Source organism: Megalobrama amblycephala, linkage group LG23 (genome assembly GCF_018812025.1).
Source record: "Megalobrama amblycephala isolate DHTTF-2021 linkage group LG23, ASM1881202v1, whole genome shotgun sequence".
NCBI lineage: Eukaryota > Metazoa > Chordata > Actinopteri > Cypriniformes > Xenocyprididae > Megalobrama > Megalobrama amblycephala.
In genome coordinates this window covers 11,681,003-11,825,181 of record NC_063066.1, presented here as the reverse complement: position 1 = coordinate 11,825,181, position 144,179 = coordinate 11,681,003, and the positions used below count along the sequence as shown (strand labels likewise).

General features: G+C 36.2%; 3 protein-coding genes across 14 annotated transcripts in view; 1 reads left to right on the top strand and 2 right to left on the bottom strand.

Annotated features, from left to right (window-relative positions):
- The window catches only part of gria2b (glutamate receptor, ionotropic, AMPA 2b), a 39,798-nt gene extending 16,842 nt beyond the window's left edge, over positions 1–22,956 (bottom strand). For 6 of the 9 annotated variants that reach the window (XR_007182733.1, XM_048176549.1, XM_048176550.1 and 3 more), the window contains exons 1-3: positions 22,652–22,955; positions 22,415–22,555; positions 4,775–5,014 (exon numbers count right to left, since the gene is read on the bottom strand). Coding sequence is in view for 7 of the 9 variants with exons in the window: in XM_048176549.1 (XP_048032506.1) it covers positions 4,775–5,014; positions 22,415–22,555; positions 22,652–22,736 (466 nt within the window). In the remaining 2 variants the exon portion in view is untranslated. Of the gene's footprint in view, positions 1–4,774; positions 5,015–22,414; positions 22,556–22,651 lie in introns of all 9 variants that reach the window. The other 3 variants (XR_007182732.1, XM_048176556.1, XM_048176554.1) reach the window with 1 other exon arrangement.
- An 11,033-nt stretch (positions 22,957–33,989) lies between these two features.
- On the bottom strand, positions 33,990–61,332 carry glrbb (glycine receptor, beta b). Of its 3 annotated transcripts, none has more exons than XM_048176704.1 (10): positions 60,924–61,320; positions 58,582–58,724; positions 58,146–58,252; positions 55,706–55,773; positions 52,224–52,450; positions 45,516–45,598; positions 44,674–44,814; positions 44,371–44,523; positions 41,343–41,629; positions 33,990–34,786 (listed from the first exon to the last, which is right to left on the bottom strand). In XM_048176704.1, the coding sequence occupies exons 1-10, from the start codon at positions 60,924–60,926 to the stop codon at positions 34,490–34,492; spliced, it is 1,509 nt and encodes a 502-aa protein (XP_048032661.1). In that variant the 5' UTR covers positions 60,927–61,320; the 3' UTR covers positions 33,990–34,489. The 3 variants fall into 3 exon arrangements, 1 of the variants encoding a protein (XP_048032661.1); XR_007182757.1 differs by lacking the exon at positions 33,990–34,786 and adding an exon at positions 43,702–43,962 and having other exon boundaries at positions 41,497–41,629; positions 44,050–44,523; positions 60,924–61,332; XR_007182756.1 differs by lacking the exon at positions 33,990–34,786 and having other exon boundaries at positions 41,497–41,629; positions 43,702–44,523; positions 60,924–61,332.
- A 7,703-nt stretch (positions 61,333–69,035) lies between these two features.
- pdgfc (platelet derived growth factor c) lies at positions 69,036–135,982 on the top strand. 2 transcript variants are annotated; one of them, XM_048176222.1, is made up of 7 exons: positions 69,036–69,584; positions 69,688–69,754; positions 110,322–110,517; positions 121,595–121,775; positions 133,033–133,240; positions 133,330–133,550; positions 134,762–135,982. In XM_048176222.1, exons 1-7 carry the CDS (start codon positions 69,582–69,584, stop codon positions 134,873–134,875), a joined length of 990 nt encoding a protein of 329 aa, XP_048032179.1. In that variant the 5' UTR covers positions 69,036–69,581; the 3' UTR covers positions 134,876–135,982. The 2 variants fall into 2 exon arrangements, with proteins under 2 accessions (XP_048032179.1, XP_048032178.1); XM_048176221.1 differs by having other exon boundaries at positions 69,037–69,754.
- Positions 135,983–144,179: the final 8,197 nt, after the last annotated feature.

The window sequence follows — 144,179 nt, the reverse complement described above, 5'->3', positions numbered from 1 at the left end:
AGTGGCTGTCTTTAATATCCTTCAAGATCAAAAAAAAAAAAAAAAAGAAAGAAAAAAGCACAATTCAGACAAACGTCTCTGTTGTTGTTTTTTGTGAAGTATCAGTCCCTGATGACAACACACCACCTTACGAGAGTGTTTGTGAGGCTGTATGTGTGTGTTTGTCAGTGTCGCTTTGGGTCCCTTGTCTCATGCTTTCCAGGACCACGGACAGCACCACAGCAGATCCACATGGGCTGCAAGCAGGGTGATGAAATGACCCTCAGCTGCAGTCACTTCAGTGCTCATCAACACTGAGCACAAAAGGGACGCTGGCATCTCTGTCAGGTGGGTGATGAAAAAGTATCTAAAGAGATCAACTGTCCTGCAGAAAGCAACCAGCATCCTGTAAGAATCCACCATGTCTTCACATCCACGTGACTGAACGAAACACTAAGCTGGAATCTTCACACAGTTTACGTAAGCACAACAACTACCACCCTGGCCACCAGTCACTTTCATTTCCACACTTTGTGGATTAAAAATAAAAGCCTTTCTGGGCTTATAAATTATGAATTTGTTTCCTGCTAAAGTGCTCAGTATCAGGCTTGAATAAACTCTTTATTAACTCATCAGCAATTTCTTTACTAAAACATTCATAATATATTCAATGCAACAACAAGTGTGTATGCCTCTATACTGTATGTGAAGGTTATCTGGGCCATTGGAAAATGCAGTGGTCTATAGACTTATAAAATGAGCTGACTTTTTTTAGAATTCATATTCCGGTTCAGTTTGATTGTTACACTTTTTCTAAGGATTTTGAAAACTCTTTTACCAAACACTTTGGACTATTGACAAGAAGAATTTTTTTTTTTTTTACATTTTTACAATACTGTTCAAAAGTTTGAGGTCAGTAAGTTTTTTTTTTTTTTTTTTTTTTTTTTTTGATTAAAAGTGACAGTATTTATATGCTGTTCTTTTGAACTTTCTATTCATCAAAAAATCCTGAAAAAAAAATATATATACTGTATGTATATATATATATATATATATATATATATATATATATATATATGTATATAAAGCAGTGCAACTGTTTTAAACTGATAACAATAAGAAATGTTTCTTGAGCAGCAAATCAGCATATTATAATGATTTCTGAATGATCATGTGAAAATATATTAAAATATAAAAATAGGGGTGTGTGATATTGACAAAAATTTATATTTTGAAATTTTGGGGGATTTTTTCAATAACGATAATTAAACAATATTTTGCTGATTGTGTTTTTGTGCAGGTACCTTAGCTGGTTTAGGCCTGTCATGGATAAATAAATAAAAAAAAAACTAAAACCGCCAGTAGGTGGCAGCAAGTCCCTGTCTTAATGAGTGATTCATTGAATCATTCATGCAAACAGATCATTCAAAAAGGCTGCTTTATTTAGAAACGAAGCAAGTGTCTTTATGAATCTTTATGAATGGTATCAATCTTCATCATAGACTCAAATAATTCATTCAAAAACACAGATTCATTCAGGAATGAAACACACCAGTGTTGCTCTGAGATGCACAACAATTCAGCTCTGGCTTTGTTTGGAACTATTTGGCGAAACAGAAAAAAAACAGACAATATTGTGTCTAAAATCGAACTCGCTCATGTTAAGTTCTTGCTTGTTGAACTGCTGTATATAAAACTATATCACATTTGCGATCACGCTCATGCGTTGATATTTAGGAAAACGGTGCTCTTGCTTGCGTGATATTACTTAACTATATCATACAGTATGTTAAAAATATAAAAATCGAAAAACTCATACAATACAAGGATATTTTTTGCTTTCATAACTTGAATTATAGGGGCAACTGCTTTCAAATAGGCCTTATCAAGCAGTGAATGCTTTTGGACTCTCAAGATGTGTTTGCGAAGTGAGTGTTATACTCGATAATGTCAGCTCGCATGTTTTTAAAAAAACAATTTTGATATTATCGTAGACGATTGCACACCCCTGATATAAAATAGTTATTTTAAAGGTGCCATCAAATGAAAAATTGAATTTACCTTGGCATAGATGAATAACAAGAGTTCAGTACATGGAAATGACATACAGTGAGTCTCAAACACCATTGTTTCCTCCTTCTTATGTAAATCTCATTTGTTTAAAAGACCTCAGAAAAACAGGCGAATCTCAAAATAACACAGACTGTTACGTAACATTCGGGATCATTAATATGTATGACCCCAATATTTGCATATGCCAGCCCATGTTCAAGGCATTACACCAGGGCAAAACGTCTGGATGTGCACAGCTGAATCATCAGACTAGGTAAGCAAGCAAGAACAATAGCGAAAAATGGCAGATGGAGCAATAATAACTGACATGATCCATGATATCATGATAGTTTTAGTGATATTTTTAAATTGTCTTTCTAAATGTTTTGTTAGCATGTTGCTAATGTACTGTTAAATGTGGTTAAAGTTACCATCGTTTCTTACTGTATTCTTACTGTACTCCGCGCTGCATCTGCTCCGCATCCGCGATTAAAACCTTACCTAAGCGGCAAATTGACACAACCGTTACAGTAAAGGCGCATGCGTGTCCACGGATCCGACATGGGTCCGCTCAGGATCCGCTGATTGACAGTAGAATTTACGGCGCCGCCCGGAGGCAGAGATGATCCTCTGGGCGGTGCCAAAATGAATGTGACAGTCACGCGGGTTTGGCGACTTGAACGCGGATCCGCCTAGGAGTCTCCTGCTGTGTGGGATGAATGACGAACACTTTGTAAAGATCCATTTTGAGGGTTATATTAGCTGTGTGAACTTTGTTTATGCTGGTTAAGGCAGTCGAGAGCTCGGGGGCGGGGGAGCGCCAGATTTAAAGGGGCCGCACACTGAATCGGTGCATATATAATTATGGCAGTTAAAAAAATTTATTAAAAAAAATCTATGGGGTATTTTGAGCTGAAACTTCACAGACACATTCAGGGGACACCTTAGACTTATATTACATCTTGTTAAAAACTGGTTCTAGGGCACCTTTAAATTGTAATAATACTTCACAATATTAAATTTTTTTAAATGCATCCTTGGTGAGCATAAGAGACTTTTATTAACAAAATTTTTTACTAATCTTACTAATTTTAAACTTCTGAAGACTAGTGTATATTAGCAGATTAGTATTTAAAACCAGATTCAAGTTTTTGTATTTAAACCTTTTTTCTTTAAAAATACAAACAACTACTATAATACAGAAACAAACACACGTATAGCTTTTATTTGTTATTATTGCTCTTTCTTAGCCCCTATTATTCATAGTCACCTTCTTTCAAATTATCAGTCAACAAATCCTCTATGAACACCACAAGTGCAACGATGGTCGCAGACACAGATGTACCGCTATAAACCCGCTCACTCGCAAATCATCGTTTCAGTCAAGTAATTTCGAGTACATTCAGTTTAGACACGACCAAAAGCGATTTCTGAGGAAGTGTGTCGTTTATGTTGCACTGATTTAAAACTAATAAACTCTGAAAATGATGTTCTATGTTCTCTAATTCTCCCTGTGTTTCACATACCACAGCATGTACATCATCTGAAAATATAAGTAAGTATCCTATTCCTATAAGATGAAATGCGTATTCTATTATGTACCCTCAATCTTCCATATTATTTGCACAAATGGAGAAGTGAAATACTGGATGTGGAGTTAAGTTTGCATTTATGTCAAAACGATCTCACCAGTGGAATGCATCATGACCACAGGCGCTGTGCTGCTGCTCTCACACTGTAACGTTAATAACACACACAGCACAATGGTTGCCATGGGAATGCAGCGCCGATTGACCTAATTAGTATGACAGGTGATGAAATATGCACCTTGACGCACGTTTACATACCACAGACACAGCCACACAAATCTGAAAGAAATCATGTAGATTCAGCCCGCAACAAAAGCAAACAGTCACGAACGCATGCATGCAAAAGCACACACAAAGAGGATTTTTTTTTTGGTGGGAACATTGGGTTATGTATACATAATTAATTTTAATAAATTATAAATGACACATTGTGTGCATACCGATCTTCATCACAGGAAAGTTAAAAGTAGCAACCTCGCAGTTAATAAAACGTCCCCATTAGAGACATTTATGACACCACGGTCCTTAGAGAGACACATCAACCATTCTCATTTGTGCCACAAAGCTCTCAACCTCCGCAACCATCAAAGAAATGGGAGGGTGACACAGGAAAATGAGTAAGACAGAAAGGGAGACTGAAAAAATTGAGAGTGAGAGAGACAGACACACTTGAGGCAAATGAAAAGCTGAGAAAAAAAGGCCAGTGGGTCCAACAAACACAAAATGAACCTTTAATAATTCTGTAGCCCACAGGATCTTGCCACTCTTGCTCAAGGTGCAAACTGAGTTTTATTGTAGATATGCCTTTTGACAGGCTATACTCCCTTAATATCCTTAAAATATGTGTGACTATTCAGAATAAAACAGCCATAATCTTATTTGTACCATTAAATATTGTGAGTGATTATTGTCCAGGGCCCCATGCATTTTAACTGACAACCCTAAAAAACACATACGCAGCAAGACACTTCACTGATATTTATTTTAAAAATCTAGAGAAATGGATTCATCCATATGTGATGATTTTGATAAAAAAACAAAGCTGTCCCACAGGCAAGACACAAATTGAGTCCTATTAAAAAGTAAATCTATTATTTCTCTTCAACCCACGCATCTCATTGTTCATATGGTGTTGAATATGTGCAGTGCTTTACCTCGGTCACTGTCGTACAGGTAGGCAAACTTGTCCCATTTGTAGTACTCAATGAGACTCAGGAGAGGACCTTTGATGTCTGGTCGCATCTGAATGATAAACTGCTGATTTCCATCCAGGGGAAAGCTTGGTGTGATGAAGGAGACGTGAAGTGTCCCGCAGAACGACGTTATTGTGTTCACTGACTTCTTGTCATAAAATCCAAAAATAGCATAAACTCCCCTTGAGAACTGAGAACAGACTGGAAAAAAAGAGAATAGATTAGAATCTGATAGAAAAGTTATGAGAGTCACAAACTCTAGAATATTATTTGTAAAAATCAGTCCCCCTTTCCTCAAGATTTCTAGAAAAAATTGAAATTATATATAACTACTAGTATAACAGTCATTGTGAGTGTATAAATTGAAGTGTTTTCAAGAATTATGTAAAATATGACTTGAAAAAAGAATTTGTAAATTTGTATTAATTTTTCATCTTCAACAATGTGACTCATTATTGTTTGATCTCAAAATATAATGCCATAAACAACAATGCAATATTAAGTGGTAAAATAAAATAAACATCACAATGTAATCTTTTGGTATATGACTCTATACATCAATAATTAAAAATTATTATGTTACTACATTATTTTTATTACATCTTTTCGTCTCTATATATACCAAAGTGGTGCATGACCTAAAAAAAAAAAGATGAAAAACCCTGATCTACAATTTTATTGCAAACAAAACCTGAAAGCCTCCAGCACAAATAAAAATCTCATTCGGATCCACTAATTTTTAAAGTTCTCTAATGGGCTGATGAAATGAATTTGAGATCTGAGCATCGTAAACTTCGTTGTTCCTATATGATGTTAAGTCAGCAGAAGCAATAGATGAAGACTATTACTGAGGGATTGCATAATCAAATTTATTGATGAAATATGCATTGCAATCAGTGTAATTAACTCAGGGCCTTTGAGTTATGAAGACTTGCCGACCAAATTATGCCTTTATGATTGATCAAAATGTTAAATTAGTAAATTAAAAAGCCATTTACTAACAATTTTTTTTTAACCACTTCCATATTGGTCTTACTGCCTGGTCAGGCTCAGGAGTATATAAGCAAGAGCAACAATATTACTAATGGTTGCTGGCACCCATGCCATGCATGAGTATAATTCACCTCATATATCAAGATAACAAAGTAGCTACTAAAGTACAGTGTGTCCTCATGTTCGCAAGATGGTGCAACGTACTATAACTGGGCCACCTCTATATATCAATGACCATCTGGATCTGAGCCTCTGGAATTTTTCCTGCTTGATCCCTTCCCCCACTCCACCCACAACAACAGCTCTATTTTCGTTACCACCCCCAACCCGGACTGTCGCTATTTCCCAAGACGCCTTTCTGCCTGTCACCTCCATGTATACATTTTATACAATGAAAGCTGCCTGGCGTGTGACAGATCATAAACCAAAAGTGAGCAGCTGCTCTTTAGACTGGTCCTTAATGAGTATGTTGCTCAGCACTATTAGTTAAACCATTTATGGACATTAAAAGTTTCTTATCTCTAAGCAGTTTCAACATTTACATTGATCTAGCAAAGGGTCAAGAAGAGGCCAGGCTATCTGATGGGTCAGGTCAGGTCATCTTGTAAATGGTTGATGAATCAACAAAATGTGGCAGTGTGCTGATGCTGATGCAAGCATACACAGCAAAATTGTATAAATATTCAATACAAATGTCATCCATAAGACCTGCTTTTAATATTTTTATCTACCACATCAACCCCATGAATACATTTTTCCAGCCATATTACAACAAAATAGGTGAGAAAGAATGTCAAGTGCAGATAAAGATGCACTTTTGAATTGCCTTTCCTCAGGCTATTGCTGAATAAAATAATAGGACTGGTTCTTTACAATGCTGCCAATTATTGCTTGCAGTCAACCTCAATACATGCTGAGTGATTCTTTCTTTAGGGGAACTGTTCCGGTCTCTAGTATGAATTTAAAGGGAAAAAATGCAATTATTCTAGTTGTAAAGGGCAGATTGTAATAGCCTTAAACTTTTTTATTATGGCTCTGTAATTACTGTTTCCTAATTAGAGTGCTGAAATGTTACATTTACCAGAATTTCTCAATATCGGTCCACTATTCAGACTTCCCTTGTTGTAAAGAATTGTTTGAGTTAATACAATAAAATTTGAGTTAATACAATGATGGCAATTGGTTTAATCAACAGAAATGTAAAATATTATGTTATCTGAACCACATTAATTATCTAAGTTGATTTGACAAAAGAAAAAAATGTTCTAAAAACAAATCACGAAAATACGAAAAGACGTCCTACCTTATACTTTTTCCTAAGAACTTACGAAATTATATTTTAAATGCATTTGCTATGTACAGTATGTTTACATTTTTTTCTAACAAAGAATTTCTGTCCTACTTATTATTAATATTTTAATTATTATTATTATTATTATTAGGATTTCAAGTTTTCAAAGTTTCTCAAATTGAAGAATCTTCTATATAACCCATATCTCAATATGTGCTATGTAATGAATAGAAACTTGAGACTTGAGTTCATTTAAATGTTTGTATGGCCCAGTCAGTCAAGTGTGGAAGAACAGTCGATGTACGTCTTATTAAAGTCTTTTAATCAAGAGCAAGATTGCCACCATATATAGAGCGAATGAGAGACCCAAGAAGCCATTAATGACACTGTCACATATGACTGCTTTTCAATGGCACAGTCATTAGCATACAGAAACAACACCAACGAGTAAAGTGTGTGGATAAATTACTCCAGGCTGTTAATAGCTCTGCTTATTCATTTCATTTCTCAACATTATTATTTTTACATTTAATCGAAGAAACACAATAAAGTCAGATCTGTCTTAAATGATGTATAATCTGTATGCGTTCTGTCTTTAGTCACACTTTAGAGTCCAATTCTCATTATTAACTAACTATTAACTATGACTTTTGCCCCAATAAACTCCTAATTACTGCTTATTAATAGTTAGTAAGGTAGTTGTTAGGATTAAGGGGTGAAGAATATGGTCATGCAGAATAAGGCACTGATATGTGCTTTATAAGTACTAACAAACAGCCAATATCCTAGTAATATGCAAGCTAATAAACAACTATTTAATAGTGAGAATTGTGTTACCCAATCTTCTCTTAAAGGCACCATGAAATCAAAATTGACCTTTTTTTTTATGGAATATATCATTATATTTCATAATCTTTAATCAAAATAACTTATCTTCTCTAATGATTTTCGGCATGAGGGCGGAACAACCTGTCACTCACATGAGATCACAGCAATAGCAAACCACAACCATCCAATCAATTCCTGATGGACAAAATCAAGTACCGCCCTACATTTTTTCTTGCTCGAGACGTGGTTTCACTTGGATTTATGTCACAAAAAGAATTGTGTCTACTGAATTCCCTTTCATCTTTGAATCTCTAGACTACAAGGCAATGAGCTAACAAAATACCATGTGAAAGAACACAGATTGCCAGGTTTGGATGGAAATTATTTTTCATGTAATTCTGCCAAAGAACAAGTATTGTTACTTTTTTGTGAACTTTAGGTCTTAAAGAAATGGTTAACATTCCAAGATCTTCACAGGGTCTATGCAGTTCCAAAAAAGATAAACAACACTGCTAAAATAGCATTATAAAAGCTACTAATGCTGTTAATTTTTCTTTTTTTTTTTGGAGCTTGACAAACCTGGTCACTTTAAACCATTGCTGTATGACGAGTTGCATTCTTCAAAAAACAAATCTTACTTTCATTCTCCAAAGAAAAAATAACAGCGAATGGGGTCAAAACAACACGAGGGTCAACAAATAATGACAGATTTTTCGAATGTTTGTTCTAGCCTTGGGCACAGAAATAAGTATGTCTTCTATGAAAATGATGATGGTCCAAACCCCAGATAAAGCTCTATATGGGCTCACTGGGCCTGATCATAGTACTGATATTAAATGTGTCCTCGTGTAATGAAAGCAAGGTAACCTTCAGAGAGAGAGAGAGAGAGAGAGAGCAGAACGCCTGTAGTGGTATATTTAGCTGTCCTCATTAGTTGGCCTTATTTTCTTCTGTCTGACACATTCTGTTCTATAGGGCTTCCATTTCCTGTACCTGCGATCAAGTTCCTGCAAAACGTGTTCCTTGATGGACTTGTGAGCTGACTAAGAACAACTACACTATTGACACATCATTTTCCAGCCTCCATGTTATGTGTCAGTCACCTTTGATGAAATAATTATATTAACTAGAATGAAAATGGGCACAATACTGTGCAATACATTACACGCATGGCACAAATAACTTATTTACGCATGGATAAATTGCATAGGTGCCACACAAGAGCATTAAACTCCCCCTTAAGTCCTCATTATTGTTTCTAATTTGTTGTTTACTCATTTTCTTATTTGTTTGTTTATATTGACTGAGAGCGTGCACAGTACGTCTAATTAAATGTTGATTTGTTAGCATGATAATTTCTACTGTTCCTCCTCCTCTTATGTGTTTGACATTACAACGTATTGCACATGACACCTTATCGCTGCTTGCCAAATCGTTTCAAAGGGTTTGTGCTGTTAGCAAACAAAATTGTGGTTCTCTTTTTATGGTTGGCAGTACATTACTCTGTCACTTTTCACAGCATGATGTGCTAAGGATGTGAATGCTGAAATGGCTGGTTTTGGTCAGGTTTAATAGGCTCTGACTGTTACGGTCTGGTCCTGTGTGTGTTTAAGTCCGTATGTGTCTCTGTGTATAAAAGCAAGTTTATCTGAGCAGACATGTCTGAGCGGACACATTCCTGCTATCGGTTTAAGAGGAGCATTGTGGGATGGATGTGGTTCTCACAGTCTCTTCCTGCAGCTGCTCCATGGAAACACAGAGAGCCTCAGTCCCCAGCAACCCTCATGTTTACAGAGACCGGATAGAAGCATGCTAAAAAGATAGGGGGAGGTAAACCAGACAAAAGCCTGACCTAAAAGATCTGATTTTAAACACATGGGGCAAAAGTTCAAACACATTTTAACATGGCATCTGGAAATGGAGTGAATTTCTGGTTAAAAATATAATGCTCTCTATGAAATGAACAAATTATATTTAAGTTATGCGTGTATTTTTTGATGCTCAATTATTTTTATCTCAATAAAAAAAATTAAGGGGAGAAATACACCAGTAACACTAGCTCAACCATTGGTGTGAGTTTGGGGCGGGGCTTCCTCAGTATTCAGCCAATGGTAGTCGGGGAGTTTTCAGGAAACCTAATAGGTTGTTTGCACATGACGTCACAGCAGCAGCGCGAATGAGTCTGGAGGGCAGGGAGTGATTTTTCTATATAGGAATCCTAACAAAAACTCAAAATTCGTATGTTTTGTGTCATTTATGGTTGCTCAAATCGATAAAATCGAGAACCCAGAACGTGTTTATAACGTTTACATAACTTATACCGTTTTTATAACTTATATCGTTTAAAAGTTGTCGCCTTTAATAGCGTTTTGCGTCTGCTGATACTGAAATGAATATGGATACCTGCTTACCTTATTTGTTTTTGACTTGGTTAAATGTCCACATTCTTCATGGTATCGTTTGCAGGGAAGAGAAGCTATTTTATCCCATTGAATGATAATTTGATGTTTTCACTTAAGTTTTGTAGTATTCCATTCACAATGTTGATCTGGTTACCATGAGAACAGTGTCACGCGCTGCTGCTTCAGCCATCTTATGGTAGAAATGTCCAAATAAATAAATGTTTAACAAGCTGACAGAAGTCGATTCAACAACAAAGACAACACTTTCAAAAACACTCAGCTATGTGATTATTTTATTGAGTGATAGGGAGTGGGTTAAATCAGTGACATTATTAGATTTGATATATACGGCGTCTCCCTGTCACCTCCTCAATCTGCTTCCCTTAGTGTGTTTTTACACGTATAAAAGGCAACAATTGTATTACACCATCCAGTTTTTTCTTTGAAAGATGAAGTGAGCACCTGTTGCAATTCTCGATTCAGCATAAATGACCTACAATGGCGACATTTTTCACAATCACGACTAGAACTGAACACAGCCTGACGGCAGCTTCACATTCTCTATATCTACCTCCTCGATGGCAATCAAGTCTTTCAATTCAGTGGAAAAGTAGCTCATCTTCATAACATAAAGATCACGTCCAACATATGTTGTGATTTTCTGTTTATACCTTTCTAAACCAGCACAGAAAGGACTTTTCTCCATCTCTTCCATTCTAATTTTCACGGCTTGCCCTCCACCGGTATTTCGCGCGTCACCAGAACCACGTGATTGCAAACAACCTATTAAAAAGTCTTCTCTCTCCTTTTTTCCCTTCTTCCATTTGGTGACACTAGTGGTAAAAAAATTACACGCATCACATTTAATAGACTCCTTGGGACAAAGGAACGTTTTTTGGGTGGAAATCATTATGTTTTTATTAAACTTTAAAAGTTTATAAAATATTAATGTAGTACCTCATTTAACATGGCCAGGAAGACAGTTTTCTGTATTCCTAAATTAGATTCTCTTCTTTATGAGAAAAATAACTCCTCTGGATCAATGATCCAGTAATATACTAGCAAAAAGTCAATTTAAATGTTCTACTGCTTTATAATGGTTCAGTTTCTGTTCATTTATTCATTTTAAATTTGTAAACCAGCATTATGTTAGTATTATTTACGTATATACTATATAGTGTTTATTAACATTTTTAATTAGCTTTTATTTTTTTATATTTTCAGTTTTCATTTCTCTATTTTGAGTAATTTTGTTTTGTGGTTTTGCCATTTTTTTTATCAATTTATATTTATTTAGTCTTAGTAATTTTAGTACTTCAACTTAAACATATTTTATTTTAGTTTTTTTCTTCATTTAAATTTATATTTAAATCGAATACTTATATTTTGTTTCAGCTTTATTTCAATTAACAAAAAACACTGGTGTCAGCTGTCTAAATAATGTTTTTTGTTGTTTGTTTGTTTTTTAGCTGATTTGAGGACAAGATCAGTGAATTCCGGTACAAATAAAAGCCTGAATGCAGAGCAGGTGCGTATGACAAAAAAAAAAAGGAAATGTGAAAATTCTGCAAATGGCTGGATGAAGAGAGTTCAGTGCACTGGTGTGTCACAGCATCTAATAAGGTTCATAAGTAGCTCGGAGTCAGAGTCCAGTATAATAAACACATGAGACTTGATGTTTGCTCATTATTGACGTGCCGTTGCCATAGAAACAGCAACAGCCAGACATTCAGTGGAGTGAGAGGGAAAGCTGAATGTTTCAAAGGCTGTGAAACAAACTTGAAAAATGATTAAATATGAATCGCGTAAGATCATCATTTTGTTTTAGAACACACCTAGCAGTGGGAAAATCATTTTAACACAAGGACTATATAAATGATGTGTAGACACAAAAAGCACTGTTCAATAAGCAGTTAAATTTATTAATAATAATTAGTGGAATAAACATTTCAACATGGCACATCCAATCAGAATTAAGAATCAAAATCCTTATTTTTTTAATAATAGTGCTTTTATAATATTTGTATTAATTATGTCATACTGCTATCAATTATACCGTGAGCTTTTATAAATAACGCAATTGTCTTTGTAGATTGAAAAAGCAAAAGCACTTCGGCGGAAGTTCATATAATGCATTCTGCATGAATACCGGCACAGCTTGCAGACTTTCAGATACTGTTCTGAATCCACTTCTGAGATTTCCTGATCAAACATGCACACTGTAACCACTAACTGAGAGAAACCATGATTAGTCATGCTTAATTTCAGTCTTGAACACTTTATATGGATTACAGCAGGGCGACAGCGATAGATGCAATTTCCATTATGTAAATGCAACCCTTTAAAGGAACCCAGCATCTCCATGGTGACCGTCGAATAGAGCGTGTATCTTTCCTGTGTGTATGTATGTGTGTGTGTGTGTGTGTGTTGAAGTTGATTTCACACTCTGGCAGGACAAATCATATTCCACCCACACATACAAAAACACACACACACACACACACACACACACGTTCATTCTGAGGGAGTTCTCGGCGGCAAGTGTACAAGCTTAGGAGCAGATAGATAAACCACAGGGTGTTAGAAAAGTCTTCCTATAAGGGGGAAGCTCATCACTATGGAAACAATGGCACAGTCTGGAGCACAGGCTGTGAGGGATACTAGTTGGAAGTCCCTTCGTTTCCTGTGAAAAAGATCCAGCAATGTCCATAAAATGTGCACATTTCAAGTTTTAGGATTATTATCTCAGAAATTATAGTGTTTGTTTTGAAAGTATGTTTTATTTACTTATTTATTTTAATTTTATTATTATTATTTTTTTGTATGATTACTAGGTTATTGAATGTACCTTATGTAACCTAAGCTCAGGTGTATTCAATACATTATTTTTAATTTGGAACTGTCTCCAAATTGTGCTATTGCTTTTTCATGCTTTTCTATGGCATTGCACATATATCTCAGTTCACAATTAATCGTAAAAAAAAAAAAAAAAAAAAATGTGTTCTTGATTCAAACATCCACAGAGTTTTTAATGACAATGATTTAGGTAAGCTCCTAATTTGGGGTCGGTAATATTAATATATATATATATATATATATATATATATATATATATATATATATATATATATACAGTACAGTCCAAAAGTTTGGAACCACTAAGATTTTTAATGTTTTTAAAAGAAGTTTCGTCTGCTCACCAAGGCTACATTTATTTAATTAAAAATACAGTAAAAAAACAGTAATATTGTGAAATATTATTACAATTTAAAATAACTGTGTACTATTTAAATATATTTGACAAAGTAATTTATTCCTGTGATGCAAAGCTGAATTTTCAGCATCATTACTCCAGTCTTCAGTGTCACATGATCCTTCAGAAATCATTCTAATATGCTGATCTGCTGCTCAAGAAACATTTAATGTGTACAATTGTACAAAATATTTGTGTACAATATTTTTTTTCAGGATTATTTGATGAATAGAAAGTTCAAAAGAACAGTGTTTATCTGAAATCTAATCTTTTGTAACATTATAAATGTCTTTACTGCCACTTTTGATTGATTTAATGCATCCTTGCTGAATAAAAGTATTCATTTCTTTAATTTCTTTTTAAAAAAATAAAAATAAAAATTCTTACTGACCCCAAACTTTTGAACGGTAGTGTATAATGCTACAGAAGCTTTGTATTTCAGATAAATGCTGTTCTTTTGAACTTTCTATTCATCAAGGAATCCTGAAAAAAAAAAGTACACAACTGTTTTCAACATTGAAAATAATCATAAATGTTTATTGAGCAGCAAATCAGCATATTAGAATGATTTCTGAAGGATCATGTGACACTGAAGACTGGAGTAACGATGCTGAAAATTCAGCTTTGCATCACAGGAATAAATTACTTTGTCAAATATATTTAAATAGTACACAGTTATTTTAAATTGTAATAATATTTCACAATATTACTGTTTTTTACTGTATTTTTAATTAAATAAATGTAGCCTTGGTGAGCAGACGAAACTTCTTTTAAAAACATTAAAAATCTTAGTGGTTCCACACTTTTGGACTGTACTGTATAGAGTAGGCTATATGTTCATCAATGCTGCATTTATTTGATTAAAAATACAATAAAACAGTAAAATGGTGGAATATTATTACATTTTAAAATAACTTTTCTATTTTAATATATTTTAAAATATTTCTTTGATGGGGAAAATTTTCAGCATCATTACTCCAGTCTTTAGAATCACATGATCCTTCAGAAATCAAGAAACATTTCTTATTATTAATAATGTTGAAAACTGTGATACTGTCTTTACTGTCACTTTTAATCAGTTTGATGCATCTTTGATGAATAAAATTATTAATTTCTTTAAAAAAAAAAAAAAAAAATCTGTGACCCCAAACATTTAAACATACCATATGTCTACTAACCCCATTGATTCGTACTGTACGATCACACTGGTGTGCTTTGAAAATTAATTTCAGTCAGTGCATTAGTAGTAGTAATTTTTCAGTTTTTTTTTTTTCTACGTGTTACATAGTTATGCCAGTAGATGGCGACAAGTGACTTTATGAGTTAAGTCTATGAGTGTTATACACAACAAACTTCCGTATTCTGTAAAACAGTTTGCATCGATTCAGGTTCAGGTGTTTTGTACATGCTTCCTTAAAAGGAACGAAGATGAGCATAACTGATGTCCATCGCATATGCAGATTGATATTGAAAATTGTTTTATTTTTCTTCTTCTCACTAACATTTAGATATTTAAATCGAATAAAAATTCAATGCTGATTACCTTAAAAGTCCATAGATATTGGCATCAGTTCATACTGCCATTAACACTTTCTCTGACAAGCTTATGCAATGAGACCTGTTTTCCTGTTGTATATTTGACGTTCGGCATAAAGCCTATTGAATCATTCATTCAGTCGAGTCATTCAAAAACACAGCTTTATTTAGGAACAAACAAGTGGCTGCCTATAGTGAGTCACTGAATCATTTATTCAACTGATTTTTTTATTTTTAATAAACTGAAGTGAAAAACATTTTGTTCAGAACCTCTGGTAAACTGCATGCTATTTTGTTAACTAGCCTAATGTTCAGGTTTTGTAAATCACTGAAAAAACATTTTTCTCCAGAATTATGAGAAACACAATTTCTATTGCAAGCAAAAAATAGTGATTCGCAATTGATCCAGAAGCGTGCAGCTCTAGTTCAAAGCTATAAACAATTGTATCCATTTTTATACATGGATCACAGGTGTGAACCATTTCTGGCTATAGTTGAATGGAGCACAGACTAAAAAATAGGCCAAATTGAGATGTTAAACAGTACCGACTCTCACTCATTTGTCATGATGAGATGATGGACTGGACTTAAGCAGAAATATGACAAAGCTACGCTGTCTCATGCGGCTCACTCTTAAATGCTCTTATTAGATGCCACACAATTACTGCTTCCCTCTGTATGAGAAGGCCGGAGAAAGTGGAAATCGAACTGTCAGATAATTTATGCAGCCCATTTCTGTTATGTAGCTGCAGCCAGGGGAAAAAAAAGGGCTTTTAATAGATGGGGGTCATCCCTGTGTGGGGTGGGGGATAAAAGTGTGAGCTGCTGTACTGCACTTCACTGAAGACACCTTCCCAACACAGCCTCTTTCAATTGCAACAAGGAATTTTCATCTTTTTTCTTTCTTTCTTTCCTTATTTCAAATTCAGTTTTCAGTAATTTCATGCAGGATCCAATTTGCTGAAGTCCATTTTTACTACCATTTAGCAAGTTTTTGGACAGTAAATAAAAGTTACTTGTCAATTGCTTAGTGAAGTATAACAATGATCATTTGACCCTTGTTGATGTAGATGAGCAATTCAAATCAAACCATCTACTAAAGAAAAAAAATCTGTCGCTTTTACCTCGGTGGAAAATATGTCGTTTAGCTGAGCCTAAAGTGTATTTTTTTCTCCAGAACTGTGGATAATTCCACGCATTAAGCCACCAAAACGGAAATATGAGGAACAAAATTGCGATGAGTCATATTGTGACAGGTGCAGTTTTACCTAGAGACAGAGTCATAGTATGATTTTTTAGTGAAAAAAAGTAAAACTTTATATATATATATATATATATATATAAAGTTTGATGGTCAGTAAGAAATATTTCTGACTAGTAAATGTCCTCAATTCACTCTGCATTGGCAGGTGTGGCATAAAGTTTATTTTGGACCCTGACTTCAAATCATTCAGTTTCTAATGCTCTTTTACTGTTCCGTGCTTTTTTCTCAGCAGTGCAGCACTAAAGCCTTTCCCAGGCTGCTGTGTGACAGCCGGATCAGAGCGAGCAGTCCTGAGAACCCTGCTGTGTCAGGTAGGAAAAAACAGCAGGTCTTTTTAATTGAAAAGGGATTGAATCACCCAGTTAGCAGAAGATAGTCGAACGACTTATGTATGTACTGACAAGAGACAAGGATTGAAACACACGCAGCTATTGATCATGATCACGTAATTTATTTCCCACGGTTAATAGACTTCACACTCCCAAACCAGATTGAAGGATGTGGGAGAGGATATCAGCATAGGGCTCTCGCTGTTTTTATGACTACTGGTATATCTGGGGGTTTCATTGTTGCAGCATTTAGTGAAGCACAAATCCACTGAAGCAAGATCCAACACTGGAACTGCTTCCAAAACCAGGGATAAAACCACACTGGATATCAATCAGTGCTCCCAAATGGAATTTTGTCCGCTTACATGCAAATGAATGTCCTGAGAAAGCACTCAGAAAACATGAGTCCTAGCACACACAGAATTGATTTCACATTGAAATATTTTATAAATATATTTCACATTGTAAATATTTTTATTTTTTTATTTTGATGCATTGATTTTTATTAGGATTAATTTGTGTGTCTAAAACTAAGACATACCACTCATTTACTAATTTGTACAATCAGTGCTAGGTAGATTACTTACAAATTGTAGTACGTTACCGATTCCAAATTACATGACAAATACTGTAGTTATTAACATAATCCATTACATTACATATAAGGTAATATAATCAGACTACTTTTGATTACTTTTTAGATTACTTTTGACATAACTTTATTACATTGATTTGAATAGGATAATTCTGTACCATATTGATATAAAAAATTTGTCTGGCTATCACCAGATCAAGCTCAATTTAAAATTGAACATTGGTCTGGGGAGTCTGTATGTATTTTCTACTGCAAAAGAGGCGTGATCAATGAGCATTATTCACGCAATTGGATAGTCCTTCAACCAATCAGATCAACGATCCGGGTGACGTACTTTGCAGAGCGACATGAAAACTCCAGACAGGTTTAGTTTGTATTGGTTTGTAGCATTGATCAGTGGTTTGCAGAAGCAGAAATGGCATCGAGCGATTTTTGCAGGTTGTGCAAAAAAAAAAAAAAATATATGAAAGTGAGTGGTATTTACACCCACTCGAGCGATTTGTTTGCTAAACTAAAGTCATTCAGCATCGTCGAGAGGTTAAAAGGAATTGGATTGACGGTCGTGCTTGCCGTCGCTTCTCTATCGTCATCGTGTTATACCCGCCAATAGCAAGCAAGTTGGATAAGCCAGTCTGTGATTGGTTCCCACAAAAGTGTAACAGAAGCAGTAGAAATGAATGTACAGGTTTCCAGACTGAGTTGCCGGGCGAAATCAAATCGCCGGCAGATCAGGCTGGGTTTACCCAGTCTAATAAAAAATACAAAAAAATAGAAAATATATTCCATTCTTTATCAACAACATGAATCACCGCAGTTCTGATTTGAAATTTTGTCCGGTGAGTGGCACTAAAAGTGTAGTGCTCCATTATTTTTTTAAATAACGTACATTCAACACTACTTCTAAACCCATCCAATAGTGTTAACAAAAGCAAAAAGTGCTTGCTGTTTTACTGCCTCTAGTGTTGATTTCTGTTGGAAACTGCAGTGATATGTACGTATTGGTACGTATTTTTGCAACTCATGAAAATGTTCCCACAGGTATGTCTTTCCATGAGACCAGGTTGGATTAAAGGTGCAGTAAGCAATTTCTGAGAAACTCTGTTGATATTTGAATTCACCAAAACAAACACACCCCTACCCAAAAGGATCACACCCCTATATTGAGAGCTCCATCCCCAAATTCACAAACACATTTTAATGTGTTTGAAAGACAAAAGCTTTCCAAAGACAGTAATACGTGGTTAAATGACTCACTGAGTGATAATTAAAATAATACTTAAAGGGTTACTTCACTGAAATATGAAAATAATGTCATTTATTACTCACACTTATGTTGTTCTACACCTTCGTTCATCTTCAGAACACAAATTAAGATATTTTTGATGAAATCCGATGGCTCAGTGAGGCCACTATTGAGAGCAAAGCCACCAAACCTCTCAAGATCCATAAAGGTACTAAAAACATGTTTAAAACAGTTCATGTGACTACAGTGGTTCTACCTAAATATTGTAAAGCGACGAGAATACTTTTTGTGTGCCAAAAAAACCCCCAAATAACGACTTTTCAACAATATCTCGTGACGGCCGATTTCAAAACACTGCTTCTGAGCTTTACGAATCTTTTGTTTCGAATTAGTGATTCGGATCTCCTATCAAACGGCTAAACTGCTGAAATCACGTGACTTTGGCGCTCCGAACCACTGATTCGATTCATAAAGCTCCGAAGCAGTGTTTTAAAATCGGCCATCACTAGATATTGTTGTCGTTATTTTGGTTTTTTTTGGCGCACAAAAAGTATTCTCGTCGCTAATATTAAGGTAGAACCACTGTAGTCACATGAACTGTTTTAAACATGTCTTTAGTAGCTTTATGGACCTTGAGAGCTTCAATGGCATTGCTCTCAATAGAGGCCTCACTGAGCCATCGGATTTCATCAAAAATATCTTAATTTGTGTTCCAAAGATGAACGAAGGTCATGAGGGTGAGCAATTAATGATAGAATTTTCATTTTTGGGTGTTCATCAGGAGATGATTAAATATGCAGTGTTGCATTGTTGAGAAAACACTTCTTAAAAATGAAATGATTCCTGTAAATCCAGTTATCAAATGCTGTGTGCATCTCATTTTTCAGTGATAGATAGGCTCATGACTAGTGGCTGTCTGTGAAACTCCACAAACCTGGAAGACATTCTAAACATATACGTATAAGCAGTAGGCTTATATACAATTTAAAAAAAAAGAAGCTTGGGAAAATCAGTAAATTATATAAATAATATACTACCACTGTGAGAATAACATGTAATTAATTAAAAAGTAACTGTAGTCTGATTACGAGTATTTTAAAACTTAATATAATCTAATTACAAGTACTTAACTTTTGAATCTGATTACATAATCTAGATTGCATGTAATCATTTGCTTCCCAGCACAAATGAGATGAAGATATAGTTTTCTTCCCATTAATTTGATAATTAATCTTCAAGAAATATCAAGGGGCAGCAGACTCTTTATCTACAACTGATTTGTGTCATATTTTGTGTAATGTCAGCAAACATGCTCCAGATATATCTTCCAGATAGATAGATGGAAGGCCTAAGGAAAGCTGACAAGCACAGATCTGCTTACTTGACTCAAATATATGCATACAAATATGAATCATAAATCCAGTAAATTAGATTTTGAGGCCCTGTGCAACGTAAAGCTTTTATGTTTAAAAGCTAGGGTGTTTTATTATTCAGTCTAGTTCATTCCCATTTTGAATTTTTTAGTTCTGTGAAGTGAACAAGCAATCATGGTCAAATCAGAACCTGCCATACATAACATTATCGTTGCAGCTAACACTTAACCTACCTTTAATTGTTACACCTTTTACTGTAAAACAACAGAAAATATGTAACTCTAACACTTCCTGAGAACATATTTCTCAGTGGACAGTTTAAATCAATTTGAAGTTGGGATGTGACAAACAACAGTATTTACATGATAGTACAAGTGCCATCAATGCCTTTCAGGTTATTTTGCGACTGGGTTGATTCACATCTGAGGATAAAAGCTAATAATACACAGCATCTTGCCAAAAGCTATATAGCTTCAAAGAAGAAGAGTCTCATTAACTGCATCTCATACTAAGGTAGCATATATTGCAGTTTGTCTCATTAGAACAGCCATTTAACACTAAGCCATTCGCAGTATCTGTTCTAGAGTTGTCATACTTCAGTAACAAGAACATTCTGACTCATGCCTAACCAACAACACAGAACAAATGTCAGGTTTAGAGAGTAAATGTTTTCCGAACCAACAAGACCCATGAAGTCTTCCATATACCAGAGACCAAAAACCTGTGCTGCATTATGGATCATAGCACCGGCTGTGTTCTTCACATGCTTCATTTTAAGTAAAGCACACCATGACTGCTCTACATAGAAAGAAAGTCTAAATGATATATATAGTGTGGTCCAGATTAAATGCGACCGATGAACACATTCTCCCCAGCTGCTTTTAAAAGGACACACTAAACTCTATGGGAAAGATGGAAAACGATAAAGCAGTGCCTGTAAATGCATAGTGCCATCTAGAGGGTTTTTATGTTTGAGAAATAAAAGGAACGACGCCTGAAAGACCTATTGTTAACAGACAACACTCATCTTGGGAAAGAAATTGAGTGCTAAAGTACGTTTTTCAGTAAATTTTGCACTGCATATGTGACCATCATAGAATAGAATGTTCTCATAAGGTTGTTATGAGAAAGTTCAGCAAATGATTTAGATTTAGTTTTTAGATTTAGTCTTTTTGGGGAAATGTTCTAACTAAACCTCTTGAAGAGACTTTCTTCAACAAGAATCATTTTTGAAATATTGCTTAGCAACAGCCCACTGAATACTTAATGAAATCCTTGAATATAAGTGATCCACTTAATAAAGGCTTCATTTATTCATCATCTAATAAAGTTCTGTCCTGATTAAATCTAATGCAGGGATGCTCAGTAAATGTAAGAGAGGTTTCTCATGCACTGGAAATGTCTTCTTTTTACTCTTTTGATCATTTCTAGATCAACAGGCTACTCACATTAAAACAGCAAATATGTGAACGCAGATCTACCATATGATATTTTATAGCCTATATACTGACAGAAAAAAAAAAATACAAAATCAAATATTGTGCCATAGTTTCAAATGTCTGGATATTTAACGATATTTATTTTGCCTGCATTATGAACCTCTTGTGTTAAGTGGGTAGTTTATTCAGATAAATGGACATATTTTCCTAAGGCACATATATATATATTGAATTGAATATTCAATGAATAACGCAATCTGATTAACAATAAATGTTAAAGAGCTTTGGAACATATCTTGGGCAAAATGCATAAAAAAATTTAATAAATTAATCACTCTTGCATTTCATAATAACTCATGCAGTTTATAACAAATATGTGACTGGAGCAGTCAATATTGACCAAATTTGCACATCTGTCGTAACAAATCCATTCATCCATACTTTTGCAAAACAGCTATAGGTTATTAGAAAAATTCCCTTGGTGTTTGAAAGCATCCCTTAAAAGCCTATTATCCCATTGTAGCCAAACATAGAGAAAGGTGTGTATGAGTGGTTAAATATATATTTTGGTCAAATTTTATATCCCCCCCACCCCCCAACAAAAAAGAGGCCATAGGCGAAAAGTCATAATCCAGTTCAAAATTGTGAAATTGTTCAAATCCGGGTCAAATTCGACAACAAAAAATAGTATCTTATATATTTATATATATATATATATATATATATATATATATATATATATATATATATATATATATATATATATATATATTCTTAATGTCAAAAGCTTGATTCTAATAACAAAAACGGTAGTACTGGATAAGACAATGGAATGGTTAAGATGCTTCTGATTAAGAGAGCTCGTGTTCATCTCCGTTACTGTGGAAACCAACTTCACATCCTGCTATAGGCTACACAAATTCCTACCAGTAGCTACAATGAAACTTCAGCATTGCAAACTATTCATTCGAATTGACAAAATGTCTAAAAACGAACAGTTGTGAGAACTATGAAATCACATTTATCATGATAAAAAAGAAGACATCATAACTTACAGCAGTTAGTTACCGCGAAACTGTTAGCTACTTCCAGATTGTCGATGTGAGGCGTCAGTCTAAATTCAGCCGTTCCGAACTGAACCATTCCGATCCGAAACGCGCTGTATTCCTGATCAGCTCCCCTCGGAAACAAGCCCCCTGCACGACACACACCAAAATGTTTTTAAAAAATCATACAGTTCACATGAATTAAAAACGTTTATTTACCAAAAATGACGCCCATATTAAACGTACCAATTTGAACACTTGGAGACCCTCCAGCTGACAACCCACATAAAAGGGAAATGAGGCAAATCGATAAATTCTTAAACTGTTGCATCTCCACGACAGTGTGTGTTTACCCACTGTATGAAGGAAGTATTTGTCGTTTACACACTGTTTAATCAAATCCGTAACATATTGAGGCGTTGCTGGAGAATGAGAGCGGCTGCTGTCTGCAGGTGGTTCCTCTATCGCGGACTCCTGCCTCAGTCCCGCTTCTGGAGGAATAATGCAGATTTATCTCTCTCACACACACTCTCTCTCTCCCTCTCTCTCTCTCTCTCTCTCTCTCTCTCTCTCTCCCCCCTCTCCCTCCTCCCTCTATTCGCGCGCCTTCCTATGAGTTGATACCTTCACTAACATACAGGAACACTGCATATACACGGTAGGCTAACTGGCGACGAATGATAACGAAGACACGTATTAAGGGACAATGATAAATGGATCTAAAACACATTTGCCAAATTCTTAATTTTTGTGTTTATGTTGCTTTCATACATTTTTGAAAAACCTTTAAATCAATTATAAACACAGTTTGAATTAGAATAAATAGCCGATAAAAATACTAAAAGACCGTCCTTGCACCTTGAATACAGGTTTGAATAGGCTACTTGAACACATTTTCAAAAAAAGTTTTCAAACATATTTTTCAAGGTTATTATTGAGTCATAAAGTATGTAGTCTTGTGACAACAAAATGGCTTCCCGTGTTTGTTACACGACACTGATTTTGATTTGGCTGACAAAAGTTTTTCAAATTTTAATAAACAAAATTGCTTAACTGCTACTCAAAGAAATAATAATAAAAGAGCGGGCCAAACTACATATGACATCTTTGTTGTCAAGAATTTCCGCATTTTTTTATTTTACAAACTCTAGAAATTTAAACCACCTATAGTCTTTTTTTTTAAAGCCCAACAATATATATATAAAGAAAGAAAAAAACGAAAGAAAGTTTAATTTCAGTTTAAAATGGACTTTCATGTATCCAAGATTAAAATTATAAAGGGGCTTGATTGGCTGATAGATATTCTGGTCCATTTCCCCTTTTAAAGTGTGATGACTCACTCAATGAGAACAGGGGATCGTAAATGAATGAATATTTTATAGTCAAACGAAAAGCACTAAATGAAACAAGTTTTACCATTCATATAGGCTAAATATAAAGAATGTATTACTGCAGTGTATGTAAAGAGGACTGTAGCTAGAGTCTTGAGTCATTCCCACCACTCACCCCACTCTCAACCCTGTACTAGAATACTGGACTTCATGTTGGCCAAATCTCTAATGTATCTAGAAGTTGCATTGCATTCAGGACCATGGACAGGTCCCTCTCACCTCCACAAAACAAATGACATGAAAAGTGACCTGATTTGATGAGCCGAATATATAGCATATATACACACTATTTGTGCACTCACATGTATGTATGTGGTTCAGTTTGCATGACATTTAATACATCTGTCCCAACCAATAACCCTATAGTTTGTACCTCTGTTCCACAACACTGTATTAGTGTTGTGGGCTAAACCCATAGGCTAAACCCCAGTCTCTGATGAAAGACCTGACTGCTTTCATTGCTGAATATATAATGGCAATGAATCTCCTAATACTTCTCACAGATATCTGATTGAATTTTGGAAACTGTTCGGTTTCCTTCCCCTCCTTTTAGTACAGACCACAAGCAACACCTTAATCATCATCTCTTACAGCTCCCCAACCACCATGTCCCAGTTTCATTCCCCTCGGCCCATGCTCCATACTGCATGAGTTGCTATAACAAGATCCCAGTCTGCAAGGTCTTTCAGAGTTAAATTGCAAATATAAAAACTGTGCTCACTGAAGTGATAAATGGAAAATTAAATATTTTATGATGAAAAAATGACAATGTGTTTATCTAAAGAAAGGTGAGGATAACCATAACCCAAGAGGGGGCTTTTAACCACGTTTAATCTATTTAGACTCAGGTACAGTAACTTCTAATCACTTCACAAGCACTTCAATCTTCAATCAGTATAACTAAAATTCCCTAGGAAATCTGTCTGCATGGAAAGACAGTATAATATAATATGCTGAATCTGTGGGGTTTATTAAAATTAAATTAATTAGTGAAATACCTGGTTTGGTATAGTGATCAGCCCCTTGGAGTATACCATTATTAACTTGCTCAACTAATCAACTTCCAGATCAAACACCAGGCTAATTGCCCCAACTGACATCAATTGTAGCCAGCCATAAAACTAGCTGTTTCTTGAAGACTATTAATAGTGCATGGTACTGCAAAGAATACACCATAGTTGGGAAAGTGCTTTCAAAAGGCCTTTGGGATAAAGTTGTAGAAAGGCACAAGTTAGGAGAAGGCAACAAAAACATTTTGAAGGCTTTTGCTATCCCTCTGAGTTCTGTTCAGAGCATCATTAAGAAGTGAAAGCATATGGCACCACCAACACATCGCCTAGATCAGGCCGTCTGTCTAAACTGGATGACCAAGCCAGGAGGACATTGATCAGAGAAGCTACCAAGAGGCCAAAGGCAACTTTGAAGGACTTAAAATGCTTTATGGCTAGAACTGGGCTGCATTTCCCAAAAGCATTGTAAGCCTAAGTTGATCGTAGAGACCATCTGTGGCAATTGTTCTACAATCAACTTAGGCTTACGATGCTTTTGGGAAAACCAGTCCTGGTCAGTCTGTGAATGTGAAAATTATCTCATCCAAATTACTGAGAAAAACCTGCATCCTCAATATAAATTGAGAGGTTTAGTCCAAATTTTCTAAAAAGACTAGAACACTTTATATGATGAACAAACTTAATTTAGGCTTTTATTCACATATAAATCATCAAACATAAACAAAAGCTTAACCGAACCTGCTTCACACGCAAGAACAAACCTCTTCTGGAAGCTCAAACGTGCTGTGTGACACACAAGAATGAACCTCATTGGTTCTCGCACATCAAACAGACATGCTTGAGCTTCCGATTACCACAACTGATGTGAGAGTTGATTCATGTTAACATGTGAATAAAAGCCTAAATTCAGTCTGTTCATCATATAAAGTGACTGAGTTTCTTCAGAAAATTTGGACTAAACCACTCAATACATATGGATTATTTTTTATAAAAATGACCGTGATTTTAACAGTAAAAGACTGTAAAAATGCTGCGGTGAAAAACTGTCAATTGGTTTACAGAAAGTTTCTGTACTATATACGGTGAATAACTGTAATAGATCTAATGGTACATTTAATGTAATTTTATGGTAAAATAACGTTAAATTCACAGTTTTTGGAAGTGAAAAATAACAATTCATTGTAAAATTTACAGTGAAAAACCGTAAATTGACATTCCCACAATTCCCTGCGTAACACTTCACATTTGATATATTTTCGTTGAAATAACTCTGTTTCTTCTTAGTTTTTCTCATTTTTTTCTAATCAGTTATGTACATTAGGGTTTTATGTTACATCTAATGTTGTTAAATTACTGTTTATTGCATTTTTAAAATTTCATGCATGTTACCATGATGGTGTTTAGTGTGTGTGTGAATGACACTGTGTGCACCTTCTATATGTTAGTGTTGTCCTTCTCAGTTTGTGGAAAAGCTGCTTGTGATGAACTTTGATTCATCATGTGACTCTTATCACCACTGTGTTTGGTGAATGTCAGTGTATTATAAAGGTACAAAACAGATATTAGTACTTCATTAGGTTGGTAAATTAACATTATATCAGTTAATGAAATACGTTATTTTACCGTAAATTTAACAGATTTTTTTTTACGTTGCTACTGTATTTTTACGGTAAAGTTCTGGCAACCACAGCTGCCGTTTTTTTACAGGAAATTTTACTGGGATTTTTTTTACAGTGTACGATCTCTTTATGAACTTTTTGAAGTGTCAAAGTTTCAGTTGCATAGGGTGTCTATGGAGGGATAGACATCTCTCAGATTTCATCAAAAAGATCTTCATTTGTGTTCCAAAGATGAACAAAAGTCTTACGGGTTTGGAACAACATGAGTAATTAGATTTTTATTTTTGGGTGAACCTAACCATAAATTATAAATAAAATATAGATTAATCCTTATTACTGTGAAGTGTTTGATCATTTTATTCAAATATTTAAATAAATATACTGTCTTTATTTTGTTTCCACATTAATTTGGAGATTAAATGTGAAATAATTACAAAATAAAAATATATTATAAACTTTAATGTTAGGTGTGATTAATTGCAATTACAGAAAAAATGTGATTAACACTTTTTTAATTGTTAAGTACAGTACTAATATATATGTGTGTGTGTGTGTGTGTGTGTGTGTGTGTAGAGTTAGGAAGATGATAATGTCATGTAGATGAATTAATGAGAAGCAAAAATGTATTTGTTCCATTTAAGCTTTAGTATATCTTGTGGATGACATATTCATGCTCTCGCTTTCTCTCTGTGTGTCTACTGGTACTCTTCAATGTCCTTTTTCATGCTCATGGCTGTTTATCAAGTGGGTCGTCCTCACATTAACACGTTACTGCTCTATCCCCTCTTCTCCTCTTGGATAAGCCCCTGTGAATCTACACATATATGAGTACAAAGGTCATGCAGTGGGCAAGGAGATTTGCTGCAGGACTAACGGCCATTTCGCACGACATGGACCTAAGTGTGACACACTGAGAGAAGTTCACATGATATAGCATGATTTAGCCTATCACAGGCTAGTGTGTTTGTCTTTCTGGCTTCCCTTTAGTAGAAAATACTGGCATAATATACACATTACAAAACATGATATTGTTCAAAAGAAGAGCATTTATTTGAAATATAAATATTTTGTAACATTATAAATGTCTTTATTGTCACTTTTGTCTAAATTAATTTGTTTTTGCTGAATAAAAATATTCATGTTTTTATTTTGTTTTTTAAATATCACTTACAACAAAATTTTTGAATGGTAGTGCATCACAGTTTCCACAAAAATATTAATCAGAAAAAAATGTAACTGAAAATAATAATTAAAAAAAAAAAAACATTCAAATCAACATATATCATTCAAGCAATTTAAGCTTATGGACCTCCCCATATATGTGTGCAGCTGCTCTAATCCATGGTGACAAGACATTGAGGCCATAATCAGCAGTGTCACCCATGCAACATGCAGCTATATTGGTCAGAAAGAGAGAGAGAGAGGCTGAGTTGGGGGTTGGAAGAAGAGATGGGGAATGAAAAAGACAAAAAGAGGGAGAAAAAATGATTTTCATCATCCATTTCCTCCACACATTATTCTGTCTCGTTCCCGTTCTGTCGTCCCTCCATTTGAAAGATGGCAGCCCTTTCAAACACCAAAACCAAATTTATGCACACACTCCATATCAAACCTTATCATGATAAATTTTGACTTCACTCATGCGTTACTTCCAATTAAATTTTTTATTGACACCCCTTCTGATTTACAGCAACACCTTTGACTGAAATATTGCCAGTTTGTCTGAAATGCTTATAATGACATCAGCCATATTAACATCAGCAAAAGATATGTCACTATACACTCTTAGAGGAAAAGTTCTATATGGAACCTTGTCAAGTCAAGTCACCATTATTTTTATAGTGCTTTATTGTTTCAAAGCAGCTTTACAGTGATAAACAGGAAAACGATTCAATGATGCAAACAATTCACTTCGGCTACATGTACAGCAGCTCTAAAGAAAATAGTGTCATTGTTCAGCTGAAGTCAGTTCAGTGTTGATTCAGTTCTGTTTTTAAGATCATCAATAACGAAATTTGTTAATTTCATCTATAAAGCAGTTCTGGAGAAAAACAGTGACGTCGTCTTCCAGCTCGGTTAAATTCTCATCCAATATTGACAGTGCAGTCAAATCAATAATATTGTTGAATATTAAGTATCCCCAGCCAAGCAAGCAAGGAACCCAAACTCCATCAGGTAACAGAATGGAGAAAAAACCTTCAGATGATTTTGAGCTTCAAATGGAGAAACCAAGCTCAGTCAAGGGGCCAGTTCTCTTCTGGCCAATAAACAACATGGTGTAATTCTGATTCATCATAAGTCAGAAATCAGATTGTTGATTGGTAGCATACAAATATTTCATATTGAAATTTAAAATATTTAATTCTCAGAACCTTAACAGGTTTTGTCATATATAACATTTTAGGAGTACCATTTAAGACATCTCTTTACATATAACTGAATAAAAGGCTTAAAAGGCTGAAATATGAGGTTTATCATTTTATAAAACTTTTTTGTCAAAACTCTGTTTGAACATGTACTATATGTTAGTAGATTACATTATGTTAAAGGTGCCCTAGAACTTCTTTTTAAAAATAATATAATAATATAATGTAATATAAGTCTAAGGTGTCCCCTGAATGTGTCTGTGAAGTTTCAGCTCAAAATACCCCATAGATTTTTTTAAATAAATTTTTTTAACTGCCTATTTTGGGGCATCATTAACTATGCACTGATATATAGGTTGCGGCCCCTTTAAATCTCGTGCTCCCCCGCCCCGGAGCTCGCGCTTGCCTTAAACAGCAAACACAAAGTTCACACAGCTAATATAACCCTCAAAATGGATCTTTACAAGATGTTCGTCATGCATGCTGCGTGCATGGATCGGATCATGTGAATATAGTATTTATTTGGATGTATTACATTTGATTCTGAATGAGTTTGAGGCTGTGCTTCGTGGCTAAAGCTAACATTACACACTATTGGAGAGATTTATAAAGAATGAAGTTGTGTTTGTACATTATACAGACTGCAAGTGTTTAAAAATGAAAATAGCGACGGCTCTCTTGTCTCCGTAAATACAGTAATAAAGGATGGTAACTTTAACCACATTTAACAGTACATTAGCATCATGCTAACGAAACATTTAGAAAGACAATTCACAAATATCAATAAAAATATCATGTGATCATGGATCATGTCAGTTATTATTGGTCCATCTGCCATTTTTCGCTATTGTTCTTGCTTGCTTACCTAGTCTGATGATTCAGCTGTGCACATCCAGACGTTCTGCCCTTGTGTAATGCCTCGATCATGGGCTGGCATATGCAAATATTTGGGGCGTACACCCCGACTGTTACGTAACAGTCGGTGTTATGTTGAGATTCCCCTATTCTTCGGAGGTCTTTTAAACAAATGAGATTTATATAAGAAGGAGGAAACAATGGAGTTTGAAACTCAGTGTATGTCTTTTCCATGTACTGAACTCTTGTTATTTAACTATGCCAATATAAATTCAATATTTAATTCTAGGGCACCTTTAAATTGTCCATTGAAAACCCGATTGTCATTGTTAATGTTATTATTTTAATATTTATGCAAACAAAAAGTGCATAGTATTGCTGATTTTATTTGTTGGATTTCAATGTAAAACTAAATTGTAATTATTTCAGTGTGTAGCCCACCAATAGGGCTATTTTTTTAACATAGCCTACGGCACATTTTAACAATATAATATTTAACAATATATATATTAACCGTGATAATATTGATAACCGCGTTAAGTTTGGTCACTCTAATCGTGATATGAAATTTTCATACCGTTTCATTTTACTAAAGGGTGATGAGTGTGGAAACTGCAAGGAAGAAGCGGCCGTCATTCCAACCCCACCTCACCCAGTGTGTGTTCAGGTTGTATTAAGCAGTAGTCTATGTGATATAGGTTACAGAGTGAACTGACCTGTGGGGTGGGAGGACAGATAACCAGCAGGAATCAAGACAAGCTGCTTGAAACAATGTGCGAGACAGCAATCACAGAGAAAACGCAGAGGCGAACGCGTGTGGGTGGGCTTGGAAACACACGCTGAGTGGTGTCACGCTCAAGCACACAACTGCAAGCTGCTGAAAATAACTTTGAAACCTCTGAGACACATTTTTGAAGATTTTACCTATTTTAAATGCTATTTTTCGAGTTAATCTTCTATGTTTGACTGTCAATGTCTACCTTATCTTGCGCAATGTAATACTGAAATTACTGACATGCATTTTAGAGTGAAACATTTCACGAGAGCTGGCTTTTTGCGCTTATCAAACTGATATTCACACACACTGTATTCAAAGGCTTACACCTCCAGGTTATCCTGTATTGTTACACAAAGGAAGCGGCGCTACCACAGTAATTAGTCAAATGACTGTGGAGGAGGATTTCACTTTATAATGCTCAGAGGGAGGAAATAGGCTACATATGAGAACTTCATAAGTATGGTTCGGGAACAGTTTTTCAACAATTCACACATTTCTGTAATTTTGCATACAGGCTACTGTACAGTTATGAGCTTTACTTGACGATTTAAGTCTCTTTAGTGAGTTAGTTCATAAGTTGTACCCCTAGAGGGCTCTATAGTGCATCTTAACATTTGGAAGTCTGAGGTTAAACTAAAGTAGGCTACTTAAAATACATAATGTCTAATCAAAAACATGTCCAGATGCGGGTATTTATAAGTGAAAAAACTGACTGAGATGACTTCCTCCAGCAGTCTGAATGTAATGTGAGTGCTTTAAAGGTTTCAAAAGCAGACCTGGCTCCAGACACAGTCAAACCTGAGACAGGGAAATATATCAGCAAAATCACGCAGTAGCTGTCTCGGTGTCTGTTGCCATAGCAACTAACTAACCATTCGACACATGCTCTGCAACTCTTTGTATACCACAAAGATAAAATGGAGGGAAATAATGTGGTCAGGTTTAAGACAATTTCTTCCTGCCCTTCCCTTTTTATATAAACAACTCCAGGTTTCTCGAAGATTTATTGACATGGCCTATTTGTTGTGTGAATGTGGCAGGCAGGGGTGGGGCATTCTCCATTTACCACGCTTCATTACATTCCAGACAGATTTCATATTCCAACTAGTGCAAAGACACCCGTAGGTCAATCTGCCAGCATATTTCACAACATAATGGATACTCGTTCTTGGGTTGGGTGCAGGAACAGGTCAAACCATAACTCCCAGAAAACTGTGTAGGCTATTGTGTGTCTTTGGTCTGAAGAATATGCTAGGTCAGTCACACACATTACAAGAGATCTGCAGTAACTTCCAAACAGCCCTTACATAGAAAAATACTGATAATTTTCGGCTAAATTATCTGTGATATTATAATTTATGGCTTCAGCACTGTAAAAAAATCCAACTTCTTTTTTGTTAGACACACATAATTGAACTAATGTAGAAATGTATCATGTAATCAATTATTTTGAGTCACCATTAGCATTATTAGTATTTGTTCAATTGAACATATTCAAGCTGCCAATAAGTTTTTAGTTTAGTGGACTTCAGAACCACCAGTTTTGAAAACTTGTTTCTTATAGTTAGCACAGTAGTTTTTCAAATACTTAAAGGTGCAGTACGTTATCTGGGAAATGCTAAAGTTAGCTTGCTAGCATTGAAAGCATACGATCCCACCCACCCTGTAAATCGCTGTCCAAAGCCACGCCTCCTTTAAACCTCATGAACGCACGTACACACGCACACAGCTGCTTAAACTACCTCAAAGCACAAAACATTACAATAATAATGAACATAAACAACTTAAAGAGCTTGTACTTGACTGCTGCAGATTCATTTCAGTGTTAATACTGTTGACATGGAAACGCATAATTCTGAGCTCCGGTTAAGTCAGGCACACATTTAACGACTAGCTAAAACATTCTAAGACTGAGCTCAACATACAGCGATTGTTTCCTGCGACCGAAGCAGATTTATATATTTACACATGGAATTTGAACACCGACTGTAATCACAGACTGAATGCAACTGGCTCTGACTGGACGCGTTTGAGCGCGATCAGTCATACATATCAATTTACATTTATAATCGGCCTTACAATCGTTATATGTGTGCGCGGCTTTAGTGCGTCACGGGTTAACATCTCTTCATTTACAGTAGCTATGGCGTGAATGCAGAATAAACTCATTGTTTTGGAGGAAATGTAAAAGGTGGCTGCTGTTTGTCTGTCTGTACTCTGTCTGCATAGCATGAAACACGCTGAGGATATATGATGTCTGCGAGAACAGGGTGCATGAGGGTTTGTAAAAAAACATATACTGACAGGCAGGTAGGACATCGTATTATTTCATTCGGACCAAATATAAAGATTGGATGAACATTTTATGGTCCTACACCTGCCACAGACGATATATAGATATATTTATAAAAATACATTTAGCCCGTTCAACATAGTGATTGCTATCAGCTATCAGATTGCATAGTGATTTTCAACCAGTATAACAAAAAATGTTTCTGTAGAGAATCACCTATTGCACCTTTAATGTACTTGCTGAAGATGGTTGATTTACTTTAAAATGTTATTTTGGGTGAACAACCAGTTTAACTTTAAAAAATTAGTTGGCACAACTACAACTACTGAACAAACTCAAAAAACTGCTTTGCAGCTGGTTCCTTCCCAGGTGAAAAGAAAGTATTTCAATAATGTACTTAAAGTGCTCTATTTTTGTGCACTAATTTTGAACTTAATATACTAAAAATTCTTCTTTAGTACTTCTTAAGATAATCTTAAGAACATCTAAGTGTACTTAACTGTGTTATTTTGAGACACCATGAATCAGTGTATCGAACCATGATTCAGATCGTGTGTCAAACTGCAAACGGCTGAAATCACGTGACTTTGGCGCTCCGAACAGCAGATTCGATACACTGATTCATTTGTGCTCCGATGCTTCCTGAAGCAGTGTTTTGAAATCGTCCATCACTAAATAAGTCGTTATTTTGTTTTTTTGGCGCTCCAAAAATATTCTCGTCGCTTTATAATATTAATATTGAACCACTGTACTCACATGAACCGATTTAAATATGTTTTTAGTATGGATCTTGAGAGAGGAAGTGTCATTGCTTCCTATGGAGGCCTCACGGAGCCATCGGATTTCAACTAAAATATCTTAATTTGTGTTCCGAAGATTAACAAAGGTCTTACAAGTGTGGAAAGGCATGAGGGTAAGTAATAAATGACAGAATTTTCATTTTTGGGTGAACTAACCCTTTAAGAAGTAGTAAAGAAGAACTTTTCGTATATTAAGTACAAAATTAGTGCATGAAAATAGAGCCCTTTAAGTACATTATTGAAATTTACAATTTTTTTTCACCTGGATTTTTAAGGATAACAAATTTCTGTTTTTTTAAGCATCTACAGACATGATCTAACAAAACTATACAGGGAAATTGAGGATTTTTGAGGGTTTCATTTAGGTACATTCTTTAAAATCATAGTTTTTTTCCCTAAATTTCTACAAGTTGACTTAAAGATATTAGTTTGAGAGATGATTTAGCAGGAAAATGAGTCATAGGTCATGAGGTCAGCTGAGCCATTGGGCCATTTATTGATGGATGATTCACAAGCACAGAAGATGTTTGTTTTTTTTATATACAGTTGCTTGTAATTTGGAATGCTTGTAATAGGAACATCATCAAAAGACAGTTCTTATGGCAGTGTTTTTCAGTACAAATGTCTCAGCATAATCTTAACAGCTGATCTGTAGGTCAAAAATTATATTATATATTTTAAATACAATATATTAATATCCATATATTCCATTTCCACATGCAAGATAATAATTTCTCTCTTGTTTGTGCATAAATTAAATATAGTCTGAAAATCAAACATGTTTCAAGCAATGCCTTAGCTCTTTCTAATAGAAAATTTTACTTTTGTTTAGCAATACTGTTTCTTCCCATAGTTTCGCTCTGCGCACCTGTTCCAATTGATGTCTAAGGTAAAAAACAAAAATTATATGGGCCGAGACGATACGAAGGAGGGAAAAGTTAGCTGAATGAAAGCAGGTTGAACTTTACACAATCACAAATACACAGACCAGTAAATGACATTAAAGAAAAGGAAGGAGAAAGGGAAGAGTGCACGGGCATATAGATCTATGCGCTTAGCTGCCGAGGGGATGACAGGTTTAGGAGGTGGCGGCTTCTTGTTGTTTTTGGCTTGCGATTTACCGAAAGCAGTGCCGACTTCAATGGGTTTGCCGTAGCAGTCAAAGTTTGAGAGTTCAAAGTCCCGTGGCAGAGAGCCGACGATGCTGAAGTCATTGGAGCGCAAATCTGACTTGGAGGTGCATACCTTTTTGCACCTTGTCTCTGTCACCTAAGAGAGATAAAGAGGGAGAGAGTGAGAAAAAGATGAATAAAGAGAAAACATGTCAGATCTCAGCAACATCTGGTATGATTTTTCTGTCCTCATTTCCATTCATTTCCTCAACCTCATGTTGTTCCAAACCTGCATGACTTACTTTCTTCAATGAAAAACAAAAGGTGTTATCTAGAAATATGTCCAAGCTGCTCTCTTCTATACAATGAAAGTGAATGGTGACCAACAAAGCTGTCGGGGCTAGAAACAAAATTCTTTCATTCGATTGTACCCTATGACGTCATTTTCCGTCGTTAAATTTTTTCCGCCATTTTGAATTTTCCAAAAAATCTACTTTTTCGAACTCCTCCTAGTCCGTTGCTCCGATTTTCACGACAATTGAACCAGATCATCTTCAGGCCATGCTGACAAAAAGTTATAGAATTCAAGTCAAACTTGGTCCATGTCAAGCATAGCCTGAGGTTTCATGCTGTGTTTCGTCGCGGCGCCACCTACTGGTCCAGAGATTGCTATTTTTGCTTATAACTTCTGAAAGGTTTGTCCAAAAATCATAAACGTGGTCTCGTTAGATTAAGGGTGTCATGCCAAGTCGAATGATATCCGATATCAAATATCAGCCTTTTTGGACGTCGGCCATTTTTAATTTTGTCGTAAAATGCTATATTTTACAAACGCATTGCCATATCGTTTACAAAACTCGATATGGGTCTTCGGCTCCATGCACTGAAGGCACTCAACAAGTTTCCTTGTCGTCAAAAGTTACAATGAAATTTACAAAAATGCTAATAACTTTTGACTATATTAACCTATTGTAATGAAACTTTGGGTCATGCTGAGAACATAGATACCAATTTTGCCATAGTTGGGCGAACTTCCTGTCCGCTATTTAGTTTTTCTATAAAAATCTACTTTTTCTAACTCCTCCTAGACTGTTATTCACCAAAATTGAATCGTATCATCTTCAGACCATGCCAACAAAAAGTCATGGAATTCAAGTCGATTCATCAAACCATTTTCGTATACCGCAGCAATGAAGTTGAGCCATGATGCAAAAACAACTCTTGAAGCTTTATCTCCGCAATGCTTTTTCACACTGACACCAAACTTTGTCACCTCACTCTGACCATACCACATCAATTTGGTCATAGCACCACCTATTGGTCAAAAGTGATAAATCATTATTATTGACTATTTTTATGATTTTTTGGTCATTTTGCTTAAATATGTCTGCAATTGGTCATTGTTGCAGTCAGTCTGATGCTCCCAGCTGTGCTTGCATGACTTGTTGTGCCTTCTTTGTGCTTGGCCCCTTAATTGCTGCATGCAGCTATACTTTTTACTATTATTATTCCAAGAATACCATACTATATTTCCAAGAAACATGTATTTATTTGTTTGTTTATGATCAGCAATCCTGAAATGTGTATACAGCTAAAAATGTCTAAAAATGAGTAAAATAAACAATTTGCAGTACATTAGAGTGCTCTTATTATGCTATTTTAATTCTAATTTTGTTTTGGAGGTCTCCTACAATAGATTTACATGGATATGAACAGTAACTATGGCGTTGATTTTTCCGCATCCGTATTAATTCTGTATCAATTCCAGCATGAGTCATCTTTTTGAATTGCATGCAAAGTGAAAAACAGTGCCTTTTTGACATGTCGACAACACAAACCAAGCTCTTCCAGGTCTCAGCTATAACTACACTGTAAAAAATGACCGTGATTTTAATAGTAAAAGACTGTAAAAATGCTGCGGTGAAAAACTGTCAAAATGGTTTACAGAAAGTTTCCGTACTATATACTGTGAATAACTGTAATAGATCTAACGGTACATTTGATGTAATTTTACGGTAAAATACCGGTAAATTCACAGTTTTTGGAAGTGAAAAATAACAATTCATTGTAAAATTTACAGTGAAAAACCGTAAATTGACATTCCCACAATTCCCTGCGTGACACTTCACATTTGATATATTTTTGTTGAAATAACTCTGTTTCTTCTTAGTTTTTCTCATTTTTTTTTTTCTAATCAGTTATGTACATTAGGGTTTTATGTTACATCTAATGTTGTTAAATTAATGTTTATTGCATTTTTTAAATTTCATGCATGTTACCACGATGGTGTTTAGTGTGTGTGTGTGAATGACACTGTGTGCACCTTCTATATGTTAGTGTTGTCCTTCTCAGCTTGTGGAAAATCTGCTTGTGATGAACTTTGATTCATCATGTGACTCTTATCACCACTGTGTTTGGTGACTGTCAGTGTATTATAAAGGTACAAAACGGATATTAGTACTTCATTAGGTTGGTAAATTAACATTATATCAGTTAATGAAATACGTTATTTTACCGTAAATTTTAACAGATTTTTTTTTTACGTTGCTACTGTATTTTTTACGGTAAAGTTCTGGCAACCACAGCTGCCGGTTTTTTACCGTAAATTTTACTGGGATTTTTTTTACAGTGTACAATGTTTGAGGGCGGGTCAAAGTTGACGTTGTCCACAGGCAGCCAATGGACCATAGGCTGGCATTATGCAAATTTGTTACATTGTTATGTAGGTATGTAACAGGATGTGAGATTGGAATTGCTGACAACTCATTTTGACAGTTCAGAATTGATCCTTTCTTTTAGGAGACAATAACTTTATTTGCCATGCACTTTGATCTTTAAAACTTTGCAGACCTTTTAAATTCACAAATAGCTATATTATACACTGCATGAAAGGTAATATTCGAAAAAGCTTAACGGGGCACTTTAAACACATTATAAAATGATTACAAAATTTAATATACAAATCATACTGGTGAGTTAATTGAAAGAGTAACTGATTTCGTTATTAGATTAGCGTTTTCCGAAGTGTGAATTAGGGTTATGTATGCAGTTTCGTGCTTGACTGAAGAAAGAAAATCACACTGGTTCGGAAAGACATGAGTGTTATTAATAACAGGACATTTTTGACAGAACTATCCCTTTAATTTCACACTTAGGTATTTTAATTTGTATGATTAGGAAATTAACAAATGATAGCTGGCAGGTGGATCATTTATGCATTATGATACTCATTCAGGCATCAGACATGGACAACTCAAACCAAATGATTAAATGTTTCCTTCAGAATTATGTCCCTCAAGTAGAGGCACATACACTCTCTATCTCTTTCTTTTAGCATTTTCCTTTCTCCTGACACTCTGAGCTGCTGGGAGAGGGGGATTTTGAGGACAGGCAATTATTTTGGGCTCTTCCTAAAGCCCTAACAGGGCCGAGGCAGTGTAGCATGGCCCTCCCACGCAGGAACAACAGGAAAGGAAAAGAAGCGGTGTGAAGAAACACCTACCTTGCATCAAAATAGAAGAGGACAAGACAAGCATTAAGAACTGATGTGACATTGCACTGTCTGTTTCTCTCTCTCTCTCTCTCTCTCTCTGACTAACAGAGCAGAGGGATGTCTGGATAAGTGATGTCTGATGGTCTAATGCCAACTTGTCTGTTGTATTTGTTCTGGATGTGTGGAAAGGGGCAGAAGCCATGCAGTGCTGGACCGCACTACTTCCCACTGGGCACACAACACTTAAATCCTCAAACAGCTTGATATATTTTCTAGTGCACAGATTTAGGGAACTGTCTGTCAAATACAGTATTGGAGCTTTCATATCCTTCTAATAAATATTGTCTGCTCAAAAGCTTTCAGCATGTCTGAACAGCCATTAAATGGCTGGAGAATCGGTGGCAGAAAACAAGCCTTGGGACGCTTCCAAACTGCTCTAATTCAAAGCAATGAATGAGGTTTTCTTGGAGGTCAGTAACTGTGCAAAGAGCATGTGGGTTAATTTCGGGTCAGATATTCTTCTGGTAGCTGTCGAAGGTCCAGTCTGGGAGTAAATGTGTGACAGTGGTTGCAAACACACTGCATCCTTAAGCCTCCCTCTGGGGCCAATTTAAAGCTTATAATAGACTTCAGTAAACCACATTATTCAGCCTATTTCTCCTGTCTGTCAGGCAACCCTTGCCTTCAAGCTCCTCTTCCAACTGTTGCTGTAAAGCTGTCTGTTGTCTGAAGAACATGAAGTACTGTGATTATCCCACCTACACTTTACACCTGACATTAGCAGTGCATGATTTTAGATTATATAACTACAGGGACAGCAATGCATCTGAACATAATAAAAACAGAATTTAAACAATGATCTCTTTAACAAGGTAAAATGACCCTTTTAAACATAACGTGTGTCCCCATGTGCTGCTTATTTTGTGTCTCTATATTGTATACTGTCATGGAATAAAACATACTTAGAATGAATACAGATGTGTCTGAAATATATCAAATAAAATAAAATAAATAATTAACAATAATAAATTGTTATAAGTAATATATTTAATTGAATATTAATATGTTTATATATTAATGTTAATATATAAATTACTGTTCAAAAGTTCTGGGTTTTTGAAAGCAGTCTCTCACCAAAACTGCATTTATTTGATCAAAAATACCGTAAAAAGTCATATTCTTGCAATTTCAAATAACTGTTTTGTATTTTAATATTTTTTAAAATGTCATTTATTCCTGAGATGGCAAAACTGAATTTTCAGCATCATTATGCCAGTCATCAGTGTCACATGATCCTTCAGAAATCATTCTAATATACTGATTTGGTGCTCAAGAAACATTTCTTAATATTATCAAAGTTGGAAATGTTCTGCTTAATATTTTTGTGGAAACTCTAATGCTGGATTATTTGATGAAAAGAAAGTTAAAAGCATTTATTTGAAACGTTAATCTTCTGTAACATTACATACTGTCACTTTTGTCCGATTTAAGGCGAAATATAGAAGTATGAATTCATTTAAACTTTTGAATAGTAGTGTATATTAAATATATAATTACATACATAATTATATACATGCTTTGTTAAAAATTGTTAAATATATACTGTATATACTGCGGCACCACATGATACAATTTTGGTATCAGATGGTAAAAATGCTACGGAAAAAAATTGTAAATAGGTTAACAGTAAGTTCCCGTACAGTAAAATGCTGTAAATTTCACAATTTTTATAAGTAAAAAATACAAAATCAATGTATAATTTACAGTCAAAATCTGTAAACTGATATTCCCACAATTCCCTGTTTGACACTCCCACATTTGAAAGTATTTTGTTTAAATAATCATGTTTCTTAATAGTTTTTGTTATCAGTTATGTACATTAGGGTTTTATGTTACATCTTCTGTTGTTTAATGAATGTTTATTGCATTATTGAAGTGTTGTGGGTTACCATGATGGTGTTTTGCGTTTGCGTGAATGACTCTGTGCACCTTCTATATATTAGTATATACTTCAGCTCATGGAAAAGCTACTTGTGATGAGCTCTGATTTTTCATGTGGCTTTTCTCTTTTACCATCTGCATTGAGTGGTTGTCATATGTTAAAGTTACAAAACAGATTTTAGTAGTAGTGTGCATTGTTGAATTTATTAGTTTACATTCAAATTTTCTTAAATTACAGTTTTATACTGTAAAATGTACAGTTTGTTCTGTAAATGTGTTTACAGTTTTTCTGTATTTTTTACAAAATTATTCTGGCAACCACAGCTGGCAAAATTATTTTGTAAAAACTACAGAATTTTTTTTACAGTGTACACTGTAAAAAATGACCGTGATTTTAACAGTAAAAGACTGTAAAAATGCTGCGGTGAAAAACTGTCAATTGGTTTACAGAAAGTTTCCGTACTATATACGGTGAATAACTGTAATAGATCTAACGGTACATTTAATGTAATTTTACGATAAAATACCGTTAAATTCACAGTTTTTGGAAGTGAAAAAAAAAACAATTAATTGTAAAATTTACAGTGAAAAACCATAAATTGACATTTCCACAATTCCCTTCGTGACACTTCACATTTGATATATTTTCGTTGAAATAACTCTGTTTCTTCTTAGTTTTTCTCATTTTTTTCTAATCAGTTATGTACATTAGGGTTTTATGTTACATCTAATGTTGTTAAATTAATGTTTATTGCATTTTTAAAATTTCATGCATCTTACCATGATGGTGTTTAGTGTGTGTGTGAATGACACTGTGTGAACCTTCTATATGTTAGTGTTGTCCTTCTCAGCTTGTGGAAAAGCTGCTTGTGATGAACTTTGATTCATCATGTGACTCTTATCACCACTGTGTTTGGTGACTGTCAGTGTATTACAAAGGCACAAAACAGATATTAGTACTTCATTAGGTTGGTAAATTAACATTATATCAGTTAATGAAATACGTCATTTTACCTTAAATTTAACAGTTTTTTTTTTACGTTGCTACTGTATTTTTTACGGTAAAGTTCTGGCAACCACAGCTGCTGTTTTTTTACCGTAAATTTTACTGGGAATTTTTTTTACAGTGTACTTTAAGAGTATGGTAGATTGCCATGTCCAAAAACTATGGTATTATCATAGTATTATCACAACCAGTAGTGCTTTTTATTATTATTATGAAATATAATTAGCAATTCAGCACATTTTGTTTAAATAGAGTTAGCAGGTTGTCTCTGACCTGTAGCGTACTGACGTGTATAGGGGTGCTTCCCATGCCATTGATAGTGTTCTTGGCAGGGGTCTTTCCCTCTGCCTTCTCTTTGCTTGCAATCTTTGCTCTCTCCGCCTCCAGCAGCTTAGGGCTGTTAAGCATCACCTGAACCACAGCATATTCGACCAGAGAGGCGAAGCCAAAGAGCAGGCAGGCAATCAGCCAGATGTCAATTGCCTTTACATAGGAGACTTTGGGCAGTTCAGAGGCCAGAGAAGTGCACTCAGAAGAGAGCGAGAGCACTGACAGTATCCCTGCAGACAAAGAGAGTGGTCATTAGATCAAATGATCTGAGGAGAGATGAGCTTACACAATGATCTGAAGTTGTTTCCCAAGACAACAGACTAGAACAGACAGCACGTCCTGATATTGCTGAGTTAGATGCGTTCCTGGGTCAACATATTTTGTTGATCCTGGAACAACATTCTAGTCTGAAAATTTAGTCTTAACCCTATTCCTACCCCTAAACCTAACCCTACCCATAAGTTATCCCAAAAATCAGAGGAAAATGATAGATGAATAACACTGATGTAGAAGCACCAATTCATGATTTTAAGACTAAACTTGACATAATCTGTAATCTTGTCCCTCAAATCTGATTGGTTGATTTGAACGTTGTTCCAGGATCAACAAAAATGTTGACCCAGGAACATGTTGAACTCAGCAAAGTTCAAAGCTTATGCAGAACAGACATGTATGACATAATACAACATAATATGAAACAACAAAGTGGTCATTAAAAGCTATCCTGACGTTCATTTCCTTCTCTGTTTATACATTACAGTTTAAAAGTCTGGTGTCGGTAAGATGTTTTAATGTTTTTTGAAAGAAGTCTCTTATGTTCACCAAGGCTGCATTATTTGATCAAAAATACAGTAATATTGTAAAAACAGTTGTGCTGCTTAATATTTTGTGGAAACCATGGTGCATATTCTTTAATAAATAGAAAGTTTAAAAGTACAGCATTTATTTGAAACATATATAATCAGTAACATTATATATGACTTTATTGTCATATTCAATCAACTTAATGCATCTTTGCTGAACAGAGAAAATCTGATCTTGAATGGTATACCTATAATAATACAATGCTTTTGTTTGCTTAGAGAATTTCATCTATTTTATTAAAGATGCATATATTTATTTTAAAATATTTTATGAGCAGGCTTATAAATGGAATCACACAGAAGCACATGCCTGTCCCCTATGTGTTTATTAAACATTTCAATTTTATATTATTTATTAATAATTTATAAATATTTTAATCTCACATCTTTTTCTCATATTTTATTCAAATTAAAATATGGTCCCTAAGTGGCCTTAACTACTATGTACCTTGTGTTTTGCAATTCAGTATGAACATGAATGTACATTGTACTTATTTTTTGATGTAAGTACATAGTAGATAAGGCCACTTAATATAAAGTGGGACCTAAAATATTAACTCTTTCCCTGCCAACTTATAAAAAAGTTGTCAGCCAGTACCATCATTTTGATAATTTTACCCAAAAAATTCAGAAGAGCAATAATAGCATATCCCCTAACATATGTCCGTGAAAACATGGATTGCCGGAAAATTCCGTCAATGGCGGGGAAAGAGTTAAAGGATTAGTCCACTTTTAAATACACTTTTCCTGATAAATTTACTCACCCCCATGTCATCCAAGATGTTCATGTCTTTCTTTCGTCAGTCGAAAAGAAATGAAGGTTTTTGAGGAAAACATTCCAGGATTTTTCTCCTTACAGTGGATTTTAATGGCTACCAACAGATTGAAGGTCAAAATTACAGTTTCAGTGCAGCTTCAAGGGCTTTAAACGATACCAGATGAGTAATAAGGGTCTTATCTAGCGAATTGATCGGTCATTTTCGAAAAAAATAACGCTTATGCTGAATGTTCTACGCCTTCCCTATTCTACTTACGGAACGAACGCGGCGCCAGTTTCGTTTTTTTCCGTAACTTGAATAGGGAAGGCGTAGGACATTCAGCATAAGCGTTATTTTTTTTCGAAAATGACCGATCAATTCGCTAGATAAGACCCTGTAAGGAGAAAAATCCTGGAATGTTTTCCTCAAAAACCTTCATTTCTTTTCGACTGACGAAAGAAAGACATGAACATCTTGGATGACATGGGGGTGAGTAAATTTATCAGGAAAAGTGTATCTAAATGTGGACTAATCCTTTAAATATTTAAATTCATTCTACAGATTTCCCCATAAAGTATCTCTAGAATCCATCTAGGCCTGTGTATAGTCAAAATGAATGCAAACACACACACACACATAGCCTACAAAACAAACACTCACAAACTGCATAAGATGACTGACCTGAAATGGTATGGGTTTGAGACCACGGACAGTGGCATTTTGAGATGAAACTTGATGTAATCACGTTATACTGTGACAAGGACAACAATGTGGACAGATGATGGTACTGGCATCACCAATGAAATCAGAGAAAAATCCAATTTTAACCAAATCGAGGCAGATGATTTGCAGACATTTTGTAATGTCCACCCATGAAACAGCCAGTGCACAAGGAATACGCGTTCCATAAAATCAGTGCATGCATTTATCGGCATTATCAGGCTATAATTGGAAAACACAAGAAATTGTCACATTTCACGGAATCTCGTGTAATCTTCGTCGCATCTCAGATAATCTTCTCTCACTGACCTCTGCGGTTCCAATTGTGAAACAAAGCCTGTGGGCTGCAGCTGAGGTGGAAGGAAATATCCTGGACATGCATTACACTTCCACGGAGATGCCTTTAGGTAAGCAATTGATGAAAAGAAGCTACAGTACTGTAGGGGATAAAAACAATCACCCTAAACCTCCTGTACTGAAATCAGTAAGATTCATTGGTGGATGTTATATTGGTGAAAATGGGGAATAAAAAATGTAAAAGATGGGGTTGGTTATGGGGGTACAGGACTCCACAGAGACATGAGATGAGGTGCTGATGCTTGTGGCAGGACTGATGATTGGAAAAAGTACCCAGAGGCACACGGGCAGCGCTGGCGTCAGGGTTGATCCAAAAGGAGAGCCAGGAGAGGACAACGATGAGCAGGGTAGGCGCATACACACCCATCATGTAGAAGCCCACCTGCCTCCTCAGAGTAAAAATCACCTCCACACACGTGTAGTAGCCTATCATACAACAGTTCAAAAGGTTGCTTTAAATGGACAAACGCGTACATTTATTGAGGAATCACATCGAATGTCCATCTCTTCAACTAGACCAGAGAGAGAGCTTATGCACACATTTAGTACCATTAATGGAAAGTGAAAAGCTTTTACCTGTCCCTGCGTAGTACTTGGTGCAGTTGCCATATTCAATGTCCTCTTGTTTAATATCGAATTGAGGCAGAGCAATCTCTTCCATCTGTACGGGGTCACCAGACTGCCACATGAACTGCAGGTCATCTGTGGTATAGCCGACTACACACACATACAAACATTCAAATAAAAAATAACTCTATAGCAATAATACCTGTTATACTAGCTTCATTCTTGAGTCCTTAAGTTATAGATTATTATTTAAACACAATTTCTAGCCAATTAAATATTAAATATATAATGACATTTTTAATTAAATATAGGCTGCACTGTACAAAATTATTTTGATTTGTTTATTTTTTTTAATAATTATTTTATGATTTGTTATCACAACATTGTTTCTTTTGTCAAATCAAATTAACGTGGTTCAGATAACATAATATTTTGAGTTTCTGTTGATTAAATCAATCACCTTCATTGTATTAACTATTTTTTTTAAATTTCAATGAACTTAACATTTTAAGGCAACCAGGTAACTTACTTTTTTAAGTTTAACCAACAATTCTTTTTTACAGTATAGACAGTTGTTCCTTATGCTTGAATTGTACTGTTTAACAGCACCTGAGTAAATCATTTTCATGGTTTTTTTGTTTTGTTGTTGTTTTGGTTTGTTTTTTTTTTTTTTTGTCAGTACAACATCAAATGCAATATATACTATAAATGCTTTACATTTTCCATGTCTTATATTCCTTCATATTTCCAAGTTTTTACATGACTGTGGGAACTCTGATAGTTTGTTATTATTATTTACTTTTATTATTTCTTCTAAATACTTCTAAATGAAGTTATTCATATTCACATACAGCTCTCAAGCTGCATTTTGCATCGTTGGGTGTCCATGGGGAAGAGAGTCAAGTCCAGAGGACAAGAGAGGGTAACAGACAACCTGAAAAGAGAGACAATAAATTTGAGACAATGAATCATGCAGCAGCTTGGTCAGTTTGAATCAGGGTTGCAATTTGGAATTACTTTTGTTTTGACTAACTGTATGTGGACACCTAAACATCATTCCCATTTGAACTTGTTAAAAGTTTAATTTCACAACCATGTACATTAATTAAGTATTAAAACAGGAAAAAAAGAACAGGCTAAAACGTTCACTTATATGAATATATTTTTTAAGATTTTTAAGATTTTTTGCTAAGATTATTTTATCACTAGATTACGGAAGAGGATTAGGGCCAAGCAATAATAAAAAATAAAAAAACATTATAAAACCAAATTTAACCTCGTTAAATTTCGAGAAAAAAATGGAGATAAAATGTTGAGAAAAAACTCATTAAATTTCGAGAAAAAAGTCGAAATAAAATGTTGAGAATAAAGTCAAATTTCGTTAAATTACGAATTTGTTCTCATAATTTAATGACTTTTTTCTCGTAATTTATCGACTTTTTTCTCATAATTTAACGAATTTGTTCTCATAATTTAACGACTTTTTTCTCATAATTTAATGACTTTATTCTCAACATTTTATCTCGACTTTTTTCTCGAAATTTAACGAGTTTTTTTCTCGTAATTTAATGAGTTTATTCTCAACATTTTATCTAGACTTTTTTTCTTGAAATTTAACGGGTTTTTTCTCGTAATATAACGACTTTATTCTCAACATTTTATCTCAACCTTTTTCTTGAAATTTAACAAGTTGTTTTTCTCGAAATTTAACAACTTTAATCTCGAGATGGTTTTATTTTTTTCTTATTGCTTGGCCCTAATCCTCTTCCGTACTAGACTGCATCACTTGAAAGTCAATCAAAATTGAACTGATTTCATAGATGCCACAGACATAAAATGTCTTTCCCAACAGTGGAATAAATTCTTCATGCAGTTCCCTTTTTTGTGCACAGCATGCACACCAAGGCATATTTATTTAAAATACCATTAACACATGAAAGCTTTTTGGTTTTCTCTCTTAATCTGACAAGCACAGTCTCAGATGCAGCAAAGAGCTGCTTTTTACACCGGCAAGGCCACACAGCACTTGACTGCAGCTGAAGCACTGTGCCAAGATATTTTTGTGAAGGCCTGGGAAAGGTTAGAGAGAATGAACATTTCCCTTCTATTATCATCTGTTTTTGTTTAAGATGTATCTTTATGGTGCGTTATACAAATTATCTGAGAGGAAGAGAGAAAGAGAGACAAGGGTTAAGATGTAAGATGGGGTCAGGTGGAAAAAGATAGGGGGACAAACAAAGATACAAAATAAAGATTCCCCTTGAAAATAAACTTACTCCTGGTTTCACAGACAAGGCTTAAAGGATTAGTCCACTTTTAAATACACTTTTCCTGATAAATTTACTCACTCCCATGTCATCCAAGATGTTCATGTCTTTCTTTCGTCAGTCGAAAAGAAATGAAGGTTTTTGAGGAAAACATTCCAGGATTATTCTCCTTACAGTGGATTTCAATGGATACCAACAGGTTGAAGGTCAAAATTACAGTTTCAGTACAGCTTCAAGGGCTTTAAACGATACCAGATGAGAAATAAGGGTCTTATCTAGCGAATCGATCGGTCATTTTCGAAAAAAATACTACCGTTTACGCTTTATAAACAAAATATCGCCTTGAACGTACTTTCCGCTTCTGCATTCTTCATGACGCTTACGCTGAATGTCCTACGCCTTCCCTATTCAAGTTACGGAAAAAAACGAAACTGGCGCCGCGTTCGTTCCGTAAGTAGAATAGGGAAGACCCTTATTACTCATCTGGTATCATTTAAAGCCCTTGAAGCTGCACTGAAACTGTAATTTTGACCTTCAATCTGTAGGTAGCCATTGAAATCCACTGTAAGGAGAAAAATCCTGGAATGTTTTCCTCAAAAACCTTCATTTCTTTTCGACTGACGAAAGAAAGACATGAACATCTTGGATGACATGGGGGTGAGTAAATTTATCAGGAAAAGTGTATTTAAAAGTGGACTAATCCTTTAAGCCTAGTCCCAGACTAAAATTCATGTTTGAGCTGTTTTAACTGAAAGAAACTTGCTCTGACATATCTTAAAATATGTACGTGCCATTTTTTTGTCTCAAGATGCACACCAGTAATGTTTTTTTCGAAGGCACATTTATAAAAGCTGCTTAAATATCCTAATTGAATGAAGGCCTAATCCTGACTTAATCTAAGCCCTGTTTCTGGAACCAGGCCATTGTGTCCAAAATATTATCCTGCTCCAAACAATATTTAGTTGCGAAAAATAAAATTGCTATGTATTAAGTAGCAAAAAGCTTTCTTTTTTTTTTGTCGGAAAGGTGACTGAAGCATATAAAAACATATTATTCTGGCATAAAGAAATATATATATATGAAATGGCATGTGTTTGGAATTTCATTATTTTATAAGTACTTGCTTTATATTCTGACATTGAAATTTCTGAAATAATTTTTAAGCTGACTTAAAATAAATAAATAAATAAATAAATCTTTGCACAAATGACCAATCAGTATGTTCCAAAATAAAAATATCACATATTTTTTCTCCAGTATACTGGACGCTTGGAATGAAGAGGTTGTGGGAGCAGAGGGATGAGGGCTATAAGGTGTGTCAGTTTCATTGAGAAAAAAAGATAAAAAAGACATAAGTATCTAATGTATATGTATGGAGGAAGTTGAAGGTCGATGGACGAGTTAAGGCAGAATTAGTTTCAGGGAGGTATAATATGAAATAAACACTCTTGTTTCTTTTTGAAAGACTCTCATTAAGACAGTAATCCCTTGCCACACACATACCCAGATACAGAGCAAGGCATCCTGGGCCAATGCCAAAAGTGAGAAAGGGCTCACGGAAGACCACCCAGCTCATGCTGTGATCCGGGTGGCATGGAAAAACACTATGGAAATACATTCGCCTCAGACATAACAGAACAAAACGTGATGCTCTTAAACACTCTTCCCATCCAGACTGAAATGGCTCTGTGCCAGTGTTTAGATTTTATCTTTACCCTAAACTGGACCATGTCCAATGCGCGGCTGGCACGGCGACCACAGTAACAACTCACATTTGTTTAAAGCATAAAGGCCTGTGGAATTGTTTTCCTTTATAAATAACTGATTGTTTAATTCTATCCGTTTATAAACCTTTACTAAATTAAAAAAAAAAAAAGAGAATAATAATTTCACAGCGCAAGGTTTGTATATCAAAGCACTCCATGGACAGATCTACAGCAAGTGTGTTCACTGACTGCTAGAAGACACTGAGAGCTTCATTCACTCAGCAGCACCTGTAGATAAAGCCCTGGAAAGATAATGACAAGAGGTGTCCACCACTGCTAAAGGACTGAACTTTCACATGGGATCAAATAGCAGGAGCTGTAATTTAGGTGTCAGTGGTGAGGTGAAATTCTAGGGTCAACAGATCTATCGAATCTCCAATTCTCAGATCACTTTAAGTCCCCTGAGGTTTATTAAAAGCATTAAGAAGGACTCAGAGGAGGGTTCAGTCACTATGTCATTCAAACATGTATTTTAGGTTACTTTGATTTTATATACTTTTTAAGACACTTATTTTACTTGTATCAGTACTTAAATTTGTATGGAAGCCTGTTTTAGTCTAAGAGGTAACAAGGTAATTTGGACTTGATTGTTAATTCATGTATCACAATTTATATCCCATAATGTGACTTTATATACATTTGAAAGTTTGGGGTTACTAAGTTTTAATATATTTTAATACATGTTTGTAATTTATTCCAGTGATGGAAAAGCTGAATTTTCAGCATCATTACTCCAGTCTTCAGTGTCACTTGATCCTTTACAAATCATTATGATATGCTGATTTGCTGCTCAAGAAACATTTAGATTTTTATCATCACAGTTGAAAACAATTATGTTGCTTAAAGGGTTAGTTCACTCAAAAATGAAATTTCTTTCATTAAGTACTCGCCCTCATGTCGTCCCAAATCCTTAAAGGGTTAGTTCACCCATAAATGAAAATTCTGTCATTTATTACTTACCCTTATGCTGTTCCACACATCTGTAAAACCTTCCTTAATCTTCGGAACACAAATTAAGATATTTTAGTTGAAATCCGATGGCTCCGTGAGGCCTCCATAGGGAGCAATGACACTTCCTCTCTCAAGATCCATAAAGGTACTAAAAACATATGTAAATCAGTTCATGTGAGTACAGTGGTTCAATATTAATATTATAAAGCGACGAGAATATTTTTGGTGCGCCCAAAAAATAAATAAATAACGACTTATTTAGTGATGGCCGATTTCAAAACACTGATTCAGGAAGATTCAGAGCACAAATGAATCAGTTTATCGAATCATGATTCAGATCGCATGTCAAACTGCCAACGGCTGAAATCACGTGACTTTGGTGCTCCGAACTGGAGATTCGACACACTGATTCTTAACGCTCCGAATCTTCCTGAAGCAGTTTTGAAATCGGCCATCACTAAATAAGTCGTTATTTTGGGTTTTTTTGGCGCTCCAAAAATATTCTCGTCGCTTTATAATATTAATATTGAACCACTGAACTCACATGAACTGATTTACATATGTTTTTAGTACCTTTATGGATCTTGAGAGACGAAGTGTCATTGCTCCCTATGGAGGCCTCACGGAGCCATCGGATTTCAACTAAAATATCTTAATTTGTGTTCCGAAGATTAACGAATGTCTTACGGGTGTGGAACGGCATGAGGGTAAGTAATAAATGACAGAATTTTCATTTTTGGGTGAACTAACCCTTTAAGACCTTCGTCCCAAATCCTTAAGACCTTCTTTGTCTTTTTATTAAAAGAAATATTTTGAATCAGCAAGAATGCATTAAATTGATCAAAAGTGATAGTAAAGACTTTCATACAAATTTAAATAAATGCTGTTCTTTTGAACTATACAATAGGACAGCGAGTTAGCTTTCAAATCATATATCTCCAAAGCCACACCTCCTCCAAAACACATGAACGCGCGCACACACACAGCTGCTCTCGGCAAAGCATCACAAGAGACGGCGTTAAATTACCTCATGTCTCAAAGCACATAACAATACAATAATAATGAACGTAAACAGCTCAGAGAGCTTGTACCTGACTGCTGCAGATTAATTTCAGTGTTGATACTGTTGACATGGGAACGCATAATTCCTGTTTGTTTGTGGTGCTCCGTGACTGACGTCTGTCTACATAAACCCTGCATAGCATGAAACGCTCTAATGATTTATGATGTCTGCGTGAACATACGTTGACAGGCAGGTAGGACATCGAATTATTTCATTCGGACCGAATATAATGATTGGATGAACATTTTATGGTCTTATGCCTTCCACAGATGATAGATATGATAAGATATGAGGAGACTTTCAACCAGTATAACAAAAAATGTTTCTGTAGAGAATCCCCTATTGCACCTTTAATCAAAGAATCTTCAAAGAAAAATGTATCACAGTTTCCACATAAATATTAAAGGGTTAGTTCCAAAAATGAAATTTCTGTCATTAATTACTCACCCTCATGTCGTCCCAAACCCATAAGATCGGCGGATCAGTATTGGCCGGTTCTTGTCACGTAAGCAGAACGATGCAGGAGCCGGCTAATACTGAGCCCACGTTTAGACATAAAAAGCACACACTGAAGCTCAGCAATGAAAATAGCGTAGCAGTATGACACGCGGCAGACAAATTTGTTGAATAAAATCATTTTTGTTTTGTTTTTGCACATAAAAATTATTCTCGTTGCTTCATACTATTAAGGTTGAACCACTGTAGTCACATTGCCGGTTTTAACAATGTCTTTAGTACCTTTCTGGACCTCAAAAGGTGCAATGTGTGGATCAGATACCCTCAGATTTCATCAAAAATATCTCCATTTGCGTTCCGAAGACAAACAAAGGTCTTCAGGATTTGGGACGACATGAGGGCAAGTACTTAATGAAAGAAATTTCATTTTTGAGTGAACTAACCCTTTAAGCAACATAATTGTTTTCAACTGATGATAAAAATCTAAATGTTTCTTGAGCAGCAAATTAGCATATCATAATGATTTGTAAAGGATCAAGTGACACTGAAGACTGGAGTAATGATGCTGAAAATTCAGCTTTTCCATCACTGGAATAAATTACAAACATGTATTAAAATATATTCAAATAGAAAGTGTAATAATATTTCATAAATATTACTATTTTTACTGTATTTTAATCAAATAAATGCAGCCTTCTTTCAAAAACATTACAAAATCTTACCAACCTCAAACTTTTGTGACTTCTTTTTTCACAGTGTGACATTGTATCTTATTTTTAAGTTTATCTCACATTTTTATATATTATTTCTTGGAAAAAGGCTTCCAAGAATTTATAAACCTGGCTGACGCATTAATTTCCAGCAAGGTAAAAAAAAAATTCCGAATGGTAAATTGTTCCAATTTAAAAGGCCCTGACATCTGATAAACTCTTTTGTTTGCTTTGTTTTGATTGCTTTGGTAAATAATGTAGGTGTTACCAGCATGTAGACCTCATTTGTCACCATCCACAAAGACAGAGGTTGGGTGTTTTGCAGGAAGAGAGCATTAAACTTCACCTCATGCTGATGAGTACATCTCCGTTTCTGAAGATAAAGAGCAGGATGTTCTCCTGAGTAACGTCATGAAAGTTAGCACTCTTTTCATTGGCAAAGAAAAGATCCGGTTTCCAGAGGCATTTGAACATCTTCGGGTCAACGGTGAGCGAGTCTGACTTGAAGTCCTGAGGAAGCCGGAGTCTGGGGTCGTTCCAGCGCTGTCTCAAGAAGATGTTGACACGATAGTCCTATAAAATACAGGCCAAAATATCTATTACAGTTTTCTGAAAACTGAATCAAACCTGAAAAATCAGCTATTTTGTGACACAGAAAACTAGATTCGGGTGGGTGGGTGGTAGGCTGACACCTGTCTTTGTGTTAGGTGACAGGAACTGTGAGAAGCCTTGAATTGGACTCAAAAACAGCACATTAGTCCTTAGGGTGACAGAGAAGCCCAGGTGTCTTAGGCATTGGCATGGCAACCAGCATTTCTCACGACCTCTGAGTGATGTTTTAAAAAAGCTTGTCTCTCAAGTATCTAGGCTCCAATAATGGCTGGTATTGAAGTCGTGCAGCTGCGGTGCTCAGAGCTGCTCCTATTTACATTTCCAAATATCACAAACATCAGAGGCGTGCCACGGGTGCAGCAATGAGGGCTCACGCTGTATGCGAGCACCTACACTGGGGAAAACACAGGGTTCGTTAAGTCAGATTGGCCCCAGCTTCCCTGTCGGCTTGCGTGAGCCCAAGGCTTTGAAGTGGCATTTTCTAGTGGAGCTTGTTTTGCTAGCGCTGATACTGTGAAGACAGATGACATGCCAAATAAAATGGCCACACTCCAGCTGCACTACTGAGTCAAGTGAATTTGGTTCCTAAGTGTGGGTGTGTTGTCCCTGTGTGTATGATTCACATCTTGGTATGTCCTGTTTTTCGTTCAGTGTTCTGACCAGAAACATTCAGGATGTATTACACACAACTTTGAATGGCATTGTGTCATATTTACAAATGTTGTTTTGTTGGACTTAATAAAGTGCTAAATAAGCTGTGGTAGGCAAAGTGGCCTGCTTCTTACTAGTCAGGTCTCTGGAGAGGTTATGAATAGCCTTTTTGTATTTCTGTCTTATGCCACCTGTGCATATTAAGGTTAACCATGGCAGAATGATGCAACAACAAAGTGGGACCTCATTTCCAATGCCCTGTGTCACGCAATGCTCCTGTAGAACTGACTGCAAGCTATATTCAACCTATGACACCATGCAGTGTTGGGCAGAAAAAACAACCCTCTGATGTCTTTCCAGGGGAAATATTTTCACTAGAGGTGATCTGAGACACTCTGGCATGATGGGTTGTTTATGGGTGTCACTGCTCATAAGGAGCCAGACGTAAGATTGTGGGGTCTGGAGCTGATTTTTTTTTCCCCTGGTAGAGTAAGTAAACACGGTAAGCCCAAAATAAAGCACACAGTCATGAATCCAGTCATTTGTCTGGTAGGAGTTGCCTCTGACAATCTGACATTTTTAAAACTGGACTTTTTTTATTTATATTGTTTTTGTTGTACAAAGTGTTTGAGTCATATCTGTGTTCGTTTGATGTTTTCATTGATTTCAACGTAAATTACATTTAAAAAAATCTAAAAAACTAAAAAAAATTGAAATTAAGAAAAGAAAACAGCAGAATAAAATATATGACTCAATATGGTCAAAAGTTTTGGTGAACTGGAATACTTCAAAAGGTTGGCTGCGTCTGAAATCACATACGTCCCTACTATATAATAGGCAGAAAACAGTTTGTGACAAAAGAAGTATGTCGGAATTCACAGTACTCATAAAAGGCAAAAAGCATCCAGATGACCTTCTGGCAATATTCTTAAGTGTGCATTCAATGGACACTTTACTATGATGGGATAGTAAAGTGCCCATCGATGCACACTTCAGAATCTCGCCAGAAGGTCATCTGGCCACAGGAGAGGATTTGTGAGTGGCAGTGATGCAACCAAAGTCCCTTTCAAGGACGTGACGCAACTGACGCTGGTATATCACGCGTTAAAGGCAACATGGAAAATGTAGTATGTCCAGATTACATTCATACTATATAGAACACACTCTTTTAGCGCCCATTAAGTAATTACTTTTTCTAAATAAGTACCTGCTCTAGAGAGTATGCGATTTCGGACGCAGCCGTTGTGTCACCAAAAATTGTGAATAATTTATATGACAAATTTATGGAAGCTTGTTTCCGCCACTGAATAAAAAATAAAAAAGGTATAATTGCGTCTTTTTATCTCGCAATTCTGAATATAAAAATTGCGTGATGTAAAAAATCGTAATTGCGAGTTTATATCACACAATTCTGACTTTTTTTCTCACAATTGTGAGTAAAAAATAAAAAAGGTAATTGCAACTATTTATTCTGCACATTCCCAAATTTCTATATATCGTAATTATTGTTAATATGTAATTAATTATTTCCAGGAGCTCATTGCTTCTACCTTCAATTAAACTGCTAACAGTGATTGCAAATTAAATTGCCTAAATTATTACTTTGTTAGCTAACTGCATGATTATATGTACATTTCTGAAACTACATATTGAATTGAACAATTCAGACTTTTTTTCAGAAGTCAGAATTCCGAGATAAAATATTGCAATTACCTTTTTTATTTTTTATTTAGTGGCGGAAACAAGCTTCCATTCACTCTAAAAAATGCTGGGTTGTTTCAACCCAAATTTGGGTCAGATATGGACAAACCCAACCGTTGGGTTAAAAATTTTATTTAAAAATTTAACCTAGTGGCTGGGATTGTCCATATTTGACCCAAATTTGTGTTGAAACAACCCAGCATTTTTTAGAGTGTTCAAATGCCACTTTTTAACTGATTTTTGTCAAACTTCTTTAGATGAACATATCAATATTCAGGCCATATTTTTGTTGTACAGTAAGTTCACAAAGAAATTGACTGATAGGAAAGGACTGACCATGATTTTGCTATTGCATTACAGTGTAAATATTTCTGTTTTAAAAAGGCAAATGTTGAGAAAATATAAATAATTTTATAGAATACTGTTAAAAAGATCAATAAGATTTTTTACATAATTTTATTTACCAAGGATGCGTTACCCTGTTGAAGAAAACCCAGCATATGCTGGTTAGGTATGTTTTGAAGCATGGCAGCTGGTTTGAGCTGGTTCATGTTGGTTCTTAGTTGGTCATACGTTTAAGCTGGTCCTTAGTTGGTCCTAAGCTAGTCATGAGCTGGTTTAAGTGCCAGTCCTAAGCTAGCAACTAGCTGCAGCTCAGGACCAGCTTATAACCAGCTCAGGACCAACTAAGGACCAGCATAAACCAGCTCAAACCAGCTGCCATGCTTCAAAACATACCTAACCAGCATATGCTGTTTTTTTCAACAAGGTAAATAGATTTTTTTTAAAAAGTGATAGTAAAGACTTTCATTTCTATTTTAAAAATAGAAAAATAGAATGTGTGGATGTGTGTGAAAGTCATACCATAGTGGTCTCTTGGATGGACCCAAAGCTGTTGATGAAAATGTTCACACGATCTTCAACAGGAATACCTAAAAACAAAACAAAGTGCACATCTCAGCATATCAATTACATCTATCAAACAAGACGCTCCAAAAGTCATTGTAACATTTTTAGCAGTGCACTTTCTCACAGACTATTATGGGTAACATTAACTATTTGGTTTATACCATGAAACATATGTTTGCACTTTATATATACTACATGGAAAGCATGGCATTATAGGAAAATGCTCCAACTACTCCACTGCTATTCCTATTCCCAAGATTATTATGTTGACTTTAATGACTGCCAGGAGCTTTCATCTTGCTCAGATATGAAGAGCAGCTGGCTGGCCATAGAGACTAATAACACTGAATCATACAGTGAGCTCTTAACACTCAGACCACATCAAGGCCCACGTTTACACTGAATGCCAGAGAGCAGGAGGTTCTCACTCTTTACAACTTGCTTCATTATATCTGGAACTGCTGCCAACAGTAGCATAACCTAGAATTACGTATCTGCCACAATGTATATACATGCAGTAAAACATGATTTGTAATTTAATAATTGTACATAAATATAAATTTATTTACAGGAGGGCATGCAAAAGTGCAAAACTATCAAGTGAACAAGAAAAGGAAAAATATCAGTAAACAGTACCAACAGAAGAATATATTTATACTACCAAAGGAAAAACTCTAGCCTTGTCTAAAAACTGGAAGATATTTGAAGTTAGAGGGTTGTGATTCTTGTGTTGTTTAAATACAGTTTAAAGAGAGATTTTTAAGTCTGAAAGTCATTTGGATGCTAGAGTGTTCTGTGTGGTTGCTAGGGGATTCTGGGTTGTTTCTAGACTGTTGCTGAGGTGATCAGTACATTGGTTGGCGGTCTTTAGGACGTTTTGAGTGGTTGCTAGGCAGTTGTTATGGGGTTCTCGATGGTCGATAGGTAGTTGCTAGGGCATACTGAATGGTTGCTAGGCAGTTGGGTGGCTTCTAGGGTGTTGCTATTTAGACGTGACAATATCTTGTTAATAATTATTGTTAGGCTGTTGTTAGGCTTTTTTGATGGCTAGGTGGTTGCCAGGGGATTCTGGGCTATTGCTAGACTGATCCTGAGATGTTTTGGGTTATTGGTAAAGAGTTCCTAGGAGGGTGCTCTGAGTGAGTTACTAGGGGGATCTAGGTAATTGTTTGATTGCTCTAGGTGGTTGCTAGACAGTTGCAGAGGTGTTCTGATTGTTTCATGGTGGCTGCTTTCTAGGGTGTTCAGAGTGGTTGCTAGGTAACTGGTAAGTGGTTTCTAGTTGGCTGAAGCAATCTAGGTGATTGCTATAGGGTTTCTAGGTGGCTGCTAGGGGGTTATGAGTGGTTGCTAGTGTGTTTTGGGAGGTTTCTGGGGAGTTGCTACATAGACAGATAGTTGCGATAGACAAGATAACGTCTTGTTAATAATTATGTATATTTATTAGGTACACCTTGCTAGTACCAGGTTGGACCACCTTTTGCCTTCAGAACTGCCTTAACTCTTCGTGGCATAGACTCAACGAGGTGCTGGAAACATTCCTCAGAGATTTTGGTCCGTATTGGCATGTTAGCCTCACAGAGTTGCTGCAGATTTGTTGGCTACACATCCATAATGTGAATCTCCCATTCCACCACATCCCAAAGGTGCTCTATTGGATTGAGTTTTGGTGACTGTGGAGGCCATTTGAGTATAGTGAACTCATTGTCATTTTCAAGAAACCAGCTTGAAATGATTTGAGCTTTGTGACACGGTGCGTTATCCTGCTGGAAGTAGCCATCAGAAGAAGGGTACATGTGGTCATGAAGGGATGGACATGGTCAGCAACAATACTGAAGTAGGCTGTGGCATTTAAACAATGCTCAACTGGTACTAAGGTACCTAAGTGTGCCAAGAAAAAAATCCCCCACACCATTACACCACCAGCAGCCTGAAACTTTGATGCAAGGCAGGATGGATCCATGCTTTCAAGTTGTTTACGCCAAATTCTGACCCTACCATCTGAATAATGCAGCAGAAATTGAGACTCAGCAGACCAGGAAACTTTTTTCCAATCTTCTGTTGTGCAGTTTTGGTGAGCTGGTTTGTATTGTGCAAATTATAGCCTCAGTTTGCTATAATCCCAGTAGATCAGCAAATATTCAGACTAGCCCGTCTGCCACCAACAACCATGCCACGTTCAAAGTCACCTTTCTTCCCCGTTCTGATGCTCAGTTTGAACTTCAGCAGATCAATTTGATTATGTCTACCTGCCTAAATGCATTGAGTTGCCACCATGTGATTGGCTGATTAGATATTTGCGTTAACAAACATACAAACAGGTTTAACTAATAAAGTTACCGATGAGAGCATAGTATATCATGGCACTGCAAGGGTAGGTGAAGACCTTTCTGACCTTTGAAGTTGGGTCGGATTCTTGGGTCATAGGTGACCAAAAGTCTATTAAGGATGTTGCTGGTGGTGTTTGCTGGAACCCGTGCCAGGTCCTCTGGTGACAGCTGCCTGAAGGGACCAAAGACAAGAAGTGTTAGGGTGCAGTCATTAACAGCAACAACAAACGTATATTAAGTCATGCTCATGTTAAAAAATTCAGTCATCTGTTTTTGTGAAGGACAGCATTTCCAAATCAAAGTCATTATGCATGGTTACATACAACTATTATGACTCTGATGTGAGTTATTTCATTTGCCACAGTATGAAGTACACATACAACATTAGAGCAAATAGTTCCCTGTTGAATAGTCAGAAAGATAACATAATGAATAGCACAATACAGAAGCGAAGTTTAATGAAAAAAAGGGCCACCAAATGCTGAATACAAATACACTTACGAAGGACAGTAAACCTGTTTTCCTTTCTTCTTTCCTTTTTTAGTAGATTTTTCTTTGGTGAATCCTCCTTCCATCCAGAGACAGATGATAAGCAACAAGAAAATCACCTTTAGAGCCTTCATGTTACAGCAACTCAACTTAGCCTGGAAGAGAAACAACAGATATACATTAAGTGCAAATAATGTAGTAACCAAATCACAAGTACATACAGTATACTGATATTATTTTTAAACTGCATACTGTATCATGGTCAGTAGGCATTGTCGAGAACAACGCATTTGCACATTATATCACTATTTTACAGTTTAAAAATATTCTGATATTGTTGTCTTCATTCAAAGCCATTTTATAAGCAGAGCACTAATATTCCAAGACTATCAATGGATAACAGTGTCCTCTCTCAGAGGACACACAGGCTGTCTTAGAGACTGATGGCCTGTTGGCTCAGGAAATGTGGTTCTGTTGTATCCGTGACCGCTTTAAAAATGGTTATGGGTGTCTGTCACTGTGGGTGGTCTGACAATGTGTTTCTACGGTGTTTCCACAAATTATATAGGACAATTAATGAATTTATTATCAAAACTAATAATTTTGCGCAATGTAAACAGTGCTTTACTGATACATAACCGTTCTTGGTACTCGCATGCACATCATAAGAAAATTACCAGGATTAGTAAATTTAAAATGTACTTTCGGAAATAACTTTGCGAAGACGCAGTTATCATGTCTAGCAGTAAGGCCTACATGTCAGTAGTTTGAAATATGCCAAACACTGATCTAATCGACAATGTACACATGTACAGTCCTGCTGTACAACACAACCATCAATGATGTCCAAAATGTAGAGGAGAGGAAGCAACTGGAAAAATCAGCATGAGGAATTCCCCTCTGAGGAACGCTGCCAGAAAACTCCCCTGTCTAGACTCTTCCACCCTCCACCTCTAGAGGCCTGATTCTACGCCAATGCATTGATCATCATCTTAAATGAAACAGGCCAGTGTTCATGCACACTCCTCCAATCTCTCACTCATTCCATCACTATTATTATCACCAGATGCTTGTGTTTCTCTTTCACATTTCTCCAGATCTCTCAATCTCTTTCTCGCTCTCATTCCCTTTCTTTTCCCTGATTCAGCGGTCATGGTAATTTGAGTTTAATGTTCCTCCTTGGAAAGACACACACAAACACTGACCGCAGGTCTACATATAGAAATTCAAGTAGTGGATTGTAATGTTTTATATGGAAGACAATTTAAGGGAAAGAGAGGCATGGTTTTGCTTTATTTCCACAACAGACTAAATCTAAGTAAACTTGACCCTTATTCAATTGAAACACCTTTCATTTTTTTGGCCGTGTACCCTTATTAAGTCTTACTGCTTCATTCACAGCTAAAAGATTTCACTCTGTTCCACTTATGTAATGCTCATTTTTCATATCATAATCTGTATAGTAACCTAAGGAAAAGCAGATAACATCTAGAAATTATGTATTAGAGGTAACTGATGTGAAAAATATATAATTATGTTTAATACATTAATTTATGCCTGCTGTACCTCACACATAATATGATGACAGAATCAGAACAAGTAACCAACTGCTGATCATTGTTATGAAGGTTCCATATTACTATATAAATATAAATATTTATGTAAATACAAATGTTTTTGTGGTATAGAGTCAATAATTTATTTTTTATAAAACTGAATAAAATATAAATGTATTTTATAATAACATTTATTTAATAATACAATAGTAATATAATAGTAAATAATAAAAATATAGTAAAAAAAAACAATTATATGCATATTAAATACAATTACAAAAAAACAGATATAGAAATACAATTGCCCTCTTAAATAAACACACAAACACACACACACTCATTCATTATACATGTTAAGCTTAACCTAACAAGGTTATAATTTTTCTGTAATAAAATAAAATCATAAAGGCCCACATTACATAATTTTAGGCTGACAGATGACATCCATATTGGCAAACCCCACCACTTTAATCTCACACTGTGCTTATATTTTATGTTAATGCAAATATGTAAAGGTATAACAACGACCTGTGGATGCTTTGAGCATCAAGTTGAAGAAGTTACATTCAGGCGTGATAGAAAATAAAGCAGGTTACGGCAGCATATGGAGAGGGAAAACATAGCAACAGCATCCACCATGACGACGAGGGGGTTGGGATGATGATGATGATGATGATGAGGGGAAATACAACACAGAATGACAGCAAATACGCGCGTCGCACCTCCTCCCCATTCATCATACACATTTAAAACGCCCGAACGCGCTTTCTTTAAAATATTACGTGTGGTTTCACTCACCATTTCAATGTAGCAACGGTTGTTGTTCCACAGATTCGGTCCAGTAGCGCTGACAGTGCAATATGTCGTTAAAGAGCCTTCATGACCAGTCGCCGTCTATATCGCATTCTGCCAGTTCCCTCGGTCAGCGCGAATCGTCGTTCCTTGCGACGGCGTTGCCCGCCTGTTTTTCTTATTTTTTTCAATTTTAATAACCTTAACAGAATCTTTATTCTCGCTGTACTATTGCATTGGTATGGGGTTGCCAAGATGGAGCCTTGTGTGTGCACCTGTCATGCAACATGCGCAGTAGCACGCTGTACAAGGACAGAATGAATCACACATGCAGCTTCCACAGCATCACTGGAGTATAATGCAAGGCCATCACACTTGCTCTGCCATTTCAGTACAAGTCTACCCTTGAAAATTGATTACCACACACAGTATTCTGTAATGTGCATGTGCTTGAAATTGTGCTTCTGTAAAAGAAAAAAGAGAAGGACAGAAAGAATGCATGCAAAGGATGAAAAAAGTAAAGAAGGAATGCAAGACAGAAAAGACGAATGCAATAAATGCAAAAAAACGAATTCATGTATATTTGTGTATGTGTAAATAATTTAAAGCTTAATACTGTATGCTATACATGTTCCTAGCTGAATGAATGGTGCCTTTTTAAGCTTGAACCTGAGTACTAAAGTAAAACACAATCGTGCCAGCCAACAGGTACAAGGTGTGGATGTCTGTATTTTTAAGCTCATCGAGACATATGTTAGAGGTTGTAGGAACCGGCTGCCCTGGGTGGAATGTAGCCATCAGGCCCAATATGAGGCCAAACACACTCTCATTCTCTCTGAATGAAGTCAAACACTCTATTACTTCCACAAAAGAAAACACAAACATTAAGATGTGAACCAAAAGCAAAGCTAAGACACATTTCTCTCCCATGCAGATACTCTCCAAGGGTCTTGGGTGAATTGTGTTTGGATTAAGTGAGAATGAAAACAGACATTCACAAATTTCCACAGGGCACTCTGGCGTTTAGCAGAGGTCCAAAGACCTCAGGCATTGTTCATATGAATTATACGCAATACTATACCTCCTTCATCAGCTTTGTCAGGACAATGAACTCCTTAGTCTCTGCTTTTTATTGTAGCGGAGTAGAACGTATTAATAATGTGTGCACATAAACTAAATTACTGATTAATACCGGTTGAATTAAAACCCTGACAATAAATGACCAAGAACAAAGGGAGGCTTGTTCGTAGAAAACGTTCAATTTTTGGCCAAGAGCCACCTAGCTGATGGACAATGCAGCACCGGTCCAAAAATATGTCAGTACATTCTAGCAAATCGAATGTGGTATTATATCTGGCATGCAGACTCCACTTCGCTATCAGTCTCCACACACTCCTGTGCTGACACATTCCTCGTTCAAAATGAAAATAAAAGCAGTCATAGGGCGAAGGTACCACTTTTCTCTCTCAAAGACACTTCTTTTTGCCGTATGATGGTGTGTAGCTCTCAAGAGGTGATTGACAAGCATTCCAGGGGTCTGAAGGAATATCAGGAAGACCCTGATGGAGAATAACTGCGAGTCGAGATTAGTCATCACATATAGCCATGACTCGACAGAGAGAGAAATGACATCTAAGAAAGGGACTGTCATGTTTCCAGGCAGACAGGAAGGTGTATGGAGAGGTGAAATGGTTGTTAGTGTTGACAGAGAAGTGCAAGAAATGTTTATTAATAAATCTGTATATCACAGATCTATGTCTCACTTTTCCCTGACAATGTCTATTTCAAGGATTTACGCTTATTCTCTTGCCAAAAAGCTGTGCTAGGAGCATGACTCATCCTATAGACTCATTCGCTTTACAACATTTTTATCTGATAAAATCTATCACGTTTATCTGTCTAGTGAAGTATGGAGTGTGATAATTCCTTGGGTCATAATCGCAGCTTAACAAGAGATTGTTTTAACTTTTATTTTCTCTTTTTATGTCTCTTGGAACAGACCCAAATGAATCACAGTGAACAGGTCAATGCCCTTTTTCTCACATTGGAACAGGACCAAATCACAGACTAGAATCAATTTACAAGGAGAGAATTTACTCACCTGACAAATTACATGGAACTTTAACAGCTGCAAATGTTCAGTACAGTACAGATAGAGATCAGATGTTAAATACAACAGGATTTTTAAAATAAATCTTTATGGCTTTACCATTATGACCATGTCTGCAAGCCAAAATACCTTAAACGTACACTCTAAAAAATGCTGGGTTAAAAACAACCAAGTTGGGTTGAAAATGGACAAACCCAGCGGTTGGGTTAAATGTTTGCCCAACATGCTGGGCAGTATTATATTTAACCCAACTATTGTTTAAAAATTACTATATGGCTGGCTTAAAATGAACCCAGAAGCAACAATAATAAGCAAAAGATGAACATTTATTAATAAGCAATTTAATAAATGTTTATTGTTTAATTATTATACATTAAAAATATTAATACATGTTAATTTCCAACATACTTTGGAATCATTTTAAGCAAGCAATACGGTAAATTAACAATAGTTGAGTTAAATAAAACTGCCTAGCAGTTTGGGCAAACATTTAAAGGTGCCCTAGAATCAAAAATTGAATTTACCTTGGCATAGTTGAATAACAAGAGTTCAGTACATGGAAAAGACATACATTGAGTTTCAAACTCCATCGCTTCCTCCTTCTTATGTAAATCTCATTTGTTTAAAAGACCTCAGAAAAACAGGCGAATCTCAACATAACACCGACTGTTACGTAACAGTCGGGATCATTAATATGTATGACCTCAATATTTGCATATGCCAGCCCATGTTCAAGGGCAGCCAGTATTAACGTCTGGATCTGTGCACAGCAGAATCATCAGACTAAGTAAGCAAGCAAGAACAATAGCGAAAGATGGCAGATGGAGCGATAATAACTGACATGATCCATGATTACATGATATTTTTAGTGATATTTGTGAATTGTCTTTCTAAATGTTTCGTTAGCATGTTGCTAATTTACTGTTAAATGTGGTTAAAGTTACCATCGTTTCTTACTGTATTCACAGAGACAAGAGAGCTGTCGCTATTTTCATTTTTAAACACTTGCAGTCTGTATAATTCATAAACACATCTTCATTCTTTATAAATCTCTCCAACAGTGTGTAATGTTAGCTTTAGCTATGAAGCATAGCCTCAAACTCATTCAGAATCAAATGTAGTACATCCAAATAAATACTATACTCACATGATCCGACGCATGTATGCAGTATGCATGACGAACATCTTGTAAAGATCCATTTGAGGGTTATATTAGCTGTGTGAACTTTGTAAATGCACTGTATTATAGTCGAGAGCTCGGGGGGCAGGGAGTGCGCGATTTAAAGGGGCCGCAGCCTGAATCGGTGTATAGTTAATGATACCCCAAAATAGGCAGTTAAAAAAAATTATTTAAAACAATCTATGGGGTATTTTGAGCTGAAACTTCACAGACACATTCAGGGGACACCTTAGACTTATATTACATCTTGTAAAAACTGGTTCTAGGGCACCTTTAACCCAACCACTGGGTTAAAACAACCCAATCACTGGGTTTGTCCATTTACAACCCACCTTGGGTTGTTTTGTAACAAAGATCATAGTGATTTGACCATGTGTCATTGTTAATTAAAACATTTAATAAATAAATTAAAATATAACTATTAAAAGATAAACTTAAATGAAAATTGGAAATGTTGCCTACCTGAAATAAAAGTCAAAGTCCCTTAAGACAAGTCATTTCACTTGGCGGCCATCTTTGAAATGCCTCTCGGGCATAAGTGCAGCTCCTCTCATCTCTTTGAATGGGGAAACATCAAATTCTCCAAAGCTGTTTGCCAAGCTTTCGATTAAATTTCATATATCACCAATGAATTCTGACAACAACTGTCTCATAATGTTTTTTTCTAAACACTCGAATCATGACAAAAAACTGTATTTTTCAGGCTGGATCAAGCTAATGAGCATGCGCAGTCCTGGAAGTGCGTGTCTGACAGTTTCTATGGTAACCGGAGCTTCTAACGGCCGCTGCAGTGACACGATGGCTGCGTCCGAAAATCTAGGTAGCTGACTTGCGTAATGGTTTAATGATCTACAGCAATATAGCGCAAGCTTTAGTGAGAACTAAACAAATATTTAATTACTACAGTAGTAATTTCTCGCTAGAAAGGACATCAAAAGTGGAAAATGTTGGTCAAAAATGTACATTTACTCACAAACTGGCCAGCAAACGCAACTTTCGGACGCCATCTTTATTTTTCTAGCTCAACTGTCACAGAATGGAAAGCACAGGATTGTGGGATATCAAAGGCAGCTAAGGATACATTTATGCTGCCTTGAAAAATCGATCAGATGAAGGTATCTCAGGAAACAGGAAGTGAAACTAACATTGGATTCGGACGTGCCTTAATTCCTTCCTACCTTGAAATGTGTCCTCCGAAAGCAGCATTTTCCAGGTTTCAGACGCAGCCGACGACTTTACCAATGGGCGATTGGCTCTTACTTAGAAGGCAGGACTTTCTCCCATTCAAAACAATACATGTGTTATTCTATAGTCTTTGTAAAAGTAAGCTGCAGTACTAAAATTACTAAAACTGAAATAAAAATTAATTAGAAATATTTTTAAAAAACAAAAACTAAAATTACATAAAATTTAAACTTAAACTAAAATTAAAACCAAAATATTAAAATATTAAAAATACTATAATAGTATATAAATAATACTAAAATAACACTGAATTTGACAGAAAATGATCAGCATGTCATTGTCATGTCCTTTACTGGTGATGTATTTCCTGTCCAGGCCAATCTGATGTGTCACATCCTGCATGATGGATACCGCACTGGATTGAACATTTAGTTTAGTTTCCTCTGTGACCTCACTGCAAACAAAGAAAGATTATGTTTTTGCTAATGCTACTGCCAGATGCTAACTCAGTGTTTGCTGGCCAGACAGTCATTGACCATAGTGACCTCTTCATCCAATCCACAAATATCTGTCTTGTTAGTAATTTATCTGTTTATATAGATTCAATATCAAAGTGACTCACAGGACCACCATGAAAGCATAAAACACTGTAGTGTCTCGAACAAGGCAAAATAGCAATCTACTGAAACCCCTCCCCCATATACAGACAGAAGGAGAGATTCTTTCAGGCAGAGGTGCTGACATCTGCTGTAGGTTTTGGGATGGAATATGATACTCTCCCATAGTCTGCACATGACCTCCAGTCTGGCAGCACCAAATACTGCACCTTTCCATTTTCTGTTACTGAGAGATCCATAAGTAATTTCCTGCATACCTTGAGGTAAATAAAGCGTTATTTTTACTGTGCCATGTGCTTTTTGCTGCCCTGACTCTGTCAAAATGAATTTTTGCCTGTCTCTTTATCCAAGAGACCGTAATGTATACCTCCATCGCCATCTGACAATAAATGAACAATCTTAGAAATCTGATCATGTCAGCTAGATTGAGATCTTCAGCTTCCACATGCTTCTGGTCTCAGATTTTTTCCCCCTTCTGTAGTGGTCTGGGGCTGAAAGTGAATTGCTTTGCCATTGCATCATTTGTCTGGGAGAATCATTTCAATGTGTGCCCCTCTTTGATTGTTTAGTCTGCCATAGAAATCTACACCTAACAGGCACGTTAAGGAACACGTTGACAACAGGGATATGAGATTAACCACATAAAAAGAACTTCTTAGGTTGATGCTTTTAGTAGGGAGAAGGAAATAACTTACACAAGGGGAGTAGGTGCACTGTCTGCAGCTTTGATTTGACAAATTAAGAGGTCTTTAGCATTTCCCTTAAGATGCTTTAGGCATTGTTCTGACTTCACAATGATGAAATGCCAAACAAAATGATGAAAAGATTTAGACATAAGGACCGACACAGGCCACAACTTGTGATAATAATAGTGTTAGGCCTTGTTCCAAATGGTCACACCCATTCAGGAAGCTTTTCCATAAACATGTGAAGCAGTCATGAACTAATGGTTAATGCATCTTCAAGACCATTTGCAGGGCAACCTTAAATCGGCCAACCGATAGTACAAAATGAGAAAAGATTACAAGTCATTTTAATTGAGAAAAAATCATGCATGCATGTTCTATCTGCATCCAAATTCCTGTTCTTCCAGATTATGTACTGAATTTGATGACAAACTGACTTTTCGGCTGTTTGATGAAGTTTGTATAGGCATGCAGGTGTGTAGTATGAACGATGTTGGCATTGTCCTTTGACCCCTAGTTCTTTGACCTATGATGTACTAACAACCATGAAAATAATTTACTTTGTTTTTAAACAAGTATAATTTAACCAGAATTAGGAGCAACAACACAGATCTCCCGAGTTCTGCATCAACCTTTTTTTTTTTTTTTTTAATCTGATAGCTCTCTCAGGTAGGCCCTATTCTCAGGAAACACATATTCGTACATGGGGTCTGTTGCTGTTTTTCACAATATTGATTATTCAACACCAACTCAGCAGTGAACACTGTAACTAAGGTCTTTAACACTGTATATTCTGTTTCATCCTAACACATAAATCCTAACATTTGTAAATCAGTAATCTACACATATTTGGTCTTTTCTTATATTTAAAGCAGCAGTCCGTAACTTTTTTTGGTTAAAAATTATTCAAAATAATTTTTTTGAGCAAGTACATAATCAGCCAGTGTTTACAACTATCTCCGTACCTTAGCGCAAATCGCAACGGTACGCTTGTAATTATGTTTTATAATAAAATCGGTACTGGAGGGTTTCCGCCGTTCATCTTTGCGTCATTACGTCCTGTCTGTTTACACAAAGAAGGAGTCAGCTAGTAGGCTATATGGCATGTGAGGATGCTGCTGGAAACGGATCATTTATAGCCTTTTCTCACAGCAGCTGGAATAATTAAACTTGTAATCCAGAAAGATCCAAATGACGATCATCAGTGACAACTGGAGATTCACCCGTGGTCAAAAGCAAAAGACTTCGGGCTGCGGAGTGGCTACAGAAATTGAAATCTACAGATAACGCTAATACACACTAAATACACAGTCATGCAATGCTGATGTTGTTAACATTGACAATTTGAGAACAAAGTATAACAATAATAATAATTTGCACGGTTTGAGCTAGTGTTGTCACGGTACCAAAATTCCAGTAGTCGGTACCGATACCATGAAAATTTTACGGTTCTCTGTACCAATTTCGGTACCACAGCAAAATCTGTTGGAACTATTTTACTATTTTATATAGCCTATTTTAAAAATATTAAATATATAAAAATGACAACACTAGTTTGAGCTAAGCGATCATTAGATTTAATCGCCATTGGAAGCATGATTTATTGTAATGCTTTTTTTCTACTTACTTGTTCAGATGACATTTTCCGGTGAAAATTCTTATTGTGGTCATACTTCCAAGACATAAAATCTGTGATTTCGAAGTACACACCGGTGTGGTGACTGACAGCAAACATTAGATTCATCCACGCTGAGGAGCCGTGTCGATGCACAACCCACGTAAAGATGATAATTCTGCAAATAACTGCAATTGCAGGTTTCAAACAGAGATGGCGACAAAGAGGCGAAACTTACAGACTGCAGCTTTAATTTAGTCATAGACAAATCATTCACTTCTATTGTGGCACTGTTTGTGACAAAACGTTGTCTTTTTTAAATTAAATTAATAAATTAATTAATAAAAAAATAAACTACTGTATATCAATACTTCTTAGTCAAGCCTTCCTTTAAATGTATTTATTTCTTTATTTTTCTTTCTCTGGACAGTTACACCACATAAATCATTTTGACTAAGCACCACTAAATTTATTTATTTTTTTAAAAATCTAAAGTGTTCATCATAAAAAACATTTTTTTAAATTAATTGTATTTTTAATGTATTTTTGAACAATTAAACAATCAACAGACATGACGATCGTGGCCTCATCGACCCATGAACATATGATCGCTCTCTCTCTCTCTCTCAAACACACACACACATATATATATATATATATATATATATATATATATATATATATATACTTGTGTGGCGGTGGAAATGTGAGAAATATAGTCTTTCACTCCAAGCGACTGCAGCGGCAGCACCAGCAGCAGCTTGTGAATGGTCCCCGCCTCTCCGGGGAGTTTCCTCCGCGGGGAACTTTTACTTTATGTGCAGCACCTGTTGTGTCGCCAGTCGGCCGTCTGCGCTCGCCAAACACTCGGAGCCACTTCAAGACATTCATTTCCTTCAGAAAGTTGAACGCGCAAAGCTACAAGTGGCATTTTACCCAGAGTCGGTCGCGTTACTCGGATGGACTATCTGTGTTTGCAAGGGAAAGTCGAACACTTTGCAAACAGACAAAAGTATGTTTCGCGTCTAAGCAGATCTTAATTTACAGCCGTGCACGTTTCCAACTGTCCTCTTGAACACTCGTGTATAGGCGAACAGGTGTGCGCTCACTAAGTTCATGCTCTTTGCTCAGATGCTTCTCGGGAAACTTTGCACAAAGAAGTTTTCGCTGTAGAAACTCTGCCCGATCAGGATTATGTGGACTTTACTTTACGCGTGCCTCTTACAGATGTGTCCAAAGTTGGATACGCGTCTCACGAACAATATTTCTGCATGGTGATTGAAACAACACATACTAAGTGCCTATAAGCACCGACAGCCACCATTAATCCAAATGATTCCATTGCTTCTCTTGATTCTCATATCGTCTCTTCATCAGCATGAGTCGGTGGCGGAATCGAGTCACATCAGTAAGAGTCACCACGCCAGCACTAAAGAGCAAAATGGTAAGTTCAGAGAGTCATCGCATGATCTTTTTCTCTTGTTGGAGTGTGTGAGATTTCTGATAATGCTTTACAACTAAACGCATTGAGTTTACCTTTGCGATGAATGGCCATGGCAAGCCTTTTTAACATTTATTCCTTAACTAACTAGTCATTCATATATATATATATATATATATATATATATATATATATATATATATATATATATATATATATATATATATATATATATATATACATGGAATACATAATTATTAGGGTAGTACTATAGAGTTGTCAAAAGTACCGAAATTTTAAAAATGTAAATTACCTCTGATTGGCCTATTGGTACCGCAGTCAGTACTTTTGACAACTCTACTAGTTGTAATCTCGTTGTGTTTTACAATGAATTTTTTTTTTTATTATTATTATTAGTAAAACTAATCCAGTGATGATTAGAGTACATACCTGTGATAGTTGATATCTAACCCAGTTATTCTCATAGAAAAAAAAATTGTCACAATAGAGACTATTACCAATTTAGCAAAGTAACAAATGCTAATATCCGATGAATAATAACTACCCGTCAAGCGAGTATTTAAAGGAGACTTGGGTAAAGTTGGTTTTATATTCGCACATTCTGACATCCGTATTCAATAGCCTTGTTAATCACACTACATTGGACATTCAGTGGACATTCACAAGTAAATATGCCATTAAAACAATACTTGCCTATTTTGATCGACTGTGAAAAATGTTGTAAGTTGACAATCGTTGGTTGTCAATATCATGTTGCTGCTTAAAATTCGCAAACATTAATTTATTGCATATTTATTGGAAAGTCTGAATTCATCAGAAGTCTGAATGTGCGAATATAAAACCAACTTTTAGTTTAGAGGAGTACTTGTCACTAATGGAATAACAGTAGCCTACTAAGTAACCGTATACTAGTATCCAATAAATAGTTGGTGAAATTGAAAAATATACTATTGGATTACATATTTAATTTAACAGATTAGTAGCAAAAATAAGACTAAAGTTAGTTAAATTGATTACATGTTAAAACAGCTTGCCATAGATGCCCACAATTTATGGGGTTCACACAGCATATGCTTAGTAGGAAGTTGAAGTTACCTTTGGCTTTCATGTGCATAAAACGCACATCTGTATGTGTATTTAAGAGGAAAAAAAATCTCGGGGTAACCGGGTCCCCTGGGAGGGATTTCTCTCTGATCGCAGAAAGACTCCATTCATGAAGCGTGGGGTGCCCCGGGGCCATGCAATTTGCTTTCCTCTTAATCCTACCAAAACTCACAGGTGAACTAAAAAAAAAATCATAATGATAAAAATAAAATAAAGCAAAAGTTTCCATTTAACTTTGCTCTGAAACTATAAGCTCAGTGTTATAAAGCAGGCGTTGGTGGGGACAGGCAAACTGTCGCCCATTGCGCACCATTAACAAAATGTAAACTACTACTTGTGTTGACTTAGGCGAGGGAGCGCCCCTTACTGTGTCAGGGGTGAAGCAGAGTGGAAACATCTTGCATTCAAACGGCTTCTCTGGGCCCAGTATCAGAGCTTCCATTGTGTTATCATTCTTTCTCGAAACTGTGAAACATGCAGAACATGTCTTCTGGGAAGTCATGTTCACATGGAAAATGTACTTCGTTTTTTTGTTTGGAAGTTTATGAAAGTATGAAAACGTTCTCAGAAGACTGTAAAATCTTAACATCTTTGCCTATTTAAAAGGAAGGCTTAATTGATTTGGCACATCTGATGCAGCACATATCTAGTCCTCTCAGGTCAGAGTTGTGTCCCAGGGAAGACCCTTGTGATTGCCATTTGATAGGGGTCTTTAGCTGTAACGCCACCTTTATTCCCCAGTGACTTAAGAATGGAGGTGAATTGGTAGTGTGCTCTGCCAAGGGTTTCTGAACGGAGAGTCTTGTTCTCTTGCTCTCTTTAATTGCCAAAACAGTAGATGCTCTGTTGCAGCCATCTCTGGTTGGTGTTGATTGAGGCAGTTCTTCACCACTGATCTGAGGCTGGTTTTATTTCACAGCTGCAGTGTGAGGTTAAGGTCAGGTTAAAAAGCTACTTGACCAACTTTTTCAGGTTAACCTCAATAGAGTTTGCCAGCCCACAGTTCACTGATCTGTTCACCCATATCATAAAGGCTTTTTTGAACACTTAGTTCTTTTGGTTCAATGGTTTTCATATGAATTGTTGCGAGTAGGAGGATAAAGTTGAGGAAGGAGGGTGAAAGATGTTTCCAGTGCTCCATCCACACCAGTGACTCAAATGGCAATATGTGCACTGACCTTCAAAAGCTGATTCATGGAATCATTATAACTGACCGTTCTGAAGGTTAGTCCAGTTACAGTGGAGCCATGCTCGGGGTGTTACAACAAGGCCGTCAATTTGCAAATTGCAAATTAATCTTGTATATCAATGTTTTCCATAAGCCATATTCAAAGTCATTATTGTAGTAAATGTGTAAATCAAATTAGAAAAAGTTGCTGTAGAAATCAATATAGACATTGTTGTTCAATTAGGGGGAAATAATCCACAACAATCAATTTTATCGTCAAATTTGGTATGGACTTAAAGGGGTGTGATTGCGATTTCACTTTTTTAGCTTTAGTTAGTGTGTAATGTTGCTGTTTGAGCATAAACAACATCAGTGCAAAGGGAGATTATTTTCTTTTAAGGACTGCAACAAGCTTCTTTCCGGGTTAGTGACATCACTAAGCCTAAAATTTACATAAAACTGGCCCCCGGGACCATGCAACAGAGGGGGCGAGGCCATGTTGGGCTGCTTTAGAGAAGAGGAAGAGCTGTTGTAGTAGAGTGTTGTTGCCATGCCGTCATTTTACACCGGACTGCTTTACAAATGTGGGTCAATTCAATGCTGGATTTGCACAAAAGATTAACATGACGGCACATGCTAGTCGATGAGTTGAATCAACTCCACAGCAACTACATAAATGTATCCACTAACCATTCAGAAATGTCCAGTTTCATTCTATAAGTTATAACTTCTTCCTGAGTCTCTCCATCAGTGTCCAATTTCAGTTTGAACAATGTAAGGCTGAACACCGTTACTGACAATCGTCATTTTGGCTGCGTGAGATTCTCCAGCTTTGTTGTTGTTGAGCAACTGAAGCACAAGTTGTTAAAGCTCCACCCTCTTCTGGAAAGCAGTCGGTTTCTGAAGGCGGAGCATACGTGAATATTTATGAGTTTCCCAGACATCCGCGATTGCATGTGCAACTGAGAATTTTAGTTCACACTCCTTGTATAGCTGAAGGTTCTGCTATTATATGAAGTACCTGTCATTCAGTTACAGACGACTACACAAAACGTGCATACTGAAAACATTATAAACTGTTACCTACGTAAACAACTGTAGTTTTGGCATAAGTCAGCTGCGACGCTGAGAATATAGTTACCTTTATGGAATAATCCACTAATGTGCTGAGATACTAAAATTCTCAGTTGCACATCCAATCGCGCATGTTCGGGAAACTTATGAATATTCATGTATGCTCCGCCTTTGGACACCAAAAATCTCAGAAACCGATAATCTTTTAACACCGGGAGCGGCAGCTCATTTGCATACTTCTATTACATCTTGTAAAAGGGGCATTACAGGTCCTCTTTAAGGGTCTCTCACATGTTCTTTCAGTATCTGCACTTTTTTTTTATTTGATCTTTTTAAAGGTGCCCTAGAATTAAATATTGAATTTATATTGGCATAGTTAAATAACAAGAGTTCAGTACATGGAAAAGACATACATTGAGTTTCAAACCCCATTGCTTCCTCCTTCTTATATAAATCTCATTTGTTTAAAAGACTTCCGGAAAACACGCGGATCTCAACATAACACCAACTGTTACGTAACAGTCGGGATCATTAATATGTATGACCCCAATATTTGCATATATGCCAGCCCATGTTCAAGGCATTAGACAAGGAAAGGCAGTATTAACGTCTGGATCTGTGCACAGACAAGGTAAGCCAGCAAGAACAACAGCGAAAAATGGCAGATGGAGCAATAATAACTGACATGATCCATGATAGCATGATATTTTTAGTGATATTTGTAAATTGTCTTTCTAAATGTTTCATTAGCATGTTGCTAATGTATTGTTAAATGTGGTTAAAGTTACCATCGTTTCTTACTCTATTCACGGAGACAAGAGCCGTCGCTATTTTCATTTTTAAACATGTGCAGTCTGTATAATGCATAAACACAACTTCATTCTTTATAAATCTCTCCAACAGTGTAGCATTAGCCGTTAGCCACGGAGCATATAGCCTCAAACTCATACAGAATCAAATGTAAACATCAAAATAAATACTTTACTCACATAATTCGAAGCATGCATACAGCATGCATGACGAACATCTTGTAAAGATCCATTTGAGGGTTATATTAGCTGTGTGAACTTTGTAAATGCACTGTAATATAATCGAGAGCTTGTGTGGCAGGGAGCACGCGATTTAAAGGGGCGGCGCTGCCAAAATCAGTGCATAGTTAATGATGCCCCAAAATAGGCAGTTAAAAAAATTAATTAAAAAAAATCTATGGGGTATTTTGAGCTGAAACTTCACAGACACATTCAGGAGACACCTTAGACTTATATTACATCTTGTGAAAAAGCATTCTTGGGCACCTTTAATGTTTTACTTTTGCTTTTTGCATTGACTTGCTTTTAATTTATTGCTCGATCCTCTTTAAACAAAGTGTTACATTTTATTTTTATTTTATTTGCATTGACTTGCTGTTTAAGCATCATTATTTAAGTTAACAGTTCTAAAAACGTTTTTAAAAAGAAATCGCTCCTTCAATATGAACGGATCATTAGTCATTCTATGCTGCCTGCTCTCAATAAATGTGGTTTGTCAGGTCAGAGGACATAATTAAATGTACATTTTTAGAGCATTACATTTTAATAATTAGCTGTACTAATTTAACATTTTAGACTTTAGTGTGAGATTATTAACATCTAACAGAGGTCTTAAATGTTATTGCTATATATACTTTATTATATGAGTGATATCAGCATTAACTAGATGTCATTCAAGCAAAGAATTAAACAGAATCCTGAACTGGTGAGTAGTTGCTCATTAACCATTGTTGCAACAGCATCCTACCCTAATAATGACAGAACTACAAATACTTGCACCAGTTAGCTGTTCACATCTTTAGCCGTGTCCATAAGTCAGATCTATAGCAATGGAGTGGGTTCAGAAAGCAGCTGCAATGTTCTAATGGTGCCAGATTATCCACCATTAATCTGCTGTAACCCCAATGACATCCCAGGCAGAGACGTGTGAGAGTCAGCCTCAGTAACAACTGAATGCCTTGCAAGGCTCTGCATTACTGGATTACTTAGTTAGGAATGGGGTTAATGTGGTCCACCAGCTAACTGGGAAATGCAGCCTGCCTCACATATCCGACAGTTCAGCAGTTGGTGTGTAATGATTAAAGCATAGAATTGCTTGAATGCTCACAAGCAACACATCACAGTACAGTTAAGAGTTTAAATCTAGTTCTTAGCAATATTTTTCTCTCTAAGTATATTATGGCATTTCGTACTCGTGCAGCTTGAAGATACACTGGACAAACCCAGCAATTTGGTTGTTTTAACCCAGCGGTTGGGTTAAATGTTTGCCCAACGTGCTGGGAAGTTTTATTTAAACCAGCTATTGTTTAAAAATTACTATATGGCTGGCTTAAAATGAATCCAAAATAGGTTGGAAATTAAAAATCAGACACACAACAATAAAAATCAAAAGGTGAACATTTATTAAGCAATTTAATTCATTAAACTTATTAATAAATGTTCATTTATTAAACATATTAATAAATGTTAATTTCCAACATACTTTGGGTTCATTTTAAGCAAGCAAAACTGTAATTTTTAAATAATATTTGTTAAATAAAACTACCCAGCAAACATTTAACCCCAACTGCTGGGTTTGTCCATTTTCAACCAAAATTGAAAATTGTCGTGATTTACTCACCCTCATAGTGTTATTTTAGTATTGAGATACTATTACTTTTTATTAATATTTTGATTTTTATTTTAATTGTTTTCATTTTAGTTAGTTTCAGTAATTTTTTGTTCTTCGTTTTTGTCATTTTTATTTATTTTTTTTTTTATGTCCATATAGTTATTGTTATTTTTCGTTTGTTATTTTAGTGCATAAAGTTAAAATGAAAATGAGAAATTTTGGCAATGGCAACTAGCTGAAATAATAGAATTGTTAAAAATTATAATAACCGTTATGTCATTCCAAACCAAAAGAAATATTTTGAAAAATGTCTGTTTTGAACACCATTTATTTGCTTTGTATTGGGCAAAAATAGTTAAATTTATACTGTAGGTAGGACTTGTGGAGACATAAATGAAATTTGAAATTTAAAGCTACATACTTAATCCATTCCTCAAAGGAGAACAACATATTGTAGGTATTACCTTTTTGTTGTAAAGGCTTCAGAAGGAAGTGGTTCCCAGAACTCAGAGACTGTGTGGCAGCTGGCAGTGTTCTTGCTTGGCAAACCTCTACATTACTAGCTTGTTGTGTTAAGTAGTTTCCATGGCATTTCGAGTTTATACTGCGATTGTAAATTGTGCATACACTGTGAGTAGTAACTGGCAAACTTAAACCAAAAGGATTTTCAATACTCAGTAGTCCAATGAAAAAGAAAACTACATAGCTACATACACGCATGCACACCTGAGACAAATGACTCCCTGTTAAAGTAAAAGTTTACCCCAGTCCTTTTTCACCAAGCCCTTCTGGCTGTAATACTGTAGGCATTGAAGTTTGCTGTCAATCGACACGCTGTACCCTGCCAATGCCAGAGTTTCAAAAGCTCAATGGGGACCGTGCTTTTTCATTGAAACCTTTCAGACTTAAGGGAGAAAAAAAAGAGCTCTGGGAAGTAGAAGACATTATTTATGCAATGCTGCGCAGTTTGTTTAAAGGTAAGTCTCTTCTGTAACACGTCTAGAATAGAAGATTGCATTGATGGGATGTCCATGTTTTTGCTTTAAGCACACTTGAAAAGCAATGCGACAGATTTGGTAAGTAAGCAAGTCAATGCCTGTCTGATGTTTGTCATGACGGACAGTGAGTGTACATTCCTAACCCAAACAGAGCTCCAATTTAAAGGGATCAGCAGCCGGGCAATGGAGTTCCTCTGTGGAACTGGGTCATAGCCATTTTTTTCCCCCTCCTGTAATTTCATGGCCTTTCTGTCCTCTGTGCTGGCACCTGTGCAATCATCAACCTAATACCCATAATCCTGTGAATGATATGTCCTCTTGTTTCAGTTAAATATGAGGTCAAGAAATCCATGGCTTGTGCACTGAAATGGTCATTGCAAGACCTCAGTAGTGGTGTCCATCTACCCTGAGGAGAAATGGGTCTGCTAACCCTGCTTTGCCCTTAGAATTCAGTCTAATTTGGCAGATGATTTTATTCAAAACAGTTTACAGTGCTTAAGTTTGTGTGTTCCCTGAGAAATGAACCCATGACCTCTGTGTTGCTAGCGCTGATAGCGGGATTAGAGCAGATAGTGGAATTAGTTTGTTTAAAGGGTATCAATATTTTTACATCAAAAATCATCCAAATTTAGAAGTAATAAGCTATTTTCTATCCTGTTTTTGACCCTGTCTTTGAAACACTCAGTTTTGATGGGTGTGATGTAAACGACCACTGCTGCTATAATTAGGTAACAGTTTTGCATATTAAAATAATTTTCTATACTTCCCCACCATTACGTGTGGAATTGTTTTGAAAATTTTCAATGTTGAAAAATATCTTGTTACATAGTTGAAACATTTGCCAACAATATGAAACATTTACGTGAATTACATTGAAAGAAAATAAAGTTCAAGTACTTTGAGTAACCATGGTTATAATTGACAAAGGATGACTTCTGGTATCTCATGTAAACTGAATTATGAATAAATGTACCATTGTTTGTCACACTGTCTATTCTTAGTTCGTCCTTTTCGATAAACTCAGAAAACGTATACATTGTCATTTGCAGTGTCACGTTTTAAATAAAATGAAACATGTTGTAATGTAATAACTGATGACAAAACAGAGGATGTCTCACACTGGAACTTTTATTCACAATTACAGTGAATGGTTTAGATTGAAACAATTACAAAGCAGCATTCTCTATGTGCTTTCTTCCGTATCCGATAATCCGATAACCAAGGATTAGTTCACTTTAAAATAAAAACTACCCTATGATTTACTTACCCTCAAGTCATCCTGTGTATATGACTTTCTTCTTTCAGACGAATACAGTTATATTAATAATCACCTTGATTCTCCCAAGCTTTATAATGGCAGTGCACAGAAACCATCTGTTTGAAGATAAAAAAAAAAGTGCATCTGTCCATCATAAACTTACTCCACACGGCTCCAGGGGGTTAATAAAGGCCTTTGGAAGCGAAGCGATGCATTTGTGTAAGAAAAATATCCATATTTAACACGTTATAAATTAAAATAACTAGCTTCCGCCAGACCGCCTTGCATATTCAACTTACTAAAAAACCAACTTGTTTTGTAAGTTGAATACGGAAGGTCTGTGGCAGAAGCTTGTTATTTTACATGTTAAATATGGATATTTTTCTTACACAAACACATCGCTTTGCTTCAGAAGGCCTTTATTAACCCCCCGGAGCCGTGTGGAGTAGGTTTCTGATGGATGGATGCATTTTTTTTTTTTTTTTTTTTTTTTTTTTTTTTTTAAAGCTTCAAACCAGTGGTTTCCATGCACTGCCATTATAAAGCTTTGGAGCTTCAGAGTGATTATTAATATAACTCCGATTGTATTCGTCTGAAAGAAGAAAGTCATATACACCTAGGATGGCTTGAGGGTGAGTAAATCATGAGAAAAATTTTCATTTTAAAGTGAACTAATCCTTTAACCCCATAAATGCCAAAGCAAAGGAAAGAACAGCAAATCACAACCATTCATAGTTTGACTGTGGCACTAGAAATACTTGGTACATATCAGACAGAGCAATAGTGACAAAAACATTTTTAGTCGCACTTGTGTGTTGCGACATTTTCTGAAATTTACAGGATATTTTTATAGTACAATGACCTTGTATGTCAAAAAAAATCAAGGAAAATGTAATTTCTCAATTCATGGCCCCTTTTAAAATATTTATCTATTCACAGGAACCGTAGAAGGCATTTAGTCCACTGTTTCTACTGTAAGACCTAAAAAATGGGTATCAGATATAAAAGACTAATTATGCTACATAGCTGCTTCCTCCTGTCTGCTTACCTCTCATTTTTGATGATTTATGCTGTGATAAGAAATAATGTCTAGAAGTGCGTCTTAATGCTTTCATGGCCCCAGGGAAGTCTAGCTGTAATGCTGAACAGAGTTGACGTTTAAAAGCAGTAAATCTCAAATTGCAATGACAACAAATATGATACCATAGAGTTTTGGCTACAGTCAAATGTGCATAACCACAAATAGGTGTCACAAAACTGGTTGGGTTTTTTTTTTTCTCTCCTCCAGACAGAAAGTTTTCTTTTTAAATCACTGTTTTCTTGCAAATGTATAAGTATACTGTTCAAAAGTTTGGGTCAGTAAGGTTTTTTTTTTTTTTTTTTTTTTTACAAATTTGACTGAATCAAATATTCTGTTTCAGATCAATGCTTTTCAACTTTCTATTCATCAAAGAATCCTAAAAAATAGGTTTCAGCACTGACACTGACCATGACGTTATTGACTATCTGCACTTGTCTAGACTGGAGGAGCTGAACATTGCAGCCTCAGGTTCAGCTTAACTTGTGCCATTAATGCATGTCAATCACTCCCTGACAACAACACTTCCTCAAGCTTTTACTCATCCCTCACTTTGACTCTTTGCTCCCTTTTTTTTTTTTTTTTTTTTTTTTTTTTATTCATCCTACCTGTCACCCCCAGACAGTTTGAAGACAGATGCATCAGCACATTTTAATAAACAGAGTCATGCACTCAAGCAACCCTTAACAGCTGCTAGTGACTTAATGCAGAGACTATAGTGTAACGAAAACCTTCTAATATTGTACAGTATAGTGAAAGTTAAGGGATTTGTGTGGAATGCTGGTTAAGTTAAATTGGGTTTAGTCACCCCCACCAAAAACGTGCCCCCCAGAGTTTAATCCTGTGTGCTGAAACAAGCGGATAACCTGTAACTGTTTCTGAGGGCTAAAGCTCTGCTCGGAACAGATAATTCTATGCTCTTAGGCGTAAACTGTCTGGATATTGCCTGTTTTCAGAGCAAACCGAATTCCAAAGGCCTTAGACTTTTGGCAGCAGGTAAATGTGATGACTTGACCTTGGTTCCTATCTCTTCAAGGCATGTCTACATACCTTGGCAGATGTCAGCACTTGCTGTCAGAGAGGTATTTTGGAGGTGCCCCCTCCCTTTTTAGTCCTTACTTGCTTTGTCTCTACTACCTGTGTGACAATATATGTGTATATATAGAAATATTTTTTGTAGCCTTCTACTTCACACATTCTTTCTCAGATACTGTGCATTGTGCTTTAAAGGTAGAGTTGGATACCATGGGTGTCTGTTGGGCCCTATTAATAAGTATCCATGCTTTCAGTTTTCTAACCCCATTTTTCTTTTTGCTAATTTGCTTGACATCTGGAAATATACAAACCCGATTCCAAAAAAGTTGGGACACTGTACAAATTGTGAATAAAAAAGGAATGCAATAATTTACAAATCTCATAAACTTATATTTTATTCACAATAGAATATAGATAACACATCAAATGTTGAAGGTGAGACATTTTGAACTGTCATGCCAAATATTGGCTCATTTTGGATTTCATGAGAGCTACACATTCCTTTTCAAAAAAGTTGGAACAGGTAGCAATAAAAGGCCGGAAAAGTTAAATGTACATATAAGGAACAGCTGGAGGACCAATTTGCAACTTATTAGGTCAATTGGCAACATGATTGGGTATAAAAAGAGCCTCTCAGAGTGGCAGTGTCTCTCAGAAGTCAAGATGGGCAGAGGATCACCAATCCCCCAATGCTGCAGCGACAAAAATAGTGGAGCAATATCAGAAAGGAGTTTCTCCGAGAAAAATTGCAAAGAGTTTGAAGTTATCATCATCTACAGTGCATAATATCATCCAAAGATTCAGAGAGTCTGGAACAATCTCTGTGCGTAAGGGTCAAGGCCGGAAAACCATACTGGATGCCCGTGATCTTCGGGCCCTTAGACGGCACTGCATCACATACAGGAATGCTACTGTAATGGAAATTACAACATGGGCTCAGGAATACTTCCAGAAAACATTGTCGGTGAACACAATCCACCGTGCCATTCGCCGTTGCTGGCTAAAACTCTATAGGTCAAAAAAGAAGCCATATCTAAACATGATCCAGAAGCGCAGGCGTTTTCTCTGGGCCAAGGCTCATTTAAAATGGACTGTGGCAAAGTGGAAAACTGTTCTGTGGTCAGACGAATCAAAATTTGAAGTTCTTTGTGGAAAACTGGGACGCCATGTCATCCGGACTAAAGAGGACAAGGACAACCCAAGTTATTAGCGCTCAGTTCAGAAGCCTGCATCTCTGATGGTATGGGGTTGCATGAGTGCGTGTGGCATGGGCAGCTTACACATCTGGAAAGGCACCATCAATGCTGAAAGGTATATCCAAGTTCTAGAACAACATATGCTCCCATACAGACGTCGTCTCTTTCAGGGAAGACCTTGCATTTTCCAACATGACAATGCCAGACCACATACTGCATCGATTACAACCAGAGGTGGGTAGAGTATCCAAAAACTGTACTCAAGTAAAAGTACAAGTACTTATAGAAATATTTACTCAAAGTAAAAGTGAAAGTAATAATCCTAATAGTTACTTGAGTAAGAGTAAAAAAGTATCCAATAAAAATCTTACTCAAGTAGCTCGTTACTAGTTACTTTTATTATTTATATATATATATATATATATATATATATATATATATATATATATATATATATATATATATATATATATATATATATAGGCTACACACACACACACACACACACAATAGCATGGTATTATTTAATGTTTATTATTTAAATAGATATTTAATTTATTTTCATAATTAGATATCTTTGCAACAAACAAACATAGAAGAGACAAGCATTATTTCTAGCATCTGTAACCCGAATGTATCGTTACTATATTAATAACGTATACAGCTAACGTTACATTTTAAAGAAGAGAGAAAACTCTTTACATGTGCTCGCGCTCATACCTGAACTTGACACAAACAATGATCAAATACACATTGACGGATCTTCTTCGGTCTGTTCTCCAAAATGTAATCAAATGTATATTTCAGCAGGCGCGTGTAAACTGCTTAACTGTGTCAACGCAAAGCGTTCATTTTCAAGACGAACAGGTCGCTGGCGCCGCCATTGCGCAATAGTATATGTATAAATTAATGTATAAATTAAGATATATGCCCATAAAAACGGTAAACAAATACTACATACTTTTGTTATAGTGACGTAATAATCTGTTTGGTTGTAAAATGTCGGCTATTGGCTCGGCTGTATCATGAAGTAAAATCAAATGAAATCGATAGGCCTAACGTACCTGTGGAATTGTTCACAGACAGCATACGCAGCTCAACTAATAAAGATCTTCATCGCTGGCAAACAACTGTATGCATTTGCAGATTTGCTTTTAATTGACTGTAGGTCCACTGCCACTTCATCCGCTCCGAGTGAGAAACCGCTTCAAACGATTCAGCGCGTACAGGAACTGAACAAATCATTCAAACTGATTCGCGAATCAACTTAGACAGCTTTACCAACTTGTTTGATCAAGTCTTTGAACAGAATCGACTCAAAAGAGTGATTCATTTGTGAATGGGGCATCGTTCATGAAAAAAGAGACAGCGCGCATGGAATAAACTACGCATTTCTTAACATGTACAGTATTGAATTAAAACAAAGTAACGAGATGAACGTTGCCCATTGTAGCGAAGTAAAAGTACAGATTTTTCATTACAAATTTACTCAAGTTAAAGTAAAAGTACCCACATTTTAATCTACTCTAAAAAGTACAAATTTTCCAAAAAACTACTCAAGTAAATGTAACGAAGTAAATGTACTTCGTTACTACCCACCTCTGATTACAACATCATGGCTGCGTAGAAGGAGGATCCAGGTACTGAAATGGCCAGGCTGCAGTCCAGATCTTTCACCCATAGAAAACATTTGGCGCATCATCAAGAGGAATATGCGACAAAGAAGACCTAAGACAGTTGAGCAACTAGAAGCCTGTATTAGACAAGAATGGGACAACATTCCTATTCCTAAACTTGAGCAACTTGTCTCCTCAGTCCCCAGACGTTTGCAGACTGTTATAAAAAGAAAAGGGGATGCCACACAGTGGTAAACATGGCCTTGTCCCAACTTTTTTGAGATGTGTTGATGCCAAATCAACTAATTTTTCCCTTAAAATGATACATTTTCTCAGTTTAAACATTTGATATGTCGTCTATGTTGTATTCTGAATAAAATATTGAAATTTGAAACTTCCACATCATTGCTTTCTGTTTTTATTCACAATTTGTACAGTGTCACAACTTTTTTGGAATCGGGTATGTACTTTATGTGAGTGTGCACAATAAAGACTAGCTCACTAATTTTCCCTCTTTTGTTTTTTTGGGTGTAGTCAAATCATACAAAATCTGTTTCAAAGTACCTTTCTCGGAAGCATGTTAAATTATATGACTGATTCATGGAGAGAGTCTGTTTTGGACATTATTAATAGAAAGAAGAGGAAAAAAAAAACTCACACCAGGCTCTAGATTGTGTTAATATCCAGGCATTGTTTTATACGACATACAGTATCTTGCATCTGGAAGAATAATTATCCTGGGTGTTTTCTTGGCTTTAACGTGGTAATTATTACTAAAGAGCCAAGTACAAAGTCTTTTGCAAAGATTTACCAATATCCTGTCTTGTTACCTTAGCTAACCTGCCTATTTGAGACATGAGTCTGAAATTCACTCATTACAGCATGTTTCCTCAGCATGTTTTTGACTGGGGAAAGGAATCACTGGATGATCACCAGCCCACACACCAAAGCATACTCTATTAGCCAAATGATATGCGATTATGACCGGTGTGTTTGTGCTGTGACTTTTAAATGAGGAAATATTTTGCTGTCAACACCACACTACTGTGGTGACATGACCTCCGTTAGCCTTTCTCAGAAGGTCTCTGCTGACCCCAGGCTACTGTTTTGCTCGAGAGATTGAGAATCCTCAGTCCTCCACTTTGAATGGTGTGAAAAATATCCAGTGGCCACTGAGGATTCACTGAAGCCAGACAATAAATTTCTATTTCTTCAGTATTTTACCATATAACCTGTTTTAGAGAAATGGCATGACTGAGAGAAACATTTGGATTATGCTGTACTATCAGAGATATACCCTTGCGGGTAGTGCACAAGGTCCAATGTGTTGCACGATGGTGCTTATGTGCTGGCGACCAAAGTTCAAGTTTAGTTTCCGATAAAACCGCTCTCCTTTCAATCATTTCCTGTCTTCTCTATTATAGTCTCTGCCCATCTTGGTGTCAAATTTGTAAGAAGTTGCTAACAGCGTTGGCCAATACTGAGCCGGCGTTCAGATGTAAACACGGAAGCGCTGCATTGCTGTTTGTCGCGTCAACTGCGTAGGAGACTTACAGGGAAGAGGAAAAATTGTTGAATAAAGTCATTATTTTAGTTTTTGTTTTTGCACACAAAAACTGTTCTCGTCACTTCATAACATTAAGGTTGAACCACTGTAGTCACGTTGACTATTTTAACCATTGGACCTTGAATGTGGTAATTTCATTGCTTTCTATGGGAGATTAAAAAAAAACTCTTGGATTTCATCAAAAATATCGGTAACACTTTACTTGAAGGGGTGTGCATAAGACTGACATGACACCTTCATAATCATGACATGACATGTCATGAATATGAAGGAGGTTTTATGCATGTTTATGACAACTGTCATTAAATGTCATTCGCTCAATTATGTCATTTTTAATGCAAAGATGACATTGTTTGAGATGTCCGAGTTATGACAGCTTGACATAAACCAATACATCATAACATGTCAGTGTCTTTGTCATGACAACTTGACATCATTTAGCTTTATGGGTTAACATTACATTAAACTGTCATGTCGTTGGTTTTGACATTGGCTGTCATGAGGCCATTATAATAGTGTCATAAATATGTATCTTGAGCTCAAGTACAGTGGTACAAATTGAACTTGTCATTAAAATGTCATTAAGTGACAATACTCTGACAAATAATTTTATAACAGCGTCATGACTATTTTTCATTTCATGTTTTTTTTTTTTTTTTTTTTTTTTTTTTTTTTAAGTTTCCTCCAACAGAAGGTCAGATAATAGACAATTTCAAATTTCGTAAAAAAGATGACACTGTTATAAAATAATGGTAACACTTTATTTTAGGGTCTTTTAACTAGTTGCTTATTACTATTAGCATTCATATGGCTAAAATATTGTCTATTTATTAGTACTTATAAAGCACATATTAATGCCTTATTCTGCATGATCTTATTCTACATTCTTAATCCTACCCAATACCTAAACCTAACAATTAACTATAATTAGCAGTAAATTAAGAGTTTATTGAGGGAAAAGTCATAGTTAATCGTTTATATATGTGTTCCCTATACTGAAATGTTACCAAAATAATGTAATGTAATGTTAACCCATAAAGCTAAGTAGTTTTTTTAAGTTTGATAATTAATCTGCTATGTCATGTTTATGACAGGTTATGATGTTTTGCTAATATCAAGTTGTCATGACAAAGACACTGACAGGTTATGATGTGTTGGTTTATGTCAAGTTGTCGTAACAAAGACATCTCAAACAATGTCATCTTTGCATTAAAAATGACATAATTGAGCGAATGACATTTAATGACAGTTGTCATAAACATGCATAAAACCTCCTTCATATTCATGACATGTGTCATGTCAAGATTATGAAGGTGTCATGTCAGTCTTATGCACACCCCTTCAAGTAAAGTGTTACCAAAATATCTTAATTTGTGTTCCGAAGATGAACGAAGGTCTTGCGGGTTTTGAACGACACAAGGGTGAGTAATTAATGAAAGAAATATAATTTTTGGGTGAACTAACCTTTTAAGGCCCCCTGTTTTCTGCAACAATATTCAAAAGCCCCCTGACTTTTCTAGTTGTTCATGATTTAGTGAAGAACGATTAAGGATAAGGATTTTTAAAAATGATTTTTACTCACAATTTCTACCATATAAGATATTTTAGATCATGGCATAACTATAAAAAAATGTATATTTTATTATAAAAATACTCATGGAGATTTTAATTTACATGACATTTAATGTCATGACAACTATAAATCGCACTTTTAAAATTAGGCTACCTCATATTTTCAGGGCTTTCAAGACCATGTGAACCTTGTTTCTTCTTCAAAAGAAATGGTTTTATTTTTTCTTAGTAGTTTTGGCTTATTTTAATGCTTGTTTTGTCTCATTTTACATCGTTTCAACTCATTTTGAGGCCCTCTTGAAGGTTTGCTGAGGCCTCCTAGTGGGCCCTGGCCCCCTAGTTGAGAACCACTGAGCTACAGGAATGGGATGAGAAGGCCCAAAGCAGCCAAGACCAACCCAGTTATTTTCACCTTCATTGTATATGGAAAAGAGTGTCTTGCACATCAAACTAAATAACCACGTTGCGTTTCATGGAAAAGAATATGATATGAGGTGTGAGTCAAAGATGACAAAACCTTTTAATTTTTGGTCAGCTATCCCTTTAACATGGTCTATTTTTAGAAACGTAATTTAAGAAAAATACAGTGTGTTTGATTAGTTATTGCTCATGCAGAACTTCTGATTTCTCTGAAACTGTAATCAGATGTGTTGGAATGTGGCATCCAACAGCTTCATCGTTATTCTGTCAACGGTACGATGCTCGCTGATGAAATATGGACGTTATGTTATTTGAAATCAGGGGGAAAAAGCGGCAGCACACCTGTCGCGGTACTCGCTGGCTGAGCACCAGTGCCCCCATGCCGAACAGATTGCATTATGTTTCCTTGCACATGCTGCGATTTGATATACGACAGTGTGCCAGTCGCACACCCTAGTGTGTGTAACTCAATAACACATAGTATTCGGAGAATGTCTGGCTTTTTGCCGGAGCACAAATAGGTTCTCCGCTCACACACTAACACAGATGCTGGTGTCAGGCGTGGCACTTTGGTTCTCCCTGGAGACTGGAGATCTATTTCCCAGCCTACAGATGGAACGGCAGCAGCAGCCTGGCTGTCAGCTAAGATGGACTCCAGTTGTGATTTATAGCGATATGAATGCAAGGCCAGATTCAGGAAAATTCGCTTGGACTGCCACTGAATCTTTTAACGTATTGGCTTTGTAGTGCCGTAAGTCTAATTCCTTCACGCGTGCTGGAGCCTATACGCTGACTTTTTAGTGGTTTTGGATGACTCTCGCTGTCTTTTCTCATCTGATAGTGCTACATAATCAGTCCCAGCGGATGAAAGATGCTGCATATGCATTTAGAAGCCCATTACTTTAATGTCCAATCCCTAATGGACTGTTAAATTCTCATTGGCTTGTGACATAGTAGGACCATGGCATTGATAAGTGAGATGCATGCTGGTACTGACAAAAAGGTGACTTCCATGAGTTTATCCACTGAATCAAACCCTAAGGTTTAGTCAGTGTATTTATAATAGACTAGGCTTTTCTTTCTTTTCTTTTTTTTCTCCCTCTATCTCCGTCTTGCTGTCGTATTCATATTTCATGGCTAATGGGAAGGTGGTTGATCAGAAAGGTGCGTCAAAACAACTGAGGTGTGAAAAGGTGGGATAAATCAGGTTTAAAGCACCGAAAGTGAAATTGTCTCACCCCCCTTGCATCGGACATCTGTTCAAAAGCCTCTCATTAGCTCCTCGGAATGACAGCACTAATTCAGGCCGGAAACCCCTCCGGCTAATGAGATGCCAGGGACGGGTCTCATTCATCTCTGTGCCACTGCTGAGTGCGTGTGCATGTTTCACATTGCATCAGTCACCGATTCAAGAGACCATCTCTGTCCCCACACCTGTGGCAGTAATGATGGAATTTAACTGTTAAAGTGACTTCTTTCAGATAATTTGGCAAATGTTACGATTCCATTCCCCTTCAATGCACTTGTGCTCACCTCATAAATAAACCACCTGGTTTATATGCCCACACTTGCAGAAACCAGGTGCAGTTTTGTGTTGAAATGCTCTTTAAGGTATTTATTTTATGTCATCATGGATGGTTTAGTGAGTTGTTTTGCATACTTCAATCACGACATGCAGGATGCTTTTGAGAAATAAGGGTATTTTTTTTTTTTTTTAATCTTACACAATCAAAAAGTGAACATCATCGACTTTCAACTTCTCATGGCCCCTTTCACTTGATTGAGATGGATGAACACGATCAAGATGGGATTAAAGAGATTAGAAGGAGATTTAAAGCAATTCTTGGATTATCTAGAATGCTTCTTAGTAATGCAAACAATTTAAACATACCTGGGCTCATATGTATAGAAATATTGACTAAACCAATTTCTTATCAAAGTCTTTAAAGTTTTAAATAAAGAAGTTAAAAAAGTAACATTTGCCAAAGTCTAAGGGTGCGTTTACACGACAACGATGTACTTAATTCTACAGAACTATACAATTGTTCTGCTGTCATTATAAATCATTTATCTTAAAGGGATAATACACCCAAAGATGAAAATTATCCCATGATTTACTCACCCACAAGCCATTTTAGATGTATATGACTATCTTCTTTCAGACAAACACAATCTGAGTTATATTAAATATTCTCGCTCTTCCCAGCTTTATAATGGTAGTGAAGGGGGCGTGAGATTTTGAAGCCTAAAAAAAGGGCATCCATCCATCATAAAAGTAATCCATAAGGCTCCAGGGGGTTAATAAAGGCCTTCTGAAGCGTGATGGGTTTATGTGAGAAAAATATCCATATTTAAAACTTTATAAACTATAATAACTAGCTTCTGGGAGACGGCTGTACGTATTGATTTACGGCGAAAGTGTAACCCCTGGCATGACGTATGACATATTGACGAACACGGAAGCGCAGAGGTTAGAGGAAAACAAAATACCGGTTATGAATTAGAAGTCTAAAACGAGAATTTTTAAAGAGACATTTTGGAGAATTTTGATATAAAAGAAGAGAAGCTTGAGTTTGTTGTCCTGCCCTATTCATTTGAACCACGAGAGCCATCCTACATTGCATCAGGGGTTACTCTTTTTGCGTAAATCGACGGGTACGGCCATCTGCCGGAAGCTAGTTATTATAGTTTATAAAGTTTTAAATATGGATATTTCTCTTACAAAAACCCATCGCTTTGCTTCAGAAAGCCTTTAATATTAACCCCCTGAAGCCTTATGGATTACTTTTATGATGGATTAATTCACTTTTTTTGGGCTTAAATCTCACACCCCCTTCACTACTATTATAAAGCTTAGAAGAACCAGGATATATTTTAATATAACTCTTGACTGTGTTTGTCTGAAAGAAGACAGTCATATACACCTAGGATGGCTTGAGAGCAAGTAAATCATGGGATAATTTTCATTTTTGGGTGAACTATCCCTTTAATACACAGAAGCGTGAATTCAAACATTTTGAAAATGCAGTGTTGTGTTTCCACACTGTGTAATTTTTTTTTTTTTTATATATAAGTGTTGGAAATCAAATTGATGAATTAGCATTTCCTTATGTCCTGTTTCCTGTAATCCTGTTTTTACAGTTTAATGGGGTGTTTTGGGAATCTATCAGTCACACATGATTGAGAATTTGTTTTGTTATCCGTCAACACTATAACGGCAAGCGTCTGACAGATCAAGGCACTCTGCTTAATGGTGTGTGTAGGCTGTTAAAATGCAATCAGACACAAAGTGTTTAGGTTATTTATTTATATAAACCCTTTTATCTGTTTTTCTGAAGCAGCAGATTCAGGAAAACATTACAGTAAAAAAGCAGTTTTTATTATTCTGTCCATAGGTTTTTAATTGGTCTTAAATCATTTTCGATAGGTCTGCTGAGCACATTAGGGAACCTTTTAATGTGCTTTACATTATGTGATTTACATACATTTGCTGTATAGCTGCAGTGCAGATATAATTCAAATGTAATGTTACAGTTTGGATCTGTGTGGAGAACAAAAAAAACTCAACTTCAGGTTCATGGAACTAGGAAATCACCCCTTAAATGTACTTTGTAGCCTACATCCATCAAGACAAGTTCACTTGGTTCATTGTAAACGTCTGGACCATCTTCCAGTGGTATGCATGCATGCTTGAGCAAGCAGGAGTCAGTGAATGTGAACGGTATATGTGTGCACGTGTGTTTTCGTGTATGTTTAGCCATTAGTTGGGTTGGATTGTAAATTTGTAATGCTTTTAGCAGACTGATCCTCCCTCATGAAACATGATGCTTATTTTGATGGCTGTATTTAGTAAAGACTTTCAGTATTTAAGAGCTATTACGTATTTGCACCACTAGGGATTTGATGGTTTATTTGTTTATCTGCCTAGAAATGCATATATTTTCTTTGGCTCTGCATCTCGTATGTTAAACAAGTCAGTAGCATACACCAACAGCTGGGCATTGCATGTCTCAACGCGTGATGGTAATTAACGGTAAATACGGTATTTAAAGCCTGATCTGTATCTTTGCTGTTTACCTTAAAAAGCACTTATAATGTTCAAACTCCTGCTTTAGTACTGTTGTAGTGCTCATGTCCTCTTTTTAAAAAAAAAAAAAAAAAAAAAAAAAAAAAAACTCTTTACAAGACATCAGTCATTATACCATCTGTTTCTTTTTTTCTTTTTCAAATCTTGTCAAATATTTAGTTTGGTTGAAAGATCTCTAGCATAGATTAGTATAGAGATATGGTGATGGAAAAAAATGATATGGGAGGAAAAAATTATATTTCAATGCTTTTTGTGTTCCCCCAAGAAACTTTGTATTAGCTTGCAAAATCTTTGCGTTCCCTCGCAAAACTTTTTGAGTTCCTCAGGGGAAGAAAAATTTCTCTGGGAATGCAAATGATTTTTGCAAGTGAATGCAAAAGCATTGAAGAATTTTTCCTCTAGTCTTGTGTTTTTTTTTTTTGTTTGTTTGTTTGTTTTTTTTCCTACCCCATCACCTTTAGGGGCTCCGTAGATAAGAGATGTGCAACTTATGCTTTGTTCAATTTTATCAATTAATCGATTCATATGGACTCTTTATTAGTGAGATGCCTCAGTAATCTGACCTTAATGGGGGAAAAAAAAAATATATATATATATATATATATATATATATATATATATATATATATATATATATATATATATATATATATATATATATATATATATATATATAGCATTAGGAATGTGCAAAGGGATAGTTCACCCAAAAATGAAAATTTACCCTCATGTAGTTCCAAACTCATATGACTTTCTTCTGAGGAACACAAAAGAAGATATAATTTGAAGAATGTTGGTAACCAAACATTTTTGGATAACATTGACTTTATATTGACACAAAAACAGACATTTCTCACAATATCTTGTGTTCCACAGAAGAAAGTCATACAGGTTTAGAATGACATGAGGGTGAGTAAATAATTTTTTTTTTTTTTAACTATTCCTTTAAGAAAATTCTGAATAATAATGGCCCATCAGACATCAATTTCTTTGGGTCTGTTTGCATGGAATGTTCTTGATTTCAAAGACGGCTAGAAGTACAATATGGAGGGTCTTACAGCAGTCTGTCCATAATAAAGACATAAGTGAATTTAAAATGTGTTTGGAGATTAACAGTGTTACTGGGGAGAGTTGCATTACTGCAGTAAAGCTTATGAGATCTCAGTCACATACACACGCATGGACATTCAGCACCCAAAATCACAGATGGGATTCCAAAAAGCCCTAAAGCCATTCCACAAGAACCAGCACAGCTGTGGTAGAAAAAAAACCTTTAAGAGGAGCTATTTTGTGTCTGAGTTTGGTGTCGGGCCAGATACACATGTGTCTGTTTGTTCGTGCATTTAAGAGAGGGTGCAATAAAGATTTAGTAGAAAGGTGAGCGTTTGCTCTTGGTACCAGCAGACATGGAATTCGTCTATTGTGGCAGCTGGTGTGTCGTCTCTTGCCAGCGATTTCTGCTATTATATCAAAGTTTATCCTCAGAAGATTTTCACCCTGGCAGGTCAATATAAGATTAGAAGGGTTTCGAGGCATAAATGTGGCCACCCACCCTGATGAGAATGGATTCCCGACTAGGCATGAGCTGGTTTGTGTGGTGAGAACTCAGAAGCTGACACATGGCCCTTAATTAGCTCAGTTGTTTATGGACTAGTCCTACTACTGGGTACTAAAGGCATTTCCAGACATGTAGTAAATTTTTGTTGTTTCAAAATTGCAAAATAGCTGCATTTCCACTGTCAGGCCAAAAGTGAGCTAGTGCAAGCAGGGCCAGTCGCATTTCCACTGTCACTTCCTGGGCTTGATCGAGCCACCTCTGGTCCAACAGCCAAGGGTTTTTGGCCTGCCAAATACCTTGGTCCAACTGGCGCTTGAGGAGTGGTGATGAACAGGAGTTTATCTGAGTCAGGAGATATCAGACTACCAGCTAACATAAACATTAAAGATATTTAAAACAATTTCAGCTCAACTCACTTTCAGACACCAGCGAGTGTCTGAAATAACTTGTGATTGTGATCTAATGGGGATTCTGATCACAGTATGAGGCAGAAATATATTTATATGTGGCTACTTATGCTAAACATTGCCATAATAAATGCACATGGTTATGGAAAATATAAGAGACTGCTTGAACTCAGGGTGCGTTCACACTTAGTTCGGTTCGTTTCAGGGACGTGCACAGGAATTTTGAGGGGCAGTTGCTCTGACCTAAAAAAGGGCACTCCCCTACCAACCACTCCTCTAACCCCCCCTCTAATAATTCAACGGCCCGTCGTCAATTATTCCTTACTTGAATCACAGCTTAAATAGTGTTTTGACATCGACAACCCAAGTGCATTTTACCTCAAACTTGCGTCTAGTTAACTTTCTAAAGTAGCAATCGCTTCTCAGGTCGACATTAACACACTGACACAATTATATTCAGAATTAAAAATATTTTTATACCACTTTTTAATTTGTGATTGTGTAAAGGTTTTCACGAGATACCAACCTTTCGCGAACTTGCTTCCAACACTCGTTCTCATGGAGGCGCGGTGTGCACGGAGGGGAGGGGCTGTGCGCGCGCGAGTATGTGAGAGAGACGCGTAAGTGAGAGACGCAGGGAAATGAAATGCAGCTGAACGTTTGCTCTATGAAAGACATTGACAAAGACGAAAACTAAGGACATTTAATCTATAATTTTATTTTATTTTAGTTAGTTTTGCCAAACACACATTACAGTTTTGGTTAGTTATCGTTTTTTTTTTTTTGTAATGCCTCGTTTTTATTTTCATTTCAGTTAACGACGATTTTTTTCCCCACCTAGTTTTCGTTTTTTCGTTCGTTTTCGTTAACGATTATAACCTTACTCACCTTTCCGACAACGTTAAGTCGTCTCACCCGACAACCGCGACAATCTCCTTCTAGTGCCGCTCATGCAGGCTCAGCTCAGGTGCCGGTCGCGTGCAGCGCTGCAGCCACGTAAACAGAGTTTGCCCTTCCCCTACTGACTTTCACTTTTGGACGGGTGCCCGAATATGGAAGTGAATGAGGCTTTGAGATTTTTTTTTTTTTTTTTTTTATCTAGGCCTACGTGAAATTCTGCATCCATTGTACGATTTTTTTATTTATTTTTTTCCACCTCGGAAGGGCAACGTGAGTCGAGAAGGGCATATGGGCAGTTGCCCGGGCAACCTGAGCAACCCCCCTGTGCACGTCCCTGGTTCGTTTGGTTCATTTGGTCCGGACCAAAGCAGAAAAAAAAAAAAACATTTAGTCCTGGTCCGATTAGCGTTCAGATTGGCAATTTTATCACCGGACCAAAAGATACCGAACCTAAAGGCATAGGGATACATTCACAACGTGATTGGTCGGATTTTATGACGTATTGCCTATTTTGAGACGGAACTTACCGAACATCCAAAATAATGCTGTGTGCTGAGGTAAATGCGCTCGTTGTGTGTGTGTAGCAGTGCGTGGCCTGCATGTGATGGTATTTTGGCCAGCTGGAAACTCGTGAAGAGCTTATAAAATGTGTAAAGTAGTCAAAACAGCGGCAGGAATCCATCCGTCATACACACAAACGATCTGCTGCGTGGAGACGCGCGTCTGATGCCTGTCATGGGCAAACTCGCGTCTATGACGAGAAAAACCGACATGCGTGAGGATTCTGTCCATTTTAGGGTCTCGTCTTCCTGTTTTTGGTTCGGTTACAGGTCTTTGGTCCGTGTTGCGTTCATATATCATTCGAACCGCACCAGAGTTCGTTTGGAAGCGGACCGAGACCCATCTTTTCAGCGGTCTCGGTCCGCTTGTTTGGTGCGCACCAGGGTTCGGATGGCAGCGTTCACATATGTTCAAATGAACCGCACTAACCGAGCAATCGCACCAGGGTTCGTTTTAATCGAACCAAACATGACAAGTGTGAACGCACCTTCAAACCATATATGATTATAATGATACCCAACTTCTGCAATGCATCCGCTTGTCATAAATTATATACTTTAGTAAATTCTTATAACTCCTGTTTTCTGACCGTGAGCTCCCTCTGTTGCTCTGGCTGAAAGGATAACTGTACGGTGAGACAGAAGAGATCTCTCAACCCTCTTCAGATTGCATAATTTTGTGTAAAATTAATAGAAATGCTCATTCTTTCTAAAGAGATGTGATGTAAATGTATTATGTTTTATCAATATGTTTCTAAATGTGTAAGACTTTGAACTTAAAAGCCTTAATGAAGTTGTTTTGTGCATTCTTATGGTCACAAATAAATGGAAGAATGCGCAACTAAACAAGTATGTGTTTTCTTCTTATGAAATGATGATGCATACGATTTGATTGAGCATGGTTCACTTCTGACACATTAATAAATTACTGTCACTATAACTTTTATTTTATTTTTTATATATAGCATAAATAATTTGTCAAACATCGAAGTGTCAAGTCTTTAAAGGTGCCCTAGAACTTTTTTTAAAAAGATGTAATATAAGTCTAAGGTGTCCCCTGAATATGTCTGAAGTTTCAGCTTAAAATACCCCTTAGATTTTTTTTAATTCATTTTTTTTTTAACTGCCTATTTTGGGGCATAATTAGAAATGAGCCGATTCAGGGTGTGTGGCCCTTTAAATCTCGTGCTCCATGCCCACGGAGCTTGCGCTTGCCTTAAACAACATAAAAAAAGTTCAAACAGCTAATATAACCCTTAAAAGGGATCTTTACAAAGTGTTCGTCATGCAGCATGTCTAATCACGTAAGTACAGTGTTTATTTTCATGTTTACATTGATTCTGAATGAGTTTGATGGTGCTCCGTGGCTAACGGCTAATGCTACACTGTTGGAGAGATTTATAAAGAATGAAGTTGTGTTTATGCATTATACAGACTGCAAGTGTTTAAAAATGAAAATAGCGACTGCTCTCTTGCCTCCGTGAATACAGTAATAAACAATGGTAACTTTAACCACATTTAACAGTACATTAGCAACATGCTAACGAAACATTTAGAAAGACAATTTACAAATATCACTAAAAATATCATGTTATCATGAATCATGTCAGTTATTATTGCTCCATCTGCCATTTTTTGCTATTGTCCTTGCTTGCTTACCTAGTCTGTTGTTTCAGCTCTGCACAGATCCAGACGTTCTGCCCTTGTGTAATGCCTTTCATAATGTTGGGAACATGGGCTGGCATATGCAAATATTGGGGGCGTACACCCTGACTGTTACGTAACTGTCGGTGTTATGTTGAGATTCTCCTGTTCTTCGGTGGTCTTTTAAACAAATGAGATTTATATAAGAAGGAGGAAACAATGGAGTTTGAGACTCACTGTATGTCTTTTCCATGTACTGAACTCTTGTTATTCAACTATGCCGAGGTAAATTCAATTTTTGAATCTAGGGCACCTTTAAGTAAAGACTAAACGTCATGTTAATTTTACAAGCTAATTTTCAGTCAACCAGCTTCCCCATGCTGGTGATGGGGGGGTTGTGTGACATTGTTCTGTAAAGGCAGGTTTTTGGGTAAACGCTGCGGCGATATTGGCCTGACCGTGGAAACACAGCTTGATTTTGGCCTAGAGGCTCGAGGTCCGAGACTATTGGCTCCCGTCCGGCACGTTGTTAGAACTGGCTCACGCTGGCCCGACAGTGGAAAAGCGGGTTATGTTGGACAAAGTCACATTTAAAAATCGAACAAACTGTAAAATAGGCTTATATATTTAAGATGATAAATATAATTAATAATTGTGTAATTTCATTCCAATTTTTAAAATTAGGGCCTACATTTGTTGAATGATTGTAGAATAAGAAAAAATATTTTACATCTTTTCAAATTAAGTATTTTAGATTTTATTTTTATTTAAATTTATTTTGATTTTTTTTCCCCCTTTGTATATAGTATCGCAAAATGTAGATTGATATCTAATTTGTGTAGTTATTGACTTCACAATGTAAATATGTGTCTGTCAAAAGATTCCATATCAGTGCATCTGTATTTTTTTATTATGAATTATAGTGAGTGACCCACATTTGTTGGTTATTTGTTCTAAGTCAGAATACATTTTCACCAAAAGCATAGTGAGGGGTCAGAGTATTCAAAGATAACCATGATATAACCATTGTAGTAAATTAAAAAAAAAAAAAAAAAAAAAAAAAAGCATTCCATAGCATTTCAGCACTGTTTTGTAAGTATGAATTCTTCTCAGACATCCTTACAGATGTAAGTGTTTGGTGTAACAGACCTTGATATGTTATTAAAATTCCCACCAGCAGTTTATAAAAATGTTAAGGCAGTGAAACAAAAATGTACAAAAGCACCAATAACAAGAACACTTCCCTTTGTAAGGAAGGATGTGGTTAAACTGAGCCTACATTTTATGAGAAAACCCAATAGCTACCTGTCATAGATACACTATTAGTCTGATTGCTGACTGTCTTCTGCTATTTCGCAGATGATGTCATGTCTAATTCAAGGCCCTTCTGGTTAAAGCTAAGTTACAGAGCACCATAGCCATGTCTAACTATGTAAACAGAGCTCTGTGGTGAAAGTAAGCATGAGGCAGGCAGTACACCAGACATCCATTAGAGAATAATATGCACATGTGTTTTGCTTAATTGAAGACCTCACCAAATTGTTAAAGGCTGTGGTTTACATGCAATATGAGCAAGACGTACGTGCGTGTGTGTGTGTGTGTGTGTGTGTGTGTGTGTGTGTGTGTGTGTGTGTGTGTGTGTGTGGCCAGAACCGCAAACACAAGTATGCAAGCAGCTGATGTGCCGGAAGAGTTTAATTTGAGTTCACAAATGGACACTCTTTAAGAAAAGCCACAAAAATATTTTATATTTTTGTGTTTGGTCCTACTATTGTTGGCTAGATTTAGCAGGCGCATTTGGTATATGTGTGATTTGTGTAGCTTAACCAATTGTGTGATTTTAGGGGTGGGCCTACCTGTAATAAGTTTAAACTATTTAAACTTTGTCTGAAATGGAGATTTGGGCCAAAACGAGTGGAATGAGTGATTGGGAAACCAGTTTGGGTTTTGCAAATTCTTTTTGTTGCCACTAGTGGTGCCAAAATAACAGATGTTCAGGGATGATTCATTCAAAAATGAAAATCATTTACTCAACCTCATGTCATTCCAAACCTGTATGACTGAATTTCTTGTGTATTTTATTTATTATTATTATTATTATTATTATTATTATTATTTAGTTCATACAGTGAAAGTTAATGGGATCCCATGCTTGGACCCCAATGTTTTTCAGCATACCTTTTGTGTTCCACAGCCGAAAGTCATACAGGATGGGATGACATGATGGTGAGTAAATGATGACAGAAATTATTTTTGGTTGAAGTATCTCTTTAACAAATTGCAGTGATTTTCATACTCAACAAAATAATAACAGTGCTCCTTACTATATACTTATCAAAACTTTCCATACCCTACCAGACTTAATTGCTTTCTACTTTGCCTACAAAAACAAGTCTTCAAAGAACCAAGGTGAGCGGTAGATCACCATAGTGGTTGTGGGAATCAGCATGACTTACAGTGTGTCTCAGCTCCACATGCTTTTATTTTCCCAGTTGTTGCTGTTAATTTTAGAACTGGCATAAAGTGTGAGTAAGGTGGTCTTGAAGAAAAATAGTCGCACCATGATGATACTTGATCTGATAATCATTTTAACAGTGATGAGCTCAAGCTCACAGTCAGACGTTCAGAAGTATAAACCGCATGAAGTGAGACATTAGGAAAAAGCTTACAGAGGGAGACAGAGGGAACAGTCATGCTAACTTCAGAATCAAATTTCCTGTCGGGCAAGTGCTTCTCAAACGCATTCATACACACTTGCATTCACCCACCCACCAAGTGGGTTAGTTCAGTGTCGATGTTTGGCCATACGATAGCATGTGCGGATGTTACGGAGCTCCCAGAGAGGACGTGTTAATGGATGAGCCTCATTCTGTGAGCTGTGGAGAGGGGAGGTTTTGGTGGCCTGTTAGGATCTTAATCGGGTCTTGGTGAAGTGCTTGCGGGATTCTGTTACTCCCCATGTGATGACACAACTGCAACCTTATGCTCACATAGCATTTAAAAGGATTTAGTTTAGCCAGGCTTCACTTGAACTTGCTCTTTACCACAATTTATTTGTAAAATGTACTTAGACAAATGTCATATTGTAGTGGTAACCACTAAAATTTGTTTTTAAAAGGGATCGATTACTCACCCACAAACCTTATGTGAGCAATTATCTTCTGTGGAACACAAAAGGAGAAATTTAGCTGAATGTTCACTCTGCTCTTTTCATTACGATGTAAGTAAATAGTCTCCAAAAGCAGGCAGTTTACAAAAAGCAGCATAGAAATATGTGACCCGTGCTGGCAAAATGAGTCAGAATGTGCACTGGCTAATTTCAAGATACAGTAAAAACAAAAAAGTGAGGTTTTCACAAAAAAAGTTCATTATGCCCTCGTCTTGCGATCACAATTCTCCAAACAGCAATTAAACAAGTATCTTAATTTGTATGTTTTCTGAGAGGAGTAGCTTTCTCGATGGCATGAGTCTGAACCAATGAAATGTGATTTTCAAACTCATGCTGATGTAAACAAAACGATCTTACTCGCGCTGACTGACAGAGCCGAAGCGCGGGCACAAAGGCGCCTCAGACTGCGTGCAATCCCGATGTACACATATACACAGAATTACAGTATTTCAAAAAATCTGTCTTGGCGAGTATTCATGCAAAGATTATCTGTTATGTCTTAAGTGAACATTTGGTTAGCTGTTGGGGAAAAACAGCAGATGTGTAACTAAGTGTGGTACAGTAGGTCTTAGGCTGTCTGTTTCAATAATATTAATCAAACAATTGTGGAATCATGGAAAAAAAGTTGAATATAAATATTTTTCCTATAGATATGGGTTTTGACTTGGTTTGGTTTGTGCCAAATTTTGTGGTATTACCAGTAATTTTAAGGTATGGTTGCTATGTGATTTTGTTTTGGAACCTTCAGAAAACTCGATTTTTCTCAAAATTGACTTTGCTGACTCTATCGACTTCAACCAGGTCTAGCTCAGTCATTTTTTGGCAGATTCCAACAAATCATACATCATTTTGAAGTTTTTTTTTTTTTTTTAAATAGAGAATGTGAGAATAACAATAAATTATTTTTAAAAATTTGCTCATTGCGACTCATTTTGCCAGCAATGTCTTTTGGAGCCATATAATAGCTTTGTAAAAGGCACAGACTGAATTGTGGTCTGTTACACTAAACTATTGAATGGCTTCAAAACACCTGAAATGCAGTGCACCAGTAGTATGAATGTTTTACAAATAATGCTTTTTTTTTTATAATGATTTTGAGTTTCACACAAGAAAAAAATCATTGAAATAAACCAATGTGAGGGTGAGTATAAATCTATGATTTTTGTATTTATTTTTTTTTAACTGAACTCTTCTGTCTCTTTAAAGGTGCCCAAGAATGCTTTTTCACAAGATGTAATATAAGTCTAAGGTGCCCCCTGAATGTGTCTGTGAAGTTTCAGCTCAAAATACCCCATAGATTTTTTTTTTAATAATTTTTTTTAACTGCCTATTTTGGGGCATCATTAACTATGCACTGATTTTTTTCAGCGCGCCGCCCCTTTAATTCGCGTGCTCCCTGCCACAAGAGCTCTCGACTATATTACAGCACATTTACAAAGTTCACACAGCTAATATAACCCTCAAATGGATCTTTACAAGATGTTTGTCATGCATGCTGTATCCATGCTTCGAATTATGTGAGTAAAGTATTTATTTTGATGTTTATATTTGATTCTCTGAGTTTGAGGCTGTGCTCCGTGGCTAACGGCTAATGCTACACTGTTGGAGAGATTTATAAAGAATGAAGTTGTGTTTATGAATTATACAGACTGCAAGTGTTTAAAAATGAAAATATCGACGGCTCTTGTCTCCGTGAATTCAGTAAGAAACGATGGTAACTTTAACCTCATTTAACAGTACATTAGCATCATGCTATCATGGATCATGTCAGTTATTATTGCTCCATCTGCCATTTTCGCTGTTGTTCTTGCTTACCTAGTCTGTTGATTCATCTGTGCAGATCCAGACGTTACTGGCTGCCCTTGTCTAATGCCTTTCATAATGTTGGGAACATGGGCTGGCATATGCAAATATTGGGGCGTACACCCCGACTCTTACGTAACAGTCGGTGTTATGTTGAGATCCACGTGTTTTCCGGAAGTCTTTTAAACAAATGAGATTTACATAAGAAAGAGAAAGCAATGGAGTTTGAAACTCAATGTATGTCTTTTCCATGTACTGAACTCTTGTTATTCAACTATGCCGAGGTAAATTCAAATTTTGAATCTAGGGCACCTTTAAGAGACCAGTAGCACTATGAAATGACATACAATATCTTTGTTGTATTTAGTGACATTATTGGGGAATCATTATTGGGTAGGGCTTGTGAGTGTCAAGAAGGTTGGTGTGTGATTTGCGACCTGTTGAAAAGGACTTATGAGTGTGACGGCCAATATCATGGGGTCAGTCATGCTGCCAATCTCTTGCTTATTGATTTTGACCTTGACTGAAACCTTGATGTTTTTCTGCTGATTGCAGAAGGTCTGGAAGGAGATGCTGTAATTAGAAAATGGATGCATAAAATACAAAATTAAAGGTCTGATGCATTTATATAACCTTATACAATGTCTGGTTGGCAAGTATAAGCCTAATCGATTATATTAATCGGCCTAATCATAAGAATGTGAACATTAAACACTCAATAAGTATTGTGAAAAGAATTAAATATATTGGGGAAAAGGGTTTGCCACTTAAGTGATGCTAAATGGCCGACAGGAACCGAGCAATTCATTGAGTCAAAGCATCAAACCCCTGTGGTGAGTCTCCATAAGGAGCATCTGCACGGCAGATTGAAACATTCCAAATAAGTCGACGCTTTTGAAGCCAAATTATTTTTTAATGGTATGATAAATTCCCATGCTGCGTTCCCCTCACTCGCCTCTCTTCCCCCTCACTCTCCTTTCTATCCTTTTCTATGCTTCCCAACTGTAAACCTTAAAGCAATAAATATGAAAAAGCCAGAACTGGAATTTACAGCACCTGTAGTTACCGCCACAAACCCTTAATCATGAGCAGATGTAGGAGCAACTTAAAAGCAGGGGGGTAAAATCAGCATGCACAGGGGGGAGAATGGTAAGCGTGGGGTACAGTTTCACCAGCCGGCTGCAGTCAGCTCCCGACATATGGGGGATTAAAACACAGACAGCGTCTGAACAAGTCCCTTGGAATCAGAAACATTAGCACTTTATGTTGTTAAACGCTGTTACGGGCACTAGCGTAGATCTCCAGCATGAACTTTCTGAGTGAAATGAATACGGACATCAAGGCCTTCTGCCAGACAACTGGGAAATATGAATTGAGTGAATTGTAGTGCTATTATGCCAAATTTCCAACAGGAGATTTGAAAGAGTTTTTAGGTGCTCGATTCATTGTAATGCTTGTTCCTGTGATGCAGTAAGACTACAGTTTCTGAACCCCAAACATATTAAAACCCATATTAAAAGGCTGCAACAGACCATTCAAAAGTAACTGCATTTCTCTTTGATTGAAGTCTAAATATGAATCTGCTTTCCTAAATATGCATTGTCAAAATAAAAATATGGTTCACCCAAAAATGAAAAATTGTACTTACATTTGACTCACGTCGCACCAAACCTGTATGACTACCTTTCTTCTGTGGAACATAAAGGAAGATATTCTGAAAAACGTCTCATTGTCTATATAATAAAATAAGTGGGGTTCAATGTTGTTTGGACCTCAACGTCCTTCAAAATCTTTAATTCCTTTTAAGTCTCCTTTGTAGTCAATAATTTGAGCATTGTTAAATGTCACATATCTATGATGTACTGCATCAAAGATTTTAGACCATCACTTTATCACTTTGTGTCAAAGAGGAGTATATTTCTCTGTTTTTATTTATGCACTTGCCCACATCCAGATGCATGCACTCGCGTATGTCTGTGCCATCTTTGTTTCTATCGCTTCCAGGTTAATATTTAAACTCCAGGCTCAGTCAGAGGTCTAACATGTGAACAAGGCACAATGGTAGCACTGTGAGCCCTTATTTATTCATGCTCAGCTTCCTACCTTAATCAGTGTAGCGCTCTCCTCGGGAGAGAGGGAAGTGGGGAAAAAAGAGAAGTGGGTCAAGGAAAAGTCATGTTTGAGGTAATGCACCTAAGGGGCCAGCCTCTGATCATTATATGACATTATTTAACCCAGAGATGAGGTCATCTCAAAGCACAGACACAGAACCTCTCTCAATCCCTATAAGCCTAAATTTCAAACAAGGCAAAAAAAAAAAAAAAAAAAAATCAAACAAGGCAAGTTTTATTGACAAGGCTGAGGTTCAGTATCTAATGACATCAACCGTTACTGTATTTGTGCACTTCATGTTTGGGGCATTGTTTGAAGCAAGCATTACAAAATTAAGCTGTTTACCTACAGAAATCACTCTCACATATTGTTTAACATTTTTTTCCCCCAAAGAAATTATGTTCGGATTGTTTCTCAGAGGCATGCAGCGGTGTATAATCACCCTGTTCAGTTTTAAGAGCTCATTCGTTAAAGTGATTGTAAAACTCACTGTTCCTTGTTTAAGTATCAGTCATAACGTATGCTGCAAGTAATGCTGTTGTATTACTTTTTTTAATGGGAAATCTTAACGAAGAACAGGCTTTTATGACTCTTTGGTAAGTAGTCTTATTGGGATTTACTAAAAAAGTACCATTTAAAGTGGTTTGTTGGGGTTTTGAGGTACAGAGTTAAGTACAATTGATATTATAAAAACCAGGGTTGTGCAAAATTCATTGGTTCTTTTTTAATAATGAGTGTTTTTAATTTAATTGATCATGGACCTCAGGAATTTGAATTTGAATTGGAGTGACAGAAAATGAATTGGAATTAAAGGATTAGTCCACTTTCAAATAAAATTTTCACCCTTATGTCATCCAAGATGTTCATGTCTGTCTGTCTGTCTTCGGTCGAAAAGAAATTAAGGTTTTTGATGAAAACATTCCAGGATTATTCTCCTTATAGTGGACTTCAATGGTCTCTAAACGGTTGAAGGTCAAAATTACAGTTTCAGTGCAGCTTCAAAGGGCTTTAAATGATACCAGACGAGGAATAAGGGTCTTATCTAGCGAAACGATCGGTCATTTTCTAAAAAAAATACAAATGTATATGCTTTATAAACACAAATTATCGCCTTGCAAGTGCTTCCGCTTTCCATATTCTTCAAAAAGCTTACGCTGTATGTCCTACACCTTCCCTATTCTACTTACGGAACGAACGCGGCGCCAGATCCATTTTTTCCGCAAGTAGAATAGGGAAGGCGTAGGACATACAGTGTAAGCTTTTTGAAGAATACAGAAAGTGGAATGGTGGAAGCACTTGCAAGGCGATCGTTTGTGTTTATAAAACATACACAGTTGTATTTTTTTAAGAAAATGACTGATCGTTTTGCTAGATAAGACCCTTATTCCTCGTCAGATATCGTTTAAAGGTGCCCTTGAGTGATTTGAAAAAACATTTTAAATTGTTCCCTGATATCTACATAGAGGGTATGTGGCTTTTTTATGGCCGAAAATTGTCCAGATATGGTTTTACAGCTCCATTTATAACCCCACAAATAGCCCCTAGAATGAAAAGGTCTGTTTTTGCCTTATTTGGAAGGCTCATGAATAGTAATATGGTGCTCCGCTCTGATTGGCTGTTTCACTGTTCGGCTCCTTCCAGTAGCTCACACTGATAGCGAACAAATCTGTACTGTACGGCGTGAACGATGGAGAGTTTTGGTATTCAACCTTATATGTTTGAGCCTGTTTCTGACGAAGATGCAGATGTAGAGGAACAACCAATTTTGTTGCGATTGGCCATAGACGTTTCTGAGTGGTAAGTTAGTCTTTATTTTCAGTATGCACCTGCAAAACGTAACTGTTACGTCAATGGAACTAGCATATAGCGTTAACTTTACACTATAACTCATAACGTCAGTATTTGCAACTTTGTTTTTAGCATTGTAAAAAAAAATAATTGTAATAATGTGTCGCTGTATGGTTTTACAATGATAGCTTCTTCACTTTGCAATAACAACTCTAAACAACGAACGAAAATTTGTTTCTAATATATTGACATTACCGATATGATTTTAAATTGGATTTATTTAGCCAACCAAAGTAAAGCATAGAAGACATTCCAAAAAAGCAGTGTCATGTTTACTACTCAGCTGCCGTAGTGTGATTACGATTTAGCTATTAGTAACAAAAACTTACATCGTCTATAAATATCTTTTTCCACAGGTGTACGCATACAAGTCATACAAGTTCTCAAAAATAAAAATATTTGAAAAAAAGTGACTAAAATGTCTTGTCAAATGACTATCGTTTCAGTTTGAACGGTGTAGAAAGTTAGCTAGAAGGATCGAGTATCTGTAGCTATCTGTAAGCAAATAAACTAACATAGTTAGCTTCGGTGTAATGTGTTGTTGGTTAAATATAGGTCAAATTATAATTATATCCGACAAAAGAGAATTGGCATATGTATCTACGGTTATGTTATAGATTTATATAACAAAGACAGTAATAAATTTTAACCTCACCGTTAATAGTAGTTACGTAAACTTTGCTATTTGTTACTGTACTAGCATCTTGCATTAGATCTAGACAACACTGGGTACATGGTCGTTAATGTTGTTAGCTCTCTAAGAAACTTTACATTTAATCAGAAATAGTTTCTACAGCCAAGATGTGGATAAAAGCACTACTTACTGCTTGCGGGAATATAGTTGGAATTACCCCTTTCTTCAGTGTCAAACGCTGAGCGAAGCCTGCTTGATATTGTCCCAGGTTAGAAAAGCTGTCCGTGGTGAAATGGGCAGAGCAAACTAACAACTTTGAGTTAAATTGTTCCGGTATCCGGTTATAGATAAACATCAGCCATGCCTTTTGACAGTTTTTTTCTGGAGGAAGACTATGAAAAGTTTTCACATCCCCTTCACAGCCTGGAACATAACATTTATTTCCATGATCTGCCATTTTCGCTGTTATCCTCGCTTGGCTTGTTTCTTCACTCTGCTTGCAGAACTTCCGATGATTCCGCTGGGCGGTTCCGCCTGGCCTGGATCATGAGCATATGCAAATATTGGGGGCGGAGTCCCCGACTGTTACGTAACAGTCGGTGTTATGTTGAGATTCGCCTGTTCTCCGGATGTATTTTAAACAAATGAGGTTTATATAAGAAGGAGGAAACAATGGGGTTTGAAACTCAGTGCATGTCTTTTCCATGTACTGAACTCTTGTTATTCAACTATGCTAAGGAAAATTAAATTTTTGATTCGAGGGCACCTTTAAAGCTGCACTAAAACTAATTTTGACCTTCAACCGTTTGGAGACAATTGAAGTCAACTATATGGAGAATAATCCTGGAATGTTTTCATCAAAAACCTTAATTTCTTTTCGACTAACAAAGAAAGAAATGAACATCTTGGATAACATGGGGGTGAGTAAATTATCATGAAATTTTCATTCAGAAGTGAACTAATCCTTTAAGTGCAGTCAGACAACAGGAGGTTTTCAAGTTTTCCAACAAAACAGTTATTTAATGTATATGTGGATTTGTCACATGCATTCTCCAAGTTGTTTGCAGATAACTTCAAAAAAACTGACAGGAACATTTGAAACTAGGAAATGAACATGGTCCATAATGTTAATTAATAAATGTTTTATCCTGTTTGCCACCATGAAATTGGAATTTCTTTGGAATTAAAGTGGTAATCTGAATTGGATAGGTATTGTTTATATAATTCTAAATAATGCAGAGCCCCCTGACTGAAGCCAATGAAGCTGGTGATCCATATCTTTTCCAGTAAGAGACCAGCTACATCTGCTCCTGTTACATTAGCGTTTTGAGAACAGGAATGCACCTTATCCCTCCTTCCAAGAATTTCTAACAACTTACAATCATAGTCCTCAGTAAGAGAAGGACTGGCTTAACACCAGAAACAAGAGAATTATAAACATTAATACAGAGCTTGACAAGAAGCTGTCAGTCAGCTGGGCAAATGCTGTAACATGCTGAGGAAAGGCCCTTTCTTTCTCATTTCAAGGGACTTCAAAGACCTTGGCAGCTGTAGCCAACTCATGATCTGTTTATATAACTGAGTCCATAAAGGGTTTAGACTTGTGCTGCAAACAGATCTGAGGTGTTCAACACTGTTCCGCAGGCCTTGGGCTCTTTTGTTTGGATATCTTTCACAGAAATGCTCCTCAACTCCGGAGAGCATGAGCTATCTTGCTTTGCCTCCCTAACACTTACAAAGATGTCTATTCTTCAAGTGGGCAATAGTTTGCGGGGCATGCCAGGTTTCTGCAAGCGCAAATTTTTAGGTACTTTTTTTGGATGTTCACAAACTAAGTCTGTTTAAAAGTGACTTGTGTATTGTCTTTCACATCTCCTCCCCAGAGTACATTTAATCACAACATGAAAAAGAGACATCAAAGCAGCCCCTGTCGTGTTTACAGAGAGAAATTATATCAGTCGTCTTTTCTTTTTTCCACTTTAATTTTTTCCTCCTGCCTATTATAAACAAGTCACACAGAGTCTTAGTCAAACATATTGAATTTTGATGATCTAAACAGATTCTTTTTTATCTCTCTCTCTCTGTGTTCTGTTCCTTCCTTCAGTTATGGATGTCAGAGTGATCGGATTTCTATCTCTGGAGGTTGCAGACACACCTCAGAGGTTAAAGCTTTTCCCCAGAACTTTCCACAACCACATTGGTTCAGTCATTACTCTTCCAGTGACTCCTGAAACATCATTCAACATTAACTGCAGCCTGTGATGTGACCTGTCATCTAGACTGGAGGGATAAATAAGTCATTTGCCAATCATAATAAATATATATATGTATATATAAAAAAGCAGAAGATAGGAAAAGATCACATTCATGGTGGACATTTACCAAATCTCCTTCCTCAAAACTTAAAATTGTCATTTACTCGCCCTCATGTTGTTCCAAACCTATATAATTACAAAGTTCTGTCATGAAACTCTAGATGGCGCAGGCTAATAGGTCCTTTAACTCCACCTGCTTATCTATAGGGCACAGCTGATTGGTTCCTGCTGTATCAGTAGCCAATGAGTTTGCATGCTCAACCTTCAAAATACTTGGATAGCATTTGCCTTAGCACGCTTTCAGAAACCCTTCACCTTCCCCAGCTCCGCCTGTATAGATCTGTTTTGGGTAATTCATGTATATTGTAACTCCGAGAGTTTTCATGACAGAACTTTTTCTTCTGTGAAAATACAAAAGATATATAGATTAATATTTCTGTTTTATACCAACCCGATCTCACGACAATTCATATGTATTTTACGAGGTGGCTAATTCGTGCAAATTCATACGTTTTTGCTAAATCGTAAGTATTTTACGAGTTGCCAAATTTGTATGAATTGGTACAAATGACCTGCCCCTAAACCTACCTGTCATTGGGGTTTAGACAAATCGTATGAATTCGTACAAATTGGCCACCTAGTAAAATACGTACGAATTGGTCGTGAGATAGTGTTGTTCATATGGTGAAAATCAACCCCAGTGAGCTAACAAGATAACTAACCCTTGCTTGAAAGGAAGCAATGATAGTTTATCATTCGTTATGTATTGATGCCTGCAAATACAGCATAGAAAAATGCTGGGTTTTTTGTGATACTTTTGAAGGTGAATATTTCTGGTGTTGCATAAATTTAGATAGACAGGGGAGAGCATTAGAGATCTTGTACCATCACTGTAACAGATTAGGATACCTATTGACACCGCAGCTTTGCCACACAACTTGATGTAGCCGTGTGTGTGTGTGTGTGTGCGCGTGTGTGTTCGGTGAGTGGAGTGTGAAAGAAAATCTGTGTGCATTTCCCCTGGGTGGGCTCTGAATGTGACAGGCCTGTAAAACCAGCACTGGTGTTGCATTTCACCAGCTGTCTGTTTGCATCAAACATCTTTTCTGAACCTAGTACAACAGGATAAGATAGATTTCAATCCACTTTCAAAATTCAATAACATTTTATTGGATGGGAAACAAGCATCCCTTTCTAAGATTTTTTTTTTTTTTACCTATTTTGGAAAGTATTTTCAGGCTGGTTCTTTATTAGTTAGTTTTGCTGTGATGTAACTGTTGTGAAATGTTGGCTAAAGTGCATCAGCACATGTAGAAATACTTGTTGGTTTTTCTTACCCCTCAACCCTGGCTTAATGCCTTTTTAAAACCCAGGTAAAGGCTGTTTCTTTTTTTGCTCTAGGTTAGCCAGTGATTCACACTACTTTTGACCCTGGGATGTTAAAATGAAACATTGAAACACTGTGACGTTAAATTTTATGGGCAACCAATCACAAAGGCCTCAGTGGTTATCTTATTAAATATTCATTCACTTTTGTACATGCACACAGCTTTTGAGTTTCAGTGTCTGAAGGAAACCAGTGCAGATATGTATGGTGACCTTTCCACTGATGGGCAAGGGTTTGTTTTGTTTGTTTTTTTAGATCCGATTGTGTGCTTGTTGCATGTTGTACTTATCCCATCAATGTTTTTAACCTCATAAATGTGTAAATAAGCTTATCAACTATGTATTTGCATATGTAGAGTAAGTGTGATATTGAATCCTGACTGCAGGATTAATTACAAACCCAGAATAACAGTGTGAAATGTGGATTAAGAGTTAAGAATGACTCTCTGTTTTTTAAGTGAAAAGCATGTTGGAATTCAGCATTGTGTTCTAGGAGCTCATTTTCCCTCCCTGGAAAAGCTGCAGGTAAAAGGAGTTTTTTATTTGTGCTGTATTAAAGTTTCTTCCTCTAGGGAGGAACAACTCTGTAAATCTTGTCATAACAGTTGCAAGTATGTTATCATTTCTGAATTTTAAACACGACTAAAGTCATGGCATATCTCTGTTGCCCTGCTAAATCAGAATCACTGAGCACAAAATGACTTCATTTTCGTCTTCGCCTTGCATTTCTCTGAACTGTTAAACTGTCAGTGCTCTTAGAGGTACAATTGATTGTAGCAGAATAATCTGTCTTGGTGGCCTTCACAAGTTTCTACCACCCAAACAATGTTTTTCGAACTAGCTTTAATTCTTATCTTACTGTTACAACTAGGAATGTCATTTCCAGCTGTCAGGTCACTATAAATAACACTTTATAGCTACTGATTCATCTTTCTTATCTGGATCTATAATGGTAAACTATTATGGTGAAGCAACATGAAAGCACAATATTGCTTTGATGCACAAAGGTTCATTAAGCTTATGCCGTGTTAGCAAATATTAGAACATCATTTTGCTGCTTTTATGGTATTGACATTGCAAAATCATTTCCATAGTTTCTTTTTATCACTCACTTAATGTGATTATCAGATTTGCAGTCAATCAATGCTCAATAAAAAAAACAGAAGTCTTGAGTTTGGTTCATCCTTTCTTTGCGTGATCCCATTATTTAGTATTCACACAGTGCAACACGTAAATCCATATTATTTTTGATGCAGTAAAAGCTAAATCCAGATTGATGTTAATTTGCATTGAGAAAAAAAAAAAAAAGAACTATTCACAAATTACTTTATGACATGTTTTTATGACGAGTTATGCAGGTTTAAAAATGTACTAATAAACCTTTCTTTTCTCTCCTGAAGGAGTGCATGAGTCTCAACACGAGAAGGTCCTCAGTGTCACTGGGGATGGAATTATTCAAAGCCCTGACTTCCCCAACACATATCCCCGGAATACAGTTATAGCGTGGCGGCTGGTAGCAGTCACAGAAAGTTCCAGGATCCAGCTGACCTTTGATCCGCGCTTTGGCCTGGAGGACGCCGAGGACGGCATTTGCAAGTAAGAAACTAACCCTTTGGTCACCTGCTAGACCTCACATGCACATTAGAGAAAGACATCTTAACATGGAGAAAGCATTGAAGAAAGAGAATAAAAGGGTAAATAACAAAAACTAAAGACAGTATTGTGACAGATTAAAAAATATATGCAAAGTAGACATTAAAAAAAAACAGTAAATTGATATTCATTTCCATATCTTTGAATATAATGTAATATATTAATGAAGGTAGTAGTTCAATTAGAAAAAATACATTTATTGATTATTAAATATTTATGTATTCTCTTTTTTTTTTTTTTTTTTTTTTTTTTTTTTTTTTTTTGGTAAATTGTTTCTACTATTTAATTTATGAGACCGTTTAGGTAATTATTATAACTCTTATACACTTAAATTGAATTTTACAATTTAAAAATGCCATTTTTCTGTGGTACCTGACAAATTAAACTTTTTTTTTTTTTTTTTTATGTTTTCCTGAGGGCTGTGACTATCTAGTACAAGCCAAAGCTGGCAGTTGATTCAAACAGGCGGGTTTCAATATAGCATCAAGGCTGGACCGAAACTGTAGAGAGGAGGAGATTTAGAAGATTTGAGAGCTTGAAAAATTCCCAAGTGTTTCCTTTCAGGCGTTCAAATATTTGCTTACTGTTATGCGACAAATCAGCACCACTAAACAAGCAGCATCAGGCATCCATTGCACTCTCTTGACAGGGTCAGACGTAAGATAAAGCACCCATATACAATGAAGCAGTATAAGTGTGTGTGGGGAGGGGAAGGGGAGGGATTACAGTGGAGATGTATGTGCTTGTTGTGACCACGTCCATTTTTTAAGATTTAGAGTCGAAAGGAGGCCATTTGGGAGATTGGCTGTGCTGCAAGAAGGCTGATGAATAATGAAAAGCCCACCCCTAGAGTGATTATGTTCTGTTATATATTTATTTTCTCCATGACTGATACAGTGACATAAAGAACAGCCCTTTCTGCTTTGTGCATAAAAGTCCAAGTCTCCTATGTAACTCCATAGCATCTGTTTGAGATTCTGGAGGCTCATACGAACACAGACGTACACTCACACACAGTGTAGGTCACACACAGCTCAGCCAGCCAATCCACATTAAAGACTCTTTCAATTATAGGCTAGCTTTTCTTCCTTCCTTCCAGGCCTCTGTCCATGCCTCTGTTTTGCTGTATGGTGCAATCGATTGCAGACGTGCACATCTGTGCATTTTTTTACTTCCCAGAATCTAGATGATGACCTTCCCATAGCTGGTGGTTTCATGTGGAAAAAATGCTTGTAGACCTCTGCCAGTTATTGATAAAAAATAATAATGCACTTTTCTAGCATATATGTCCGCTTGACTTGTGGACATTACCTGTGAAAGGTTCCTCATTGTCTGCAAGCATCATGGGAAATGATTTATGACAGTGCTCTTGTACTTAAACGAGTAAATCAGTATAGTTTTATTTCTTGTCAATAATCAATTGGATAATGTGTTTTCATACACACTTATCAGCAAACCTCTGGAGTCTTGCCAGCTGCTTGTATAGCGCCTCCTAGTGGCTACATGTTAAATGCACATTAACACCGTTTCGGTTAATGGACCCCTTAGTCCTTTTTAAAAGTCTTATTGATCTTATAAGGTCTTAGTCTTGTATATATCTTGTATATATACATCTTACTTGCCTAATGTGACTTTTTTTTTATATTCAATGTGAAGGAATGTATTTTATGCAACGGGAATTGGTTGGATGGTAAAATGCGGGTGTAATTTCAGATTGGAGTCAGATCGAATGCTATTCTTCTATCCCTATAGCTTTTTGTGTATTGGTTAAAATTGTCCAATAGCATGTGTGGCCCAAGTAATGTCTGCAGGAAAGCAAAGTTAATAAGACCAGGAACGTATATGAAGTAAACCGCATCAACTGATTTTTTATATATATATATTTATATATATTTTATATATATATATATATATATATATATATATATATATATATATATATATATATATATATATATATATATATATATATATATATATATATATATATATATATATATATATATATATATAATACAGTACAGTCCAAAAGTTTGGAACCACTAAGGTTTTTAAAAGAAGTTTCATCTGCTCACCAAGGCTACATTTATTTAATTAAAAATACAGTAAAAAACAGTAATATTGTGAAATATTATTACAATTTAAAATAACTGTTTTCTATTTGAATATATTTCACAAAGTAATTTATTCCTGTGATGGCAAAGCTGAATTTTCAGCATCGTTACTCCAGTCTTCAGTGTCACATGATCCTTCAGAAATCATTCTAATATGCTGATTTGCTGCTCAATAAACATTTATGATTATTTTCAATGTTGAAAACAGTTGTGTACTTTTTTTTTCAGGATTCCTTGATGAATAGAAAGTTCAAAAGAACAGCATTTATCTGAAATACAAAGCTTCTGTAGCATTATACACTACCGTTCAAAAGTTTGGGGTCAGTAAGAATTTTTATTTTAATTTTTTTTGAAAAGAAATTAAAGAAATGAATACTTTTATTCAGCAAGGATGCATTAAATCAATCAAAATTAAAGACATTTATAATGTTACAAAAGATTAGATTTCAGATAAACACTGTTCTTTTGAACTTTATATTCATCAAATAATCCTGAAAAAAAATATTGTACACAAATATTTTGTACAATTGTACACATTAAATGTTTCTTGAGCAGCAGATCAGCATATTAGAATAATTTCTGAAGGATCATGTGACACTGAAGACTGGAGTAATGATGCTGAAAATTCAGCTTTGCCATCACAGGAATAAATTACTTTGTGAAATATATTCAAATAGAAAACAGTTATTTTAAATTGTAATAATATTTCACAATATTACTGTTTTTTACTGTATTTTTAATTAAATAAATGTAGCCTTGGTGAGCAGACGAAACTTTTAAAAACATTAAAAATCTTAGTGGTTCCAAACTTTTGGACTATACTGTGTATATATAATTGACTTAAAACAATAAATATGCTTTATTCCCTTCCCATAGACATATCATACCGAACATAACTGAACCCTTTCTTAGTTGCCCACACCGATGCTATGAATCTGCGCTTACTTGTCCATTTTGTTTAAATCAGAAGCTGTGGCCTTGAGGAACATGTGTAGGGTTGGTGTTGGATTTTTGCCGTGAGTCGGAGTGTATTTGACCTGGAAAGAGTTTGTGTTTGTCATCTGTGTTCATGTTTTATATACCTACCTAGCAGCCATGCAATGCCTTGGTCTGTGTGATTGCACCAGCAATAAATTATTAAAGTCATTATTGAACAAGTGATGGCACAAGCGCTCGTGCATAACTTTCATATACATAGTCACCAAACGCACGTTTTCCCCCTCACATTCATCCACATACACCATGCAACTTACCCCTTAGCACAGCTTCCATGCTGTCCTCCTTTAAAATATTTATAGCAACCATATATTGAAAAGCAGTAAAGGCATTATTACATATTGGTATGATGATCTTATGCCAGTTAATGAAGAAAAAAGACCCTTCTGTTTGGATCGAATCAAAGCAGCTGGGCTGGAATAAACTGTAATAAAGCTGCATGCTGAATCCTATCACACTGCCTCCAGCAAAGCCCAGCCCAGAGCCGACAGGCCACTACAGACAGCTCTCATCATCCTTTGTGTTTGTTCAGACTGATAAGAAAACTGGGCCAGATTTTCTGTACTACTTAGGAAATTTTACAATGTTGGTTCTTTCTTTGGTGAAAAGCTGAAAGGTGTTGAAAAGACGCATAAGAAATAAGTTTCACTCATCGCAACTATTAGGAATTCGAATTGTGATCAACAGTACCTTTTTAATATACGGGAATATTTGTCTTTGAGGTTTATAGTGAAAGATTAAGACATTCTTTCATCTCTAGACTGAGTTGTAATAGAATAAAGAATCATGATAGTTTATTCTATGGCAGAGGTTCTCAAACTGTGAAATCCTGACTTAAAATGCCTCAATTATGCTATTTTAACTCCCTCGGGTCGGCGGTCACGAAAATGAACTCTAACTTAGTGAATACTAATCACAAAAAAATTAGACTTCTGTCTAAAAAAACATTGAAATGTCAGGTTTTAAATCTTGTAAGTCAAATCGAAAACAAAAATTCTGTGTTTATGTAATCTGTATGAAAAGAGAGCCATGTCAGAAGTCCGTGATTCAGCTCATTATCCGCTAATGCGGCCACGCCCACGGAGCCAGCGCTATTCAGACGCAAATTCAGAGGCAATACATGCATTCATCGTCTCAATCGTGTATTTATTGTCTTGAAAAGTGTTTATCTGGATGTTAAAGCCATGGTTAGCGACGTCTAGAAGACACGCCGTTAGTTCCTGGTTCCTGTTCTTCTTTATATGAATTTGTGGACTCATCACTCATAGTGATGACAATAAATATTGAATAAATATTACTCCTCTGTATAGAAAATTGACATGAACATATGAGAATCCATCAATATTTCTCAAAATGTGCATGCTTTTAAGCTAAAAGCCTATATGAAATGCCATAGAGGTAACATAATTGTTCAGACACTTTGCATCACAGAAATACATTATATTTTAAAGAATATCATAGAAATACCATTATTTTAAATTGTAGTAATATTTCACAGTATTGCTGTTTTTCTGTATGTTTGATTTACACCATGATGAGCTTTGAGACATGATCAACAGAGGGTTTTTTCACAGCCTACCTGACTGAAAGAGCTCATTATTTATGCAGGTCATTAGAGCTCTTTATGCGATTCTTTTTGTCTTCTCAGGTGAGAATCACCCCATTATTCATGATGATTCACGCCTCCACGCATACTGTGTTTCTTGACCAAAGATGTTTTAGAAAATTTAAATCTCTCTATTGTTTTATATGAACAAGCAGGCAGCATTTTACCTCATTTTGAAGCAAAAACTCTAGTCTACAACCTACCTCCTACAACAGGTTTACATGCATTAAAGGTCAAAAATACTTTCATTTTCTCATAATATACATTGCATATCAACACATTTTTTTTTAATGATTCTCAAACAACTCATCTGAAGATTCAGTCTCTCTAAACCCCTCCTTTCCGAAAGCCTAATCTGCTCTGATTGGCCCAGTCTGTTGTGATTGGTCTACAGCTTGCAGCATGTGTCGGAAACGAAATGCCCATTACCATAACTGAATTTCAGCTCCTGAGGCTTCCTAAAGCTCAGTGATTGTACACACTGTAAAGTTCCTGTCAACTCTTTTTGAGGCGGTTCGGAGTTGATTGTTTCTTTTGGGAGACAATAAATTTATTTATCATGCACTTTTGACTTTACAACTTTGCAGACCTTTTACCTTCCTCGGACAGCTATAGACTTTTTATAATATAAAAAGTAAAAGACTATAATAGACTTTTATAGACTATAGACTCTAAACATCAAGTTCTCCAAAACTGTTCACGAAGCTTATGATTAAATTTAATATTTGAAAATACCAATGAAATCTGACAAGTGTCTCATACAAGTTATGTTCAAATAGCATTTAAAAATGCTTGTTTTTCATGCTAGACCAGCTGATGCGAGTCAGTCATGAGCACGAGTCTGAGGACTCCGCCTGTTTCAATAGCAACTGGAGCTTCTAATGGCAGATGCAGTGATGCAATGACTTACTAATCAACAATTGGCTCTTTCACTTAGAAGGCGGGGCTTATTCACCATATTGGGTGTTGCCTGTTTTATACAGTCTATGGGTGTTGCACTTTCTCCCATTCATAAGTAATAGTTAGGATGCATTAAATTGATCAAAAGTGACTGTAAATACAGAGGGGAAAAAAACGTTTCCACAAAAAATATTAAGCAGCACAACTTTTTTCAACATTTGATAATAATAAATGTTTCTTGAGCATCAAATCAGTATATTAGAATGATTTCTGAAGGATCATGTGACTGAAATAACGATGCTGAAAATTCAGCTTTGCCTTCACAGGAATAAATTACAATTTAATATTCAATAAAATAGAAAATGTATAAAAATAGAAAGTTATTTTACATTGTAGTATTTAGCAGTATTACTGTTTGTACTGTACAATAAATGCAGCCTGAGAACATAAGAGACTATCAAAAATATAGTCTTACTGACTCCAAACTTTTGAACATAGTGTATCTTTATTAATATCTTTCACCATAATCTGTAGCACAACTTTTTTTTTTTTTTTTACGTGATTACTTGTTCATCCTCTCTGTTACCGAATGAAGATAAAAGATGTTAAGCACAAAGTGTTGTGTTTCTAAGCATTCAGTTTAAACATTCCGGTGTTTAAAAAGAACTTAAAACATCCAGTACTTATTTTCTGATGCTGTGCCATATTTTCTAAAAGATATCTGTGGCTCTTTCATGCTTCTGTCCTACTTGAGCTTCTGTGGAGTGAATGTATGCATGTAAACCCGGTAATAGTGAAATCGTATTACATTATTCATGAGCCATCTGCCTAAAGTGTCACTGGGAATGTCACTCTGCTTTATGGTCTTCTGAGGTAGAAAAGAATCAGACAGAGAAAAATGTGTTCTATTCAGTTGCTAATGTGTGATGTATGGACACCTGTTTGTGATTTATTGCATAATATATATTGGTGTCTTATTGGTTTTTTTATAAGTTAAGTACAGCAGTGCACATTGGTCAATGTGGTGTTTTAATTGTGTTATATAAAATATTGACAATGACACCTTAAAATAAAGTGTAATCCAAAAGAGATAAACATTTAATTTATATATGTATGTGTTTCTTTTATATAGTTTTGTCAACTTGTATTGAATAGGAACTTTGGTAGTGCAATGCATGACGACCTTTGTTGTTTTTATTGAATGTGGTTTGAAGCATTAGTGTCAGGCTGGGCAGAGAGTAAACAATGACTCCAGAAAGCCAAACGGTTGTGCTGGCACATGGAGAATAGGGAAAGTATTCCTGTCCAATCAAAGTATTACTACCAGGCTTTGGCTTCGGCCACTGAAACCAGCCTTTATTGAACACTGCAGGAGCATTGAGGCCATGCAGGCAAGAATAACACAACCTCAACGCTGCTGTTTTTTCTTTCCTTTATTAAAAAAAAATGGTCAGGCCACTGTGTTCAGGCCAAGTTGCATCAAAAGACTTTAATTTAGAGCCCAAAAGAGGGCCATGAAAGACATAAGTGGGGAATTCACTTAGTTACACCTCTTTAGCATGTGGTACTTTAGCTCAAAAATGCAAAATCCAGTTTAATCAGGTTTGTGAGTATAAATTAATTCATTGCTTTTTCATGTTCTTCCTATTTAACGAGGATTATTATAGAATGCAACGGATTTACAAATGTCAGGAGTCTTTGCCAGTTAACATGGAACTATTACCAAGGCTGCATTTATTTGAAGTAAATACAGTAAAAATAGACACATTGTGAAATTATTACAATTTAAATTACAATTTAAAGCTGCAGTCTGTAAGTTTTGCCTCTTTGTCACCATCTCTGTTTGAAACCTGCTATTGCAGTTATTTGCGGAATTGTCATCTCTATGTGGGTTGTGCATCGGCACGGCTCCTCAGCGCGGATTAATCCGTTTGCTTTCAGTCACCACATTGGTGTGGATACTGTACTTATGTCTTGGAAGTATGACCAAAATAACAATTTTTACTCGAAAATGTCATTTAAACAAGTCACAAATTTTTTTTTTTTATTAAAGATTAAACATTAAACATTAAACATTTCTGCCACTTTTTTTTTCTGACCAACTGTGGAAAAAAAGCATTACAATAAATTGCGCTATATGGTGGTTAAATCTAACGATCGTTTAGCCCATATCACATCAAACCGTGCAAATTATTAGTTATACTTTCTCAAATTGTTAATGTTGACAACATCAGCATTGCATAACTATGTGTATTTAGTGTATTAGTGTTACCTGTAGATTTCAGTTTCTGTGCAGTCTAATCTCTAGCGTTAATTTGTCATACCATACAATCCGCCATCAAAATGTTTAATTATTCCAGCTGCTGTGAGAAAAAGCTATAAATGATCCGCTGCCTTCAGCGTACTCGCATGCCATATAGCCTACTAGCTGGGACTCCTCCTTTATGTAAACAGACGTGACGTAATGACGCAAAGATGAACGGCAGCATACTCAAATTTCCCGTAGAAACCTACCAGTACCACCCAAATTAGAAAACATTATTACAAGCTTACCGTTGTGAATCGGGCTAGGTAAGGAGATAGTTTTGAACACTGGCTGGTTATGTACTTGCTCAAAAATTTACTTTGGATTAAAAAAAAGTTACGGACTGTAGCTTTAAATAACGGTTCTATTTTGATATATTTTAAAATGCAGACATTGCTCCAGTCTTCAGTGTCAGCATTTATTTGAAATAGAAATATTTTATAACATCATAAATGTCTTTATTGCCTCTCATCCATCCATACTTGCATCCGTCCATACATACCTGCATACACATTTACATACTTGCATACTATAACATTTGCTATTTTGTTGTTGATTTTTAAAGTTCTAATTAACAAATACCACACATGTATAAAATTAATGTTTGCTCAGGATATTCACATGCGAGTAGAATTTTATCTGTAAATTGTTTATTATTTATTTTTTTTTTTTTTTTGTACCCACTTGTACCCAATGGAGATTTTTTAACACTATACACACACTTGCATGTGCATGTCTGTGAATATGTAGCCTTGCATTTTGTAAGTTTGCCCTCTGTAAATTGCAGTCATATTGGGAAAACGATAATTTTGCCAGCGTCATTACCGTAATTCTTTTAGTGAACCAGGTGCTAAAACAGTTTATAGACAGTTTAAATAAATGATGCTATTATTTCAGCAGGTGCTGTTCATTGTTAGACCGTTTCCCCCCTTTGTATCAGTATGTGAATTTGCTGTATGGGTACTTTTGTATAGCAGTACACGCATGTAATAAAGTTACTGTATAACCATTTAAATGTGTGCTGTTTTTAGGGGTTAAATTGAATTTTTTATCATTTGATGAGGTGTGATTTCCCTGAAGTGGATACAAACAATCCTTCAGTTGTGATTTTGGATAGCTGAGTAATCCCAGAATTCAATATGTTTTTAGACGTCATAATAACAGATAGATTTAGCTCTCATGTTCTCTGTGGACTGCAGTGCCATTAGGGTGATTGAGATAATACATTTAGCCATGCTTCGTTTTATAGCTTATTCAGTTCATTGAATGCTTGTGAGAATGGATTTCTAGGTCACAGCTATTGTAGCTTATGAAAAGCCTAATGCGTTAGCATATTAGCTTGAGATCAAATACAGATAAATATAATTTATGAGCTTACATGTTCGTAGTCCTCCTTTAATCTTATTCACTCTTCACTTTCTCTCAAGCGTTTTAGCTCAATTTCTCTTTCAGTATCCTCTCTTTCTCCTTTTTTCTTTTTCCTCTCCACTTTTCACATCTTTCCTCACTGCCTTTGTTTGAATGTCTGTGAAATAGTGTGTCTGTAAATAGCTTCATTGCCATAGTTCCCTTTAAAGCATTAGACCTACACTTAGATGCCTCCATAGCCATTAGCCTTCCCTCTCACCCAAGGATAAGGGACGATGATGAATTAACTATATAGTTGTGACCGAGCAGCGTCAGCCTCCCCTCAGATCATCTCTCACTAGTCGTTTGCCCACGTCCAGGCATGTGACAGAAGCTGCCGGGTGGCCAACAGAGGAAGGACATGATGCTGGATTTATGGCAACGCCAATGAGGCACAGTTAGCATCAGGTGCACATCATTACATGCTGCTGGCAGGACTGATGTCACACCAGATCCTGTCATGAGCCTGTACATCTGATAGGAAATGAAAAAATAAGAGAAGGAAAAAAGTCACTAATAGACACACATGGCCTTCATCCTTTAACCTCCTTGTGCTGATTTGACATATTCAAAATAATTCGACCTTGTTTTTATATACACTACTGTTAAAAAAATTTGGGGTCAATAAGATTTTTTGTTGTTTTTATCTCTTATGTTCACCAAGGCTGCACTGATTTGTTTTAAAATACAGTAAAAACGGTAAGATTGTGAAACGACTGCTTTATATTTTTAAAATGTAATTTATTCCTGTGAAGGCAAAGCTGAATTTAAGCGCAATTTTTCAAAAAAAAAAAAAAAAAAAATTAAATCATACTGACCCCCAAACTTTTGAACTATATATATTTCTCATTTTAATTTAGTTTAACTTGATGTACTAAACTAAAACTGAAATAAAAAATTAACTACACAGACATAATGAAAATGACAAAACACAACAAAATTACCAAAACTTCAAATAAAAGTAAAACTGAAAAAATCAAAACTGATTTAAAATATTAATAAAAATAAAACCGTATCTCAAAAAGTATAATATTCTCAATGATACTAAAATAAAACTGATCAAACTAAACCGTGCTAAAGGCAAATGTAAATATGAATCAAAATGTTTTGAAATCCAATCAGGATCCTGATTGGACAGGATCCTCCTCCGCATTGTTTAACATCCAACATTCTCATTTATCAACATCCAATGGCATATATCCAAAGGACTCTTAAATATGTTGACTAAAATAATTAGCATAATTAACTTTGTTGTTGCTAATTTTCACAAAATCAGAGTGCCTCTTGAAATTCAGTCATAATTTTGCCACAAGTGCTGATTTGTCTTGCCCAACTATCTAGATGGATGTTAAAGGGGTAGTTCATCCAAAAATGAAAATGCTGTCATCATTTGGAAGAATGTTTGTAAACCATTTAAAGACATTGACTACCATAGTAGGGGGAAAAAATACTATGGTAGTCAATGGGTGGAGACGAGATCTGCTTGGTTACAAACATTCTTCAAAATATCTTCATTTGTGTACAGCAGAACAAAGAATTTTATACAGGTTTGGAACAACTTTAGGGGGAGTAAATGACTTTCATATTTTCATTTTTGGGTGAACTATCCTTTTAATACCATGTGCAAACAGGACCCTGAATGCTAGTGATTCATTAGCTACTCTCTTATACTAAAACTGTTTGCTGTTGTAGGTATGATTACGTGGAGGTGAAGGAACCTGTTGGAGGGATAGTGTTGGGTCGTTGGTGTGGCTCACAGATGGTTCCAGGGCCCCAGGTATCCAAGGGGAACCAGATCCTGATCCGCTTCGTCTCTGATGAATACTTTCCCTCAGACCCTGGATTCTGCATCCGTTACACTTTGCTTCATCAGGTAAGAAACGACTCCTACGCCACGTTCTTCCTAATGCTTATGCAACATTTATTGAGAGCTGGCTATGTTTTTGCTGAAAACATTTTGTTAATCCCTAATGACCCTGTGCTAAATTTTATATCTCCACCTGATTAACTTTAAATACACAGTGTGCACAAGATAAAGTGTTTTATGAGAAATACAGTGTACTTTGTTTAACAGAAATCGAAGAGATATGCTTACTTGAAAAAACAGGGGCCAAAAAAAATAAAAGGTTCTTGGAAGTAAGAACCATACTTCCATTTTATTACAATGCATCTGTTGCTGTAATCACCATCCCTTTCCTCTGAAATGACCTGGCAACCTTAAATGGCACTTACTAAGTTGGAAATTTCAAGTTCTAATCATATTCCTACCTCAGAGACCTTCTCCTCAATGTTTCACTTTATGTGGTGGTGAAAACCACAGCGGGGCGTGCTACGGTGTTTTCCACCTTGGCCATGGTTCAGTTTCCTCCCTTTAATTTACACCCTGACAGGCGTCACACGGCACATTTGAAAAGGATTATTCCCCTGAAATGATTTAATAGACATGCTTGGCTTTGATGTGTGATGCCTGTCAAAGTTTTATGACTCCACTTTCCCTTGCATTTGTTTACTGAGCCTTCAGAGCGTGTCTGAACGCTTTGCTACGTTGCGCGAAAATTGCTCTCATTGTATTTAAGTGAACAAAGGTGTGCTTTATCTCCTTGTGGTAGATAATGGCTGCATCTATTCTGCTGAAATATAATTATTGTAGTGTTGATTGTGGTGAGGTAGGCCACTAAAATTAGACAGGACAAATGCGGCTATGGATTATTAAAAGGCAAAGAAAATGCATATGTTACTTCCATATGCCATTTCCTTCTGAACTCAGATCTTTTTCATTGAAAGTGATCAGCAGATGCTGATCTGCAAGTTTTACATAACCTACATAACCTGCCAACAAACAAATATTGCATCACATTTAAATATCCAATCACAAAGCTAGACACAACTATTCAAAAGTTGTGGGTAAGTAACTTTTTTTTTTTTTTTTTTTTTTTTTTTTCTTTTTAAGAAATTGTTACTTTTATTCAGCAAGGACGCGTTATCAAAAGTGAGAGTTAAGATTTTAGAAACTGAGAAACTCTAGAAACTGATATTGTATTAATATTTCACAATATTACTATTTTTACTGTATCAAATAAATGCATCCTTGGTGAGCATAAGAAACTTCTGTCAGAAACATTAAAAAAAATCGTCCTGACCCCAAACGTTTAAACAGCAGTGTAAATGAAATTCACATCAATCAATTCACACATTATTTGTAACTAATTTTATTTATCATTTTGCAAACTTTATGTATTATCTATACCTTCCTATCCGTTGAGCAGCTGCAGGTTCCTGGTAGGGGCCAGCGAAGAGCCAATTTTTCCCGGCTTTCTCTGTGGTATAAATGTAATTGCTTTAGTTCATTTCTGGCTTCAATACTGATGTCCTAACAATAGAAAGACATTGGTGTGCCTTTTAAGGAGAACTTCTGAACAATGGCACAAATCATGGAAATGGTACTTTTCAGTTTAGCTATTTTTAGGGATTTTTTCCCCCCTACATTACATTTAATTTTGGCTTTTAGATATAAAATGAGGTATGTTTGTATGTAAAAGGTTGTGTAAATGAGTATATTCTCTCTGTTTTATACTAGGTGCTGTTTTTCTTTGAGCAGTGCTGTATTATTGCAGAGGAGAGGTGGTTGTGTTATGGCTGGTTTCTGGACACAGAGCTCGCATCAGAGAAGGTGTGGCTGAATCGAGCTCTATTTATAGTGTTTGTGGAGGAGGATGTCAAGCTGGAACCTACAATTCCAATACTGACTCCTCCAGCCCTGACTCACAGTGCATAGTTTTTGTTTTCCTCCTGCTCACCAAACGGCTTGTGGACGGGAGTTGCATTTTGAGCGTTGCCTGCATAAAATGCTAGAAATATTTTGTTGTCATAAAATTTCAGTAAGTGTGTGGCAGAACGACTTTGACAGACCAAAAACAAGTAATTTGCTCTTTAATGAAACTTTGCTTGACAGTCCTACACAGTGCAATTTCGACATGACAATTATGTGAGTAACACTTTAGTTTAGGGTCTTATTTAGTTAGGGTCATTAATGCCTTATTCTACATTACCATATTCTCCATCCCTTAAAGGTGCCCTAGAACTTTTTTTTAAAAGATGTAATATAAGTCTAAGGTGTCCCCTGAATGTGTCTGTGAAGTTTCAGCTCAAAATACCCCATAGATTTTTTTTAATTCATTTTTTTAACTGCCTATTTTGGGGCATAATTAGAAATGAGCCGATTCAGGGTGTGTGGCCCTTTAAATCTGGTGCTCCATGCCCCAAGAGCTCGCGCTTGCCTTAAACAACATAAAAAAAGTTCAAGCAGCTAATATAACCCTCAAAATGGATCTTTACAAAGTGTTCGTCATGCAGCATGTCTAATCACGTAAGTACAGTGTTTATTTTGATGTTTACATTGATTCTGAATGAGTTTGATGGTGCTCCGTGGCTAACGGCTAATTGTACACTGTTGGAGAGATTTATAAAGAATGAAGTTGTGTTTATGAATTATACAGACTGCAAGTGTTTAAAATGAAAATAGCGACGGCTCTTGTCTCCGTGAATACAGTAAGAAACGATGGTAACTTTAACCACATTTAACAGTACATTAGCAACATGCTAACGAAACATTTAGAAAGACAATTTACAAATATCACTAAAAATATCATGATATCATGAATCATGTCAGTTATTATTGCTCCATCTGCCATTTTTTGCTATTGTCCTTGCTTGCTTACCTAGTCTGTTGATTCAGCTCTGCACAGATCCAGACGTTCTGCCCTTGTCTAATGGCTTTCATAATGTTGGGAACATGAGCTGGCATATGCAAATATTGGGGGCGTACACCCCGACTGTTATGTAACAGTCGATGTTATGTTGAGATTCGCCTGTTCTTCGGAGGTCTTTTAAACAAATGAGATTTATATAAGGAGGAGGAAACAATGGAGTTTGAGACTCACTGTATGTCATTTCCATGTACTGAACTCTTGTTATTTAACTATGCCGAGGTAAATTCAATTTTTGAATCTAGGGCACCTTTAATCCTACCCAATTCCTAAACTTAACCACTACAACTACCTTACTATTAATAAGCAATAAATTAGGCATTTATTATGGCAAAGGTCATAATATATAGTCATAATAATAGTGAATGTGTTCCCCAAACTAAGGTGTGATCATTATGTGAGCATGTGATACATTGTTAAATGCCAGGCAAATACAAAAATACAATTTCATAATAAAATGAAATGAAAAATGCACATGGAAGTCCTTTTCTAGCTCTTAAATGATTAAAAGAGCTGTTAGTTATTTATCTTCAGTCCTGTTAAAGTCACCTTCTCTCTGGTAGCATGCCCTAATACCTAGTTTAATTTGCATATCATGTACCACCTATTGTCAACTAAATTGTATAAAGACAGCAGTGTTGTTAATGACACTTAAATTTAATAGGAATCTACCTTGGATTCCCTTACCAACAAAAAAAAAAGCTGTTTAAGTGTCTCTATTTGGGTCTTTTTGTTAGCACTGAAGAATTCAACATTATTTTGTGACCTTCTTGAGCTGGAAAAGGGTGCTAGGGATTTCCAATAAATATGTACAAAGACAAAAAGAAGTCAACATGTTGTCTGTAATATCACAATTAGCATTTAAGCTATCATACAAAGTATAAATGGGTCTGTTTGCACCAGCTGCTTTTATATTTTAGAAAAGGAGTCATATTCGAGGGTCCTTGGCATGTTTGAAAACCTGTGGGATAGGCTATTGCTTTTACCATATTTTATCTATCTGGCTTATGCAAATGGATTATAAGTTTGCTAAGGGATAGATGTATAACCAGACTCCTTCCTTTAGTGTAATGAAAGGAGCAGAACATTTCTCATAAACTATCAACCCGGATGAAATATCCATCAATAAAAACCAACTTCACAAACGGATAAAGTGGATAAGGTCAGACTATTGCAGAGATCAGCATTCCCAGTTTATGTGGCATACAGTTTTCTGTTGAGCAACACCATGCATTTTGGAAGTGTTAATTCTCCTGACTTCACAAATCCAGTGCACTTCTCATAAAACACTTAATGGTGTTGTTTTAGTGTTTACCATACCTGTGTTTATAGCCAATTCTTTTTTTTAATATTTCCTTTGCTGTCCATTGATGCTCAGTTAAATGATGTGTTCTTCGGATCTTCTGGTTTAAGGTTCGCCACTTATGATGCAATTTAGGAAAATGAGTGGCCTGGCTGGCTGACTGTTGGCTTTGTACGGCATGGCAACGGGCTGCCATGTTGGAACAGCCGAATTCTGTTTCTCTGTGGTCAACCTCAGCTACTGGAAACCCGGGATCACGGGGGCAGCTCTACACTTTCTGTTTAAACAAGCAATCGCTCCCCCTCACCACTTTCACCGAGAGAAGGGGGAAAATAAGCCCCAGCTGCGATTCTCAGGAAGAGATTTTGGGAACTGGTAAGGGTTTGAGGGAAGAGGTCATTAAAACAGCGCCTAGCTCTGGAAATAAGAAAAGTTTTGTGATTTCTCACGAGAGTCAGGAACTGCTGGACTGCTGCTTTTAGCTCCCAGCTGGATTTCATAGATGTTTTCCTCCTTGAATCAACCTGAAAGATGCCTTTTGCATGTGCTTTTTGATTTCTACTGGCTTTGTACCATCTGAAATATCTAGGTCAGTAAGGTCCTTTACATGCAATCTGCAAGCAATCACATCATTATCACATGGCACAATCTGATTGGCCTTTGCTGATCCTGCAACCAATGAGACGGCTTGCTGAACATTTAAATAATCTGGTTCAGTGTTTACTGTAGGCCAGTTCCTCTGAAACCTTCCACCTTCCCCAGCTCCACCTGCCTAGATCTGCTATGGCAGTGGTTTTCAAAGTGCCTGCCGGGGGGCACGGGAGATCTGCTGAAAAAGACAAGGAAATAAAAATTTTAAAAAGGGGAAAAAAAGGATGTGGCATTGGCAGTTGGCTCTCTGCTTTATAAGGCAGCATCAAATGCCAGTTCCTCTGTCTGAACAAGTTCGACATAGAAGTTCCTCGCCAAAGAAAAGCATCTCCTCAGCGCATGAGGCGCCCTATTATATATTGTTCATACAATGCAGAATGAAATGTATATTTTTTTTTGCTAATTTAAATTAAAAGTGATCTAATGATCTTTTATATTTTTAAATGTTTCAACAGCAACACAAAGTGAAACAATTACAGGTGTTTTTCATGGCATTCATTGTAAAATTATTTGGTAGTCTCAAACAAAGGTAAGATGAGTTTCTTGCCAAGCAGAGTAACAGGTTTGATAGGCACCAAAAGTGAGACATGGTTGCTGAGGCCAAACTAAGTTCAGGACATGTTTTTTATAAACCATTTTAAATTGGCAACAGCTTCTCTTCAAAAGAGAGACGTTAACATGCAGTGTGAACACAGTATGCACTTGTGTATATAAGAACCTTTGTAGTTGCCACTTGTTTTTAAAGTAATTGTAGATGGCGGTTTTGTTGGCCAGACCTTTCCTCTCAGTAGCATTTGTTCAGGACAACCACAAGGATTATTGAATTACTTGAGGCATATCATTTCAAACACAATACCTATTCAAAATTCAGAGTTAGATGTGTGGAAATGACTCCAGTCACTTCATTTCTCTGCTCCTCTTCTTACAACCACTGTGTATGATTGGCATGCCACCAAGCATGGCCTTCACCAAAATATGTCCACAGTGAATCACGTGCATTTTTGAGTGAGACCTCTGCACTGTTATTTGGTTTTCTGAAGAATTGACTGCTCTCATGTGTGTTCTGACGAGCTACTGGCAGACATCTGAGTCTGTGCGCTCATTTCCATCTGCCATTTTCCTTGTAGTCTAACAGAACCCTACAACCTGCAAGCAATTTGAAACATCATGTTGTCAGGCTGCAGAACATAATAAATGAGGCCATTATTTTTCAGATAATATTTTACCTTAAAATCAGTGCATCTGTTATGAAATTTGATGACGTAAAAAAGAGATATGTAGGAGGAAAGGTGCCTTAAGTGTGACTTTGATTTATGTATTTTGAGTGATTTTTTTTTTTTAAATTCCTGGAAATTTTAAAGGTTTAGTTCACCCAAAAATTAAAATTCTGTCATTAATTACTCACCCTCAAGTCATTCCAACAGTGTCCTACTCTGCTGACAGGGAAGAGAAGAAATTGTTGAATAAAGTTGCTATTTTTGTTTTTGCGTACAAAAACGAGAATACTTAATTGAACCACTGTGGTCACGTTAACTATGTTTTTACTACCTTTCTGTGCCTTGAAATTTGGAATTCATCAAATATTTCTTAATTTGTCTTCCGAAGAGGAACAAAGGTCTTACAGGTTTGGAATGACATGAGGGTCAGTAATTAATGACAGAAATTTCATTTTTGGGCGGACTAACCCTTTAAGTTATTAGTTTTAAAGGTGCACTCAGTATTTCCTCATTTAAAAAATTTAATCAAAATAAATGAATGCCTGAGTGTGAATAGTGCATTTCTACAATGGTATCAGTTACTAAATTATTTTTAAAGTCAGATTATGCCAGCGTAATAGAATTCTAAAGATTGGGGAAAGTATTGTCCTTTTTTTTCTTTTTTCTTTTAAATGTTATATTTCAGTTTATAATTCCATGTTTTATGTCTGAAAGTCTCCTAAATGTCTTATCTTGTAAGCAAAGTTGCACAAGCGCTGTTTTATCCACCTCAAAAGGGATATTTGGCTATAGCTTTAAAGGCAAGGGCTCAGAGGATCTTATAATTGACAGATTGAAAGAGTGCCTCACATTCACAAGCTGTTAATGGTTTCCATTCCCCACTGCTGACCAGTGCCAAAACTGGAAGCCAGTTTTCTGCATTGAAGGATAGCTGAATGTACAGGTTTTTAGGAGGTAATTGTAACTGGTCTTGAGAGCTTACAACAAAAGATGATTTAAAACATTTTGATGTGTGCAGTTGATTTACATCTTCAGTGAATTATGAGATTCAAGTACACAACACAATAATTTTAGTTCACGTCAGACGCGAGTGTAAGTAATGTTGACTTGCAATTCAGTGAGTCAGATGTTAATACACTAAAGCACTCATTAGAATGATTCAAACAAGTCACTTGGGAGTTTTTGAGTCCTTTTGAACAATTCAAAGGACAAAAAAATAACTGGATTATAAGGTCATACATTTGTGAATCTGACTAAGCTGTTTGTTTTTGCATGAGGACAAGGCAATGAAACAACGTGCTGTCTTTGTTTTATTTTGAAGTACCCTATTCTTTCACTCATCACATTCATGTAGGTTTATATATAAGTATTATTTGGGTTTCTTTCCATATATATATATATATATTAGTGACATACTAAAAAACACTAAAGAAGTTTTTTTTTGCTTGCCATAATGTCCACATACAGTATTCTTGTTTTGACAGACATGTTTTCAGTGCTTGACTCGGATGCTCTCAATCAGTCTGTCTTGGTGACCTCATTTACCACTTTGTTCATGGCAGCAGTGCAATTTTTATCATTGTAGAAATCACAGGCCTTCCATTGACACCTTGTCCTTTACACAATGGTAACCATGCCAACTCACTCCTCGCTTATTACCAGGTTTTATAGTGCACCATTGGACGTGTCATTCATAGGGGGATTATGTTAGTATGTCTGAATTTAAGCTTCTGGAAAAAGGACATGCTGACAGATCCCACAGCACCTGAGGCAGTGGAGCAGAGTTGAACTGAGTGCAGAGATATAGCTTTCCTGCAGGCTTCCCAACACCATAGGTATCAGTGTTGCTGCCCTGGCATACATATTTAAGTGTGTGTTTGAGTTCAAATAGGGAGGACTGGTTAAGTGATCCTGTGGATAATCACGTCAAACATTAACTCATCTATCAAAACCATGCATTCCCTTATTAACTGGTAATTTGGTATTACAAAAGCTCATTTATTTCCATATCTTATTTTAAATATAAATTGTGCCTGTCAAAAGTCTTATCGTTTTTGAGAGACACATGCATGTTCCTTTTATTTATATGCAACAAAGGTAATTTAATGGTATGAAGATTTACTTTGACCAAAGAAATAAATGTACAAATGTACTTATTTTCTTCAAACTGTCACCTTTAGGCAATAACAGTAGGTTTTGGATGAAATAATTGTAGCTATGTCATGTTCTACTTCACAAGTTTCTGTTTCTATTTGGAGAACATGCTAACCATTATATACATACTCTAGATTAAAAGATTAGTCCACTTTCAAATAAAAATTTCCTGATAATTTACTCACCCCCATGTCATCCAAGATGTCCATGTTTTTCTTTCTTCAGTCAAAAAGAAATTAAGGTTTTTGATAAACATTCCAGGATTATTCTCCTTATAGTGGACTACAATGGACTCCACTGTTGAAGGTCAAAATTAGTTTCAGTGCAGCTTCAAAGGGCTTTAAACGATACCAGACGAGGAATAAGGGTCTTATTTAGCGAAACGATCGGTCATTTTCTAAAAAAAAAAAAAAATACAAATGTGTATGCTTTATAAACACAAATGATCACCTTGCAAGTGCTTCCGCTTTCCATATTCTTCAAAAAGCTTACGTTGTATGTCCTACACCTTCCCTATTCAAGTACGCCTTCCCAATACAGAAAGTGGAATGGTGGAAGCACTTGCAAGGCGATCATTTGTGTTTATAAAGCATATACAGTTGTTGAAAATAACCGATCGTTTCGCTAGATAAGACCCTTATTCCTCGTCTGGTATTGTTTAAAGCCCTTTGAAGCTGCACTAAAACTGTAATGTTGACCTTCAACCGTTTGGAGACCATTGAAGTCCTCTATAAGTAGTTTACAAAATGGCAAGAACAAAATCTCAATTGAAAATGCCAGTCTGTTGTTAGAAATGAAGGCTATTCTTTGCAAGCTATAGCAAATAAATTGAAGGATTTCACTAAAAGGAGTTTATTAGAGAAAAGGCAGTACTAGGTCTAAAAAGGACAGAAAAAGGAGTAGAAGGCCCAAATGTACCCCTCCTCAAGATGTCCAGCCTTCACAACAGACACTTAACTAGTCCTCAGCTTACTGCACAGCTCAATGACACACGTAATGTCAACATCCACTGTCACTAGAAGGCTCAGAGATGCAATGCTGATGGGCAGATTTTCCTGCAAGAAACCACTCCTTAAGGCTACAAATAATGCAGAGTGACTAAAGTGGGCAAAAACGCACAAGAACTGGACAGTGAATGATTGGAAGAAAGTTTTGTGGACGGATGAGTCCAAATTTGACATTTTTGGCTCTAACAGAAGAACTTACGTAAAACAGAACAGGAGAGATGTTACCAGACTGCCTCACACCCACAGTCCAACATGGAGGTGGAAGTGTAATTGTTTGGGGATGTTTTAGAGCAGGAAAGTTTAGAGACTTATTCCAGGTGAAAGAAATACTCTTATAGCTGCCTATAAACAATAGGAACATGTATGCGTGTCTCAAAAACCATAAGACTAGGTGTTTCCAAACTTTTGACAGGCACTGTATATACACACACATTATATAATGGGTATCATAACACATATAATAAATAAAATATTGTATGTATGTATGTATGTGCACACTTGAAAATGTATGGTTTATTCTATGATTATATATTATTTTGGGCAAAACTTACAAAGGCCAATTTCACAGCTAACATTTTCTGCATTCTAAATAGACAATACAATAATATATCATTTCAGTTACTCCTTAATTGGAGATTATGCACAATAAATCTGCTCTTAAATTAAGTGATATTTACCTTGGTTTTGCTTTGTTTCTTCACACATCACAGATAATCATGTTTAATTAAAGCATTAAACCAGGGGTAGGCAAGTTCGGTCCTAAAGAGCCGCTGTCCTGCCGAGTTTAGCTCCAGCCTTAATCAAACACACCTGAACAAGCTAATCAAGCTCTTCAGGATTACTAAGGCTATAGAGCAGGGGTCTCCAATCCTGCTCCTGGAGGGCCACTGTCCTGCAAAGTTTAGCTCCAACTTGCCTCAACACACCTGCCTGGAATATTCTTGCCTATATTAAGACCTTGATTAGCTGGTTCAGGTGTGTTTAATTAGGGTTGGAGCTAAACTCTGCAGGACAGTGGCCCTCCAGGAGCAGGATTGGAGACCCCTGCTATAGAGGGTATGCATCGACGTCACTTTCCCGCCGAAAACGCGCTCCCTCAGCTGGACTGAGTGGTTAAAAAAAACCTGCCGCGTGACTGGATTTAATTGGGGAAACTGTGAAAACTCGAGTAAAACAAACGATTACACGCGATTGGACTCGAAAGTGTTCCTTGCAACTTGTCAAATAAACCTAATCCATGGATATTGACATGCAGCCAGGAATCGTGTTTCCTGACATTTATATGTGCCTGATTTCAACGCTGGGGAAATACATAAAGCAAATCTGCCTGTGAATATTTTATATAACTACAATATAGGTAGGTTTAAATCCGAGTAATCACTTATATAAATGTTATATCGTCATATTGTCCAGCCCTAAAACTTATATAGTTTTATAGAATAGTTTTTGTCAGTGTTTATTTAAAAACACCCAATTATGCAGAATATACTACGATGGAAAATATTTAATTGATGAGTTGTCAACATAATATATAACAATTCAATATATACGGTATGATTTTACCTCAAAATCCAACAATTCCACACAAAATGATAACTGCAAATCCATGTTTCTCTGCTGGAGTCCAGCTGTTTCTGTGAATTACAGTGATCCATTTGCTTCTTTTTTCTGTAGCTTTCAGCAGTCTTTAAATGTATACCTCGGGTTTTGTGTCAAAGCTATTTGTACAGTCAGTCGCAAAGATCTTTCCCGTTTTGGATGTGTTTTGTGTTTTTCGCGACATTCACGCTGAAAACCAATGCTGGCGCTCAGTCTTTTGCCACTCAGTGGACGTGACCGCAGTCGTAACGGTCGACGGTGACGTCACGTGCATACCCTCTATAGGGTTGGAGCTAAACTCTGCAGGACAGCGGCTCTCTAGGACCGAACTTGCCTACCCCTGCATTAAACAATTCTAAAAATAAACCAGGCCTCTGCAGAACACTTTTAAAATCATGTTAAAAATGAAATTCTTGTTTGTTTGTGTGTTCAGAGGCAGTCAGAGCCCGAGGCCCCTGCAGTGATTCCTGCATGGATGCAGAGTGTGGATGTTCTGAGTGAAGCTGTAGCTGGTTTCAGCACAATGGAGGAAGTGATGAAATACCTGGAGCCGGATCGCTGGCAGGTGGACATGGAGGACCTCTACAAGCCTACCTGGCAGGTGTTGGGCAAATCGTTCTTCCATCAAAAGAAATCCAGAGGTAAAGATCCTGTATTTGGAAGTATTAGTCAAATGAAATATTGGAACTTTTTTTTTTTTTTAATCTGCTGTCTATTTTTGTTTGCGTAGGAGTGGTGGACCTGAACCTGCTTCGTGAGGAGGTGCGGCTCTACAGTTGCACTCCACGGAACTTTACTGTCTCATTGCGTGAGGAACTGAAAAGGACGGACGCCATCTTCTGGCCCAGCTGCCTGCTGGTGAAGCGCTGTGGAGGGAACTGCGCATGCTGCTCTTTCAACTGCTATGATTGCCAGTGCTCGCCTACCAAGGTGGTCAAAAAATATCATGAGGTACAGCAAACAGAAGGCCTTCCATTACACTATACATTTCACATTTTGGGTTTTGTTTACTACTTCTTATATGAATAAAAATGGTGCATCTCACACAACATTTCTGCTGTTTACATCTGAATGATGATTTCAGATTATGAAAAGGTAGCATGTGTCCAACAATTAGGCCGTGTGTCCACCAAAGCGTTTTTGAAAATGCTAGGCGCTCTTCTGAAAACGCCTTTCTGTCATCGCTCGAGAGCGCTTCGGCAGCGCAGCATTTTTTTTCAGTTGCTTGTTATGATACAGAATATCCATGGAAATGTTATTAATATCTCATTTCATAGATAGTTTGTTTCTGTACTGTTTCTATAGAAAAAAAATCTTGATACAATGTAAAGTATAGCTCTGGCTCTTGTTTTAAATGATTTTGTTCCGTTATTATGCTTGTTGTCATCTGATTACGTTGTACAAGCAGAATGTGGCGGTTGGTCGGTGTTTTATTTGTCCCGCCCCTCCTCTACCCTGATTGGACGGTTGGCTAAAAAGTGACAGTGATGAGCGCAGCGTTTACTCAAAGTTTAACATTCTTCAACTCAAGGCGACTGGTAAAAAACACAGAGCACTCAGCGCTTGAGCGTGAAAAAAAACTCAATGCTCCCATTAAAAACATTTGGAAAAGTATGCTAGCCGCTGGAAAAAAAATGCTTTGATGGACAAATGGCTTTAAATATTAGCAAAATACATACCAAATCATCTCAAGAGTTTTTGTATATGCCTTGATCTGCAAGTCTAACCCAAATGAGGTATAACACTAAAACATATTGTCTATAGGGGCACTTACTTTATTTGTATTTTACTTTATTTATAATTTATTATTTGTAAAAATTAATGATCCTATGTATGGTCAAGTGAGAGCAGTCATTTTAATAAATTTATGTATTTATATCTATTTAGATGTATTTATTATTCCTGTATTAATGTTTCATATATTTATATTTATATTTTTATTTATTTTTAAAGGCATTGTATATTTAAATATAAATGCTTATGTGGCACATTTAATTTGAGTTGGATCTAAAATTCATCCTGAGTTTAGAGAAAATGTAAGTGCAAATCATAATTTGGACATGGTTAGTAAATGGTAAAGTTATGATATGTTTAAGTGCTTAAATCATTTCTCTGTGTGAGTGTGTTTTCGTCTGCATCTATATTTGTCTGTTCTTGTGCAGGTTCTGATGCTGAAGCACAGGGCAGGGGGTCGGGGACTGCAAAAGACTCTAACGGATGTCCCCCTGGAGCACCATGAGGAGTGTAGCTGTGTCTGTAAAAATGACTCAGACTAAAGCAGTCTCAGCAATAGAGAGTTACACTGGCCCCCCACAGACTCACCCAGGGAAAATATTTCTTGCTTCGTGCATAAATGAGCGAAAGAGTTTTTCCTCTCACGTTGCAAACTAATGAAACCCAGCGCTGGATATCTTTTTATCTTGACTTATCTAAGCTTGCGGTTCCATTCGTTTTGAGCTCGCAAATCCATAAACAATTGACCAATGAAGAAGTTTCCATTGGCCCTATGATAGCATGGAGTATTTGCAAGAAAATTGGACACGTTTTTCTTTTTTTTGAGTGTTTGAGTGCATGTATAGGGCTGTGCGGGTTCAGGAAATGAGGTATTCCAGGATAACTAGAGGGCCTGAAGTGAGGTTGCTATTACTTGGGGGAACAAATGGATCTGCCGCGTTTTTACATATATTTTTTTCTTATTTTTTACAACTTAAATATCAAAGGACCTTGACTATGCATCCACTTTCAGCGATCCAAGGACATTTTTGAGGTGGCGTGGACATTCTCCTCAATAGCATCCCAAAGAAATTAATTACACTGTCATAAACCAGCACTGTGTCGCCTACTCATCGGTGAATTAAAATTAGACATTTTCATTAATAATTCATAAAGAATATTCCAGGAAAGATAAGGATGTCCCTCTTTTTTTAAACCAGAGTTGAGCAGTCATGTCTGCATTTTTGCTCATTTGCTACGAACTATAGACTCTTGTGAGAATGACTCCATTCAAGAGAGAACACTAAAATACAAAAGTGAGTCTTGTGTAAATACATTTCAAATTGTGATTTGTTGACTTTTCCTGTCATTACTGTTTTTGGTACGAAAATTTTGGCATGTAAGAATCATTTTTCCCCTTTCATAATCACTGTAGTATTTTCAGTATTAGTCACTCTTTTGTAGAGACATTCATACATTTATTGTTTTTTTTTTTAATAGATGTTTTATTTGAGTAACAAAAATGTTATTTTGACTGGAGACAAAAATATTCTGAAAAGTGTTAGATATTCATGTAAATAGACTTTTTAGAAGTTAAAGGGACATAGAACTGCCAGTAACATATTCCTCTACAATTAAACAATTAACTAAATTGTTGTGGTTTTTCCAAATGGCACTTAAAGGATTGGTTTGTTCAAGTAAACTTGTCACAAAATTGTAAAGCACTGCCAGGGAACCCTATAACCATGAACTATTAACAACAATCTGTTTTCAGCCACTGAGAGCGTTATTAGATGTAAAAGATGTATCTCTGCATTAAGACAGTGGTCTCGCTCACATGTTTTCTTATGAGGTATGTTCTGTATTGTCAGCCATTCAAAACCTTTTTTGAGTTTCATAAGCTTTTCAAGAGTAAAATCATGTGACGTTACACTCAACATTCCTTGAATAGTGACATTACGCATTTAATTTCCTTGTTTTTAGGGGGAGATGTTCACATCTGCATGGATTAGATGATGTGAATGCTGAAACAATATAACAAAACATCACATTGCTGTAAAATGAAGACTGTGATGTGATTTACTCACAAATCATCACACATTCAGTTTTGATTTACTGGAAAAAGGAGCTGAGTAAACAAGACATGCAGCATTATTCGCATATTTTTAATCCGCCTTAGATGACCTTTTCTGCTGTCATTTTGTCATACTATTATTCTTTGATGTAATATTTTTGTGACTTGTTTTTATACTTTGATCACAGATTCCTCACACTTGGCAAACCAATTTAACAAGCCACCTTCTGTAAGCAGCCTTTGAGATCATCTTTAAAAGAAGAAAGGCTCATTTTTGTGCATTCTGACAGAGGGGATGAGAATCGGGATTTTGTTGATGCGTCACGTGAAAGTAAAAGAAGTCCCTTGATGTTGTTACACAGCACACACAAATGTAAATCGCAGAAGTTTCTCTGCATGAGACTCATTTACGGTTCTGAGAGATGCTGCCTGTAGTGGGTACTCCTCATCTCTTGATGGTTTAGGCTACATCTTGAAATGTGTGCGACAGTTCAGATAATCGTCAGATTACTATGTAACGGAATCTTAAAGGGTTAGTTCACCCAAAAATGAAAATTCTGTCATTTATTACTCACCCTCATGCCGTTCCACACCCGTAAGACCTTCGCTAATCTTCGGAATGCAAATCAAGATATTTTTGTTGAAATCCGATGGCTCCGTGAGGCCTCCATAGGGAGCAATGACATTTCCTCTCTCAAGATCCATTAATGTACTAAAAACATATTTAAATCAGTTCATGTGAGTACAGTGGTTCAATATTAATATTATAAAGTGACGAGAATATTTTTGGTGCGCCAAAAAAAACCTAAATAACGACTTATATAGTGATGACCGATTTCAAAACACTGCTTCAGGAAGCTTTGGAGTGTTATGAATCATCGTGTCGAATCAGCAGTTCGGAGCGCCAGAGTCACGTGATTTCAGCAGTTTGGCGGTTTGACACGCGATCTGAATCATGATTCGACACAGAAGAATCATAATGCTCCGAAGCTTCCTGAAGCAGTGTTTTGAAATCGGCCATCACTAAATAAGTCTCTTTTTTTTTTTTTTGGCGCACCAAAAATATTCTCGTTGCTTTATTATAATATTAATATTGAACCACTGTACTCACATGAACTGATTTAATTATGTTTTTAGTACATTAATGGATCTTGAGAGAGGAAATGTCATTGCTGGCTATGGAGGCCTCACTGAGCCATCGGATTTCAACAAAAATATCTTAATTTGTGTTCCGAATATTAACGGAGGTCTTACGGGTGTGGAACGGCATGAGGGTGAGTAATTAATGACGCTATTTTCATTTTTGGGTGAACTAACTCTTTAACACCGTGTCCACACCAGATGCGACGCGACTAAGAGACGCCATATAGTCAATCAAAAATCACAACCAATCAGAAGAGCGTGTGGGCGGGCTCTCTCAGCAAGCTCCTGTTGGGGTCCTCGATGAAGTCGCTACCTGATTGCCTAACCTACCTACCAATAGAGTGCCCCAGGGATGACGCATTTTTGTAGGCCAACCCGGAAGTTAGTGGCGCGCCGCGCACGGGTTCCCTCGGTTGAAAGCCTATGTATTTTTCCCATAGACTTTTGGAAAATCGCAGAAAATAAGCTCTGTGTTTAACAAAGGGTTATGACACTTACACGTTTTGTCTATCAAGATAATCTTTACAAGTTAACACAACATTTATAGATTTTGAAGCCTAAATAAAGTCGTCAGATATAAAAGGCTAACAGTAGGCTATAAACGGACTACAGCACACCATAGTCGCAGATCAATGTCGTCACCACCAAACTTCCTCAAACTTTATTTAGAAAACAACTTTATTTAAAAACATGCTCGCTGATTATGATCTGCGCTGTTATTAATACTTATCCACTTTTTCATGAGAAATGCTGTCCAAATGTCCCGTTTTTAATGATGACGTCTAAAGTCCCCGCCAAAGGAACTAGTCCCTTTTAGCAATTTGTTAGTAACCGCCGATTTTAGGACACAGTAAAAGTTTAAAAAATCACAAGTGGGTTATAACTGGTGTGTTTTATGTCATAGATCAAAATGTGAAAGTATTTAGAGGCTTTGTTAACCACAGACCTCATTTCAGGCGATTTAGCAAAAACCCATTCAAAAAACCCATAGACTTGACGGCGTTGGAACCGGAAGTCCTAAAATGCTAATTCGCTTCCGGATTTTGCCTACAAAAATGCGTCATCCCCAGGGGGGTAATAATTTGGGTCAGAATTAGGCACAACACCGCACTCGCAACGAAATGGATAAGTATAGTCAAATTCATGATTATTACACCACTTTAACATTATTAAAATTATACTGAGTTACTGAAGCAATCTTTAAGTTATAGACTTGTCTGTTCACAATGAGTTGACAGTTTGAACGTTTTCGTTTCTTTTAATTTATTTTGAAGATCTGAGGTGATTTGTCAATTGTTGCTTTCAGTACGGTTATAAAAGACACACAAAATGGTATTCAAACTCATATTAGACACTTTTAACATTAAATAAAGCACATAAACAGTACCTGAGATGATCATTGCCATACGTTGTGTTGTTGTTCCAGCCGCGACGTCGCAGAAAAATAGAAGCCATTTCTAAACGGTTGCGTGTCGCCGTCTGGGCAAGTTTGGACAAAAAATCCGATTAACATGGAAAAGATACCTTTTATCGCTTGTCGCGGCGCGTAGCGTCTGGTTAGGACACGGTGGTTAAAAGTGCTTGTATTTTTTTTCCCTGTGTTAAAATACTTTCTTCTAACCCATCTTAATTTGGAGAGACCTAGCCATTCATGGGTTGATTTCCCTGGAAAATGTAAACACCGTGGACCTGTTACGTTATGAAAACATTTGATTTGTTGAAAGTCATACTTCTGAAATTCAGTTTTGGTCACGTTGGTGGTGTGGAAATTATAGGCTACACTTCACTGTTAATACGTTGTACAAAGTCATTACGAAGTAGAGGTTATTATTACTTCATCAGCATAATAACATGAAGACTTAATATACATTAGCACATGTCCGTTTACTTACAGAGGCTTGGGAATTTCACTGTCACAGTTAATAATAAAAATGATGGCTGCAAATTTATGAGACTGTCTGAGAACAAAGCATTAATGTATTTAACCAGATGTGCTTATATGAGCGTTGCACTGTGGGCTTGGTCTTATTTGGATAATAACAGGGTGGTTGCTTTGTGGTTTTCCAGGAACTGGGTAAAGTAATGACCTGACATCTGAGTGGCATTAATCAATGATGAGGACATTTTGACTTTCCACTGCTAGTGTCATTATGTGATGCAGTCACGTTTTAGATCAACAAAAATCTTACACTTCTCCTTTTTTGTTCAATGCTGCATTTCATCAAAAATACAACAAAAAAGTGATAGTGAAATATTAAATAATAAACTTTTCTATTTTAATATTTTTAAATGTAATTTATTCTTGATGAAGCTGAATTTTCAGCATCATTACTCCAGTCTTCAGTGTCACACGATCCTTCAGAAATAATTATAATATGTTGATTTGGTGTTCAAGAAACATTTATCAATGTTGAAAACAGTTGGGCTGCCTAAGGTTTTTTTTTTTTTTTTTTTTCCCTCTTCTTTTGTGGAAAGTATGTTGCGCTTTATTAGTATTCATTGATAAATAGAAAATTCAAAAGCATTTATTTGAAATAGAAATCTTTTGTAACATTATAAATGTCTTTAATGTCACTTTTGATGAATTTCATGCATCCTTGCTAAATTCATTGCTTTAAAACAAAAATCTTACTGATCTTAAACAAAGAAAGGGAAAAATACACAATTCTACTATGCCTTATCTTACCTGTTTAATAGGCTTCACACATGTATTTTGTATAAATCTAAAATTGAGTGTATAAAGTTTCCCTCAAGTAACAGCTGTAACGGCACTAAAATTAACAGTCAGTTGTGGTTTAATTCCCTTTAGCACTGAATATGTATAACTCTTAAAAGCAAGGTCTGTAATCTCTTTCTAAAACAGCCAGTGCTTTTACCACACAAAACATTTACAGTCACATTGTCTCACACATTGTGTGTGTGTGTGTGTGTGTGTGTGTGTGTGTGTGTGTGTGTGTGTGTGTGTGTGTGTGTGTGTGTGTGTGTTAGGTTTGATAACAAGCTTATTCCAAAGGGGCAGGGAAAAGGCCATTTGTCTTGGAAAACCTTAATCTGTCATGTCCAATTAGAACAGATAGAGGGCAAAGTTTAGACTGTACTGCATTTGCCTCTACTCTTTGAATAATGCATGTACTTCATAGGCACATATACGTATTCAGGGTCCTGGAAGGTTAATACGTCTAATGCTGTTTTTATAATCTAAACTAAGTTAATATAAGTGAGCTTTGACTTTCTGAAGTGTTGTTGTAGACAAGATGGCAGAGCGGTCAAGGCCACACTCTATAATCCACTGTGTGTCGCACATGTGAGTGAAAATCACATTTTCCTCAGGTGCTAGGTTTAGTTAAACTTCAAGGAGCTGATGTGCCGCAGCAATTTAAAACTTGAAAGTGTGGTTCCAGTCCTGCTACATTATCATTTAACTAGGTTTGTGTATCTTAATAGAAACGGTGAGATTAAATCAATAAACCAGATTTAGATTTACCTTAGTGTATAAAGTCTGCATTAAACGGAAGTTGTGATAATCTTTTCTTTAAGCAGCACAACTGTTTTAAACATTGATGATATTATTATTATTATTATTATTATTATTATTATTAATGTTTCCGATTATTAGAGTGATTTCTGAAGGATCATGTGACACTGACTGGAGTATTGATGCTGATAATTCAGTTCTGGCATCACAGGAATAAGTTACATTTTAAAATATATTAAAAATTTTAAAATTGTAGTTATTTCTTATTAATACTGTTTTTGTTTTTTGTTTTTTAGTAAATGCAGTCTTGCTAAGTATAAGACTTCTTTTAAAACATTTAAAAAAAAAATGATGACCTTAAACTTTAAAGTTATGTAGTTGTCAGTAGTAGACCAATCACAATTCAGTACATAAATATGATGACAGCATCAGTGCCAGTTATATTTTGAAAAGCAGATCATTCTATCATTAGGAAAACATGGCAAACCAAAGGCTGAAAATGTCTATATGGAAACTAATAGAAATTTACTTGTGTTTTAAAACTATCTAGGCTGGGTTAATTGCCGAAGCTCATAGTTTAATGCTTAAGGGTTTTGAACAAACTCCTAACCAGAATGTTTGAGGAATATCAATGCAGTGTTGCCTTTAAGCGCTGCAATAAAGATCCCACATACATAGCAATTGCTTTGTGTTAACAGTAGATCAATCAAGTGAGCTTGGGATGATTATAGCCTGGGGTTTAAGAATCCCTGTTAATGAGAAGGTCTTAAGTCTGATGGAAAAAAAAAAAAGGTTTGCTTCAGAAGGCAGCTGCATATAATGGTCAACTAAAAACAGGAGAAGCCACATTTGATGGTTTATACTTACTTGTGTATCTAAACAGAACTGTTCAGTACTATATTCTCGGCAACTACAACAGTCACTATGGAACTTTGACCATCTTAGTTGCTAATGCCACTGTGCAAATATGCAAATGAAAAAAAAAATTGAAATTAATTCAATAAACCAGGAGTAAGGTTGCATTGTCCAAAAAAACAAAAAAAAAAACATCATCAGTGGATCTTCACTGCATGGCTGGTAGTTACTTTCTTCATATGCAGCTTCTGCTTAGAGCTACAGCCTTTTTTTGCAAAGTGCTGATGCATGTTCTCATGCACGCATTCTCATAATAAACAGTGACCTGTGTAGTCTGAGGGCTGAGCTGGACCCACTGGGAATGAGCCAAGGCTACACCAATGTCCTTCACTGCCACTTTTCCCCTATATGTACCCCCATATAAGCAAGTTTCTCTTACTATTTCAATGCTGCTTTATGGTTGCACTTATATTGGCCAGCCAAACCCAATATTCCAGGTATATTTTTACAGTTTTGTGTAATTTACAATTACAAAAATATTGACTGAATAATGTGGTATGACGTGCCAGTGCCATTCAAACCTGAAAAATTCTGAATGTTTCAGTGTTGGCGAAACATGTATTGAAAGAGAAACATTGTGGATTTTTTTTTTTTAATAAATGAAGTGTTTTATTACGAGGAATTTATTAATTCAAATTCAAATTATAAGCAGTCATTTTTAAAATGTAATGATCCTGAATTTTTCATGGACAAATTATTCTCAATAATTATTCTTATTCTCAGTATTTTGCCAAAAATTATTGTTGAAAAAAATACTATAATGCTTCACTTACCAGTAAAAATAACTTACTGTGCCCTTACGTCTGGCAAGGTAAAACGGATGTGAATAAGGTGCCCGGTGCCTGGTCTCACACATTCACACATTCTCTTCCCCATATAGCCGTGAGGCTCAGAGAGGTCAGTCTTACTCACTCCACAAGATTCATGGGTAATCAGTCTAGAGGAAGTCCCTGTTGAGCTGAGCCTACTGGACGCTTACAACCCTCTGACACTGACAGATGCTGTTTCACGCTTACACACAATATGCATAGTGCTGACCAGAGAGTACGTACTCTGCTTGCCCTGCTGCTATTTAATAAAAGTAACTTTCAGAAATAAAGTGAATGTCTTAGAATATTTCAGAGTGAGGACACAAACTCCTCAAAATGTATTCACAACACTTTAGATCATGGAAAAAAAGGTAAAAAATGTAGACATAAGCAACTGCTATGCCTTTCATCTAATGCTCTGAATAAGTGGCTTTCTAATAATATTACAAAAATACACACATAAATGAAAAGAGACCCTATGTGAACATATTAGACTGAGATGAATGAGATCTAATCATATTTATTATTCTTTCCAAAGAGTAACCTCCACTCAACCACAACTTCCTTGCACTTCAGGCCATCATTTATCCCCCTTTGCCTATCCCACTGACATGACTGGGAAGGATTTTATATTTACACGTGGTTCTAACTGCTTGTAAAAACAAGAGATGGACAAAGTGGCTTTTAATTGGAAAAGGACAGTAGGCCAAATCTGTCTCACCTAACAAAGTGAATAAACACATTTCACTAAACACTATATTAAAAGTTGGATATACTGTATAGTTTACTCGCATAACGAACGAAAGAAAGAAAATGTGAAAGAAATGTGAATAATTTTAACAAAATAAGAGGGATCATACAAAATGCATGTTGCTTTTTATTTAGTACTGTTCTGAGTAAGATATTTTACATAAAAGATGTTTACATAAAGTCCACAAGACAAAAAAAAATAGATGAATTTATAAATATGACCCAATTCAAAAGTTTATGATTCCTTGATTCTTAATACTGTGTGTGGTTACCTGGATGAACCACTACTGTTTTTATGTTTTGTGATGGTTGTTCATGAGTCACTTGTTTGTCCTGAGCAGTTAAACTGCCCAATATTCTTCAAAAAAAATCCTCCAGGTCCCCAAAATTCTTCATTTTCCCAGCAGCATCTTTTGCATATTTGAACCATTTCCAGTAATGACTGTATGATTTTGAGATCCATCCTTTCACACTGAGGACAACCGAGGGACTCAAACACAACTATTAAAAAAGGTTCAAACATTCACTGATGCTCCAGAAGGAAACATGATGCATTAAGAGCCGGGGGGTGAAAACCTTTTGAATTTGAAGATCAAGGAATATTGTACTTAATTTGTCTTCCGGGAAACATTTACGTTTCTTCTGTTGCTTCCGAAGGGCAGTACTAAAGTAAAAAAAAAAAAAACGAAATTTAAACAAAC

What these genes read in the sequence shown, in the direction of transcription:
- glrbb (XM_048176704.1), bottom strand. An exon ending in GATGTACTCATCAGCATGAG is followed by an intron (nt 45,599 to 52,223) that starts GTGAAGTTTAAT and finishes CTCTCTTTTCAG; the next exon opens with GTTGTCTGTTACCCTCTCTT. An exon ending in CAAGTACTACGCAGGGACAG is followed by an intron (nt 44,524 to 44,673) that starts GTAAAAGCTTTT and finishes GTTGTATGATAG; the next exon opens with GCTACTACACGTGTGTGGAG.
- pdgfc (XM_048176221.1), top strand. Translation starts at nt 69,643, where the DNA reads ATGATTCCATTGCTTCTCTTGATTCTCATATCGTCTCTTCATCAGCAT. An exon ending in CCATCAAAAGAAATCCAGAG is followed by an intron (nt 133,241 to 133,329) that starts GTAAAGATCCTG and finishes TTGTTTGCGTAG; the next exon opens with GAGTGGTGGACCTGAACCTG. An exon ending in TGGTCAAAAAATATCATGAG is followed by an intron (nt 133,551 to 134,761) that starts GTACAGCAAACA and finishes GTTCTTGTGCAG; the next exon opens with GTTCTGATGCTGAAGCACAG.